The following is a 144,179-nucleotide window of genomic DNA, read 5'->3' as shown; positions in this document are numbered from 1 at the left end:
CAAAACGTAGACTGTTTGAGAATTACTCCCATGGAGGAAATTGCGCATGGTGACTGTTGTATTCAATCCCGATGCAATTTCCGTGTTTCATCAACATTCTGATACTCCACAGATTACAGAATGCCACGAGATGTGCATCGGAAACTACTACATCTACATCTACATCTACATCCATACTCCGCAAGCCACCTGACGGTGTGTGGCGGAGGGTACCCTGAGTTCCTCTATCGGTTCTCCCTTCTATTCCAGTCTCTTATTGTACGTGGAAAGAAGGATTGTCGGTATTTTGTGTGGGCTCTAATCTCTCTGATTTTATCCTCATGGTCTCTTCACGAGATATACGTAGGAGGGAGCTATATACTGCTTGACTCTTCGGTGAAGGTATGTTCTCGAAACTTTAACAAAAGCCCGTACCGAGCTACTGAGCGTCTATCCTGCAGAGTCTTTAACTGGAGTTTATCTATCATCTCCGTAACGCTTTCGCAATTACTAAATGATCCTGTAACGAAGCGCGCTGCTCTCCGTTGGATCTTCTCTATCTCTTCTATCAACCCTACCTGGTGCGGATCCCACACTGCTGAGCAGTATTCAAGCATTGGGCGAACAAGCGTACTGTAACCTACTTCCTTTGTTGTCGGATTGCATTTCCTTAAGATTCTTCCAATGAATCTCAGTCTGGCATCTGCTTTACCGACGATCAACTTTATATGATCATTCCATTTTAAATCACTCCTAATGAGTACTCCCAGATAATTTATGAAATTCACTACTTCCAGTTGCTGACCTGCTATTTAGTAGCTAAATGATAAGGGAACGATCCAAGCGTAGACTGTTTCAGACATTACTCCCATGGAGGAAAGTGCGGATGGTGACTGTTGTATTCAATCCCGATGCAACTTCTGTGTTTCATCAACACTCTGATAGTCCACTGAACACAGAATGCCACCAGATGTGCATCGGAAACTACTACTGGTCTTCCAGGGAACGATCAGAGCGTAGACTGTTTGAGACATACCTCCCGTGGAGGAATGTGGGCATGGTGACTGTTGTATTTATCCCCGATGCAATTCCTGTGTTTCATCAACACTCTGATAGTCTACAGATTACAGAATGCCACCAGATATGCATCGGAAACTACTACTTGTCTTTCAGGGAACGATCAAAGCGTAGATTGTTTGAGACATTACTCCCGTGGAGGAATGTGCGCATGGTGACTGTTGTATTCAATCCCGATGCAAATTCTGTGTTTCATCAACACTCTGATAGTCCACAGATTACGGAATGCCTCCAGATGTGCATCGGAAACTACTACTGGTCTTCCAGGGAACGATAAAAGCGTAGACTGTTTGGGACATTACTCCCATGGTGGAAAGTGCGCATGGTGACTGTTGTATTCAATCCCGATGCAATTTCTGTGTTTCATCAACACTCTGATAGTCCACAGATTACAGAATGACTCCAGATGTGCATCGGAAACTACTAATGGTCTTCCAGGGAACGATCAAAGCGTAGACTGTTTGAGACATTACTCCCATGGAGGAAAGTGCGCATGGTGAATGTAGTATTCAATCCCGATGCAATTTCTGTGTTTCATCAACACTCTGATAGTCCACGGATTACAGAATGCCTCCCGATGTGCATCGGAAACAACTACTGGTCTTCCAGGGAACGATCAAAGCGTAGACTGTTTGGGACATTACTCCCATGGTGGAAAGTGCGCATGGTGACTGTTGTCTTCAATCCCGATGCAATTTCTGTGTTTCATCAACACTCTGATAGTCCACACATTACAGAATGCCTCCCGATGTGCATCGGAAACAACTACTGGTCTTCCAGGGAACGATCAAAGCGTAGACTGTTTGGGACATTACTCCCATGGTGGAAAGTGCGCATGGTGACTGTTGTCTTCAATCCCAATGCAATTTCTGTGTTTCATCAACACTCTGATAGTCCACAGAGTACAGAAAGCCTCCAGATGTGCAACGGAAAATACTACTAGTCTTCCAGGGAACGATCAAAGCGCAGACTGTTAGAAACATTACTCCCATGGAGGAAAGTGCGCATGGTGACTGTTGTATTCAATCACGATGCAATTACTGTGTTTCATCAATACTCTGATAGTCTACGCATTACTGAATGCCACCATATGTGCATCGCAAACTACTACTGGTCTTCCAGGGAACGATCAAAGGCGTAGATTGTTTGAGACATTACTCTCGTGGAGGAAAGTGCGCATGGTGACTGTTGTAATCAATCCCGATGCAATTTCTGTGTTTCATCAACACTCTAATAGTCCACAGATTACAGAATGCCTCCAGATGTACATCGGAAACTACTACTGGTCTTCCAGAAAATGATCAAAGCGTAAACTCTTTGAGACATTACTCCCATGGAGGAAAGTGCGCATTGTGACTGTTGTATTCAATCGCGATGCATTTTCTGTGTTTCATCATCACTCTGATAGTCCACAGATTACAGAATGCCACGAGATGTGCATCGGAAACTACTACTGGTCTTCCAGGGAACGATCAAAACAAAACTGTTTCAGACATTACTCCCATGGAGGAAAGTGCGGATGGTGACTGTTGTGTTCAATCCCGATGCAATTTCTGTGTTTCATCAACACTCTGATAGTCCAGAGATTACAGAATGCCACCAGATGTGCATCGGAAACTACTACTGGTCTTCCAGGGAACGATCAAAGCGTAGACTCTTAGAGACATACCTCCCGTGGAGGAAAGTGCGCATGTTGACTGTTGTATTCATTCACGATGCAATTTCTGTGTTTCATCAACACTCAGATAGTCCACAGATTACAGAATGCCACCAGATGTGCATCGGAAACTACTACTGGTCTTCCAGGGAACGATCAAAGCATAGACTGTTTGAGAATTACTCCCATGGAGGAAAGTGCTCATGGTGACTGTTGTATTCAATCCCGATGCAATTTCTGTGTTTCATCAACACTCTGATAGTCCACAGATCACAGAAAACCTCCAGATGTGCGTCGGAAACTACTACTGGTCTTCCAGGGAACGATCAAAGCGACAACTGTTAGAAACATTACTAGCATGGAGGAAAGTGCGCATGGTGACTGTTGTATTTATCCCCGATGCAATTTCTGTGTTTCATCAACACTCTGATAGTCTACAGATTACAGAATGCCACCAGATGTGCATCGGAAACTACTACTTGTCTTCCAGGGAACGATCAACGCGTAGATTGTTTGAGACATTACTCCCGTGGAGGAATGTGCGCATGGTGACTGTTGTATTCAATCCCGATGCAATTTCTGTGTTTCATCAACACTCTGATAGTCCACAGATTACGGAATGCCTCCAGATGTGCATCGGAAACTACTACTGGTCTTCCAGGGAACGATAAAAGCGTAGACTGTTTGGGACATTACTCCCATGGTGGAAAGTGCGCATGGTGACTGTTGTCTTCAATCCCGATGCAATTTCTGTGTTTCATCAACACTCTGATAGTCCACAGATTACAGGATGCCTCCAGATGTTAATCGGAAGCTACCACTGGTCTTCCAGGGAACGATCAAAGCGTAGACTGTTTGAGACATTACTCCCATGGAGGAAAGTGCGCATGGTGACTGTTGTATTCAATCCCGATGCAACTTCTGTGTTTCATCAACACACTGATAGTCCACAGATTACAGAATGCCACCAGATGTGCATCGGAAACTACTACTGGTCTTCCAGGGAACGATCAAAGCATAGACTGTTTGAGACATACCTCCCGTGGAGGAAAGTGCTCATGGTGATTGTTGTATTCAATCCCGATGCAATTTCTGTGTTTCATCAACACTCTGATAGTCCACAGATTACAGAATGCCACCAGATGTGCATCGGAAACTACTACTGGTCTTCCAGGGAACGATCAAAACGTAGACTTCTTGGATATTCGGGAATCCAGCCGGATGTTCGCGTCGTTCTCGCACGATATTTCAACAGCGTACCTCGCTGTCTTCTTCAGGTGCTACCTGAGACTGGTCCTTGGGTCGATCGAGTCCAGTATTTATGCCTGGGAGGAGCTGGGCGTTCCCTAATCGGTCCGCGCCCAGTCGAGTGTTCCATCTGTGGTCCGCGCCCGCCAGACTCGGCTTCAACGGACCCCTCCAGTCGCGGATGTTCCGACTGCCGTCGGCGCCGGTTTTGGCCGTCCTCAACGGTTGTGGTTGTCATTTGAGGTGTGTCAGGCCCGATCTGAGATGTTAGGTACTCTATCTCATGACTGTTACTACGGTTTCCACTTCTGTTGCGTGCTGGGCGCTCCCTAATCGGTCCGCGCCGCGTCGTGTGTTCCATCTGAGGTCCGCGCCCGCCAGACGCGGCTACATTGTCCCTCTCTGGTGGCCGGTGTTCCCTCCGCCGTCCGCGCCCGGCCTGGCCGTCTTCTGAAGTCGAGTTCATGACCTGGGGTGTGTCAGATCTGGTCTCTAATGTCCAACACCTTGTCTCACAGCTGTTCCCTCGGTCTCCACTTATATTTCCTTCTGAATCCTGGAGTGTCCTGCGTTGAGTTTTCACAAGCTCAAGCGCAGGATTCCAGGCAGTGCTGATTTGGTATCCCGAGTCACGGTTGATTAGATTGTCTGTGACCTTAATCTCAATTGCTTCTTTAATGACACTGTCCCAATATCTTGAGGTCTGTGTCACAATCTTGGTGTCATTGTAATCCATTGAATGACCAAGTTCCAGACAATGCTCTGCTATGGCTGATTTAGTTGCCTGTCTGAGTCTGGTATGTCTCTGGTGTTCTTTACACCTGATGTCCACAGTTCTGGTGGTCTGGCCAATGTATGACATCCCACACTGGCATGGTATGTTGTAAATACCTGGCTTGCGTAGCCCCAGGTCATCTTTTACAGTCCCCAGCATAGCCCCAATTTTTGTGGGTGGGCAAAATATGCTCCTGATGTCATATTTCTGGAGAATCCTGCTGATCTTGGTAGAGATAGGTCCGGCATATGGCAAGTATGCCATCTTCTTTGCCTCTTCTGGTTCTTGTTCTGGATCCTTTGGCCGGTTGGCAGGTTGAAGTGCCTTCTGGATATCTCTAGAGGAGTACCCATTCCTGCTGAACACTGATTGTAAGTGTTCTATTTCTGTGGCCAGACTATCAGGATCTGACAGAGTTTGTGCTCTGTGGACCAGTGTTTTGAGCACTCCATTCTTCTGTGCCGGATGGTGGCAACTGCTGGCTTGAAGGTATAAGTCAGTGTGCGTAGGTTTGCGGTACACACTGTGTCCAAATGTGCCATCTCCCTTTCTCTTCACCAGAACATCCAAGAATGGAAGTATTCCATCCTTCTCCATTTCCATTGTGAACTTAATGTTCGGATGGCAAGAGTTCAGATGTAGCAGGAACTCATCTAACTTCCTTCTACCATGGGGCCAGATGACAAAGGTATCATCCACATACCTAAAAAAGCACTTGGGTTGATATCTGGCTGAAGAGAGTGCTTCCTCTTCAAACCTTTCCATAAATAGGTTGGCCACCACTGGTGATAGAGGGCTACCCATCGCCACCCCTTCTGTTTGTTCATAAAATTGACCCCCATATAGGAAGTACGTCGATGTCAGTACATGCCTGAACAGGTCAAGGAGAGCCCCATCGAACTTCTCTCCAATAAGCTCAAGTGACTCCTTCAGTGGTACACGTGTAAAGAGAGACACCACATCGAAACTAACCATGATGTCTGTGTCTGTGATGTGCTGCTGGCCCAGTCGATGTAGGAAATCCTCTGAGTTCCGGATGTGATGTGCACATTTACCCACATGTGGTGTCAACATCTTCTTCAGGTATTTCGCAGTAGGGTAAGTTGCTGCACCAATATTGCTGACAATAGGTCGCAGTGGAACCCCATCCTTGTGAATCTTGGGGAGTCCATAAAGTCTAGGGGGTGTTGGCGCTTTGGGACGCAGCTTCTTGATGACTTGTTCAGGCAGGCCTGTCTCCTTCAACAGAGCCCTGGTCTTTTTGTCCACTTTCTCTGTAGGGTCGCCGGCTATTGACCTGTATGCAGGATCCTCCAGAAGTTGTTGCACCTTTCTGTCATATTCTGTTTTTTGTAGGATGACTGTGGAGTTCCCCTTGTCTGCAGGCAACACCACAATGCTGTCATCCTCCCGGAGTCGCCTCAGTGCCACCCTTTCATCACCTGAGATGTTGGATTTGGGTGGCTTGGTCTTGGTGAGCGCCCTGCAGGTTTCTCTTCGGATCTCTTCGGCCACACTAGAAGGAAGCGTGATGGCCACTTGCTCAACTGCACTGACAAAGGCTGTGACAGGAACGTTTCTAGGGGTCACTGCGAAATTGAGGCCCTTGCTAAGTACTTTTAAGGTGGTCTCATCGAGCTTCTTGTCAGTTAGATTGACCACTGTGCGTGTGTCCACAGTCTGTTGCACCTTGTTGTTGAGGCGCTCAAACTTGGCTAGCTGGCGTGCCATTGACGTCTTGCTGGTGCATTCTGCTAGAGACCAGGAGGCACCATCAACCTGGTCCCAGTCTTGAGTGGTTAAGGAAGCTGCTATAGTTAGGTGAAGATACAGCAGTTCCCTGGATGTCAAATCCAATCGGTGGCGCAGGTCGCGCACTCTCTCTCTAACCAGAGCGAGACTAGCTCGGTGTTTGATCCTGTTTGCCGCTCTCGAGTTAATGTGATGCTTGATCCTGGCGAAAACTGGAACTACTTCACCCTCTCGGCATCTCAGCAGGAAACTGAGAGAACACAGCATCCTCCCTTTCCTTTGTCGAAGCTTGTCCAGCTTCTTGATGTTACGGTACATCTCCTCCCCGTAGAGTCTTCTGATGTAATTCTTCATGCTTTCCCGGCGATCTGTTGACATCTTGGATATTCGGGAATCCAGCCGGATGTTCGCGTCGTTCTCGCACGATATTTCAACAGCGTACCTCGCTGTCTTCTTCAGGTGCTACCTGAGACTGGTCCTTGGGTCGATCGAGTCCAGTATTTATGCCTGGGAGGAGCTGGGCGTTCCCTAATCGGTCCGCGCCCAGTCGAGTGTTCCATCTGTGGTCCGCGCCCGCCAGACTCGGCTTCAACGGACCCCTCCAGTCGCGGATGTTCCGACTGCCGTCGGCGCCGGTTTTGGCCGTCCTCAACGGTTGTGGTTGTCATTTGAGGTGTGTCAGGCCCGATCTGAGATGTTAGGTACTCTATCTCATGACTGTTACTACGGTTTCCACTTCTGTTGCGTGCTGGGCGCTCCCTAATCGGTCCGCGCCGCGTCGTGTGTTCCATCTGAGGTCCGCGCCCGCCAGACGCGGCTACATTGTCCCTCTCTGGTGGCCGGTGTTCCCTCCGCCGTCCGCGCCCGGCCTGGCCGTCTTCTGAAGTCGAGTTCATGACCTGGGGTGTGTCAGATCTGGTCTCTAATGTCCAACACCTTGTCTCACAGCTGTTCCCTCGGTCTCCACTTATATTTCCTTCTGAATCCTGGAGTGTCCTGCGTTGAGTTTTCACAAGCTCAAGCGCAGGATTCCAGGCAGTGCTGATTTGGTATCCCGAGTCACGGTTGATTAGATTGTCTGTGACCTTAATCTCAATTGCTTCTTTAATGACACTGTCCCAATATCTTGAGGTCTGTGTCACAATCTTGGTGTCATTGTAATCCATTGAATGACCAAGTTCCAGACAATGCTCTGCTATGGCTGATTTAGTTGCCTGTCTGAGTCTGGTATGTCTCTGGTGTTCTTTACACCTGATGTCCACAGTTCTGGTGGTCTGGCCAATGTATGACATCCCACACTGGCATGGTATGTTGTAAATACCTGGCTTGCGTAGCCCCAGGTCATCTTTTACAGTCCCCAGCATAGCCCCATAGCAAAGAAGATGGCATACTTGCCATATGCCGGACCTATCTCTACCAAGATCAGCAGGATTCTCCAGAAATATGACATCAGGAGCATATTTTGCCCACCCACAAAAATTGGGGCTATGCTGGGGACTGTAAAAGATGACCTGGGGCTACGCAAGCCAGGTATTTACAACATACCATGCCAGTGTGGGATGTCATACATTGGCCAGACCACCAGAACTGTGGACATCAGGTGTAAAGAACACCAGAGACATACCAGACTCAGACAGGCAACTAAATCAGCCATAGCAGAGCATTGTCTGGAACTTGGTCATTCAATGGATTACAATGACACCAAGATTGTGACACAGACCTCAAGATATTGGGACAGTGTCATTAAAGAAGCAATTGAGATTAAGGTCACAGACAATCTAATCAACCGTGACTCGGGATACCAAATCAGCACTGCCTGGAATCCTGCGCTTGAGCTTGTGAAAACTCAACGCAGGACACTCCAGGATTCAGAAGGAAATATAAGTGGAGACCGAGGGAACAGCTGTGAGACAAGGTGTTGGACATTAGAGACCAGATCTGACACACCCCAGGTCATGAACTCGACTTCAGAAGACGGCCAGGCCGGGCGCGGACGGCGGAGGGAACACCGGCCACCAGAGAGGGACAATGTAGCCGCGTCTGGCGGGCGCGGACCTCAGATGGAACACACGACGCGGCGCGGACCGATTAGGGAGCGCCCAGCACGCAACAGAAGTGGAAACCGTAGTAACAGTCATGAGATAGAGTACCTAACATCTCAGATCGGGCCTGACACACCTCAAATGACAACCACAACCGTTGAGGACGGCCAAAACCGGCGCCGACGGCAGTCGGAACATCCGCGACTGGAGGGGTCCGTTGAAGCCGAGTCTGGCGGGCGCGGACCACAGATGGAACACTCGACTGGGTGCGGACCGATTAGGGAACGCCCAGCTCCTCCCAGGCATAAATACTGGACTCGATCGACCCAAGGACCAGTCTCAGGTAGCACCTGAAGAAGACAGCGAGGTACGCTGTTGAAATATCGTGCGAGAACGACGCGAACATCCGGCTGGATTCCCGAATATCCAAGATGTCAACAGATCGCCGGGAAAGCATGAAGAATTACATCAGAAGACTCTACGGGGAGGAGATGTACCGTAACATCAAGAAGCTGGACAAGCTTCGACAAAGGAAAGGGAGGATGCTGTGTTCTCTCAGTTTCCTGCTGAGATGCCGAGAGGGTGAAGTAGTTCCAGTTTTCGCCAGGATCAAGCATCACATTAACTCGAGAGCGGCAAACAGGATCAAACACCGAGCTAGTCTCGCTCTGGTTAGAGAGAGAGTGCGCGACCTGCGCCACCGATTGGATTTGACATCCAGGGAACTGCTGTATCTTCACCTAACTATAGCAGCTTCCTTAACCACTCAAGACTGGGACCAGGTTGATGGTGCCTCCTGGTCTCTAGCAGAATGCACCAGCAAGAAGTCAATGGCACGCCAGCTAGCCAAGTTTGAGCGCCTCAACAACAAGGTGCAACAGACTGTGGACACACGCACAGTGGTCAATCTAACTGACAAGAAGCTCGATGAGACCACCTTAAAAGTACTTAGCAAGGGCCTCAATTTCGCAGTGACCCCTAGAAACGTTCCTGTCACAGCCTTTGTCAGTGCAGTTGAGCAAGTGGCCATCACGCTTCCTTCTAGTGTGGCCGAAGAGATCCGAAGAGAAACCTGCAGGGCGCTCACCAAGACCAAGCCACCCAAATCCAACATCTCAGGTGATGAAAGGGTGGCACTGAGGCGACTCCGGGAGGATGACAGCATTGTGGTGTTGCCTGCAGACAAGGGGAACTCCACAGTCATCCTACAAAAAACAGAATATGACAGAAAGGTGCAACAACTTCTGGAGGATCCTGCATACAGGTCAATAGCCGGCGACCCTACAGAGAAAGTGGACAAAAAGACCAGGGCTCTGTTGAAGGAGACAGGCCTGCCTGAACAAGTCATCAAGAAGCTGCGTCCCAAAGCGCCAACACCCCCTAGACTTTATGGACTCCCCAAGATTCACAAGGATGGGGTTCCACTGCGACCTATTGTCAGCAATATTGGTGCAGCAACTTACCCTACTGCGAAATACCTGAAGAAGATGTTGACACCACATGTGGGTAAATGTGCACATCACATCCGGAACTCAGAGGATTTCCTACATCGACTGGGCCAGCAACACATCACAGACACAGACATCATGGTTAGTTTCGATGTGGTGTCTCTCTTTACACGTGTACCACTGAAGGAGTCACTTGAGCTTATTGGAGAGAAGTTCGATGGGGCTCTCCTTGACCTGTTCAGGCATGTACTGACATCGACGTACTTCCTATATGGGGGTCAATTTTATGAACAAACAGAAGGGGTGGCGATGGGTAGCCCTCTATCACCAGTGGTGGCCAACCTATTTATGGAAAGGTTTGAAGAGGAAGCACTCTCTTCAGCCAGATATCAACCCAAGTGCTTTTTTAGGTATGTGGATGATACCTTTGTCATCTGGCCCCATGGTAGAAGGAAGTTAGATGAGTTCCTGCTACATCTGAACTCTTGCCATCCGAACATTAAGTTCACAATGGAAATGGAGAAGGATGGAATACTTCCATTCTTGGATGTTCTGGTGAAGAGAAAGGGAGATGGCACATTTGGACACAGTGTGTACCGCAAACCTACGCACACTGACTTATACCTTCAAGCCAGCAGTTGCCACCATCCGGCACAGAAGAATGGAGTGCTCAAAACACTGGTCCACAGAGCACAAACTCTGTCAGATCCTGATAGTCTGGCCACAGAAATAGAACACTTACAATCAGTGTTCAGCAGGAATGGGTACTCCTCTAGAGATATCCAGAAGGCACTTCAACCTGCCAACCGGCCAAAGGATCCAGAACAAGAACCAGAAGAGGCAAAGAAGATGGCATACTTGCCATATGCCGGACCTATCTCTACCAAGATCAGCAGGATTCTCCAGAAATATGACATCAGGAGCATATTTTGCCCACCCACAAAAATTGGGGCTATGCTGGGGACTGTAAAAGATGACCTGGGGCTACGCAAGCCAGGTATTTACAACATACCATGCCAGTGTGGGATGTCATACATTGGCCAGACCACCAGAACTGTGGACATCAGGTGTAAAGAACACCAGAGACATACCAGACTCAGACAGGCAACTAAATCAGCCATAGCAGAGCATTGTCTGGAACTTGGTCATTCAATGGATTACAATGACACCAAGATTGTGACACAGACCTCAAGATATTGGGACAGTGTCATTAAAGAAGCAATTGAGATTAAGGTCACAGACAATCTAATCAACCGTGACTCGGGATACCAAATCAGCACTGCCTGGAATCCTGCGCTTGAGCTTGTGAAAACTCAACGCAGGACACTCCAGGATTCAGAAGGAAATATAAGTGGAGACCGAGGGAACAGCTGTGAGACAAGGTGTTGGACATTAGAGACCAGATCTGACACACCCCAGGTCATGAACTCGACTTCAGAAGACGGCCAGGCCGGGCGCGGACGGCGGAGGGAACACCGGCCACCAGAGAGGGACAATGTAGCCGCGTCTGGCGGGCGCGGACCTCAGATGGAACACACGACGCGGCGCGGACCGATTAGGGAGCGCCCAGCACGCAACAGAAGTGGAAACCGTAGTAACAGTCATGAGATAGAGTACCTAACATCTCAGATCGGGCCTGACACACCTCAAATGACAACCACAACCGTTGAGGACGGCCAAAACCGGCGCCGACGGCAGTCGGAACATCCGCGACTGGAGGGGTCCGTTGAAGCCGAGTCTGGCGGGCGCGGACCACAGATGGAACACTCGACTGGGCGCGGACCGATTAGGGAACGCCCAGCTCCTCCCAGGCATAAATACTGGACTCGATCGACCCAAGGACCAGTCTCAGGTAGCACCTGAAGAAGACAGCGAGGTACGCTGTTGAAATATCGTGCGAGAACGACGCGAACATCCGGCTGGATTCCCGAATATCCAAGATGTCAACAGATCGCCGGGAAAGCATGAAGAATTACATCAGAAGACTCTACGGGGAGGAGATGTACCGTAACATCAAGAAGCTGGACAAGCTTCGACAAAGGAAAGGGAGGATGCTGTGTTCTCTCAGTTTCCTGCTGAGATGCCGAGAGGGTGAAGTAGTTCCAGTTTTCGCCAGGATCAAGCATCACATTAACTCGAGAGCGGCAAACAGGATCAAACACCGAGCTAGTCTCGCTCTGGTTAGAGAGAGAGTGCGCGACCTGCGCCACCGATTGGATTTGACATCCAGGGAACTGCTGTATCTTCACCTAACTATAGCAGCTTCCTTAACCACTCAAGACTGGGACCAGGTTGATGGTGCCTCCTGGTCTCTAGCAGAATGCACCAGCAAGAAGTCAATGGCACGCCAGCTAGCCAAGTTTGAGCGCCTCAACAACAAGGTGCAACAGACTGTGGACACACGCACAGTGGTCAATCTAACTGACAAGAAGCTCGATGAGACCACCTTAAAAGTACTTAGCAAGGGCCTCAATTTCGCAGTGACCCCTAGAAACGTTCCTGTCACAGCCTTTGTCAGTGCAGTTGAGCAAGTGGCCATCACGCTTCCTTCTAGTGTGGCCGAAGAGATCCGAAGAGAAACCTGCAGGGCGCTCACCAAGACCAAGCCACCCAAATCCAACATCTCAGGTGATGAAAGGGTGGCACTGAGGCGACTCCGGGAGGATGACAGCATTGTGGTGTTGCCTGCAGACAAGGGGAACTCCACAGTCATCCTACAAAAAACAGAATATGACAGAAAGGTGCAACAACTTCTGGAGGATCCTGCATACAGGTCAATAGCCGGCGACCCTACAGAGAAAGTGGACAAAAAGACCAGGGCTCTGTTGAAGGAGACAGGCCTGCCTGAACAAGTCATCAAGAAGCTGCGTCCCAAAGCGCCAACACCCCCTAGACTTTATGGACTCCCCAAGATTCACAAGGATGGGGTTCCACTGCGACCTATTGTCAGCAATATTGGTGCAGCAACTTACCCTACTGCGAAATACCTGAAGAAGATGTTGACACCACATGTGGGTAAATGTGCACATCACATCCGGAACTCAGAGGATTTCCTACATCGACTGGGCCAGCAACACATCACAGACACAGACATCATTGTTAGTTTCGATGTGGTGTCTCTCTTTACACGTGTACCACTGAAGGAGTCACTTGAGCTTATTGGAGAGAAGTTCGATGGGGCTCTCCTTGACCTGTTCAGGCATGTACTGACATCGACGTACTTCCTATATGGGGGTCAATTTTATGAACAAACAGAAGGGGTGGCGATGGGTAGCCCTCTATCACCAGTGGTGGCCAACCTATTTATGGAAAGGTTTGAAGAGGAAGCACTCTCTTCAGCCAGATATCAACCCAAGTGCTTTTTTAGGTATGTGGATGATACCTTTGTCATCTGGCCCCATGGTAGAAGGAAGTTAGATGAGTTCCTGCTACATCTGAACTCTTGCCATCCGAACATTAAGTTCACAATGGAAATGGAGAAGGATGGAATACTTCCATTCTTGGATGTTCTGGTGAAGAGAAAGGGAGATGGCACATTTGGACACAGTGTGTACCGCAAACCTACGCACACTGACTTATACCTTCAAGCCAGCAGTTGCCACCATCCGGCACAGAAGAATGGAGTGCTCAAAACACTGGTCCACAGAGCACAAACTCTGTCAGATCCTGATAGTCTGGCCACAGAAATAGAACACTTACAATCAGTGTTCAGCAGGAATGGGTACTCCTCTAGAGATATCCAGAAGGCACTTCAACCTGCCAACCGGCCAAAGGATCCAGAACAAGAACCAGAAGAGGCAAAGAAGATGGCATACTTGCCATATGCCGGACCTATCTCTACCAAGATCAGCAGGATTCTCCAGAAATATGACATCAGGAGCATATTTTGCCCACCCACAAAAATTGGGGCTATGCTGGGGACTGTAAAAGATGACCTGGGGCTACGCAAGCCAGGTATTTACAACATACCATGCCAGTGTGGGATGTCATACATTGGCCAGACCACCAGAACTGTGGACATCAGGTGTAAAGAACACCAGAGACATACCAGACTCAGACAGGCAACTAAATCAGCCATAGCAGAGCATTGTCTGGAACTTGGTCATTCAATGGATTACAATGACACCAAGATTGTGACACAGACCTCAAGATATTGGGACAGTGTCATTAAAGAAGCAATTGAGATTAAGGTCACAGACAATCTAATCAACCGTGACTCGGGATACCAAATCAGCACTGCCTGGAATCCTGCGCTTGAGCTTGTGAAAACTCAACGCAGGACACTCCAGGATTCAGAAGGAAATATAAGTGGAGACCGAGGGAACAGCTGTGAGACAAGGTGTTGGACATTAGAGACCAGATCTGACACACCCCAGGTCATGAACTCGACTTCAGAAGACGGCCAGGCCGGGCGCGGACGGCGGAGGGAACACCGGCCACCAGAGAGGGACAATGTAGCCGCGTCTGGCGGGCGCGGACCTCAGATGGAACACACGACGCGGCGCGGACCGATTAGGGAGCGCCCAGCACGCAACAGAAGTGGAAACCGTAGTAACAGTCATGAGATAGAGTACCTAACATCTCAGATCGGGCCTGACACACCTCAAATGACAACCACAACCGTTGAGGACGGCCAAAACCGGCGCCGACGGCAGTCGGAACATCCGCGACTGGAGGGGTCCGTTGAAGCCGAGTCTGGCGGGCGCGGACCACAGATGGAACACTCGACTGGGCGCGGACCGATTAGGGAACGCCCAGCTCCTCCCAGGCATAAATACTGGACTCGATCGACCCAAGGACCAGTCTCAGGTAGCACCTGAAGAAGACAGCGAGGTACGCTGTTGAAATATCGTGCGAGAACGACGCGAACATCCGGCTGGATTCCCGAATATCCAAGATGTCAACAGATCGCCGGGAAAGCATGAAGAATTACATCAGAAGACTCTACGGGGAGGAGATGTACCGTAACATCAAGAAGCTGGACAAGCTTCGACAAAGGAAAGGGAGGATGCTGTGTTCTCTCAGTTTCCTGCTGAGATGCCGAGAGGGTGAAGTAGTTCCAGTTTTCGCCAGGATCAAGCATCACATTAACTCGAGAGCGGCAAACAGGATCAAACACCGAGCTAGTCTCGCTCTGGTTAGAGAGAGAGTGCGCGACCTGCGCCACCGATTGGATTTGACATCCAGGGAACTGCTGTATCTTCACCTAACTATAGCAGCTTCCTTAACCACTCAAGACTGGGACCAGGTTGATGGTGCCTCCTGGTCTCTAGCAGAATGCACCAGCAAGAAGTCAATGGCACGCCAGCTAGCCAAGTTTGAGCGCCTCAACAACAAGGTGCAACAGACTGTGGACACACGCACAGTGGTCAATCTAACTGACAAGAAGCTCGATGAGACCACCTTAAAAGTACTTAGCAAGGGCCTCAATTTCGCAGTGAACCCTAGAAACGTTCCTGTCACAGCCTTTGTCAGTGCAGTTGAGCAAGTGGCCATCACGCTTCCTTCTAGTGTGGCCGAAGAGATCCGAAGAGAAACCTGCAGGGCGCTCACCAAGACCAAGCCACCCAAATCCAACATCTCAGGTGATGAAAGGGTGGCACTGAGGCGACTCCGGGAGGATGACAGCATTGTGGTGTTGCCTGCAGACAAGGGGAACTCCACAGTCATCCTACAAAAAACAGAATATGACAGAAAGGTGCAACAACTTCTGGAGGATCCTGCATACAGGTCAATAGCCGGCGACCCTACAGAGAAAGTGGACAAAAAGACCAGGGCTCTGTTGAAGGAGACAGGCCTGCCTGAACAAGTCATCAAGAAGCTGCGTCCCAAAGCGCCAACACCCCCTAGACTTTATGGACTCCCCAAGATTCACAAGGATGGGGTTCCACTGCGACCTATTGTCAGCAATATTGGTGCAGCAACTTACCCTACTGCGAAATACCTGAAGAAGATGTTGACACCACATGTGGGTAAATGTGCACATCACATCCGGAACTCAGAGGATTTCCTACATCGACTGGGCCAGCAACACATCACAGACACAGACATCATTGTTAGTTTCGATGTGGTGTCTCTCTTTACACGTGTACCACTGAAGGAGTCACTTGAGCTTATTGGAGAGAAGTTCGATGGGGCTCTCCTTGACCTGTTCAGGCATGTACTGACATCGACGTACTTCCTATATGGGGGTCAATTTTATGAACAAACAGAAGGGGTGGCGATGGGTAGCCCTCTATCACCAGTGGTGGCCAACCTATTTATGGAAAGGTTTGAAGAGGAAGCACTCTCTTCAGCCAGATATCAACCCAAGTGCTTTTTTAGGTATGTGGATGATACCTTTGTCATCTGGCCCCATGGTAGAAGGAAGTTAGATGAGTTCCTGCTACATCTGAACTCTTGCCATCCGAACATTAAGTTCACAATGGAAATGGAGAAGGATGGAATACTTCCATTCTTGGATGTTCTGGTGAAGAGAAAGGGAGATGGCACATTTGGACACAGTGTGTACCGCAAACCTACGCACACTGACTTATACCTTCAAGCCAGCAGTTGCCACCATCCGGCACAGAAGAATGGAGTGCTCAAAACACTGGTCCACAGAGCACAAACTCTGTCAGATCCTGATAGTCTGGCCACAGAAATAGAACACTTACAATCAGTGTTCAGCAGGAATGGGTACTCCTCTAGAGATATCCAGAAGGCACTTCAACCTGCCAACCGGCCAAAGGATCCAGAACAAGAACCAGAAGAGGCAAAGAAGATGGCATACTTGCCATATGCCGGACCTATCTCTACCAAGATCAGCAGGATTCTCCAGAAATATGACATCAGGAGCATATTTTGCCCACCCACAAAAATTGGGGCTATGCTGGGGACTGTAAAAGATGACCTGGGGCTACGCAAGCCAGGTATTTACAACATACCATGCCAGTGTGGGATGTCATACATTGGCCAGACCACCAGAACTGTGGACATCAGGTGTAAAGAACACCAGAGACATACCAGACTCAGACAGGCAACTAAATCAGCCATAGCAGAGCATTGTCTGGAACTTGGTCATTCAATGGATTACAATGACACCAAGATTGTGACACAGACCTCAAGATATTGGGACAGTGTCATTAAAGAAGCAATTGAGATTAAGGTCACAGACAATCTAATCAACCGTGACTCGGGATACCAAATCAGCACTGCCTGGAATCCTGCGCTTGAGCTTGTGAAAACTCAACGCAGGACACTCCAGGATTCAGAAGGAAATATAAGTGGAGACCGAGGGAACAGCTGTGAGACAAGGTGTTGGACATTAGAGACCAGATCTGACACACCCCAGGTCATGAACTCGACTTCAGAAGACGGCCAGGCCGGGCGCGGACGGCGGAGGGAACACCGGCCACCAGAGAGGGACAATGTAGCCGCGTCTGGCGGGCGCGGACCTCAGATGGAACACACGACGCGGCGCGGACCGATTAGGGAGCGCCCAGCACGCAACAGAAGTGGAAACCGTAGTAACAGTCATGAGATAGAGTACCTAACATCTCAGATCGGGCCTGACACACCTCAAATGACAACCACAACCGTTGAGGACGGCCAAAACCGGCGCCGACGGCAGTCGGAACATCCGCGACTGGAGGGGTCCGTTGAAGCCGAGTCTGGCGGGCGCGGACCACAGATGGAACACTCGACTGGGCGCGGACCGATTAGGGAACGCCCAGCTCCTCCCAGGCATAAATACTGGACTCGATCGACCCAAGGACCAGTCTCAGGTAGCACCTGAAGAAGACAGTGAGGTACGCTGTTGAAATATCGTGCGAGAACGACGCGAACATCCGGCTGGATTCCCGAATATCCAAGATGTCAACAGATCGCCGGGAAAGCATGAAGAATTACATCAAAACGTAGACTGTTTGAGAATTACTCCCATGGAGGAAATTGCGCATGGTGACTGTTGTATTCAATCCCGATGCAATTTCCGTGTTTCATCAACATTCTGATACTCCACAGATTACAGAATGCCACGAGATGTGCATCGGAAACTACTACATCTACATCTACATCTACATCCATACTCCGCAAGCCACCTGACGGTGTGTGGCGGAGGGTACCCTGAGTTCCTCTATTGGTTCTCCCTTCTATTCCAGTCTCTTATTGTACGTGGAAAGAAGGATTGTCGGTATGCTTTTGTGTGGGCTCTAATCTCTCTGATTTTATCCTCATGGTCTCTTCACGAGATATACGTAGGAGGGAGCTATATACTGCTTGACTCTTCGGTGAAGGTATGTTCTCGAAACTTTAACAAAAGCCCGTACCGAGCTACTGAGCGTCTATCCTGCAGAGTCTTTAACTGGAGTTTATCTATCATCTCCGTAACGCTTTCGCAATTACCAAATGATCCTGTAACGAAGCGCGCTGCTCTCCGTTGGATCTTCTCTATCTCTTCTATCAACCCTACCTGGTGCGGATCCCACACTGCTGAGCAGTATTCAAGCATTGGGCGAACAAGCGTACTGTAACCTACTTCCTTTGTTGTCGGATTGCATTTCCTTAAGATTCTTCCAATGAATCTCAGTCTGGCATCTGCTTTACCGACGATCAACTTTATATGATCATTCCATTTTAAATCACTCCTAATGAGTACTCCCAGATAATTTATGAAATTCACTACTTCCAGTTGCTGACCTGCTATTTAGTAGCTAAATGATAAGGGAACGATCCAAGCGTAGACTGTTTCAGACATTACTCCCATGGAGGAAAGTGCGGATGGTGACTGTTGTATTCAATCCCGATGCAACTTCTGTGTTTCATCAACACTCTGATAGTCCACTGAACACAGAATGCCACCAGATGTGCATCGGAAACTACTACTGGTCTTCCAGGGAACGATCAGAGCGTAGACTGTTTGAGACATACCTCCCGTGGAGGAATGTGGGCATGGTGACTGTTGTATTTAATCCGGATGAAAGGTCTGTGTTTCATCAACACTCTGATAGTCCACAGATTACAGAATGCCTCCAGATGTTAATCGGAAGCTACTACTGGTCTTCCAGGGAACGATCAAAGCGTAGACTGTTTGAGACATTACTCCCATGGAGGAAAGTGCGCATGGTGACTGTTGTATTCAATCTCGATGCAATTTCTGTGTTACATCAACACTCTGATAGTCCACAGATTACAGAATACCTCCAGATGTTAATCGGAAGCTACTACTGGTCTTCCAGGGATCGATCAAAGCGTAGACTGTTTGAGACATTACTCCCATGGAGGAAAGTGCGCATGGTGACTGTTGTATTCAATCCCGATGCAATTTCCGTGTTTCATCAACACTCTGATACTCCACAGATTACAGAATGCCACGAGATGTGCATCGGAAACTGCTACTGGTCTTCCTGGGAACGATCAAAGCGTAGACTGTTTCAGACATTACTCCCATGGAGGAAAGTGCGGACGGTGACTGTTGTATTCAATCCCGATGCAAATTCTATGTTTCATCAACACTCTGATAGTCCACAGATTACAGAATGCCACGAGATGTGCATCGGAAACTACTACTGGTCTTCCTGGGAACGATCCAAGCGTAGACTGTTTCAGACTTTACTCCCATGGAGTAAAGTGCGGATGGTGAATGTTGTATTCAATCCCGATGCAATTCCTGTGTTTCATCAACACTCTGATAGTCCACAGATTACAGAATGTCACCAGATGTGCATCGGAAACTACCACTGGTCTTCCAGGGAACGATCAAAGCGTAGACTGTTTCAGACTTTACTCCCATGGAGGAAAGTGCGCATGGTGACTGTTGTATTCAATCCCGATGCAATTTCTGTGTTTCATCGACACTCTGATAGTCCACAGATCACAGAAAACCTCCAGATGTGCGTCGGAAACTACTACTGGTCTTCCAGGGAACGATCAAAGCGACAACTGTTAGAGACATTACTAGCATGGAGGAAAGTGCGCATGGTGACTGTTGTATTTACCCCCGATGCAATTTCTGTGTTTCATCAACACTCTGATAGTCTACAGATTACAGAATGCCACCAGATGTGCATCGGAAACTACTACTTGTATTCCTGGGAACGATCAAAGCGTAGATTTATTTGAGACATTACCCCCGTGGAGGAATGTGCGCATGGTGACTGTTGTATTCAATCCCGATGCAATTTCTGTGTTTCATCAACACTCTGATAGTCCACAGATTACGGAAAGCCTCCAGATGTGCATCGGAAACTACTACCGGTCTTCCAGGGAACGATCAAAGCGTAGACTGTTTGGGACATTACTCCCATGGTGGAAGGTGCGCATGGTGACTGTTGTCTTCAATCCCGATGCAATTTCTGTGTTTCATCAACACTCTGATAGTCCACAGATTACAGAATGCCTCCAGATGTTAATCGGAAGCTACCACTGGTCTTCCAGGGAAATATCAAAGCGTAGACTGTTTGAGACATTACTCCCATGGTGGAAAGTGCGCATGAAGATTGTTGTATTCAATCCCGATGGAATTTCTTTGTTTCATCAACACTCTGATAGTCCACAGATCACAGAAATCCACCAGATGTGCGTCGGAAACTACTACTGGTCTTACAGGGAACGATCAAACCGAAAACTGTTAGAGACATTGCTCCCATGGAGGAAAGTGCGCATGGTGACTGCTGTATTCAATCCCGATGCAATTTCTGTGTTTCATCAACACTCTGATAGTCCACACATTACAGAAAGCCTCCCGATGTGCATCGGAAACAACTACTGGTCTTCCTGGGAACGATCAAAGCGTAGACTGTTTGAGACATTACTCCCATGGAGGAAAGTGCGCTTGGTGAATGTAGTATTCAATCCCGATGCAATTTCTGTGTTTCATCAACACTCTGAGAGTCCACGGATTACAGAATGCCTCCCGATGTGCATCGGGAACAACTACTGGTCTTCCAGGGAACGATCAAAGCGTAGACTGTTTGGGACATTACTCCCATGGTGGAAAGTGCGCATGGTGACTGTTGTCTTCAATCCCGATGCAATTTCTGTGTTTCATCAACACTCTGATTGTCCACACATTACAGAATGCCTCCCGATGTGCATCGGAAACAACTACTGGTCTTCCAGGGAACGATCAAAGCGTAGACTGTTTGGGACATTACTCCCATGGTGGAAAGTGCGCATGGTGACTGATGTCTTCAATCCCAATGCAATTTCTGTGTTTCATCAACACTCTGATAGTCCACAGATTACAGAATACCTCCAGATGTTAATCGGAAGCTACTACTGGTCTTCCAGGGAACGATCAAACCGTAGACTGTTTGAGACATTACTCCCATGGAGGAAAGTGCGCATGGTGACTGTTGTATTCAATCCCGATGCAATTTCTGTGTTTCATCAACACTCTGATAGTCCACAGATTACGGAAAGCATCCAGATGTGCATCGGAAACTACTACTGGTCTTCCAGGGAACGATCAAAGCGTAGACTGTTTGAGACATTACTCCCATGGAGGAAACTGCGCATGGAGACTGTTGTATTCAATCCCGAAGCAATTTCTGTGTTTCATCAACACTCTGATAGTCCACAGATTACAGAAAGCCTCCAGATGTGCAACGGAAAATACTACTAGTCTTCCAGGGAACGATCAAAGCGCAGACTGTTAGAGACATTACTCCCATGGAGGAAAGTGCGCATGGTGACTGTTGTATTCAATCCCGATGCAATTACTGTGTTTCATCAACACTCTAATAGTCCACAGATTACAGAATGCCTCCAGATGTACATCGGAAACTACTACTGGTCGTCCAGAAAATGATCAAAGCGTAAACTCTTTGAGACAATACTCCCACGGAGGAAAGTGCGCATTGACTGTTGTATTCAATCGCGATGCATTTTCTGTGTTTCATCAACACTCTGGTAGTCCACAGATTACAGAATGCCACGAGATGTGCATCGGAAACTACTACTGGTCTTCCAGGGAACGATCAAAACAAAACCGTTTCAGACATTACTACCATGGAGGAAAGTGCGGATGGTGACTGTTGTGTTCAATCCCGATGCAATTTCTGTGTTTCATCAACACTCTGATAGTCCAGAGATTACAGAATGCCACCAGATGTGCATCGGAAACTACTACTGGTCTTCCAGGGAACGATCAAAGCGTAGACTGTTAGAGACATACCTCCCGTGGAGGAAAGTGCGCATGTTGACTGTTGTATTCATTCCCGATGCAATTTCTGTGTTTCATCAACACTCTGATAGTCCACAGATTACAGAATGCCACCAGATGTGCATCGGAAACTACTACTGGTCTTCCAGGGAACGATCAAAGCATAGACTGTTTGAGAATTACTCCCATGCAGGAAAGTGCGCATGGTGACTGTTGTATTCAATCCCGATGCAATTTCTGTGTTTCATCAACACTCTGATAGTCCACAGATCACAGAAAACCTCCAGATGTGCGTCGGAAACTTCTACTGGTCTTCCAGGGAACGATCAAAGCGTAGACTGTTTGGGACATTACTCCCATGGTGGAAAGTGCGCATGGTGACTGTTGTCTTCAATCCCGATGCAATTTTTGTGTTTCATCAACACTCTGATAGTCCACAGATTACAGAATGCCTCCAGATGTTAATCGGAAGCTACCACTGGTCTTCCAGGGAACGATCAAAGCGTAGACTGTTTGAGACATTACTCCCATGGAGGAAAGTGCGCATGGTGTCTGTTGTATTCAATCCCGATGCAATTTCTGTGTTACATCAACACTCTGATAGTCCACTGATTACGGAAAGCATCCAGATGTGCATGGGAAACTACTACTGGTCTTCCAGGGAACGATCAAAGCGTAGACTGTTGGAGACATTACTCCCATGGTGGAAACTGCGCATGGAGACTGTTGTATTCAATCCCGATGGAATTTCTGTGTTTCATCAACACTCTGATAGTCCACAGATTACAGAAAGCCTCCAGATGTGCATCGGAAAATACTACTGGTCTTCCAGGGAACGATCAAAGCGTAGATTGTTTGAGGGTTACTCCCATGGAGGAAAGTGCGCATGGTGACTGTTGTATTCAATCCCAATGCAATTTCCGTGTTTCATCAACACTCTGATACTCCACAGATTACAGAATGTCACGAGATGTGCATCGGAAACTACTACTGGTCTTCCTGGGAACGATCCAAGCGTAGACTGTTTCAGACATTACTCCCATGGAGGAAAGTGCGCATGGTGATTATTGTATTCAATCCCGATGCAATTTCTGTGTTTCATCAACACTCTGATAGTCCACAGATTACAGAATGCTACCAGATGTGATTCGGACACTATTACTGGTCTTCCAGGGAACGATCAAAGCGTAGACTGTTGAGAGTTACTCCCATGGAGGAAAGTGCGCATGGTGACTGTTGTATTCAATCCCGATCCATTTTCTGTGTTTCATCAACACTCTGATAGTCCACAGATTACAGAATGCCACGAGATGTGCATCGGAAACTACTACATCTACATCTACATCCATACTCCGCAAGCCGCCTGACGGTGTGTGGCGGAGGGTACCCTGAGTACCTCTATCGGTTCTCCCTTCTATTCCAGTCTCGTATTGTACGTGGAAAGAAGGATTGTAGGTATGCTTCTGTGTGGGCTCTAATATCTCTGATTTTATCCTCATGGTCTCTTCACGAGATATACGTAGGAGGGAGCAATATACTGCTTGACTCTTCGGTGAAGGTATGTTCTCGAAACTTTAACAAAAGCCCGTACCGAGCTACTGAGCGTCTCTCCCGCAGAGTCTTTAACTGGAGTTTATCTATCATCTCCGTAACGCTTTCGCAATTACTAAATGATCCTGTAACGAAGCGCGCTGCTCTCCGTTGGATCTTCTCTATCTCATCTATCAACCCTACCTGGTGCGGATCCCACACTGCTGAGCAGTATTCAAGCATTGGGCGAACAAGCGTACTGTAACCTACTTCCTTTGTTGTCGGATTGCATTTCCTTAAGATTCTTCCAATGAATCTCAGTCTGGCATCTGCTTTACCGACGATCAACTTTATATGATCATTCCATTTTAAATCACTCCTAATGAGTACTCCCAGGTAATTTATGAAATTCACTACTTCCAGTTGCTGACCTGCTATTTTGTAGCTAAATGATAAGGGAACGATCCAAGCGTAGACTGTTTCAGACATTACTCCCATGGAGGAAAGTGCGGATGGTGACTGTTGTATTCAATCCCGATGCAATTTCTGTGTTTCATCAACACTCTGATAGTCCACAGAACACAGAATGCCACCAGATGTGCATCGGAAACTACTACTGGTCTTCCAGGGAACGATCAGAGCGTAGACTGTTTGAGACATCCTCCCGTGGAGGAATGTGCGCATGGTGACTGTTGTATTTAATCCGGATGAAAGGTCTGTGTTTCATCAATACTCTGATAGTCCACAGATTACGGAAAGCATACAGATGTGCATCGGAAACTACTACTGGTCTTCCAGGGAACGATCAAAGCGTAGACTGTTTGAGACATACCTCCCGTGGAGGAAAGTGCTCATGGTGACTGTTGTATTCAATCCCGATGCAATTTCTGTGTTTCATCAACACTCTGATAGTCCACAGATTACGGAAAGCATCCAGATGTGCATCGGAAACTACTACTGGTCTTCCAGGGAACGATCAAAGCGTACACTGTTTGAGAATTACTCCCATGGAGGAAAGTGCGCATGGTGACTGTTGTATTCAATCCCGATGCAATTTCCGTGTTTCATCAACACTCTGATACTCCACAGATTACAGAATGCCACGAGATGTGCATCGGAAACTGCTACTGGTCTTCCTGGGAACGATCCAAGCGTAGACTGTTTCAGACATTACTCCCATGGAGGAAAGTGCGGATGGTCACTGTTGTATTCAATCCCGATGCAAATTCTGTGTTTCATCAACACTCTGATAGTCCACAGATTACAGAATGCCACGAGATGTGCATCGGAAACTACTACTGGTCTTCCTGGGAACGATCCAAGCGTAGACTGTTTCAGACTTTACTCCCATGGAGTAAAGTGCGGATGGTGACTGTTGTATTCAATCCCGATGCAATTTCTGTGTTTCATCAACACTCTGATAGTCCACAGATTACAGAATGCCACCAGATGTGCATCGGAAACTACTACTGGTCTTCCAGGGAACGATCAAAGCGTAGACTGTTTGAGACATACCTCACGTGGACGAAAGTGCGCATGGTGATTGTTGTATTCAATCCCGATGCAATTTCTGTGTTTCATAAACACTCTGATAGTCCACAGATTACAGAATGCCACCAGATGTGCATCGGAAACTACTACTGGTCTTCCAGGGAACGATCAAAGCGTAGACTGTTTGAGAATTACTCCCATGGAGGAAAGTGCGCATGGTGACTGTTGTATTCAATCCCGATGCAATTTCCGTGTTTCATCAACACTCTGATACTCCACAGATTACAGAAAGCCACGAGATGTGCATCCGAAACTGCTACTGGTCTTCCTGGGAACGATCCAAGCGTAGCCTGTTTCAGACATTACTCCCATGTAGTAAAGTGCGGATGGTGACTGTTGTATTCAATCCCGAAGCAATTTCTGTGTTTCATCAACACTCTGATAGTCCACAGATTACAGAATGCTACCAGATGTGATTCGGAAACTACTACTGGTCTTCCTGGGAACGATCCAAGCGTAGACTGTTTCAGACTTTACTCCCATGGAGTAAAGTGCGGATGGTGACTGTTTTATTCAATCCCGATGCAATTTCTGTGTTTCATCAACACTCTGATAGCCCACAGATTACAGAATGCTACCAGATGTGCATCGGAAACTACTACTGGTCTTCCAGGGAACGATCGAAGCGTAGACTGTTTGAGACATACCTCCCGTGGAGGAAAGTGCGCATGGTGATTGTTGTATTCAATCCCGATGCAATTTCTGTGTTTCATCAACACTCTGATAGTCCACAGATTACAGAATGCCACCAGATGTGCATCGAAAACTACTACTGGTCTTCCAGGGAACGATCAAAGCGTAGACTGTTTGAGAATTACTCCCATGGAGGAAAGTGCGCATGGTGACTGTTGTATTCAATCCCGATGCAATTTCCGTGTTTCATCAACACTCTGATACTCCACAGATTACAGAAAGCCACGAGATGTGCATCCGAAACTGCTACTGGTCTTCCTGGGAACGATCCAAACGTAGACTGTTTCAGACATTACTCCCATGGAGTAAAGTGCGGATGGTGACTGTTGTATTCAATCCCGATGCAATTTCTGTGTTTCATCAACACTCTGATAGTCCACAGATTACAGAATGCTACCAGACGTGATTCGGAAACTACTACTGGTCTTCCAGGGAACGATCAAAGCGTAGACTGTTGAGAGTTACTCCCATGGAGGAAAGTGCGCATTGTGACTGCTGTATTCAATCCCGATGCATTTTCTGTGTTTCATCAACACTCTGATAGTCCACAGATTACAGAATGCCACGAGATGTGCATCGGAAACTACTACATCTACATCTACATCTACATCCATACTCCGCAAGCCACCTGACGGTGTGTGGCGGAGGGTACCCTGAGTACCTCTATCGGTTCTCCCTTCTATTCCAGTCTCGTATTGTACGTGGAAAGAAGGATTGTCGGTATGCTTCTGTGTGGGCTCTAATCTCTCTGATTTTATCCTCATGGTCTCTTCACGAGATATACGTAGGAGGGAGCAATATACTGCTTGACTCTTCGGTGAAGGTATGTTCTCGAAACTTTAACAAAAGCCCGTACCGAGCTACTGAGCGTCTCTCCTGCAGAGTCTTTAACTGGAGTTTATCTATCATCTCCGTAACGCTTTCGCAATTACTAAATGATCCTGTAACGAAGCGCGCTGCTCTCCGTTGGATCTTCTCTATCTCTTCTATCAACCCTACCTGGTGCGGATCCCACACTGCTGAGCAGTATTCAAGCATTGGGCGAACAAGCGTACTGTAACCTACTTCCTTTGTTGTCGGATTGCATTTCCTTAAGATTCTTCCAATGAATCTCAGTCTGGCATCTGCTTTACCGACGATCAACTTTATATGATCATTCCATTTTAAATCACTCCTAATGAGTACTTCCAGATAATTTATGAAATTCACTACTTCCAGTTGCTGACCTGCTATTTTGTAGCTAAATGATAAGGAACGATCCAAGCGTAGACTGTTTCAGACATTACTCCCATGGAGGAAAGTGCGGATGGTGACTGTTGTATTCAATCCCGATGCAATTTCTGTGTTTCATCAACACTCTGATAGTCCACAGATTACAGAATGCCTCCAGATGTTAATCGGAAGCTACTACTGGTCTTCCAGGGAACGATCAAACCGTAGAATGTTTGAGACATTACTCCCATGGAGGAAAGTGCGTATGGTGACTGTTGTATTCAATCCCGATGCAATTTCTGTCTTTCATCAACACTCTGATAGTCCACAGATTACGGAAAGCATCCAGATGCGCATCAGAAACTACTACTGATCTTCCAGGGAACGATCAAAGCGTAGACTGTTTGAGGCATTACTGCCATGGAGGAAACTGCGCATGGAGACTGTTGTATTATATCCCGATTGAATTTCTGTGTCTCATCAACACTCTGATAGTCCACAGATTACAGAAAGCATCCAGATGTGCATTGAAAAATCTACTGGTCTTCCAGGGAACGATCAAAACGTAGACTGTTAGAGGCATTACACCCATGGAGGAGAGTGCGCATGGTGACTGTTGTATTCAATCCCGATGCAATTACTGTGTTTCATCAACACTCTGATAGTCTACGCATTACAGAATGCCACCATATGTGCATCGCAAACTAATAGTGGTCGTCCAGGGAACGATCAAAGGCGTAGATTGTTTGAGACATTACTCCCGTGGAGGAAAGTGCGCATGGTGACTGTTGTATTCAATCCCGATGCAATTTCTGTGTTTCATCAACACTCTGATAGTCCACAGATTACAGAATGTTTCAAGATGTGCATCGGAAACTACTACTGGTCTTGCAGCTAACGATCAAAGTGTAGACTGTTAGAGACAATACTCCCATATAGGAAAGTGCGCATGGTGACTGTAGTATTCAATCCAATTGCAATTTCTGTGTTTCATCAACACTCTGATAGTCCACATATTACAGAATGCATCAAGGTGTTCATCAGAAACTATTACTGGTCTTGCAGGGAACGATCAAAGCGTAGACTCTTTGAGACATACCTCCTGTGGAGGAAAGTGCGCATGTTGACTCTTGTATTCATTCCTGATGCAATTTCTGTGTTTCATCAACACTCTGATAGTCCACAGATTACAGAATGCCACCAGTTGTGCATCGGAAACTACTACTGGTCTTCCAGGGAACGATCAAAGCGTAGACTGTTTGAGACATACCTCCCGTGGAGGAAAGTGTGCATGGTGATTGTTGTATTCAATCCCGATGCAATTTCTGTGTTTCATCAACACTCTGATAGTCCACAGATTACAGAATGCCACCAGATGTGCATCGGAAACTACTACTGGTCTTCCAGGGAACGATCAAAGCGTAGACTGTTTGAGAATTACTCCCATGGAGGAAAGTGCGCATGGTGACTGTTGTATTCAATCCCGATGCAGTTTCTGTGTTTCATCAACACTCTGATAGTCCACAGATTACAGAATGCCACCAGATGTGCATCGGAAACTACTACTGGTCTTCCAGGGAACGATCAAAGCGTAGACTGTTTGAGAATTACTCCCATGGAGGAAAGTGCGCATGGTGACTGTTGCATTCAATCCCGATGCAATTTCTGTGTTTCATCAACACTCTGATGCTCCACAGATTACAGAATGCCTCCAGATGTGCATCGGAAACTACTAATGGTCTTCCAGGGAACGATCAAAGCGTAGACTGTTTGAGATATTACTCCCATGGTGGAGAGTGCGCATGGTGAATGTAGTATTCAATCCCGATGCAATTTCTGTGTTTCATCAACACTCTGATAGTCCACAGATTACAGAATGCCTCCCGATGTGCATCGGAAACAACTACTGGTCTTCCAGGGAACGATCAAAGCATAGACTGTTTGGGACATTACTCCCATGGTGGAAAGTGCGCATTGTGACTGCTGTCTTCAATCCCGATGCAATTTCTGTGTTTCATCAACACTCTGATAGTCCACAGATTACAGAATGCCTCCAGATGTTAATCGGAAGCTACTACTGGTCTTCCAGGGAACGATCAAAGCGTAGACTGTTTGAGACATTCCTCCCATGGAGGAAAGTGCGCATGGTGACTATTGTATTCAATCCCGATTGAATTTCTGTGTCTCATCAACACTCTGATAGTCCACAGATTACAGAAAGCATCCAGATGTGCATTGAAAAATCTACTGGTCTTCCAGGGAACGATCAAAACGTAGACTGTTAGAGGCATTACTCCCATATAGGAAAGTGCGCATGGTGACTGTAGTATTCAATCCAATTGCAATTTCTGTGTTTCATCAACACTCTGATAGTCCACAGATTACAGAATGCCACCAGATGTGCATCGGAAACTACTACCCGTCTTCCAGGGAACTATCAAATCATAGACTGTTTGAGAATTACTCCCATGGAGGAAAGTGCGCATGGTGACTGTTGTATTCAATCCCGATGCAATTTCTGAGTTTCATCAACATTCTAATAGTCCACAGATTACAGAATGCCTCCAGATGTGCATCGTAAACTACTACTGGTCTTCCAGAAAACGATCAAAGCGTAAACTCTTTGAAACATTACTTCCATGCAGGAAAGTGTGCATGGTGATTGTTGTATTCAATCCCGATGCAATTTCTGTGTTTCATCAACACTCTGATAGTCCACAGATTACAGAATGCCACCAGATGTGCATCGGAAACTACTACTGGTCTTCCAGGGAACGATCAAAGCGTAGACTGTTTGAGAATTACTCCCATGGAGGAAAGTGCGCATGGTGACTGTTGTATTCAATCCCGATGCAATTTCCGTGTTTCATCAACACTCTGATACTCCACAGATTACAGAAAGCCACGAGATGTGCATCCGAAACTGCTGCTGGTCTTCACGGGAACGATCCAAGCGTAGACTGTTTCAGACATTACTCCCATGGAGTAAAGTGCGGATGGTGACTGTTGTATTCAATCCCGATGCAATTTCTGTGTTTCATCAACACTCTGATAGTCCACAGATTACAGAATGCTACCAGATGTGATTCGGAAACTACTACTGGTGTTCCAGGGAACGATCAAAGCGTAGACTGTTGAGAGTTACTCCCATGGAGGAAAGTGCGCATGGTGACTGTTGTATTCAATCCCGATGCATTTTCTGTGTTTCATCAACACTCTGATAGTCCACAGATTACAGAATGCCACGAGATGTGCATCGGAAACTACTACATCTACATCTACATCTACATCCATACTCCGCAAGCCACCTGACGGTGTGTGGCGGAGGGTACCCTGAGTACCTCTATCAGTTCTCCCTTCTATTCCAGTCTCGTATTGTACGTGGAAAGAAGGATTGTCGGTATGCTTCTGTGTCTGCTCTAATCTCTCTGATTTTATCCTCATGGTCTCTTCACGAGATATACGTAGGAGGGAGCAATATACTGCTTGACTCTTCGGTGAAGGTATGTTCTCGAAACTTTAACAAAAGCCCGTACCGAGCTACTGAGCGTCTCTCCTGCAGAGTCTTCCACTGGAGTTTATCTATCATCTCCGTAACGCTTTCGCAATTACTAAATGATCCTGCAACGAAGCGCGCTGCTCTCCGTTGGATCTTCTCTATCTCTTCTATCAACCCTACCTGGTGCGGATCCCACACTGCTGAGCAGTATTCAAGCATTGGGCGAACAAGCGTACTGTAACCTACTTCCTTTGTTGTCGGATTGCATTTCCTTAAGATTCTTCCAATGAATCTCAGTCTGGCATCTGCTTTACCGACGATCAACTTTATATGATCATTCCATTTTAAATCACTCCCAATGAGTACTCCCAGATAATTTATGAAATTCACTACTTCCAGTTGCTGACCTGCTATTTTGTAGCTAAATGATAAGGGAACGATCCAAGCGTAGACTGTTTCAGACATTACTCCCATGGAGGAAAGTGCGGATGGTGACTGTTGTATTCAATCCCGATGCAATTTCTGTGTTTCATCAACACTCTGATAGTCCACAGAACACAGAATGCCACCAGATGTGTATCGGAAACTACTACTGGTCTTCCAGGGAACGATCAAAGCGTAGACTGTTTGAGACATACCTCCCGTGGAGGAAAGTGCGCATGGTGATTGTTGTATTCAATCCCGATGCAGTTTCTGTGTTTCATCAACACTCTGATAGTCCACAGATTACAGAATGCCACCAGATGTGCATCGGAAACTACTACTGGTCTTCCAGGGAACGATCAAAGCGTAGACTGTTTGAGAATTACTCCCATGGAGGAAAGTGCGCATGGTGACTGTTGCATTCAATCCCGATGCAATTTCTGTGTTTCATCAACACTCTGATGCTCCACAGATTACAGAATGCCTCCAGATGTGCATCGGAAACTACTAATGGTCTTCCAGGGAACGATCAAAGCGTAGACTGTTTGGGACATTACTCCCATGGTGGAAAGTGCGCATTGTGACTGCTGTCTTCAATCCCGATGCAATTTCTGTGTTTCATCTACACTCTGATAGTCCACAGATTACAGAATGCCTCCAGATGTTAATCGGAAGCTACTATTGGTCTTCCAGGGAACGATCAAAGCGTAGACTGTTTGAGACATTACGCCCATGGAGGAAAGTACGCATGGTGACTGTTGTATTCAATCCCGATGCAATTACTGTGTTTCATCAACACTCTGATAGTCTACGCATTACAGAATGCCACCATATGTGCATCGCAAACTAATACTGGTCGTCCAGGGAACGATCAAAGGCGTAGATTGTTTGAGACATTACTCCCGTGGAGGAAAGTGCGCATGGTGACTGTTGTATTCAATCCCGATGCAATTTCTGTGTTTCATCAACACTCTGATAGTCCACAGATTGCAGAATGTTTCAAGATGTGCATCGGAAACTACTACTGTTCTTCCAGCTAACGATCAAAGTGTAGCCTGTTAGAGACATTACTCCCATATTGGAAAGTGCGCATGGTGACTGTAGTATTCAATCCAATTGCAATTTCTGTGTTTCATCAACACTCTGATAGTCCACAGATTACAGAATGCCACCAGATGTGCATCGGAAACTACTACCCGCCTTCCAGGGAACTATCAAATCATAGACTGTTTGAGAATTACTCCCATGGAGGAAAGTGCGCATGGTGACTGTTGTATTCAATCCCGATGCAATTTCTGAGTTTCATCAACACTCTAATAGTCCACAGATTACAGAATGCCTCCAGATGTGCATCGTAAACTACTACTGGTCTTCCAGAAAACGATCAAAGCGTAAACTCTTTGAAACATTACTTCCATGCAGGAAAGTGCGCATGGTGACTGTTGTATTCAATCCCGATGCATTTTCTGTGTTTCATCAACACTCTGATAGTCCACAGATTGCAGAATGCCACGAGATGTGCATCGGAAACTACTACTGGTCTTCCAGGGAACGATCAAAGCGTAGACTGTTTCAGACATTACTCCCATGGAGGAAAGTGCGGATGGTGACTGTTATGTTCAATCCCGATGCAATTTCTGTGTTTCATGAACACTCTGATAGTCCAAAGATCACAGAAATCCACCAGATGTGCGTCGGAAACTACTACTGGTCTTACAGGGAACGATCAAACCGAAAACTGTTAGAGACATTGCTCCCATGGAGGAAAGTGCGCATGGTGACTGCTGTATTCAATCCCGATGCAATTTCTGTGTTTCATCAACACTCTGATAGTCTACAGATTACAGAATGCCACCAGATGTGCATCGGAAACTACTACTTGTCTTCCAGGGAACGATCAAAGCGTAGACTGTTTGAGACATTACTCCCGTAGAGGAATGTGCGCATGGTGACTGTTGTATTCAATCCCGATGCAATTTCTGTGTTTCATCAACACTCTGATAGTCCACAGATTACAGAATGACTCCAGATGTGCATCGGAAACTACTAATGGTCTTCCAGTGAACGATCAAAGCGTAGACTGTTTGAGACATTACTCCCATGGAGGAAAGTGCGCATGGTGACTGTTGTATTCAATCCCAATGGAATATCTGTGTTTCATCAACACTCTGATACTCCACAGATTACAGAATGCCTCCAGATGTGCATCAGAAACTACTACTGGTCTTCCAGGGAACGATCGAAGCGTGAACTCTTTGAAACATTACTCCCATGGAGGAAAGTGAGCATGGTGACTGTTGTATTCAATCCCTATGCAATTTCTGTGTTTCATCAACACTCTGATATTCCACAGATTACGGAAAGCATCCAGATGTGCATCGGAAACTACTACTGGTCTTCCAGGGAACGATCAAAGCGTTGACTGTTTGAGATATTACTCCCATGGAGGAAACTGCGCATGGAGACTGTTGTATTCAATCCCGATGGAATTTCTGTGTTTCATCAACACTCTGATAGTCCACAGATTACAGAAAGCCTCCAGATGTGCATCGGAAAATACTACTGGTCTTCCAGGGAACCATCAAAGCGTAGACTGTTAGAGATATTACTCCCATGGAGGAAAGTGCGCATGGTGACTGTTGTATTCAATCCCGATGCAATTACTGTGTTTCATCAACACTCTGATAGTCTACTCATTACAGAATGCCACCATATGTGCATCGCAAACTACTACTGGTCTTCCAGGGAACGATCAAAAGCGTAGATTGTTTGAGACATTACTCCCGTGGAAGAAAGTGCGCATGGTGACTGTTGTATTCAATCCGGAAGAAATTTCTATGTTTCATCAACACTCTGATAGTCCACAGATTACAGAATGCTACCAGATGTGCATCGGAAACTACTACTGGTCTTCCAGGGAACGATCAAAGCGTAGATTGTTTGAGAGTTACTCCCATGGAGGAAAGTGCGCATGGTGACTGTTGTATTCAATCCCGATGCAAATTCTGTGTTTCACCAACACTCTCATAGTCTACAGATTACAGAATACCTCCATATGTGCATCGGAAACTCCTACTGGTCTTCCAGGGAACGATCTAATCGTAGACTGTTTGAGACATACCTCCCGTGGAGGAAAGTGCGCATGGTGACTGTTGTATTCAATCCGGATGAAATTTCTGTGTTTCATCAACACTCTGATAGTCCACAGATTACAGAATGCTACCAGATGTGCATCGGAAACAACTACTGGTCTTCCAGGGAACTATCAAAGCGTAGACTGTTTGAGAGTTACCAACATGGAAGAAAGTGCGCATGGTGACTGTTTTATTCAATCCCGATGCATTTTCTGTGTTTCATCAACACTCTGATAGTCCACAGATTACAGAATGCCACCAGATGTGCATCGGAAACTACTACTGGTCTTCCAGGGAACGATCAAAGCGTAGACTGTTTGAGACATACCTCCCGTGGAGGAAAGTGCGCATGGTGATTGTTGTATTCAATCCCGATGCAATTTCTGTGTTTCATCAACACTCTGATAGTCCACAGATTACAGGATGCCACCAGATGTGCATCGGAAACAACTACTGGTCTTCCAGGGAGCGATCAAAGCGTAGACTGTTTAAGAATTACTCCCATGGAAGAAAGTGCGCATGGTGACTGTTGTATTCAATCCCGATACATTTTCTGTGTTTCATCAACACTCTGATAGTCCACAGATTACAGAATGCCACCAGATGTGCATCGGAAACTACTACTGGTCTTCCAGGGAACGATCAAAGCGTAGACTGTTTGAGACATTACTCCCATGGAGGAAAGTGCGCATGGTGACTGTTGTATTCAATCCCGATGCAATTTCTGTGTTTCATCAACACTCTGATAGTCCACAGATTACGGAAAGCATCCAGATGTGCATCGGAAACTACAACTGGTCTTCCAGGGAACGATCCAAGCGTAGACTGTTTGAGACATTACTCCCATGGAGGAAACTGCGAATGGAGACTGTTGTATTCAATCCCGATGCAATTTCTGTGTTTCATCAACACTCTGATAGTCCACAGATTACAGAATGCCACCAGATGTGCATCGGAAACTACTACTGGTCTTCCAGGGAACGAACAAAGCGTAGACTGTTTGAGACATACCTCCCGTGGGGTAAAGTGCGCATGGTGAATGTAGTATTCAATCCCGATGCAATTTCTGTGTTTCATCAACACTCTGATAGTCCACAGATTACAGAATGCCACCAGATGTGCATCGGAAACTACTACTGGTCTTCCAGGGACCGATCAAAGCGTAGACTGTTTGGGACATTACTCCCATGGTGGAAAGGGCGCATAGTGACTGTTGTCTTCAATCCCGATGCAATTTCTGTGTTTCATCAACACTCTGATAGTCCGCAGATTACAGAATACCACCAGATGTTATTAGGAAGCTACTACTGGTCTTCCAGGGAACGATCAAAGCGTAGACTGTTTGAGACATTACTCCCATGGAGGAAAGTGCGCATGGTGACTGTTGTATTCAATCCCGATGCAATTACTGTGTTTCATCAACACTCTGATAGTCTACGCATTACAGAATGCCACCATATGTGCATCGCAAGCTACTACTGGTCTTCCAGGGAACGATCAAAGCGTAGACTGTTTGGGACATTACTCCCATGGTGGAAAGGGCGCATGGTGACTGTTGTCTTCAATCCCGATGCAATTTCTGTGTTTCATCAACACTCTGATAGTCCACAGATTACAGAATACCACCAGATGTTAATCGGAAGCTACTACTGGTCTTCCAGGGAACGATCAAAGGCGTAGATTGTTTGAGTCATTACCCCCGTGGAGGGAAGTGCGCATGGTGACTGTTGTATTCAATAACGATGCAATATCTGTGTTTCATCAATACTCTAATAGTCCACAGATTACAGAATGCCACCAGATGTGCATCGGAAACAACTACTGGTCTTCCAGAAAACGATCAAAGCGTAGACTCTTTGAGACATTACTCCCATGGAGGAAAGTGCGCATGGTGACTGTTGTATTCAATCGCGATGCATTTTCTGTGTTTCATCAACACTCTGATAGTAAACAGATTACAGAATGCCACGAGATGTGCATCGGAAACTACTACTGGTCTTCCAGGGAACGATCAAAACGTAGACTGTTTCAGACATTACTCCCATGGAGGAAAGTGCGGATGGTGACTGTTGTGTTCAATTCCGATGCAATTTCTGTGTTTCATCAACACTCTGATAGTCCACAGATTACAGAATGCCACCAGATGTGCATCGGAAACTACTACCGGTCTTCCAGGGAACGATCAAAGCGTAGACTGTTAGAGATATACCTCCCGTGGAGGAAAGTGCGCATGTTGACTGTTGTATTCATTCCCGATGCAATTTCTGTGTTTCATTAACACTCTGATAGTCCACAGATTACAGAATGCCACCAGATGTGCATCGGAAACTCTTACTAGTCTTCCAGGGAACGATCAAAGCATGGACTGTTAGAGAATTACTCCCATGCTAGAAAGTGCGCATGGTGACTGATGTATTCAATCCCGATGCCATTTCTGTGTTTCATCAACACTCTGATAGTCTACAGATTACAGAATGCCACCGGATGTGCATCGGAAACTACTACTGGTCTTCCAGGGAACGATTAAAGCGTAGACTGTTAGAGACATACCTCCCGTGGAGGAAAGTGCGAATGTTGACTGTTGTATTCATTCCCGATGCAATTTCTGTGTTTCATCAACACTCTGATAGTCCACAGATTACAGAATGCCACCAGATGTGCATCGGAAACTACTACTGGTCTTCCAGGGAACGATCAAAGCATAGACTGTTTGAGAATTACTCCTATGGAGGAAAGTGCGCATGGTGTCTCTTGTATTCAATCCCGATGCAATTTCTGTGTTTCATCAACACTCTGATAGTCCACAGATCACAGAATGCCACCAGATGTGCATCGGAAACTACTACTGGTCTTCCAGGGAACGATCAAAGCGTAGACTGTTAGAGACATACCTCCCGTGGAGGAAAGTGCGCATGTTGACTGTTGTATTCATTCCCAATGCAATTTCTGTGTTTCATTAACACTCTGATAGTCCACAGATTACAGAATGCCACCAGATGTGCATCGGAAACTACTACTGGTCTTCCAGGGAACGATCAAAGCATGGACTGTTTGAGAATTACTCCCATGCAAGAAAGTGCGCATGGTGACTGTTGTATTCAATCCCGATGCAATTTCTTTGTTTCATCAACACTCTGATAGTCCACAGATCACAGAATGCCACCAGATGTGCATCGGAAACTACTACTGGTCTTCCAAGGAACGATCAAAGCGTAGACTGTTAGAGACATACGTCCCGTGGAGGAAAGTGCGCATGTTGAATGTTGTATTCATTCCCGATGCAATTTCTGTGTTTCATCAACACTCTGATAGTCCACAGATTACAGAATGCCACCAGATGTGCATCGATAACTACTACTGGTCTTCCAGGGAGCGATCCAAGCGTAGACTGTTTGAGACATTACTCCAATGGAGGAAACTGCGCATGAAGACTGTTGTATTCAATCCCGAAGCAATTTCTGTGATTCATCAACACTCTGATAGTCCACAGATTACAGAAAGCCTCCAGATGTGCAACGGAAAATACTACTGGTCTTCCAGGGAACGATCAATGCGCAGACTGTTAGAGACATTACTCCCATGGAGGAAAGTGCGCATGGTGACTGTTGTATTCAATCCCGATGCAATTACTGTGTTTCATCAACACTCTGATAGTCTACGCATTACAGAATGCCACCATATGTGCATCGCAAACTACTACTGGTCTTACAGGGAACGATCAAAGGCGTAGATTGTTTGAGTCATTACCCCCGTGGAGGGAAGTGCGCATGGTGACTGTTGTATTCAATCCCGATGCAATTTCTGTGTTTCATCAACACTCTAATAGTCCACAGATTACAGAATGCCACCAGATGTGCATCGGAAACAACTACTGGTCTTCCAGAAAACGATCAAAGCGTAATCTCTTTGAGACATTACTCCCATGGAGGAAAGTGCGCATGGTGGCTGTTGTATTCAATCGCGATGCATTTTCTGTGTTTCATCAACACTCTGATAGTAAACAGATTACAGAATGCCACGAGATGTGCATCGGAAACTACTACTGGTCTTCCAGGGAACGATCAAAACGTAGACTGTTTCAGACATTACTCCCATGGAGGAAAGTGCGCATGGTGACTGTTGTGTTCAATTCCGATGCAATTTCTGTGTTTCATCAACACTCTGATAGTCCACAGATTACAGAATGCCACCAGATGTGCATCGGAAACTACTACTGGTCTTCCAGGGAACGATCAAAGCGTAGACTGTTAGAGACATACCTCCCGTGGAGGAAAGTGCGCATGTTGACTGTTGTATTCATTCCCGATGCAATTTCTGTGTTTCATTAACACTCTGATAGTCCACAGATTACAGAATGCCACCAGATGTGCATCGGAAACTACTACTGGTCTTCCAGGGAACGATCAAAGCATGGACTGTTTGAGAATTACTCCCATGCAAGAAAGTGCGCATGGTGACTGTTGTATTCAATCCCGATGCAATATCTTTGTTTCATCATCACTCTGATAGTCCACAGATCACAGAATGCCACCAGATGTGCATCGGAAACTACTACAGGTCTTCCAAGGTACGATCAAAACGTAGACTGTTAGAGACATACGACCCGTGGAGGAAAGTGCGCATGTTGACTGTTGTATTCATTCCCGATGCAATTTCTGTGTTTCATCAACACTCTGAAAGTCCACAGATTACAGAATGCCACCATATGTGCATCGGAAACTACTACTGGTCTTCCAGGGAACGATCAAAGTGTAGACTGTTTGAGACATTACTGCCATGGAGGAAACTGCGCATGGAACTGTTGTATTATATCCCGAAGCAATTTCTGTGTTTCATCAACACTCTGATAGTCCACAGATTACAGAAAGCCTCCAGATGTGCAACGGAAAATACTACTGTTCTTCCAGGGAACGATCAATGCGCAGACTGTTAGAGACATTACTCCCATGGAGGAAAGTGCGCATGGTGACTGTTGTATTCAATCCCGATGCAATTACTGTGTTTCATCAACACTCTGATAGGCTACGCATTACAGAATGCCACCATATGTGCATCGCAAACTACTACTGGTCTTCCAGGGAACGATTAAAGGCGTAGATTGTTTGAGACATTACTCCCGTGGAGGAAAGTGCGCATGGTGACTGTTGTATTCAATCCCGATGCAATTTCTGTGTTTCATCAACACTCTAATAGTCCACAGATTACAGAATGCCTCCAGATGTGCATCGGAAACTACTACTGGTCTTCCAGAAAACGATCAAAGCGTAAACTCTTTGAGACATTACTCCCATGGAGGAAAGTGCGCATGGTGACTGTTGTATTCAATCACGATGCATTTTCTGTGTTTCATCAACACTCTGATAGTAAACAGATTACAGAATGCCACTAGATGTTAATCGGAAGCTACTACTGGTCTTCCAGGGAACGACCAAAGCGTAGACTGTTTGAGACATTACTCCCATGGAGGAAAGTGCGCATGGTGACTGTTGTATTCAATCCCGATGCAATTTCTGTGTTTCATCAACACTCTGATAGTCCACAGATTACAGAATGCCACCAGATGTGCATCGGAAACTACTACTGGTCTTCCAGGGAACAAACAAAGCGTAGACTGTTTGAGACATACCTCCCGTGGGGTAAAGTGCGCATGGTGAATGTAGTATTCAATCCCGATGCAATTTCTGTGTTTCATCAACACTCTGATAGTCCACAGATTACAGAATGCCACCAGATGTGCATCGGAAACTACTACTGGTCTTCCAGGGACCGATCAAAGCGTAGACTGTTTGAGACATACCTCCCGTGGAGGAAAGTGCGCATGGTGAATGTAGTATTCAATCCCGATGCAATTTCTGTGTTCCATCAACACTCTGATAGTCCACAGATAACAGAATGCCTCCCGATGTGCATCGGAAACAACTACTGGTCTTCCAGGGAACGATCAAAGCGTAGACTGTTTGGAACACTACTCCCATGGTGGAAAGGGCGCATAGTGACTGTTGTCTTCAATCCCGATGCAATTTCTGTGTTTCATCAACACTCTGATAGTCCGCAGATTACAGAATACCACCAGATGTTATTAGGAAGCTACTACTGGTCTTCCAGGGAACGATCAAAGCGTAGACTGTTTGAGACATTACTCCCATGGAGGAAAGTGCGCATGGTGACTGTTGTATTCAATCCGGAAGAAATTTCTATGTTTCATCAACACTCTGATAGTCCACAGATTACAGAATGCTACCAGATGTGCATCGGAAACTACTACTGGTCTTCCAGGGAACGATCAAAGCGTAGATTGTTTGAGAGTTACTCCCATGGAGGAAAGTGCGCATGGTGACTGTTGTATTCAATCCCGATGCAAATTCTGTGTTTCATCAACACTCTCATAGTCTACAGATTACAGAATACCTCCAGATGTGCATCGGAAACTACTACTGGTCTTCCAGGGAACGATCTAATCGTAGACTGTTTGAGACATACCTCCCGTGGAGGAAAGTGCGCATGGTGACTGTTGTATTCAATCCGGATGAAATTTCTGTGTTTCATCAACACTCTGATAGTCCACAGATTACAGAATGCTACCAGATGTGCATCGGAAACAACTACTGGTCTTCCAGGGAACTATCAAAGCGTAGACTGTTTGAGAGTTACCAACATGGAAGAAAGTGCGCATGGTGACTGTTTTATTCAATCCCGATGCATTTTCTGTGTTTCATCAACACTCTGATAGTCCACAGATTACAGAATGCCACCAGATGTGCATCGGAAACTACTACTGGTCTTCCAGGGAACGATCAAAGCGTAGACTGTTTGAGACATACCTCCCGTGGAGGAAAGTGCGCATGGTGATTGTTGTATTCAATCCCGATGCAATTTCTGTGTTTCATCAACACTCTGATAGTCCACAGATTACAGGATGCCACCAGATGTGCATCGGAAACAACTACTGGTCTTCCAGGGAACGATCAAAGCGTAGACTGTTTAAGAATTACTCCCATGGAAGAAAGTGCGCATGGTGACTGTTGTATTCAATCCCGATACATTTTCTGTGTTTCATCAACACTCTGATAGTCCACAGATTACGGAAAGCATCCAGATGTGCATCGGAAACTACAACTGGTCTTCCAGGGAACGATCCAAGCGTAGACTGTTTGAGACATTACTCCCATGGAGGAAACTGCGAATGGAGACTGTTGTATTCAATCCCGATGCAATTTCTGTGTTTCATCAACACTCTGATAGTCCACAGATTACAGAATGCCACCAGATGTGCATCGGAAACTACTACTGGTCTTCCAGGGAACGAACAAAGCGTAGACTGTTTGAGACATACCTCCCGTGGGGTAAAGTGCGCATGGTGAATGTAGTATTCAATCCCGATGCAATTTCTGTGTTTCATCAACACTCTGATAGTCCACAGATTACAGAATGCCACCAGATGTGCATCGGAAACTACTACTGGTCTTCCAGGGACCGATCAAAGCGTAGACTGTTTGAGACATACCTCCCGTGGAGGAAAGTGCGCATGGTGAATGTAGTATTCAATCCCGATGCAATTTCTGTGTTTCATCAACACTCTGATAGTCCACAGATAACAGAATGCCTCCCGATGTGCATCGGAAACAACTACTGGTCTTCCAGGGAACGATCAAAGCGTAGACTGTTTGGGACATTACTCCCATGGTGGAAAGGGCGCATAGTGACTGTTGTCTTCAATCCCGATGCAATTTCTGTGTTTCATCAACACTCTGATAGTCCGCAGATTACAGAATACCACCAGATGTTATTAGGAAGCTACTACTGGTCTTCCAGGGAACGATCAAAGCGTAGACTGTTTGAGACATTACTCCCATGGAGGAAAGTGCGCATGGTGACTGTTGTATTCAATCCCGATGCAATTACTGTGTTTCATCAACACTCTGATAGTCTACGCATTACAGAATGCCACCATATGTGCATCGCAAGCTACTACTGGTCTTCCAGGGAACGATCAAAGCGTAGACTGTTTGGGACATTACTCCCATGGTGGAAAGGGCGCATGGTGACTGTTGTCTTCAATCCCGATGCAATTTCTGTGTTTCATCAACACTCTGATAGTCCACAGATTACAGAATACCACCAGATGTTAATCGGAAGCTACTACTGGTCTTCCAGGGAACGATCAAAGGCGTAGATTGTTTGAGTCATTACCCCCGTGGAGGGAAGTGCGCATGGTGACTGTTGTATTCAATAACGATGCAATATCTGTGTTTCATCAATACTCTAATAGTCCACAGATTACAGAATGCCACCAGATGTGCATCGGAAACAACTACTGGTCTTCCAGAAAACGATCAAAGCGTAGACTCTTTGAGACATTACTCCCATGGAGGAAAGTGCGCATGGTGACTGTTGTATTCAATCGCGATGCATTTTCTGTGTTTCATCAACACTCTGATAGTAAACAGATTACAGAATGCCACGAGATGTGCATCGGAAACTACTACTGGTCTTCCAAGGAACGATCAAAACGTAGACTGTTTCAGACATTACTCCCATGGAGGAAAGTGCGGATGGTGACTGTTGTGTTCAATTCCGATGCAATTTCTGTGTTTCATCAACACTCTGATAGTCCACAGATTACAGAATGCCACCAGATGTGCATCGGAAACTACTACTGGTCTTCCAGGGAACGATCAAAGCGTAGACTGTTAGAGATATACCTCCCGTGGAGGAAAGTGCGCATGTTGACTGTTGTATTCATTCCCGATGCAATTTCTGTGTTTCATTAACACTCTGATAGTCCACAGATTACAGAATGCCACCAGATGTGCATCGGAAACTCTTACTGGTCTTCCAGGGAACGATCAAAGCATGGACTGTTAGAGAATTACTCCCATGCTAGAAAGTGCGCATGGTGACTGATGTATTCAATCCCGATGCCATTTCTGTGTTTCATCAACACTCTGATAGTCCACAGATTACAGAATGCCACCGGATGTGCATCGGAAACTACTACTGGTCTACCAGGGAACGATTAAAGCGTAGACTGTTAGAGACATACCTCCCGTGGAGGAAAGTGCGAATGTTGACTGTTGTATTCATTCCCGATGCAATTTCTGTGTTTCATCAACACTCTGATAGTCCACAGATTACAGAATGCCACCAGATGTGCATCGGAAACTACTACTGGTCTTCCAGGGAACGATCAAAGCATAGACTGTTTGAGAATTACTCCTATGGAGGAAAGTGCGCATGGTGACTCTTGTATTCAATCCCGATGCAATTTCTGTTTTTCATCAACACTCTGATAGTCCACAGATCACAGAATGCCACCAGATGTGCATCGGAAACTACTACTGGTCTTCCAGGGAACGATCAAAGCGTAGACTGTTAGAGACATACCTCCCGTGGAGGAAAGTGCGCATGTTGACTGTTGTATTCATTCCCAATGCAATTTCTGTGTTTCATTAACACTCTGATAGTCCACAGATTACAGAATGCCACCAGATGTGCATCGGAAACTACTACTGGTCTTCCAGGGAACGATCAAAGCATGGACTGTTTGAGAATTACTCCCATGCAAGAAAGTGCGCATGGTGACTGTTGTATTCAATCCCGATGCAATTTCTTTGTTTCATCAACACTCTGATAGTCCACAGATCACAGAATGCCACCAGATGTGCATCGGAAACTACTACTGGTCTTCCAAGGAACGATCAAAGCGTAGACTGTTAGAGACATACGTCCCGTGGAGGAAAGTGCGCATGTTGAATGTTGTATTCATTCCCGATGCAATTTCTGTGTTTCATCAACACTCTGATAGTCCACAGATTACAGAATGCCACCAGATGTGCATCGATAACTACTACTGGTCTTCCAGGGAGCGATCCAAGCGTAGACTGTTTGAGACATTACTCCAATGGAGGAAACTGCGCATGAAGACTGTTGTATTCAATCCCGAAGCAATTTCTGTGATTCATCAACACTCTGATAGTCCACAGATTACAGAAAGCCTCCAGATGTGCAACGGAAAATACTACTGGTCTTCCAGGGAACGATCAATGCGCAGACTGTTAGAGACATTACTCCCATGGAGGAAAGTGCGCATGGTGACTGTTGTATTCAATCCCGATGCAATTACTGTGTTTCATCAACACTCTGATAGTCTACGCATTACAGAATGCCACCATATGTGCATCGCAAACTACTACTGGTCTTACAGGGAACGATCAAAGGCGTAGATTGTTTGAGTCATTACCCCCGTGGAGGGAAGTGCGCATGGTGACTGTTGTATTCAATCCCGATGCAATTTCTGTGTTTCATCAACACTCTAATAGTCCACAGATTACAGAATGCCACCAGATGTGCATCGGAAACAACTACTGGTCTTCCAGAAAACGATCAAAGCGTAATCTCTTTGAGACATTACTCCCATGGAGGAAAGTGCGCATGGTGAGTGTTGTATTCAATCGCGATGCATTTTCTGTGTTTCATCAACACTCTGATAGTAAACAGATTACAGAATGCCACGAGATGTGCATCGGAAACTACTACTGGTCTTCCAGGGAACGATCAAAACGTAGACTGTTTCAGACATTACTCCCATGGAGGAAAGTGCGCATGGTGACTGTTGTGTTCAATTCCGATGCAATTTCTGTGTTTCATCAACACTCTGATAGTCCACAGATTACAGAATGCCACCAGATGTGCATCGGAAACTACTACTGGTCTTCCAGGGAACGATCAAAGCGTAGACTGTTAGAGACATACCTCCCGTGGAGGAAAGTGCGCATGTTGACTGTTGTATTCATTCCCGATGCAATTTCTGTGTTTCATTAACACTCTGATAGTCCACAGATTACAGAATGCCACCAGATGTGCATCGGAAACTACTACTGGTCTTCCAGGGAACGATCAAAGCATGGACTGTTTGAGAATTACTCCCATGCAAGAAAGTGCGCATGGTGACTGTTGTATTCAATCCCGATGCAATTTCTTTGTTTCATCATCACTCTGATAGTCCACAGATCACAGAATGCCACCAGATGTGCATCGGAAACTACTACAGGTCTTCCAAGGTACGATCAAAGCGTAGACTGTTAGAGACATACGACCCGTGGAGGAAAGTGCGCATGTTGACTGTTGTATTCATTCCCGATGCAATTTCTGTGTTTCATCAACACTCTGAAAGTCCACAGATTACAGAATGCCACCAGATGTGCATCGGAAACTACTACTGGTCTTCCAGGGAACGATCAAAGTGTAGACTGTTTGAGACATTACTGCCATGGAGGAAACTGCGCATGGAACTGTTGTATTATATCCCGAAGCAATTTCTGTGTTTCATCAACACTCTGATAGTCCACAGATTACAGAAAGCCTCCAGATGTGCAACGGAAAATACTACTGTTCTTCCAGGGAACGATCAATGCGCAGACTGTTTGAGACATTACTCCCATGGAGGAAAGTGCGCATGGTGACTGTTGTATTCAATCCCGATGCAATTTCTGTGTTTCATCAACACTCTGATAGTCCACAGATTACGGAAAGCATCCAGATGTGCATCGGAAACTACAACTGGTCTTCCAGGGAACGATCCAAGCGTAAACTGTTTGAGACATTACTCCCATGGAGGAAACTGCGCATGGAGACTGTTGTATTCAATCCCGATGCAATTTCTGTGTTTCATCAACACTCTGATAGTCCACAGATTACAGAATGCCACCAGCTGTGCATCGGAAACTACTACTGGTCTTCCAGGGAACGATCAAAGCGTAGACTGTTTGAGACATACCTCCCGTGGAGGAAAGTGCGCATGGTGAATGTAGTATTCAATCCCGATGCAATTTCTGTGTTTCATCAACACTCTGATAGTCCACAGATAACAGAATGCCTCCCGATGTGCATCGGAAACAACTACTGGTCTTCCAGGGAACGATCAAAGCGTAGACTGTTTTTGACATTACTCCCATGGTGGAAAGGGCGCATGGTGACTGTTGTCTTCAATCCCGATGCAATTTCTGTGTTTCATCAACACTCTGATAGTCCACAGATTACAGAATACCACCAGATGTTAATCGGAAAATACTACTGGTCTTCCAGGGAACGATCAAAGCGTAGACTGTTTGAGACATTACTCCCATGGAGGAAAGTGCGCATGGTGACTGTTGTATTCAATTATGATGCAATTACTGTGTTTCATCAACACTCTGATAGTCTACGCATTACAGAATGCCACCATATGTGCATCGCAAACTACTACTGGTCTTCCAGGGAACGATCAAATCGTAGACTGTTTGGGACATTACTCCCATGGTGGAAAGTGCGCATGGTGACTGTTGTCTTCAATCCCGATGCAATTTCTGTGTTTCATCAACACTCTAATAGTCCACAGATTACAGAATACCACCAGATGTTAATCGGAAGCTACTACTGGTCTTCCAGGGAACGATCAAATCGTAGACTGTTTGAGACATTACTCCCATGGAGGCAAGTGCGCATGGTGACTGTTGTCTTTAATCCCGATGCAATTTCTGTGTTTCATCAACACTCTGATAGTCCACAGATTACAGAATGCCACCAGATGTGCATCGGAAACTACTACTGATCTTCCAGGGAACGATCAAAGCGTAGACTGTTTGAGACATAGCTCCCGTGGAGGAAAGTGCGCATGGTGAATGTAGTATTCAATCCCGATGCAATTTCTGTGTTTCATCAACACTCTGGTACTCCACAGATTACAGAATGCCTCCCGATGTGCATCGGAAACAACTACTGGTCTTCCAGGGAACGATCAAAGCGTAGACTGTTTGGGACATTACTCCAATGGTGGAAAGTGCGAATGGTGACTGTTGTCTTCAATCCCGATGCAATTTCTGTGTTTCATCAACACTCTGATAGTCCACAGATTACAGAAAGCCACCAGATGTGCATCGGAAACTACTACTGGTCTTCCAGGGAACGATCAAAGCGTAGACTGTTTGAGACATACCTCCCGTGGAGGAAAGTGCGCATGGTGAATGTAGTATTCAATCCCGATGCAATTTCTGTGTTTCATCAACACTCTGGTAGTCCACAGATTACAGAATGCCATCAGATGTGCATCGGAAACTACTACTGGTCTTCCAGGGAACGATCAAAGCGTAGACTGTTTGAGACATACCTCCCGTGGAGGAAAGTGCGCATGGTGAATGTAGTATTCAATCCCGATGCAATTTCTGTGTTTCATCAACACTCTGATAGTCCACAGATAACAGAATGCCTCCCGATGTGCATCGGAAACAACTACTGGTCTTCCAGGGAACGATCAAAGCGTAGACTGTTTGGGACATTACTCCCATGGTGGAAAGGGCGCATGGTGACTGTTGTCTTCAATCCCGATGCAATTTCTGTGTTTCATCAACACCCTGATAGTCCACAGATTACAGAATACCACCAGATGTTAATCGGAAGCTACTACTGGTCTTCCAGGGAACGATCAAAGCGTAGACTGTTTGAGACATTACTCCCATGGAGGAAAGTGCGCATTGTGACTGTTATATTCAATCCCGATGCAATTACTGTGTTTCATCAACACTCTGATAGTCTACGCATTACAGAATGCCACCATATGTGCATCGCAAACTACTACTGGTCTTCCAGGGAACGATCAAATCGTAGACTGTTTGGGACATTACTCCCATGGTGGAAAGTGCGCATGGTGACTGTTGTCTTCAATCCCGATGCAATTTCTGTGTTTCATCAACACTCTAATAGTCCACAGATTACAGAATACCACCAGATGTTAATCGGAAGCTACTACAGGTCGTCCAGGGAACGATCAAATCGTAGACTGTTTGAGACATTACTCCCATGGAGGAAAGTGCGCATGGTGACTGTTGTCTTTAATCCCGATGCAATTTCTGTGTTTCATCAACACTCTGATAGTCCACAGATTACAGAATGCCACCAGATGTGCATCGGAAACTACTACTGGTCTTCCAAGGAACGATCAAAGCGTAGACTGTTAGTGACATACGTCCCGTGGAGGAAAGTGCGCATGTTGACTGTTGTATTCATTCCCGATGCAATTTCTGTGTTTCATCATCACTCTGATAGTCCACAGATTACAGAATGCCACCAGATGTGCATCGGAAACTACTACTGGTCTTCCAGGGAGCGATCCAAGCGTAGACTGTTTGAGACATTACTCCCATGGAGGAAACTGCGCATATAGACTGTTTTATTCAATCCCGAAGCAATTTCTGTGTTTCATCAACACTCTGATAGTCCACAGATTACAGAAAGCCTCCAGATGTGCAACGGAAAATACTACTGGTCTTCCAGGGAACGATCAATGCGCAGACTGTTAGAGACATTACTCCCATGGAGGAAAGTGCGCATGGTGACTGTTGTATTCAATCCCGATGCAATTACTGTGTTTCATCAACACTCTGATAGTCTATGCATTACAGAATGACACCATATGTGCATCGGAAACTACTACTGGTCTTCCAGGGAACGATCAAAGGCGTAGATTGTTTGAGTCATTACCCCCGTGGAGGGAAGTGCGCATGGTGACTGTTGTATTCAATCCCGATGCAATTTCTGTGTTTCATCAACACTCTAATAGTCCACAGATTACAGAATGCCACCAGATGTGCATCGGAAACAACTACTGGTCTTCCAGAAAACGATCAAAGCGTAAACTCTTTGAGACATTACTCCCATGGAGGAAAGTGCGCATGGTGACTGTTGTATTCAATCGCGATGCATTTTCTGTGTTTCATCAACACTCTGATAGTAAACAGATTACAGAATGCCACGAGATGTGCATCGGAAACTACTACTGGTCTTCCAGGGAACGATCAAAACGTAGACTGTTTCAGACATTACTGCCATGGAGGAAAGTGCGCATGGTGACTGTTGTGTTCAATTCCGATGCAATTTCTGTGTTTCATCAACACTCTGATGGTCCACAGATTACAGAATGCGACCAGATGTGCATCGGAAACTACTACTGGTCTTCCAGGGAACGATCAAAGCGTAGACTGTTAGAGATATACCTCCCGTGGAGGAAAGTGCGCATGTTGACTGTTGTATTCATTCCCGATGCAATTTCTGTGTTTCATTAACACTCTGATAGTCCACAGATTACAGAATGCCACCAGATGTGCATCGGAAACTACTACTGGTCTTCCAGGGAACGATCAAAGCATGGACTGTTTGAGAATTACTCCCATGCAAGAAAGTGCGCATGGTGACTGATGTATTCAATCCCGATGCAATTTCTGTGTTTCATCAACACTTTGATAGTCCACAGATTACAGAAAGCCTCCAGATGTGCATCGGAAACTACTACTGGTCTTCCAAGGAACGATCAAAGCGTAGACTGTTAGAGACATACGTCCCGTGGAGGAAAGTGCGCATGTTGACTGTTGTATTCATTCCCGATGCAATTTCTGTGTTTCATCAACACTCTGATAGTCCACAGATTACAGAATGCCACCAGATGTGCATCGGAAACTACTACTGGTCTTCCAGGGAACGATCCAAGTGTAGACTGTTTGAGACATTACTGCCATGGAGGAAACTGCGCATGTAACTGTTGTATTCAATCCCGAAGCAATTTCTGTGTTTCATCAACACTCTGATAGTCCACAGATTACAGAAGGCCTCCAGATGTGCAACGGAAAATACTACTGGTCTTCCAGGGAACGATCAATGCGCAGGCTGTTAGAGACATTACTCCCATGGAGGATAGTGCGCATGGTGACTGTTGTATTCAATCCCGATGCAATTACTGTGTTTCATCAACACTCTGATAGGCTACGCATTACAGAATGCCACCATATGTGCATCGCAAACTACTACTGGTCTTCCAGGGAACGATCAAAGGCGTAGATTGTTTGAGACATTACTCCCGTGGAGGAAAGTGCGCATGGTGACTGTTGTATTCAATCCCGATGCAATTTCTGTGTTTCATCAATACTCTAATAGTCCACAGATTACAGAATGCCACCGGATGTGCATCGGAAACTACTACTGGTCTTCCAGGGAACGATTAAAGCGTAGACTGTTAGAGACATACCTCCCGTGGAGGAAAGTGCGAATGTTGACTGTTGTATTCATTCCCGATGCAATTTCTGTGTTTCATCAACACTCTGATAGTCCACAGATTACAGAATGCCACCAGATGTGCATCGGAAACTACTACTGGTCTTCCAGGGAACGATCAAAGCATAGACTGTTTGAGAATTACTCCTATGGAGGAAAGTGCGCATGGTGACTCTTGTATTCATTCCCGATGCAATTTCTATGTTTCATCAACACTCTGATAGTCCACAGATCACAGAATGCCACCAGATGTGCATCGGAAACTACTACTGGTCTTCCAGGGAACGATCAAAGCGTAGACTGTTAGAGACATACCTCCCGTGGAGGAAAGTGCGCATGTTGACTGTTGTATTCATTCCCGATGCAATTTCTGTGTTTCATTAACACTCTGATAGTCCACAGATCACAGAATGCCACCAGATGTGCATCGGAAACTACTACTGGTCTTCCAAGGAACGATCAAAGCGTAGACTGTTAGAGACATACGTCCCGTGGAGGAAAGTGCGCATGTTGAATGTTGTATTCATTCCCGATGCAATTTCTGTGTTTCATCAACACTCTGATAGTCCACAGATTACAGAATGCCACCAGATGTGCATCGGAAACTACTACTGGTCTTCCAGGGAGCGATCCAAGCGTAGACTGTTTGAGACATTACTCCCATGGAGGAAACTGCGCATGGAGACTGTTGTATTCAATCCCGAAGCAATTTCTGTGTTTCATCAACACTCTGATAGTCCACAGATTACAGAAAGCCTCCAGATGTGCAACGGAAAATACTACTGGTCTTCCAGGGAACGATCAATGCGCAGACTGTTAGAGACATTACTCCCATGGAGGAAAGTGCGCATGGTGACTGTTGTATTCAATCCCGATGCAATTACTGTGTTTCATCAACACTCTGATAGTCTACGCATTACAGAATGCCACCATATGTGCATCGCAAACTACTACTGGTCTTCCAGGGAACGTTCAAAGGCGTAGATTGTTTGAGTCATTACCCCCGTGGAAAGAAGTGCGCATGGTGACTGTTGTATTCAATCCCGATGCAATTTCTGTGTTTCATCAACACTCTAATAGTCCACAGATTACAGAATGCCACCAGATGTGCATCGGAAACAACTACTGGTCTTCCAGGGAACGATCAAAGCGTAGACTGTTAGAGACATTACTCCCATGGAGGAAAGTGCGCATGGTGACTGTTGTATTCAATCCCGATGCAATTACTGTGTTTCATCAACACTCTGATAGTCCACAGATTACAGAATGCCACCAGATGTGCATCGGAAACTACTACTGGTCTTCCAGGGAACGATCAATGCGTAGACTGTTTGAGAATTACTCCCATGGAGGAAAGTGCGCATGGTGACTGTTGTATTCAATCCCCATGGAATTTCAGTGTTTCATCAACACTCTGATACTCCACAGATTACAGAATGCCACTAGATGTGCATCGGAAACTACTACTGGTCTTCCTGGGAACGATCCAAGCGTAGGCTGTTTCAGACATTACTCCCATGGAGGAAAGTGCGCATGGTGACTGTTGTATTCAATCCCGATGCAATTTCTGTGTTTCATCAACACTCTGATAGTCCACAGATTACAGAATGCTACCAGATGTGATTCGGAAACTACTACTGGTCTTCCAGGAAACGATCAAAGCGTAGACTGTTTGAGAGTTACTCCCATGGAGGAAAGTGCGCATGGTGACTGTTGCATTCAATCCCGATGCATTTTCTGTGTTTCATCAACACTCTGATAGTCCACAGATTGCAGAATGCCACGAGATGTGCATCGGAAACTACTACTGGTCTTCCAGGGAACGATCAAAGCGTAGACTGTTTGGGACATTACTCCCATGGAGGAAACTACGCATGGAGACTGTTGTATTCAATCCCGAAGCAATTTCTGTGTTTCATCAACACTCTGATAGTCCACAGATTACAGAAAGCCTCCAGATGTGCAACGGAAAATACTACTGGTCTTCCAGGGAACGATCAAAGGCGTAGATTGTTTGAGACATTACTCCCGTGGAGGAAACTGCGCATGGAGACTGTTGTATTCAATCCCGAAGCAATTTATGTGTTTCATCAACACTCTGATAGTCCACAGATTACAGAAAGCCTCCAGATGTGCAACGGAAAATACTACTGGTCTTCCAGGGAACGATCAATGCGCAGACTGTTAGAGACATTACTCCCATATAGGAAAGTGCGCATGGTGACTGTTGTATTCAATCCCGATGCAATTACTGTGTTTCATCAACACTCTGATAGTCTACGCATTACAGAATGCCACCATATGTGCATCGCAAACTACTACTGGTCTTCCAGGGAACGATCAAATGCGTAGATTGTTTGAGACATTACTCCTATGGAGGAAAGTGCGCATGGTGACTGTTGTATTCAATCCCGATGCAATTTCTGTGTTTCATCAACACTCTAATAGTCCACACATTACAGAATGCCTCCAGATGTGCATCGGAAATTACTACTGGTCTTCCAGAAAACGATCAAAGCGTAAACTCTTTGAGACATTACTCCCATGGAGGAAAGTGCGCATGGTGACTGTTGTATTCAATCACGATGCATTTTCTGTGTTTCATCAACACTCTGATAGTAAACAGATAACAGAATGCCACGAGATGTGCATCGGAAACTACTACTGGTCTTCCAGGGAACGATCAAAACGTAGACTGTTTCAGACATTACTCCCATGGAGGAAAGTGCGGATGGTGATTGTTGTGTTCAATCCCGATGCAATTTCTATGTTTCATCAACTCTCTGATAGTCCGCAGATTACAGAATGCCACCGGATGTGCATCGGAAACTACTACTGGTCTTCCAGGGAACGATCAAAGCGTAGACTGTTAGAGACATACCTCCCGTGGAGGAAAGTGCGCATGTTGACTGTTGTATTCATTCCCGATGCAATTTCTGTGTTTCATCAACACTCTGATAGTCCACAGATTACAGAATGCCACCAGATGTGCATCGGAAACTACTACTGGTCTTCCAGGGAACGATCAAAGCATGGACTGTTTGAGAATTACACCCATGGAAGAAAGTGCGCATGGTGCCTGTTGTATTCAATCCCGATGCAATTTCTTTGTTTCATCAACACTCTGATAGTCCACAGATCACAGAAAGCCACCAGATGTGCATCGGAAACTACTACTGGTCTTCCAAGGAACGATCAAAGCGTAGACTGTTAGAGACATACGTCCCGTGGAGGAAAATGCGCATGTTGAATGTTGTATTCATTCCCGATGCAATTTCTGTGTTTCATCAACACTCTGATAGTCCACAGATTACAGAATGCCACCAGATGTGCATCGGAAACTACTACTGGTCTTCCAGGGAACGATCCAAGTGTAGACTGTTTGAGACATTTCTGCCATGGAGGAAACTGCGCATGGAGACTGCTGTATTCAATCCCGAAGCAATTTCTGTGTTTCATCAACACTCTGATAGTCCACAGATTACAGAAAGGCTCCAGATGTGCAACGGAAAATACTACTGGTCTTCCAGGGAACGATCAATGCGCAGACTGTTAGAGACATTACTCCCATGGAGGAAAGTGCGCATGGTGACTGTTGTATTCAATCCCGATGCAATTACTGTGTTTCATCAACACTCTGATAGTCTACGCATTACAGAATGCCACCATATGTGCATCGCAAACTACTACTGGTCTTCCAGGGAACGATCAAAGGCGTAGATTGTTTGAGACATTACTCCCGTGGAGGAAAGTGCGCATGGTGACTGTTGTATTCAATCCTGATGCAATTTCTGTGTTTCATCAACACTCTAATAGTCCACAGATTACAGAATGCCTCCAGATGTGCATCGGAAACTACTACTGGTCTTCCAGAAAACGATCAAAGCGTAAACTCTTTGAGACATTACTCCCATGGAGGAAAGTGCGCATGGTGACTGTTGTATTCAATCACGATGCATTTTCTGTGTTTCATCAACACTCTGATAGTAAACAGATTACAGAATGCCACGAGATGTGCATCGGAAACTACTACTGGTCTACCAGGGAACGATCAAAACGTAGACTGTTTCAGACATTACTCCCATGGAGGAAAGTGCGGATGGTGACTGTTGTGTTCAATCCCCATGCAATTTCTGTGTTTCATCAACACTCTGATAGTCCACAGATTACAGAATGCCACCGGATGTGCATCGGAAACTACTACTGGTCTTCCAGGGAACGATGAATGCGTAGACTGTTAGAGACATACCTCCCGTGGAGGAAAGTGCTCATGGTGATTGTTGTATTCAATCCCGATGCAATTTCTGTGTTTCATCAACACTCTGATAGTCCACAGATTACAGAATGCCACCAGATGTGCATCGGAAACTACTACTTGTCTTCCAGGGAACGATCAATGCGTAGACTGTTTGAGAATTACTCCCATGGAGGAAATTGCGCATGGTGACTGTTGTATTCAATCCCCATGGAATTTCAGTGTTTCATCAACACTCTGATACTCCACTGATTACAGAATGCCACCAGATGTGCATCGGAAACTACTACTGGTCTTCCAGGGAACGATCAAAGCGTAGACTGTTTGAGAATTACTCCCATGGAGAAAAGTGCGCATGGTGACTGTTGTATTCAATCCCGATGCAATTTCTGTGTTTCATCAACACTCTGATAGTCCACAGATCACAGAATGCCACCAGATGTGCATCGGAAACTACTACTGGTCTTCCAGGGAACGATCAAAGCGTAGACTGTTAGAGACATACCTCCCGTGGAGGAAAGTGCGCATGTTGACTGTTGTATTCTTTCCCGATGCAATTTCTGTGTTTCATTAACACTCTGATAGTCCACAGATTACAGAATGCCACCAGATGTGCATCGGAAACTACTACTGGTCTACCAGGGAACGATCAAAACGTAGACTGTTTCAGACATTACTCCCATGGAGTAAAGTGCGGATGGTGACTGTTGTATTCAATCCCGATGCAATTTCTGTGTTTCATCAACACTCTGATAGTCCACAGATTACAGAATGCCACCAGATGTGCATCGGAAACTACTACTGGTCTTCCAGGGAACGATCAAAGCGTAGACTGTTTGAGACATACCTCCCGTGGAGGAAAGTGCGCATGGTGATTGTGTATATTCAATCCCGATGCAATTTCTGTGTTTCATCAACACTCTGATAGTCCACAGATTACAGAATGCCACCAGATGTGCATCGGAAACTACTACTGGTCTTCCAGGGAACGATCAAAGCGTAGACTGTTTGAGAATTACTCCCATGGAGGAAAGTGCGCATGGTGACTGTTGTATGCAATCCGGATGAAATTTCTGTGTTTCATCAACACTCTGATAGTCCACAGATTACAGAATGCTACCAGATGTGATTCGGAAACTACTACTGGTCTTCCAGGGAACGATCAAAGGGTAGACTGTTTGAGAGTTACTCCCATGGAGGAAAGTGCGCATGGTGACTGTTGCATTCAATCCCGATGCATTATCTGTGTTTCATCAACACTCTGATAGTCCACAGATTGCAGAATGCCACGAGATGTGCATCGGAAACTACTACTGCTCTTCCAGGGAACGATCAAAGCGTAGACTGCTTGGGACATTACTCCCATGGAGGAAACTGCGCATGGAGACTGTTGTATTCAATCCCGAAGCAATTTCTGTGTTTCATCAACACTCTGATAGTCCACAGATTACAGAAAGCCTCCAGATGTGCAACGGAAAATACTACTGGTCTTCCAGGGAACGATCAATTCGCAGACTGTTAGAGACATTACTCCCATATAGGAAAGTGCGCATGGTGACTGTTGTATTCAATCCCGATGCAATTACTGTGTTTCATCAACACTCTGATAGTCTACGCATTACAGAATGCCACCATATGTGCATCGGAAACTACTACTGGTCTTCCAGGGAACGATCAAAGGCGTAGATTGTTTGAGACATTACTCCCATGGAGGAAAGTGCGCATGGTGACTGTTGTATTCAATCACGATGCATTTTCTGTGTTTCATCAACACTCTGATAGTAAACAGATTACAGAATGCCACGAGATGTGCATCGGAAACTACTACTGGTCTTCCAGGGAACGATCAAAACGTAGACTGTTTCAGACATTACTCCCATGGAGGAAAGTGCGGATGGTGACTGTTGTGTTCAATCCCGATGCAATTTCTGTGTTTCATCAACACTCTGATAGTCCACAGATTACAGAATGCCACCGGATGTGCATCGGAAACTACTACTGGTCTTCCAGGGAACGATCAAAGCGTAGACTGTTAGAGACATACCTCCCGTGGAGGAAAGTGCGCATGTTGACTGTTGTATTCATTCCCGATGCAATTTCTGTGTTTCATCAACACTCTGATAGTCCACAGATTACAGAATGCCACCAGATGTGCATCGGAAACTACTACTGGTCTTCCAGAGAGCGATCCAAGCGTAGACTGTTTGAGACATTACTCCCATGGAGGAAACTGCGCATGGAGACTGTTGTATTCAATCTCAAAGCAATTTCTGTGTTTCATCAACACTCTGATAGTCCACAGATTACAGAAAGCCTCCAGATGTGCAACGGAAAATACTACTGGTCTTCCAAGGAACGATCAATGCGCAGACTGTTAGAGACATTACTCCCATGGAGGAAAGTGCGCATGGTGACTGTTGTATTCAATCCCGATGCAATTACTGTGTTTCATCAACACTCTGATAGTCTACGCATTACAGAATGCCACCATATGTGCATCGGAAACTACTACTGGTCTTCCAGGGAACGATCAAAACGTAGACTGTTTCAGACATTACTCCCATGGAGGAAAGTGCGGATGGTGACTGTTGTGTTCAATCCCGATGCAATTTCTGTGTTTCATCAACACTCTGATAGTCCACAGATTACAAAATGCCACCGGATGTGCATCGGAAACTACTACTGGTCTTCCAGGGAACGATCAAAGCGTAGACTGTTAGAGACATACCTCCCGTGGAGGAAAGTGCGCATGTTGACTGTTGTATTCATTCCCGATGCAATTTCTGTGTTTCATCAACACTCTGATAGTCCACAGATTACAGAATGCCACCAGATGTGCATCGGAATCTACTACTGGTCTTCCAGGGAACGATCAAAGCATAGACTGTTTGAGAATTACTCCTATGGAGGAAAGTGCGCATGGTGACTGTTGTATTCAATCCCGATGCAATTTCTGTGTTTCATCAACACTCTGATAGTCCACAGATCACAGAATGCCACCAGATGTGCATCGGAAACTACTACTGGTCTTCCAGGGAACGATCAAAGCGTAGACTGTTAGAGAAATACCTCCCGTGATGGAAAGTGCGCATGTTGACTGTTGTATTCATTCCCGATGCAATTTCTGTGTTTCATCAACACTCTGATAGTCCACAGATTACAGAATGCCACCAGATGTGCATCGGAAACTACTACTGGTCTTCCAGGGAACGGATCAAAGCGTAGACTGTTTGAGAATTACTCCCATGGAGGAAAGTGCGCATGGTGACTTTTGTATTCAATCCCGATGCAAATTCTGTATTTCATCAACACTCTCATAGTCTACAGATTACAGAATACCTACATATGTGCATCGGAAACTACTACTGGTCTTCCAGGGAACGATCAAAGCGTAGTTTGTTTGAGACATACCTCCCGTGGAGGAATGTGCGCATGGTGACTGTTGTATTTAATCCGGTTGAAAGTTCTGTGTTTCGTCAACACTCTGATAGTCCACAGATTACAGAATGCCACCAGATGTGCATCGGAATCTACTACTGGTCTTCCAGGGAACGATCAAACCATAGACTGTTTGAGAATTACTCCTATGGAGGAAAGTGCGCATGGTGACTGTTGTATTCAATCCCGATGAATTTTCTGTGTTTCAACAACACTCTGATAGTCCACAGATTACAGAATGCCACGAGATGTGCATCGGAAACTACTACTGGTCTTCCTGGGAACGATCCAAGGGTAGACTGTTTCAGACATTACTCCCATGTAGGAAAGTGCGGATGGTGACTGTTGTATTCAATCCCGATGCAATTTCTGTGTTTCATCAACACCCTGATAGTCCACAGATTACAGAATGCCACCAGATGTGCATCGGAAACTACTACTGGTCTTCCAGTGAACGATCAAAGCGTAGACTGTTTGAGACATACCTCCCGTGGAGGAAAGTGCTCATGGTGATTGTTGTATTCAATCCCGATGCAATTTCTGTGTGTCATCAACACTCTGATAGTCCACAGATTACAGAATGCCACCAGATGTGCATCGGAAACTACTACTGGTCTTCCAGGGAACGATCAATGCGTAGACTGTTTGAGAATTACTCCCATGGAGGAAAGTGCGCTTGGTGACTGTTGTATTCAATCCCCATGGAATCTCCGTGTTTCATCAACACTCTGATAGTCCACAGATTACAGAATGCCACGAGATGTGCATCGGAAACTACTACTGGTCTTCCTGGGAACGATCCAAACGTAGACTGTTTCAGACATTACTCCCATGGAGTAAAGTGCGGATGGTGACTGTTGTATTCAATCCCGATGCAATTTCTGTGTTTCATCAACACTCTGATAGTCCACAGATTACAGAATGCCACCAGATGTGCATCGGAAACTACTACTGGTCTTCCAGGGAACGATCAAAGCGTAGACTGTTTGAGACATACCTCCCGTGGAGGAAAGTGCGCATGGTGATTGTTGTATTCAATCCCGATGCAATTTCTGTGTTTCATCAACACTCTGATAGTCCACAGATTACAGAATGCCACCAGATGTGCATCGGAAACTACTACTGGTCTTCCAGGGAACGATCAAAGCGTAGACTGTTTGAGAATTACTCCCATGGAGGAAAGTGCGCATGGTGACTGTTGTATGCAATCCGGATGAAATTTCTGTGTTTCATCAACACTCTGATAGTCCACAGATTACAGAATGCTACCAGATGTGCATCGAAAACTACTACTGGTCTTCCAGGGAACGATCAAAGCGTAGACTGTTTGCGAGTTACTCCCATGGAGGAAAGTGCGCATGGTGACTGTTGCATTCAATCCTGATGCATTTTCTGTGTTTCATCAACACTCTGATAGTCCACAGATTGCAGAATGCCACGAGATGTGCATCGGAAACTACTACTGTTCTTCCAATGAACGATCAAAGCGTAGACTGTTTGAGACATTACTCCCATGGAGGAAACTGCGCATGGAGACTGTTGTATTCAATCCCGAAGCAATTTCTGTGTTTCATCAACACTCTGATATTCCACAGATTACAGAAAGCCTCCAGATGTGCAACGGAAAATACTACTGGTCTTCCAGGGAACGATCAAAGGCGTAGATTGTTTGAGACATTACTCCCGTGGAGGAAACTGCGCATGGAGACTGTTGTATTCAATCCCGAAGCAATTTCTGTGTTTCATCAACACTCTGATAGTCCACAGATTACAGAAAGCCTCCAGATGTGCAACGGAAAATACTACTGGTCTTCCAGGGAACGATCAATGCGCAGACTGTTAGAGACATTACTCCCATATAGGAAAGTGCGCATGGTGACTGTTGTATTCAATCCCGATGCAATTACTGTGTTTCATCAACACTCTGATAGTCTACGCATTACAGAATGCCACCATATGTGCATCGCAAACTACTACTGGTCTTCCAGGGAACGATCAAAGGCGTACATTGTTTGAGACATTACTCCCGTGGAGGAAAGTGCGCATGGTGACTGTTGTATTCATTCCCGATGCAATTTCTGTGTTTCATCAACACTCTAAAAGTCCACAGATTACAGAATGCCTCCAGATGTGCATCGGAAACTACTACTGGTCTTCCAGGGAACGATCAAAGCGTAGACTGTTTGAGACATACCTCCCGTGGAATAAAGTGCACATGGTGATTGTTGTATTCAATCCCGATGCAATTTCTGTGTTTCATCAACACTCAGATAGTCCACAGATTACAGAATACCACCAGATGTTAATCGGAAGCTACTACTGGTCTTTCAGGGAACGATCAAAGCGTAGACTGTTTGAGACATTACTCCCATGGAGGAAAGTGCGCATGGTGACTGTTGTATTCAATCCCGATGCAATTACTGTGTTTCATCAACACTCTGATAGTCTACGCATTACAGAATGCCACCATATGTGCATCGCAAACTACTACTGGTCTTCCAGGGAACGATCAAAACGTAGACTGATTGGGACATTACTCCCATGGTGGAAAGTGCGCATGGTGACTGTTGTCTTCAATCCCGATGCAACTTCTGTGTTTCATCAACACTCTAATAGTCCACAGATTACAGAATACCACCAGATGTTAATCGGAAGCTACTACTGGTCTTCCAGGGAACGATCAAAGCGTAGACTGTTTGAGACAATACTCCCATGGAGGAAAGTGCGCATGGTGACTGTTGTCTTTAATCCCGATGCAATTTCTGTGTTTCATCAACACTCTGATAGTCCACAGATTACAGAATGCCACCAGATGTGCATCGGAAACTACTACTGGTCTTCCAGGGAACGATCAAAGCATAGACTGTTTGAGAATTACTCCCATGGAGGAAAGTGCGCATGGTGACTGTTGTATTCAATGCCGATGCAATTTCTGTGTTTCATCAACACTCTGATAGTCCACAGATCACAGAATGCCACCAGATGTGCATCGGAAACTACTACTGGTCTTCCAGGGAACGATGAAAGCGTACACTGTTAGAGAGATACGTCCCGTGGAGGAAAGTGCGCATGTTGACTGTTGTATACATTCCCGATGCAATTTCTGTGTTTCATCAACACTCTGATAGTCCACAGATTACAGAATGCCACCAGATGTGCATCGGAAACTACTACTGGTCTTCCAGAGAGCGATCCAAGCGTAGACTGTTTGAGACATTACTCCCATGGAGGAAACTGCGCATGGAGACTGTTGTATTCAATCCCGAAGCAATTTCTGTGTTTCATCAACACTCTGATAGTCCACAGATTACAGAAAGCCTCCAGATGTGCAACGGAAAATACTACTGGTCTTCCAAGGAACGATCAATGCGCAGACTGTTAGAGACATTACTCCCATGGAGGAAAGTGCGCATGGTGACTGTTGTATTCAATCCCGATGCAATTACTGTGTTTCATCAACACTCTGATAGTCTACGCATTACAGAATGCCACCATATGTGCATCGCAAACTACTACTGGTTTTCCAGGGAACGATCAAAGCGTAAACTCTTTGAGACATTACTCCCATGGAGGAAAGTGCGCATGGTGACTGTTGTATTCAATCGCGATGCATTTTCTGTGTTTCATCAACACTCTGATAGTAAACAGATTACAGAATGCCACGAGATGTGCATCGGAAACTACTACTGGTCTTCCAGGGAACGATCAAAACGTATACTCTTTCAGACATTACTCCCATGGAGGAAAGTGCGGATGGTGACTGTTGTGTTCAATTCCGATGCAATTTCTGTGTTTCATCAACACTCTGATAGTCCACAGATTACAGAATGCCACCCGATGTGCATCGGAAACTACTACTGGTCTTCCAGGGAACGATCAAAGCGTAGACTGTTAGAGACATACCTCCCGTGGAGGAAAGTGCGCATGTTGACAGTTGTATTCATTCCCGATGCAATTTCTGTGTTTCATTAACACTCTGATAGTCCACAGATTACAGAATGCCACCATTTGTGCATCGGAAACTACTACTGGTCTTCCAGGGAACGATCAAAGCATGGACTGTTTGAGAATTACTCCCATGGAAGAAAGTGCGCATGGTGACTGTTGTATTCAATCCCGATGCAATTTCTTTGTTTCATCAACACTCTGATAGTCCACAGATCACAGAATGCCACCAGATGTGCATCGGAAACTACTACTTGTCTTCCAAGGAACGATCAAAGCGTAGACCGTTAGAGACATACGTCCCGTGGAGGAAAGTGCGCATGTTGACTGTTGTATTCATTCCCGATGCAATTTCTGTGTTTCATCAACACTCTGATAGTCCACAGATAACAGAATGCCACCAGATGTGCATCGGAAACTACAACTGGTCTTCCAGGGAACAATCCAAGTGTAGACTGTTTGAGACATTACTCCCATGGAGGAAACTGCGCATGGAGACTGTTGTATTCAATCCCGAAGCAATTTCTGTGTTTCATCAACACTCTGATAGTCCACAGATTACAGAAAGCCTCCAGATGTGCAACGGAAAATACTACTGGGTTCCAGGGAACGATCAATGCGCAGACTGTTAGAGACATTACTCCCATGGAGGAAAGTGCGCATGGTGAGTGTTGTATTCAATCCCGATGCAATTACTATGTTTCATCAACACTCTGATGGTAAACAGATTACAGAATTCCTCCAGATGTGCATCGGAAACTACTACTGGTTTTGCAGGGAACGATCAAAACGCAGACTATTTGAGACATTACTCCCATGGAGGAAAGTGCGCATGTTGTCAGTTGTATTCAATCCCGATGCAATTTCTGTGTTTCATCAACACTCTGATAGTCCACAGATTACAGAAAGCCTCCAGATGTGCAACGGAAAATACTAGTGGTCTTCCAAGGAACGATCAATGCGCAGACTGTTAGAGACATTACTCCCATGGAGGAAAGTGCGCATGGTGACTGTTGTATTCAATCCCGATGCAATTACTGTGTTTCATCAACACTCTGATAGTCTACGCATTACAGAATGCCACCATATGTGCATCGCAAATTACTACTGGTTTTCCAGGGAACGATCAAAGCGTAAACTCTTTGAGACATTACTCCCATGGAGGAAAGTGCGCATGGTGACTGTTGTATTCAATCCCGATGCAATTACTGTGTTTCATCAACACTCTGATAGTCTACGCATTACAGAATGCCACCATATGTGCATCGCAAACTACTACTGGTTTTCCAGGGAACGATCAAAGCGTAAACTCTTTGAGACATTACTCCCATGGAGGAAAGTGCGCATGGTGACTGTTGTATTCAATCGCGATGCATTTTCTGTGTTTCATTAACACTCTGATAGTCCACAGATTACAGAATGCCACCATTTGTGCATCGGAAACTACTACTGGTCTTCCAGGGAACGATCAAAGCATGGACTGTTTGAGAATTACTCCCATGGAAGAAAGTGCTCATGGTGACTGTTGTATTCAATCCCGATGCAATTTCTTTGTTTCATCAACACTCTGATAGTCCACAGATCACAGAATGCTACCAGATGTGCATCGGAAACTACTACTTGTCTTCCAAGGAACGATCAAAGCGTAGACCGTTAGAGACATACGTCCCGTGGAGGAAAGTGCGCATGTTGACTGTTGTATTCATTCCCGATGCAATTTCTGTGTTTCATCAACACTCTGATAGTCCACAGATAACAGAATGCCACCAGATGTGCATTGGAAACTACAACTGGTCTTCCAGGGAACGATCCAAGTGTAGACTCTTTGAGACATTACTCCCATGGAGCAAACTGCGCATGGAGACTGTTGTATTCAATCCCGAAGCAATTTCTGTGTTTCATCAACACTCTGATAGTCCACAGATTACAGAAAGCCTCCAGATGTGCAACGGAAAATACTACTGGGTTCCAGGGAACGATCAATGCGCAGACTGTTAGAGACATTACTCCCTTGGAGGAAAGTGCGCATGGTGAGTGTTGTATTCAATCCCGATGCAATTACTGTGTTTCATCAACACTCTGATAGTCTACGCATTACAGAATGCCACCATATGTGCATCGCAAACTACTACTGGTCTTCCAGGGAACGATCAAAGGCGTAGATTGTTGTAGACATTACTCCCGTGGAGGAAAGTGCGCATGGTGACTGTTGTATTCAATCCCGATGCAATTTCTGTGTTTCATCAACACTCTAATAGTCCACAGATTACAGAATGCCTCCAGATATGCATCGGAAACTACTACTGGTCTTCCAGAAAACGATCAAAGCGTAAACTCTTTGAGACATTACTCCCATGGAGGAAAGTGCGCATGGTGACTGTTGTATTCAATCACGATGCATTTTCTGTGTTTCATCAACACTCTGATAGTAAACAGATTACAGAATGCCACGAGATGTGCATCGGAAACTACTACTGGTCTTCCAGTTAACGATCAAAGCATAGACTGTTTGAGAATTACTCCGATGGAGGAAAGTGCGCATGGTGACTGTTGTATTCAATCCCGATGCAATTTCTGTGTTTCATCAACACTCTGATATGCCACAGATTACGAATTGCCTCCAGATGTGCATCGGAAACTACTAATGGTCTTCCAGGTAACGATCAAAGCGTAGACTGTTTGAGACATTACTCCCATGGAGGAAAGTGCGCATGGTTAATGTAGTATTCAATCCCGATGCAATTTCTTTGTTTCATCAACACTCTGATAGTCCACAGATCACAGAATGCTACCAGATGTGCATCGAAAACTACTACTGGTCTTCCAGGGAACGATCAAAGCGTAGACTGTTTGAGAGTTACTCCCATGGAGGAAAGTGCGCATGGTGACTGTTGCATTCAATCCCGATGCATTTTCTGTGTTTCATCAACACTCTGATAGTCCACAGATTGCAGAATGCCACGAGATGTGCATCGGAAGCTACTACTGTTCTTCCAATGAACGATCAAAGCGTAGACTGTTTGAGACATTACTCCCATGGAGGAAACTGCGCATGGAGACTGTTGTATTCAATCCCGATGCATTTTCTGTGTTTCATCAACACTCCGATAGTCCACAGATTACAGAATGCCACGAGATGTGCATCGGAAACTACTACTGGTCATCCAGGGAACGATCAAAACGTAGACTGTTTCAGACATTACTCCCATGGAGGAAAGTGCGGATGGTGACTGTTGTATTTAATCCCGATGCAATTTCTGTGTTTCATCAACACTTTGAAGGTCCACTGATTACAGAATGCCTCCAGATGTGCATCGGAAAATGCTACTGGTCTTCCAGGGAACGATCAAAGCGTTGACTGTTTGAGAATTACTCCCATGGAGGAAAGTGCGCATGGTGACTGTTGTATTCAATCCCGATGCAATTTCTGTGTTTCATCAACACTCTGATAGTCCACAGATTACAGAATGCCACCAGATGTGCATCGGAAACTACTACTGGTCTTCCAGGGAACGATCAAAGCGTAGATTGTTTGAGAGTTACTCCCATGGAGGAAAGTGCGCATGGTGACTGTTGTATTCAATCCCGATGCAAATTCTGTGTTTCATCAACACTCTCATAGTCTACAGATTACAGAATACTTCGAGATGTGCATCTTAAACTACTACTGGTCTTCCAGGGAATGGTCAAAGCGTAGTTTGTTTGAGACATACCTCCCGTGGAGGAATGTGCGCATGGTGACTGTTGTATTTAATCCGGATGAAAGTTCTGTGTTTCATCAACACTCTGATAGTCCACAGATTACAGAATGCCCCAAGATGTGCATTGGAAACTACTACTGGTCTTCCAGGGAACGATCAAAGCGTAGACTGTTTCAGACATTACTCCCATGGAGGAAAGTGCAGATGGTGACTGTTGTATTTAATCCCGATGCAATTTCTGTGTTTCATCAACACTCCGATAGTCCACAGATTACAGAATGCCACGAGATGTGCATCGGAAACTACTACTGGTCATCCAGGGAACGATCAAAACGTAGACTGTTTCAGACATTACTCCCATGGAGGAAAGTGCGGATGGTGACTGTTGTATTTAATCCCGATGCAATTTCTGTGTTTCATCAACACTCTGATAGTCCACAGATTACAGAATGCCACCAGATGTGCATTGGAAACTACTACTGGTCTTCCAGGGAACGATCAAAGCGTAGACTGTTTCAGACATTACTCCCATGGAGGAAAGTGCGGATGGTGACTGTTGTATTTAATCCCGATGCAATTTCCGTGTTTCAACAACACTCCGATAGTCCACAGATTACAGAATGCCACGAGATGTGCATCGGAAACTACTACTGGTCATCCAGGGAACGATCAAAACGTAGCCTGTTTCAGACATTACTCCCATGGAGGAAAGTGCGCATGGTGACTGTTGTATTCAATCGCGATGCAATTTCTGTGTTTCATCAACACTCTGATATTCCACAGATTACGAATTGCCTCCACATGTGGATCGGAAACTACTAATGGTCTTCCAGGTAACGAGCAAAGCGTAGACTGTTTGAGACATTACTCCCATGGAGGAAAGTGCGCATGGTGAATGTAGTATTCAATCCCGATGCAATTTCTGTGTTTCATCAACAGTCTGATAGTCCACAGATTACAGAATGCCTCCTGATGTGCATCGGAAACTACTACTGGTCTTTCAGGGAACGATCAAAGCGTAGACTGTTTGGGACATTACTCCCATGGTGGAAAGTGCGCATGGTGACTGTTGTCTTCAATCCCGATGCAATTTCTGTGTTTCATCAACACTCTGATAGTCCACAGATTACAGAATGCCTCCAGATGTGCATCGGAAACTACTACTGGTCTTCCAGAAATCGATCAAAGCGTAAACTCTTTGAGACATTACTCCCATGGGGGAAAGTGCGCATGGTGACTGTTGTATTTAATCCCGATGCATTTTCTGTGTTTCATCAACACTCTGATAGTAAACAGATTACAGAATGTCACGAGATGTGCATCGGAAACTACTATTGGTCTTCCAGGGAACGATCAAAACGTAGACTGATTCAGACTTACTCCCATGGAGGAAAGTGCGGATGGTGACTGTTGTGTTCAATCGCGATGCAATTTCTGTGTTTCATCAACACTCTGATAGTCCACAGATTAAAGAATGCCACCAGATGTGCATCGGAAACTACTACTGGTCTTCCAGGGAACGATCAAAGCGTAGACTGTTAGAGACATACCTCCCGTGGAGGAAAGTGCGCATGTTGACTGTTGTATTCATTCTCGATGCAATTTCTGTGTTTCATCAACACTCTGATAGTCCACAGATTACAGAATGCCACCAGATGTGCATCGGAAACTACTACTGGTCTTCCAGGGAACGATCAAAGCATAGGCTGTTTGAGAATTACTCCCATGGATTAAAGTGCGCATGGTGACTGTTGTATTCAATCCCGATGCAATTTCTGTGTTTCATCAACACTCTGATAGTCCACAGATCACAGAATGCCACCAGATGTGCATCGGAAACTACTACTGGTCTTCCAGGGAACGATCAAAGCATAGACTGTTTGAGAATTACTCCCATGGAGGAAAGTGCTCATGGAGACTGTTGTATTCAACCCCGATGCAATTTCTGTGTTTCATCAACACTCTGATAGTCTACGGATTACAGAATGCCACCAGATGTGCATCGGAAACTACAATTTGTCTTCCAGGGAACGATCAAAGCGTAGATTGTTTGAGACATTACTCCCGTGGAGGAATGTGCGCATGGTGACTGTTGTATTCAATCGCGATGCAATTTCTGTGTTTCATCAACACTCTGATATGCCACAGATTACGAATTGCCTCCAGATGTGCATCGGAAACTACTAATGGTCTTCCAGGTAACGATCAAAGCGTAGACTGTTTAAGACATTACTCCCATGGAGGAAAGTGCGCATGGTGAATGTAGTATTCAATCCCGATGCAATTTCTTTGTTTCATCAACACTCTGATAGTCCACAGATCACAGAATGCTACCAGATGTGCATCGAAAACTACTACTGGTCTTCCAGGGAACGATCAAAGCGTAGACTGTTTGAGAGTTACTCCCACGGAAGAAAGTGCGCATGGTGACTGTTGCATTCAATCCCGATGCATTTTCTGTATTTCATCAACACTCTGATAGTCCACAGATTGCAGAATGCCACGAGATGTGCATCGGAAACTACTACTGTTCTTCCAATGAACGATCAAAGCGTAGACTGTTTGAGACATTACTCCCATGGAGGAAACTGCGCATGGAGAGTGTTGTATTCAATCCCGATGCATTTTCTGTGTTTCATCAACACTCCGATAGTCCACAGATTACAGAATGCCACGAGATGTGCATCGGAAACTACTACTGGTCATCCAGGGAACGATCAAAACGTAGACTGTTTCAGACATTACTCCCATGGAGGAAAGTGCGGATGGTGACTGTTGTATTTAATCCCGATGCAGTTTCTGTGTTTCATCAACACTTTGAAGGTCCACTGATTACAGAATGCCTCCAGATGTGCATCGGAAAATGCTACTGGTCTTCCAGGGAACGATCAAAGCGTTGACTGTTTGAGAATTACTCCCATGGAGGAAAGTGCGCATGGTGACTGTTGTATTCAATCCCGATGCAATTTCTGTGTTTCATCAACACTCTGATAGTCCACAGATTACAGAATGCCACCAGATGTGCATCGGAAACTACTACTGGTCTTCCAGGGAACGATCAAAGCGTAGATTGTTTGAGAGTTACTCCCATGGAGGAAAGTGCGCATGGTGACTGTTGTATTCAATCCCGATGCAAATTCTGTGTTTCATCAACACTCTCATAGTCTACAGATTACAGAATACTTCGAGATGTGCATCTTAAACTACTACTGGTCTTCCAGGGAATGGTCAAAGCGTAGTTTGTTTGAGACATACCTCCCGTGGAGGAATGTGCGCATGGTGACTGTTGTATTTAATCCGGATGAAAGTTCTGTGTTTCATCAACACTCTGATAGTCCACAGATTACAGAATGCCACCAGATGTGCATTGGAAACTACTACTGGTCTTCCAGGGAACGATCAAAGCGTAGACTGTTTCAGACATTACTCCCATGGAGGAAAGTGCGGATGGTGACTGTTGTATTTAATCCCGATGCAATTTCCGTGTTTCAACAACACTCCGATAGTCCACAGATTACAGAATGCCACGAGATGTGCATCGGAAACTACTACTGGTCATCCAGGGAACGATCAAAACGTAGCCTGTTTCAGACATTACTCCCATGGAGGAAAGTGCGCATGGTGACTGTTGTATTCAATCGCGATGCAATTTCTGTGTTTCATCAACACTCTGATATTCCACAGATTACGAATTGCCTCCACATGTGGATCGGAAACTACTAATGGTCTTCCAGGTAACGAGCAAAGCGTAGACTGTTTGAGACATTACTCCCATGGAGGAAAGTGCGCATGGTGAATGTAGTATTCAATCCCGATGCAATTTCTGTGTTTCATCAACAGTCTGATAGTCCACAGATTACAGAATGCCTCCTGATGTGCATCGGAAACTACTACTGGTCTTTCAGGGAACGATCAAAGCGCAGACTGTTTGGGACATTACTCCCATGGTGGAAAGTGCGCATGGTGACTGTTGTCTTCAATCCCGATGCAATTTCTGTGTTTCATCAACACTCTGATAGTCCACAGATTACAGAATGCCTCCAGATGTGCATCGGAAACTACTACTGGTCTTCCAGAAATCGATCAAAGCGTAAACTCTTTGAGACATTACTCCCATGGGGGAAAGTGCGCATGGTGACTGTTGTATTTAATCCCGATGCATTTTCTGTGTTTCATCATCACTCTGATAGTAAACAGATTACAGAATGTCACGAGATGTGCATCGGAAACTACTATTGGTCTTCCAGGGAACGATCAAAACGTAGACTGATTCAGACTTACTCCCATGGAGGAAAGTGCGGATGGTGACTGTTGTGTTCAATCGCGATGCAATTTCTGTGTTTCATCAACACTCTGATAGTCCACAGATTAAAGAATGCCACCAGATGTGCATCGGAAACTACTACTGGTCTTCCAGGGAACGATCAAAGCGTAGACTGTTAGAGACATACCTCCCGTGGAGGAAAGTGCGCATGTTGACTGTTGTATTCATTCTCGATGCAATTTCTGTGTTTCATCAACACTCTGATAGTCCACAGATTACAGAATGCCACCAGATGTGCATCGGAAACTACTACTGGTCTTCCAGGGAACGATCAAAGCATAGACTGTTTGAGAATTACTCCCATGGATTAAAGTGCGCATGGTGACTGTTGTATTCAATCCCGATGCAATTTCTGTGTTTCATCAACACTCTGATAGTCCACAGATCACAGAATGCCACCAGATGTGCATCGGAAACTACTACTGGTCTTCCAGGGAACGATCAAAGCATAGACTGTTTGAGAATTACTCCCATGGAGGAAAGTGCTCATGGAGACTGTTGTATTCAACCCCGATGCAATTTCTGTGTTTCATCAACACTCTGATAGTCTACGGATTACAGAATGCCACCAGATGTGCATCGGAAACTACAATTTGTCTTCCAGGGAACGATCAAAGCGTAGATTGTTTGAGACATTACTCCCGTGGAGGAATGTGCGCATGGTGACTGTTGTATTCAATCGCGATGCAATTTCTGTGTTTCATCAACACTCTGATATGCCACAGATTACGAATTGCCTCCAGATGTGCATCGGAAACTACTAATGGTCTTCCAGGTAACGATCAAAGCGTAGACTGTTTAAGACATTACTCCCATGGAGGAAAGTGCGCATGGTGAATGTAGTATTCAATCCCGATGCAATTTCTTTGTTTCATCAACACTCTGATAGTCCACAGATCACAGAATGCTACCAGATGTGCATCGAAAACTACTACTGGTCTTCCAGGGAACGATCAAAGCGTAGACTGTTTGAGAGTTACTCCCACGGAAGAAAGTGCGCATGGTGACTGTTGCATTCAATCCCGATGCATTTTCTGTATTTCATCAACACTCTGATAGTCCACAGATTGCAGAATGCCACGAGATGTGCATCGGAAACTACTACTGTTCTTCCAATGAACGATCAAAGCGTAGACTGTTTGAGACATTACTCCCATGGAGGAAACTGCGCATGGAGAGTGTTGTATTCAATCCCGATGCATTTTCTGTGTTTCATCAACACTCCGATAGTCCACAGATTACAGAATGCCACGAGATGTGCATCGGAAACTACTACTGGTCATCCAGGGAACGATCAAAACGTAGACTGTTTCAGACATTACTCCCATGGAGGAAAGTGCGGATGGTGACTGTTGTATTTAATCCCGATGCAGTTTCTGTGTTTCATCAACACTTTGAAGGTCCACTGATTACAGAATGCCTCCAGATGTGCATCGGAAAATGCTACTGGTCTTCCAGGGAACGATCAAAGCGTTGAATGTTTGAGAATTACTCCCATGGAGGAAAGTGCGCATGGTGACTGTTGTATTCAATCCCGATGCAATTTCTGTGTTTCATCAACACTCTGATAGTCCATAGATTACAGAATGCCACCAGATGTGCATCGGAAACTACTACTGGTCTTCCAGGGAACGATCAAAGCGTAGATTGTTTGAGAGTTACTCCCATGGAGGAAAGTGCGCATGGTGACTGTTGTATATTAAATCCCGATGCAAATTATGTGTTTCATCAACACTCTCATAGACTACAGATTACAGAATACCTCCAGATGTGCATCTTAAACTACTACTGGTTTTCCAGGGAATGATCAAAGCGTAGTTTGTTTGAGACATACCTCCCGTGGAGGAATGTGCGCATGGTGACTGTTGTATTTAATCCGGATGAAAGTTCTGTGTTTCATCAACACTCTGATAGTCCACAGATTACAGAATGCCACCAGATGTGCATTGGAAACTACTACTGGTCTTCCAGGGAACGATCAAAGCGTATACTGTTTCAGACATTACTCCCATGGAGGAAAGTGCGGATGGTGACTGTTGTATTTAATCCCGATGCAATTTCTGTGTTTCATCAACACTCCGATAGTCCACAGATTACAGAATGCCACGAGATGTGCATCGGAAACTACTACTGGTCATCCAGGGAACGATCAAAACGTAGACTGTTTCAGACATTACTCCCATGGAGGAAAGTGCGGATGGTGACTGTTGTATTTAATCCCGATGCAATTTCTGTGTTTCATCAACACTCTGATAGTCCACAGATTACAGAATGCCACCAGATGTGCATTGGAAACTACTACTGGTCTTCCAGGGAACGATCAAAGCGTAGACTGTTTCAGACATTACTCCCATGGAGGAAAGTGCGGATGGTGACTGTTGTATTTAATCCCGATGCAATTTCCGTGTTTCATCAACACTCCGATAGTCCACAGATTACAGAATGCCACGAGATGTGCATCGGAAACTACTACTGGTCATCCAGGGAACGATCAAAACGTAGACTGTTTCAGACATTACTCCCATGGAGGAAAGTGCGCATGGTGACTGTTGTATTCAATCGCGATGCAATTTCTGTGTTTCATCAACACTCTGATATTCCACAGATTACGAATTGCCTCCAGATGTGGATCGGAAACTACTAATGGTCTTCCAGGTAACGATCAAAGCGTAGACTGTTTGAGACATTACTCCCATGGAGGAAAGTGAGCATGGTGAATGTAGTATTCAATCCCGATGCTATTTCTGTGTTTCATCAACAGTCTGATAGTCCACAGATTACAGAATGCCTCCTGATGTGCATCGGAAACTACTACTGGTCTTTCAGGGAACGATCAAAGCGTAGACTGTTTGGGACATTACTCCCATGGTGGAAAGTGCGCATGGTGACTGTTGTCTTCAATCCCGATGCAATTTCTGTGTTTCATCAACACTCTGATGGTCCACAGATTACAGAATGCCTAAAGATGTTAATCGGAAGCTACTACTGGTCTTCCACGGAACGATCAAAGCGTAGACTGTTTGAGACATTACTCCCATGGATGAAAGTGCGCATGGTTACTGTTGTATTCAATCCCGATGCAATTTCTGTGTTACATCAACACTCTGATAGTCCACAGATTACGGAAGGCTTCCTGATGTGGATCGGAAACTACTACTGGCCTTCCAGGGAACGATCAAAGCGTTGACTGTTTGAGACATTACTCCCATGGAGGAAACTGCGCATGGAGACTGTTGTATTCAATCCCGATGGAATTTCTATTTTTCATCATCACTCTGATAGTCCACAGATTACAGAAAGCCTCCAGCTGTGCATCGGAAAATACTACTGGCCTTCCAGGGAACGATCAAATCGTAGACTGTTAGAGACATACCTCCCGTGGAGGAAAGTGCGCATGGTGACTGTTGTATTCAATCCGGGTGAAATTTCTATGTTTCATCAACACTCTGATAGTCCACAGATTACAAAATGCTACCTGATGTGCATCGGAAAATACTACTGGTATTCCAGGGAACGATCAAAGCGTAGATTGTTTGAGAGTTACTCCCATGGAGGAAAGTGCGCATGGTGACTGTTGTATTCTATCCCGATGCATGTTCTGTATTTCAACAACACTCTGATAGTCCACAGATTACAGAATGTCACGAGATGTGCTTCGGAAACTACTACTGGTCTTCCTGGGAACAATCCAAGGGTAGACTGTTTCAGACATACCTCCCGTGGAGGAAAGTGCTCATGGTGATTGTTGTATTCAATCCCGATGCAATTTCTGTGTTTCATCAACACCCTGATAGTCCACAGATTACAGAATGCCACGAGATGTGCATCGGAAACTGCTACTGGTCTTCTAGGGAACGATCAAAGCGTAGACTGTTTGAGAATTACTCCCATGGAGGAAAGTGCGCATGGTGAATGTAGTATTCAATCCCGATGCAATTTCTGTGTTTCATCAACACTCTGATAGTCCACAGATTACAGAATGCCTACCGATGTGCATCGGAAACTACTACTGGTCTTCCAGGGAACGATCAATGCGTAGACTGTTTGGGACATTACTCCCATGGTGGAAAGTGCGCATGGTGACTGTTGTCTTCAATCCCGATGCAATTTCTGTGTTTCATCAACACTCTGATAGTCCACAGATTACAGAATGCCTCCAGATGTTAATCGGAAGCTACTACTGGTCTTCCAGGAACCGATCAAAGCGTAGACTGTTTCAGACATTACTCCCATGGAGGAAAGTGCGCATGGTGACTGTTGTATTCAGTCCCGATGCAATTTCTGTGTTACATCAACACTCTGATAGTCCACAAATTACGGAATGCATCCAGATGTGCATCGGTAACTACTACTGGTCTTCCAGGGAACGATCAAAGCGTAGACTGTTTCAGACATTACTCCCATGGAGGAAAGTGCGGATGGTGACTGTTGTATTTAATCCCGATGCAATTTCTGTGTTTCATCAACGCTCCGATAGTCCACAGATTACAGAATGCCACGAGATGTGCATCGGAAACTACTACTGGTCATCCAGGGAACGATCAAAACGTAGACTGTTTCAGACATTACTCCCATGGAGGAAAGTGCGCATGGTGACTGTTGTATTCAATCCTGATGCATTTTCTGTGTTTCATCAACACTCCGATAGTCCACAGATTACAGAATGCCACCAGATGTGCATCGGAAACTTCTACTGGTCTTCCAGGGAACGATCAAAGCGTAGACTTTTTGAGACATACCTCCTGTGGAGGAAAGTGCGCATGTTGACTGTTGTGTTCAATCTGGATGAAATTTCTATGTTTCATCAACACTCTGATAGTCCACAGATTACAGAATGCTACCTGATGTGCATCGGGAACTACTACTGGTCTTCCAGGGAACGATCAAAGCGTAGATTGTTTGAGATTTACTCCCATGGAGGAAAGTGCGCATGGTGACTGTTGTATTCAATCCCGATGCAAATTCTGTGATTCATCAACACTCTGATAGTCCACAGATTACAGAATGCCACGAGATGTGCATCGGAAACTACTACTGGTCTTCCTGGGAACGATCCAAGGGTAGACTGTTTCAGACATTACTCCCATGGAGGAAAGTGCGGATGGTGACTGTTGTATTCAATCCCGATGCAATTTCTGTGCTTCATCAACACCCTGATAGTCCACAGATTACAGAATGCCACGAGATGTGCATCGGAAACTACTACTGGTCTTCCAGGGAACGATCAAAGCGTAGCCTGTTTGAGACATACCTCCCTTGGAGGAAAGTGCTCATGGTGATTGTAGTATTCAATCCCGATGCAATTTCTGTGTTTCATCAACACTCTGATAGTCCACAGATTACAGAATGATACCAGATGTGCATCGGAAACTACTACTGGTCTTCCAGGGAACGATCAAAGCGTAGACTGTTTGAGAATTACTCCCTCGAGGAAAGTGCGCATGCTGACTGTTGTATTCAATCCCGATGCAATTTCCGTGTTTCATCAACACTCTGATACTCCACAGATTACAGAATGATACGAGATGTGCATCGGAAACTGCTACTGGTCTTCCTGGGAACGATCCAAGCGTAGACTGTTTTACACATTACTCCCATGGAGGAAAGTGCGGATGGTGACTGTTGTATTCAATCCCGATGCTATTTCAGTGTTTCATCAACACTCTGATAGTCCACAGATTAGAGAATACCGCCAGATGTGCATAGGAAACTACTACTGGTCTTCCAGGGAACGATCAAAGCGTAGACTGTTTGAGACATACCTCCCGTGGAGGAAAGTGCGCATGGTGATTGTTGTATTCAATCCCGATGCAGTTTCTGTGTTTCATCAACACTCTGATAGTCAGCAGATTACAGAATGCCACCAGATGTGCATCGGAAGCTACTACTGGTCTTCCAGGGAACGATCAAAGCGTAGACTGTTTGAGACATTACTCCCATGGAGGAAAGTGCGCATGGTGACTGTTGTATTCAATCCCGATGCAAATTCTGTGTTTCATCAACACTCTCATAGTCTACAGATTACAGAATACCTCCAGATGTGCATCTTAAACTACTACTGGTCTTCCAGGGAATGATCAAAGCGTAGTTTGTTTGAGACATACCTCCCATGGAGGAATGTGCGCATGGTGACTGTTGTATTTAATCCGGATGAAAGTTCTGTGTTTCATCAACACTCTGATAGTCCACAGATTACAGAATGCCACGAGATGTGCATCGGAAACTACTACTGGTCATCCAGGGAACGATCAAAACGTAGACTGTTTCAGACATTACTCCCATGGAGGAAAGTGCGGATGGTGACTGTTGTATTTAATCCCGATGCAATTTCTGTGTTTCATCAACACTCTGATAGTCCACAGATTACAGAATGCCACCAGATGTGCATTGGAAACTACTACTGGTCTTCCAGGGAACGATCAAAGCGTAGACTGTTTCAGACATTACTCCCATGGAGGAAAGTGCGGATGGTGACTGTTGTATTTAATCCCGATGCAATTTCTGTGTTTCATCAACGCTCCGATAGTCCACAGATTACAGAATGCCACGAGATGTGCATCGAAAACTACTACTGGTCATCCAGGGAACGATCAAAACGTAGACTGTTTCAGACATTACTCCCATGGAGGAAAGTGCGCATGGTGACTGTTGTATTCAATCCCGATGCATTTTCTGTGTTTCATCAACACTCCGATAGTCCACAGATTACAGAATGCCACCAGATGTGCATCGGAAACTTCTACTGGTCTTCCAGGGAACGATCAAAGCGTAGACTTTTTGAGACATACCTCCTGTGGAGGAAAGTGCGCATGTTGACTGTTGTATTCAATCTGGATGAAATTTCTATGTTTCATCAACACTCTGATAGTCCACAGATTACAGAATGCTACCTGATGTGCATCGGGAACTACTACTGGTCTTCCAGGGAACGATCAAAGCGTAGATTGTTTGAGATTTACTCCCATGGAGGAAAGTGCGCATGGTGACTGTTGTATTCAATCCCGATGCAAATTCTGTGATTCATCAACACTCTGATAGTCCACAGATTACAGAATGCCACGAGATGTGCATCGGAAACTACTACTGGTCTTCCTGGGAACGATCCAATGGTAGACTGTTTCAGACATTATTCCCATGGAGGAAAGTGCGGATGGTGACTGTTGTATTCAATCCCGATGCAATTTCTGTGCTTCATCAACACCCTGATAGTCCACAGATTACAGAATGCCACGAGATGTGCATCGGAAACTACTACTGGTCTTCCAGGGAACGATCAAAGCGTAGCCTGTTTGAGACATACCTGCCTTGGAGGAAAGTGCTCATTGTGATTGTAGTATTCAATCCCGATGCAATTTCTGTGTTTCATCAACACTCTGATAGTCCACAGATTACAGAATGATACCAGATGTGCATCGGAAACTACTACTGGTCTTCCAGGGAACGATCAAAGCGTAGACTGTTTGAGAATTACTCCCTCGAGGAAAGTGCGCATGCTGACTGTTGTATTCAATCCCGATGCAATTTCCGTGTTTCATCAACACTCTGATACTCCACAGATTACAGAATGATACGAGATGTGCATCGGAAACTGCTACTGGTCTTCCTGGGAACGATCCAAGCGTAGACTGTTTCACACATTACTCCCATGGAGGAAAGTGCGGATGGTGACTGTTGTATTCAATCCCGATGCTATTTCAGTGTTTCATCAACACTCTGATAGTCCACAGATTAGAGAATACCGCCAGATGTGCATAGGAAACTACTACTGGTCTTCCAGGGAACGATCAAAGCGTAGACTGTTTGAGACATACCTCCCGTGGAGGAAAGTGCGCATGGTGATTGTTGTATTCAATCCCGATGCAGTTTCTGTGTTTCATCAACACTCTGAGAGTCAGCAGATTACAGAATGCCACCAGATGTGCATCGGAAGCTACTACTGGTCTTCCAGGGAACGATCAAAGCGTAGACTGTTTGAGACATTACTCCCATGGAGGAAAGTGCGCATGGTGATTGTTGTATTCAATCCTGTTGCAATTTCTGTGTTTCATCAACACTCTAATAGTCCACAGATTACGGAAAGCATGCAGATGTGCATCGGAAACTACTACTGGTCTTCCAGGGAACGATCAAAGCGTAGACTGTTTGAGACATTACTCCCAAGGTGGAAACTGCGCATGGAGACTGTTGTATTCAATCCCGATGGAATTTCTGTGTTTCATCAACACTCTGATAGTCCACAGATTACGGAAAGCATCCAGATGTGCATCGGAAACTACTACTGGTCTTCCAGGGAACGATCAAAGCATAGACTGTTGAGACATTACTCCCATGGTGGAAACTGCGCATGGAGACTGTTGTATTCAATCCCGATGGAATTTCTGTGTTTCATCAACACTCTGATAGTCCACAGATCAGAGAATACCACCAGATGTGCATCGGAAACTACTACTGGTCTTCCAGGGAACGATCAAAGCGTAGACTGTTTGAGACATACCTCCCGTGGAGGAAAGTGCGCAAGGTGATTGTTGTATTCAATCCCGATGCAGTTTCTGTGTTTCATCAACACTCTGATAGTCAGCAGATTACAGAATGCCACCAGATGTGCATCGGAAGCTACAACTTGTCTTCCAGGGAACGATCAAAGCGTAGACTGTTTGAGACATTACTCCCATGGAGGACAGTGCGTACGGTGATTGTTGTATTCAATCCTGTTGCAATTTCCGTAATTCATCAACACTCTAATAGTCCACAGATTACGGAAAGCATGCAGATGTGCATCGGAAACTACTACTGGTCTTCCAGGGAACGATCAAAGCGTAGACTGTTTGAGACATTACTCCCATGGTGGAAACTGCGCATGGAGACTGTTGTATTCAATCCCGATGGAATTTCTGTGTTTCATCAACACTCTGATAGTCCACAGATTACAGAAAGCCGCCAGATGTGCATCGGAAAATACTACTGGTCTTCCAGGGAACGCTCAATGTGTAGACTGTTTGAGAATTACTCCCATGGAGGAAAGTGCGCATGGTGACTGTTGTATTCAATCCCGATGCAATTTCTGTGTTTCATCAACACTCTGATACTAAACAGATTAAAGAATGCCACGAGATGTGCATCGGAAACTGCCACTGGTCTTCCTGGGAACGATCCAAGCGTAGACTGTTTCAGACGTTACTCCCATGGAGGAAAGTGCGGATGGTGACTGTTGTATTCAATCCCGATACAATTTCTGTGTTTCATCAACACTCTGATAGTCCACAGATTAGAGAATACCACCAGATGTGCATCGGAAACTACTACTGGTCTTCCAGGGAACGATCATAGCGTAGAATGTTTGAGACATACCTCCCGTGGAGGAAAGTGCGCATGGTGATTGTTGTATTCAATCCCGATGCAGTTTCTGTGTTTCATCAACACTCTGATAGTCCACAGATTACAGAATGCCACCAGATGTGCATCGGAAACTACTACTGGTCTTCCAGGGAACGATAAACGCGTAGACTGTTTAAGAATTACTCCCATGGAGGAAAGTGCGCATGGTGACTGTTGTATTCAATCCCGATGCAATTTCTGTGTTTCATCAACACTCTGATACTCCACAGATTACAGAATGCCTCCAGATGTGCAACGGTAACTACTAATGGTCTTCCAGGGAACGATCAATGCGTAGACTGTTAGAGACATTACTCCCAAGGAGGAAAGTGCGCATAGTAACTGTTGTATTCAATCCCGATGCAATTTCTGTGTTTCATCAACAGTCTGATAGTCCACAGATTACAGAATGCCTCCCGATGTGCATCGGAAACAACTACTGGTCTTCCAGGGAACGATCAAGGCGTAGACTGTTTGGGACATTACTCCCATGGTGGAAAGTGCGCATGGTTACTGTTGTCTTCAATCCCTATGCAATTTCTGAGTTTCATCAACACTCTGATAGTCCACAGATTGCAGAATGCCTCCAGATGTAAATCGGAAGCTACTACTAGTCTTCCAGGGAACGATCAAAACGTAGACTGTTTGAGACATTACTCCCATGGAGGAAAGTGCGCTTGGTGACTTGTATTCAATCCCGTTGCAATTTCTGTGTTTCATCAACACTCTGATAGTCCACAGATTACAGAAAGCCTCCAGATGTGCATCGGAAAGTACTATTGGTCTTCCAGGGAACGATCAAAGCGTAGACTGTTAGAGACATTACTCCCATGGAGGAAAGTGCGCATGGTGACTGTTGTATTCAATCCCGATGCAATTACTGTGTTTCATCAACACTCTGATAGTCCACAGATTACAGAATGTTTCAAGATGTGCATCGGAAACTACTACTGGTCTTCCAGCTAACGATCAAAGCGTAGACTGTTAGAGACATTACTCCCATATAGGAAAGTGTGCATGGTGACTGTAGTATTCAATCCCGATGCAATTTCTGTGTTTCATCAACACTCTGATAGTCCACAGATTACAGAATGCCACGAGATGTGCATCGGAAACTATTACTGGTCTTCCAGGGAACGATCAAAACGTAGACGGTTTCAGACATTACTCCCATGGAGGAAAGTGCGGATGGTGACTGTTGTGTTCAATCCCGATGCAATTTCTGCATTTCATCAACACTCTGATAGTCCACAGATTACAGAATGCCACCAGTTGTGGATCGGAAACTACTACTGGTATTCCAGCGAATGATCAAAGCGTAGAATGTTAGAGACATACCTCCCGTGGAGGAAAGTGCGCATGTTGATTGTTGTATTCATTCCCGATGCAATTTCTGTGATTCATCAACACTCTGATAGTCCACAGATTACAGAATGAAACGAGATGAGCATCGGAAAGTACTACTGGTCTTCCTGGGAACGATCCAAGCATAGACTCTTTCAGACATTACTCCCATGGAAGAGAGTGCGCATGGTGACTGTTGTATTCAATTTCGATGCAATTTCTGTGTTTCATCAACACTCTCACAGTCCACAGATTACAGAATGCCTCCAGATGTGCATCGGAAACTACTACTGGACTTTCAGAGTACGATCAAAGCGTAAACTCCTTGAGACATTACTCCCATGGAGGAAAGTGCGCATGGTGACTGTTGTATTCAATCCCGATGCTTTTTCTGTGTTTCATCAACACTCTGATAGTCCACAGATTACAGAATGCCACGAGATGTGCATCGGAAACTACTACTGGTCTTCCTGGGAACGATCCAAGCGTAGATTGTTTCAGACATTACTCCCATGGAGAAAAGTGCGGATGGTGACTGTTGTATTCAATCCCGATGCAATTTCTGTGTTTCTTCAACACTCTGATAGTCCACAGATTACAGAATGCCACCAGATGTGCATCGGAAACTACTACTGGTCTTCCAGGGAAGGATCAAAGCGTAGACTGTTTGAGAATTACTCCCATGGAGGAAAGTGCGCATTTTGACTGTTGTATTCAATCCCGATGCAATTTCTGTGTTTCATCAACATTCTAATACTCCACAGATTACAGAATGCCTCCAGATGTGCATCGGAAACTACTACTGGTCTTCCAGGGAACGATCAAAGCGTAGACTCTTTGAGACATTACTCCCATGGAGAAAAGTGCGCATGGTGACTGTTCTATTCAATCCCGATGGAATTTCTGTGTTTCATCAACACTCTGATAGTCTACAGATTACAGAATGCCTTCAGATGTGCATCGGAAACTACTACTGGTCTTTCAGGGAACGATCAAAGCGTAGACTGTTTGAGACATTACTCCCATGGAGGAAAGTGCGGATGGTGACTGTTGTATTCGATCCCGATGCAATTTCTGTGTTTCATCAACACTCTGATAGTCCACAGATTACAGATTGTCTCCAGATGTGCATCGGAAACTACTACTGGTCTTCCAGGGAACGATCAAAGCGTAGACTGTTTGAGACATTACTCCCATAAAGGAAAGTGCGCATGGTGACTGTTGTATTCAATCCCGATGCAATTTCTGTGTTTCATCAACACTCTGATAGTCCACAGATAACGGAAAGCCTCCAGATGTCCATCGGAATCTACTACTGGTCTTCCAGGGAACGATCAAAGCGTAGACTGCTAGGGTCATTACTCCCATGGAGGAAAGTGCGCAAGCTGAGTGTTGTATTCTATCCCGATGCAATTCCTGTGTTTCATCAACACTCTGATAGTCCACAGATTACAGATTGCCTAGAGATGTTAATCGGAAACTACTACTGGTCTTCCAGGGAACGATCAAAGCGTAGACTGTTTGAGACATTACTTTTATGGAGGAATGTGCGCATGGTGACTGTTGTATTCAATCCCGATGCAATTTCTGTGTTTCATCAACACTCTGATAGTCCACAGTTTACAGAATGCCTCCAGATGTGCATCGGAAACTCCTACTGGTCTTCCAAAGAACGATCAAAGCGTAGACTGCTAGGGACATTACTCCCATGGAGGAAAGTGCGCAAGGTGAGTGTTGTATTCAATCCCGATGCAATTTCTGTGTTTCATCAACACTCTGATAGTCCACAGATTACAGAATGCCACCAGATGTGCATCGGAAACTACTACTGGTCTTCCAGGGAACGATCAAAGCGTAGACTGTTAGGGACATTACTCCCATGGAGGAAAGTGCGGATGGTGACTTTTGTATTCAATCCCGATGAAACTTCTGTGTTTCATGAACACTCTGATGGTCCACAGATTACAGAATGCCTCCAGATGTGCATCGGAAACTACTACTTGTCTTCCAGGGAACGATCAAAGCGTAGACTGTTTGAGACATTACTCCCATAAAGGAAAGTGCGCATGGTGACTGTTGTATTCAATCCCGATGCAATTTCTGGGTTTCATTAACACTCTGATAGACCACAGATAACGGAAAGCCTAAAGATGTGCATCGGAAACTACTACTGGTCTTCCAGGGAACGATCAAAGCGTAGACTGTTAGGGACATTACTCCCATGGAGGAAAGGGCGCATGGTGACTGTTGTATTCAATCCCGATGCAATTTCTGTGTTTCATCAACACTCTGATAGTCCACAGATTACAGAATGCCACGAGATGAGCATCGGAAAGTACTACTGGTCTTCCTGGGAACGATCCAAGCATAGACTGTTTCAGACATTACTCCTATGGAAGAAAGTGCGCATATTGACTGATGTATTAAATTTCGATGCAATTTCTGTGTTTCATCAACACTCTGATAGTCCACAGATTACAGAATGCCACGAGATGAGCATCGGAAAGTACTACTGGTCTTCCTGGGAACGATCCAAGCATAGACTGTTTCAGACATTACTCCTATGGAAGAAAGTGCGCATATTGACTGATGTATTAAATTTCGATGCAATTTCTGTGTTTCATCGACTATCTGATTGTTCACAGATTACAGAATGCCACCAGATGTGCATCGGAAACTACTACTGGTCTTCCAGGGAACGATCAAAGCGTAGACTGTTTGAGAAATACCTCCCGTGGAGGAAAGTGTGCATGGTGATTGTTGTATTCAATCCCGATGCAATTTCTGTGTTTCTTCAACACTCTGATAGGCCACAGATTACAGAATCCCACCATATGTGCATCGGAAACTACTACTGGTCTTCCAGGGAAGGATCAAAACGTAGACTGTTTGAGAATTACTCCCATGGAGGAAAGTGCGCATGGTGACTGTTGTATTCAATCCCGATGCAATATCTGTGTTTCATCAACATTCTAATACTCCACAGATTACAGAATGCCTCCAGATGTGCATCGGAAACTACTACTGGTCTTCCAGGGAACGATCAAAGCGTAGACTGTTTGAGACATTACTCCCATGGCGAAAAGTGCGCATGGTGTCTGTTCTATTCAATCCCGATGGAATTTCTGTGTTTCATCAACACTCTGATAGTCTATAGACTACAGAATGCCTTCAGATGTGCATCGGAAACTACTACTGGTCTTTCAGGGAACGATCAAAGCGTAGACTGTTTGAGACATTACTCCCATGGAGAAAAAATGCACGGTGACAGTTGTATTCAATCCCGATGCAGTTTCTGTGTTTCATCAACACTCTGATAGTCCACAGATTACAGAATGCCTCCAGATGTTCATCGGAAACTACTACTGGTCTTCCAAGGAACGATCAAACATAGACTGTTTGGGACACTACTCCCATGGAGGAAAGTGCGCATGGTGACTGTTGTATTCAATCCCGATGCAATTTCTGTGTTTCATCAACACTCTGATAGTCCACAGATGACGGAAAGCCTCCAGATGTGCATCGTAAACTACTACTGGTCTTTCAGGCAACGATCAAAGCGTAAACTCTTTGAGACATTACTCCCATGGGGGAAAGTGCGCATGGTGACTGTTGTATTCAATCGCAAAGCGTTTTCTGTGTTTCATCAACACTCTGATAGTCCACAGATTACAGAATGCCACGAGGTGTGCATCGGAAACTACTGCTGGTCTTCCAGGGAACGATCAAAGCGTAGACTGTTTCAGACATTACTCCCATGGAGGAAAGTGCGGATGGTGACTGTTGTGTTCAATTACGATGCAATTTCTGTGTTTCAAAAACACTCTGATAGTCCACAGATCACAGAAAGCCTCCATATGTGCATCGGAAACTACTACTGGTCTTCCAATGAACGATCAAAGCGAAAACTGTTAGAGACATTACTCCTATGGAGGAAAGTGCGCATGGTGACTGTTGTATTCAATCCCGATGCAATTTCTGTGTTTCATCAACACTCTGATAGTCTACAGAGTACAGAATGCCACCAGATGTGCATCGGAAACTACTACTGGTCTTCCAGGGAACGATCAAAACGTAGACTGTTTGAGACATTACTCCCGTGGAGGAATGTGCGCATGGTGACTGTTGTATTCAATCCCGATGCAATTTCTGTGTTTGATCTACACTCTGATAATCCACAGATTACAGAATACCTCCATATGTGGATCGGAAACTACTACTGGTCTACCAGGGAACGATCAAATCGTAGACTGTTTGAGACATACCTCCCGTGGAGGAAAGTGCGCATGGTGAATGTTGTATTCAATGCCGATGCAATTTCTGTGTTTCATCAACACTCTAATACCCCACAGTTTACAGAATGCCTCCAGATGTGCATCGGAAACTACTACTGGTCTTCCAGGGAACGATCAAAGCGTAGACTGTTTCAGACATTACTCCCATGGAAGAAACTGCGCATGGTGACTGTTGTATTCAATTTCGATGCAATTTCTGTGTTTCATCAACATTCTGATAGTCCACAGATTACAGAATGCCCCCAGATGTGCATCGGAAACTACTACTGGTCTTAAAGGGTACCATCAAAACGTAGACTGTTTGAGACATTACTCCCATGGAGGAAAGTGCGCATGGTGACTGTTCTATTCGATCCCGACTGAATTTCTGTGTTTCATCAACACTCTGATAGTCCACAGATTACAGAATGCCACCAGATGTGCATCGGAAACTACTACTGGTCTTTCAGGGTACGATCAAAGCGTAGACTGTTTGAGACATTACTCCCATGGAGGAAAGTGCGGATGGTGACTGTTTTATTCAATCCCGATGAAATTTCTGTGTTTCATCAACACTCTGATACTCCACAGATTACAGAATGCCTCCAAATGTACATCGGAAACTACTACTGGTCTTCCAGGGAACGATCAAAGCGTAGACTGTTTCAGACATTACTCCCATGGAAGAAAGTGCGCATGGTGACTGTTGTATTCAATCCCGATGCAATTTCTGTGTTTGATCTACACTCTGATAATCCACAGATTACAGAATACCTCCATATGTGCATCGGAAACTACTACTGGTCTTACAGGGAACGATCAAAGCATAGACTGTTTGAGACATATCTCCCGTGGAGGAAAGTGCGCATGGTGACCGTTGTATTCAATGCCGATGCAATTTCTGTGTTTCATCAACACTCTAATACTCCACAGTTTACAGAATGCCTCCAGATGTGCATCGGAAACTACTACTGGTCTTCCTGGGAACGATCAAAGCGTAGACTGTTTCAGACATTACTCCCATGGAAGAAAGTGCGCATGGTGACTGTTGTATTCAATTTCCATGCAATTTCTGTGTTTCATCAACACTCTGATAGTCCACAGATTACAGAATGCCCCCAGATGTGCATTGGAAACTACTACTGGTCTTAAAGGGAACCATCAAAGCGTAGACTGTTTGAGACATTACTCCCATGGAGGAAAGTGCGCATGGTGACTGTTCTATTCGATCCCGACGGAATTTCTGTGTTTCATCAACACTCTGATAGTCCACAGATTACAGAATGCCACCAGATGTGCATCGGAAACTACTACTGGTCTTTCAGGGAACGATCAAAGCGTAGACTGTTTGAGACATTACTCCCATGGAGGAAAGTGCGGATGGTCACTGTTTTATTAAATCCCGATGAAATTTCTGTGTTTCATCAACACTCTGATAGTCCACAGTTTACAGAATGCCTCCAGATGTGCATCGGAAATTACTACTGGTCTTCCAGGGAACGATCAAAGCGTAGACTGTTTCAGACATTACTCCCATGGAAGAAAGTGCGCATGGTGACTGTTGTATTCAATCCCGATGCAATTTCTGTGTTTCATCTACACTCTGATAATCCACACATTACAGAATACCTCCATATGTGCATCGGAAACTACTACTGGTCTTCCAGGGAACGATCAAAGCATAGACTGTTTGAGACATACCTCCCGTGGAGGAAAGTGCGCATGGTGACTGTTGTATTCAATGCCGATGCAATTTCTGTGTTTCATCAAAACACTGATTCTCCACAGATTACAGAATGCCTCCAGATGTGCATCGGAAACTACTACTGGTCTTCCAGGGAACGATCAAAGCGTAGACTGTTTGAGACATTACTCCCATGGAGGAAAGTGCGGATGGTGACTGTTGTATTCAATCCCGATGAAATTTCTGTGTTTCATCAACACTCTGATAGTCCACAGATTACAGATTGTCTCCATATGTGCATCGGAAACTACTACTGGACTTCCAGGGAACGATCAAAGCGTAGACTGTTTGAGACATTACTCCCATAAAGGAATGTGCGCATGGTGACTGTTGTATTCAATCCTGATGCAATTTCTGTGTTTCATCAACACTCTGATAGTCCACAGATTACAGATTGCCTAGAGATGTTAATCGGAAACTACTACTGGTCTTCCAGGGAACGATCAAAGCGTAGACTGTTTGAGACATTACTTTTATGGAGGAATGTGCGCATGGTGACTGTTGTATTCAATCCCGATGCAATTTCTGTGTTTCATCAACACTCTGATAGTCCACAGTTTACAGAATGCCTCCAGATGTGCATCGGAAACTCCTACTGGTCTTCCAAAGAACGATCAAAGCGTAGACTGCTAGGGACATTACTCCCATGGAGGAAAGTGCGCAAGGTGAGTGTTGTATTCAATCCCGATGCAATTTCTGTGTTTCATCAACACTCTGATAGTCCACAGATTACAGAATGCCACCAGATGTGCATCGGAAACTACTACTGGTCTTCCAGGGAACGATCAAAGCGTAGACTGTTAGGGACATTACTCCCATGGAGGAAAGTGCGGATGGTGACTTTTGTATTCAATCCCGATGAAACTTCTGTGTTTCATGAACACTCTGATGGTCCACAGATTACAGAATGCCTCCAGATGTGCATCGGAAACTACTACTTGTCTTCCAGGGAACGATCAAAGCGTAGACTGTTTGAGACATTACTCCCATAAAGGAAAGTGCGCATGGTGACTGTTGTATTCAATCCCGATGCAATTTCTGGGTTTCATTAACACTCTGATAGACCACAGATAACGGAAAGCCTAAAGATGTGCATCGGAAACTACTACTGGTCTTCCAGGGAACGATCAAAGCGTAGACTGTTAGGGACATTACTCCCATGGAGGAAAGTGCGCATGGTGACTGTTGTATTCAATCCCGATGCAATTTCTGTGTTTCATCAACACTCTCATAGTCCACAGATTACAGAATGCCACGAGATGAGCATCGGAAAGTACTACTGGTCTTCCTGGGAACGATCCAAACATAGACTGTTTCAGACATTACTCCTATGGAAGAAAGTGCGCATATTGACTGATGTATTAAATTTCGATGCAATTTCAGTGTTTCATAAACACTCTGATAGTCCACAGATTACAGAATGCCTCCAGATGTGCATCGGAAACTACTACTGGACTTTCAGAGTACGATCAAAGCGTAAACTCCTTGAGACATAACTCCCATGGAGGAAAGTGCGCATGGTGACTGTTGTTTTGAATACCGATGCATTTTCTGTGTTTCATCAACACTCTGATAGTCCACAGATTACAGAATGCCATGAGATGTGCATCGGAAACTGCTACTGGTCTTCCTGGGAACGATCCAAGCGTATACTGTTTCAGACATTACTCCCATGGAGGAAAGTGCGGATGGTGACTGTTGTACTCAATCCCGATGCAATTTCTGTGTTTCATCGACTATCTGATTGTTCACAGATTACAGAATGCCACCAGATGTGCATCGGAAACTACTACTGGTCTTCCAGGGAACGATCAAAGCGTAGACTGTTTGAGAAATACCTCCCGTGGAGGAAAGTGTGCATGGTGATTGTTGTATTCAATCCCGATGCAATTTCTGTGTTTCTTCAACACTCTGATAGGCCACAGATTACAGAATCCCACCATATGTGCATCGGAAACTACTACTGGTCTTCCAGGGAAGGATCAAAACGTAGACTGTTTGAGAATTACTCCCATGGAGGAAAGTGCGCATGGTGACTGTTGTATTCAATCCCGATGCAATATCTGTGTTTCATCAACATTCTAATACTCCACAGATTACAGAATGCCTCCAGATGTGCATCGGAAACTACTACTGGTCTTCCAGGGAACGATCAAAGCGTAGACTGTTTGAGACATTACTCCCATGGCGAAAAGTGCGCATGGTGTCTGTTCTATTCAATCCCGATGGAATTTCTGTGTTTCATCAACACTCTGATAGTCTATAGACTACAGAATGCCTTCAGATGTGCATCGGAAACTACTACTGGTCTTTCAGGGAACGATCAAAGCGTAGACTGTTTGAGACATTACTCCCATGGAGAAAAAATGCACGGTGACAGTTGTATTCAATCCCGATGCAGTTTCTGTGTTTCATCAACACTCTGATAGTCCACAGATTACAGAATGCCTCCAGATGTTCATCGGAAACTACTACTGGTCTTCCAAGGAACGATCAAACATAGACTGTTTGGGACACTACTCCCATGGAGGAAAGTGCGCATGGTGACTGTTGTATTCAATCCCGATGCAATTTCTGTGTTTCATCAACACTCTGATAGTCCACAGATGACGGAAAGCCTCCAGATGTGCATCGTAAACTACTACTGGTCTTTCAGGCAACGATCAAAGCGTAAACTCTTTGAGACATTACTCCCATGGGGGAAAGTGCGCATGGTCACTGTTGTATTCAATCGCAAAGCATTTTCTGTGTTTCATCAACACTCTGATAGTCCACAGATTACAGAATGCCACGAGGTGTGCATCGGAAACTACTGCTGGTCTTCCAGGGAACGATCAAAGCGTAGACTGTTTCAGACATTACTCCCATGGAGGAAAGTGCGGATGGTGACTGTTGTGTTCAATCACGATGCAATTTCTGTGTTTCAAAAACACTCTGATAGTCCACAGATCACAGAAAGCCTCCATATGTGCATCGGAAACTACTACTGGTCTTCCAATGAACGATCAAAGCGAAAACTGTTAGAGACATTACTCCTATGGAGGAAAGTGCGCATGGTGACTGTTGTATTCAATCCCGATGCAATTTCTGTGTTTCATCAACACTCTGATAGTCTACAGAGTACAGAATGCCACCAGATGTGCATCGGAAACTACTACTGGTCTTCCAGGGAACGATCAAAACGTAGACTGTTTGAGACATTACTCCCGTGGAGGAATGTGCGCATGGTGACTGTTGTATTCAATCCCGATGCAATTTCTGTGTTTGATCTACACTCTGATAATCCACAGATTACAGAATACCTCCATATGTGGATCGGAAACTACTACTGGTCTACCAGGGAACGATCAAATCGTAGACTGTTTGAGACATACCTCCCGTGGAGGAAAGTGCGCATGGTGAATGTTGTATTCAATGCCGATGCAATTTCTGTGTTTCATCAACACTCTAATACCCCACAGTTTACAGAATGCCTCCAGATGTGCATCGGAAACTACTACTGGTCTTCCAGGGAACGATCAAAGCGTAGACTGTTTCAGACATTACTCCCATGGAAGAAACTGCGCATGGTGACTGTTGTATTCAATTTCGATGCAATTTCTGTGTTTCATCAACATTCTGATAGTCCACAGATTACAGAATGCCCCCAGATGTGCATCGGAAACTACTACTGGTCTTAAAGGGTACCATCAAAACGTAGACTGTTTGAGACATTACTCCCATGGAGGAAAGTGCGCATGGTGACTGTTCTATTCGATCCCGACTGAATTTCTGTGTTTCATCAACACTCTGATAGTCCACAGATTACAGAATGCCACCAGATGTGCATCGGAAACTACTACTGGTCTTTCAGGGTACGATCAAAGCGTAGACTGTTTGAGACATTACTCCCATGGAGGAAAGTGCGGATGGTGACTGTTTTATTCAATCCCGATGAAATTTCTGTGTTTCATCAACACTCTGATACTCCACAGATTACAGAATGCCTCCAAATGTGCATCGGAAACTACTACTGGTCTTCCAGGGAACGATCAAAGCGTAGACTGTTTCAGACATTACTCCCATGGAAGAAAGTGCGCATGGTGACTGTTGTATTCAATCCCGATGCAATTTCTGTGTTTGATCTACACTCTGATAATCCACAGATTACAGAATACCTCCATATGTGCATCGGAAACTACTACTGGTCTTACAGGGAACGATCAAAGCATAGACTGTTTGAGACATATCTCCCGTGGAGGAAAGTGCGCATGGTGACCGTTGTATTCAATGCCGATGCAATTTCTGTGTTTCATCAACACTCTAATACTCCACAGTTTACAGAATGCCTCCAGATGTGCATCGGAAACTACTACTGGTCTTCCTGGGAACGATCAAAGCGTAGACTGTTTCAGACATTACTCCCATGGAAGAAAGTGCGCATGGTGACTGTTGTATTCAATTTCCATGCAATTTCTGTGTTTCATCAACACTCTGATAGTCCACAGATTACAGAATGCCCCCAGATGTGCATCGGAAACTACTACTGGTCTTAAAGGGAACCATCAAAGCGTAGACTGTTTGAGACATTACTCCCATGGAGGAAAGTGCGCATGGTGACTGTTCTATTCGATCCCGACGGAATTTCTGTGTTTCATCAACACTCTGATAGTCCACAGATTACAGAATGCCACCAGATGTGCATCGGAAACTACTACTGGTCTTTCAGGGAACGATCAAAGCGTAGACTGTTTGAGACATTACTCCCATGGAGGAAAGTGCGGATGGTCACTGTTTTATTAAATCCCGATGAAATTTCTGTGTTTCATCAACACTCTGATAGTCCACAGTTTACAGAATGCCTTCAGATGTGCATCGGAAATTACTACTCGTCTTCCAGGGAACGATCAAAGCGTAGACTGTTTCAGACATTACTCCCATGGAAGAAAGTGCGCATGGTGACTGTTGTATTCAATCCCGATGCAATTTCTGTGTTTCATCTACACTCTGATAATCCACACATTACAGAATACCTCCATATGTGCATCGGAAACTACTACTGGTCTTCCAGGGAACGATCAAAGCATAGACTGTTTGAGACATACCTCCCGTGGAGGAAAGTGCGCATGGTGACTGTTGTATTCAATGCCGATGCAATTTCTGTGTTTCATCAAAACACTGATTCTCCACAGATTACAGAATGCCTCCAGATGTGCATCGGAAACTACTACTGGTCTTCCAGGGAACGATCAAAGCGTAGACTGTTTGAGACATTACTCCCATGGAGGAAAGTGCGGATGGTGACTGTTGTATTCAATCCCGATGAAATTTCTGTGTTTCATCAACACTCTGATAGTCCACAGATTACAGATTGTCTCCAGATGTGCATCGGAAACTACTACTGGACTTCCAGGGAACGATCAAAGCGTAGACTGTTTGAGACATTACTCCCATAAAGGAATGTGCGCATGGTGACTGTTGTATTCAATCCTGATGCAATTTCTGTGTTTCATCAACACTCTGATAGTCCACAGATAGCGGAAACCCTCCAGATGTGCATCGGAAACTACTACTGGTCTTCCAGGGAACGATCAAAGGGTAGACTGTTAGGGACATTACTCCCATGGAGGAAAGTGCGCATGGTGACTGTTGTATTCAATCCCGATGCAATTTCTGTGTTTCATCAACACTCTGATAGTACACAGATAGCGGAATTCCTCCAGATGTGCATCGGAAACTACTACTCGACTTTTAGAGTACGATCAAAGCGTAAACTCCTTGAGACATTACTCCCATGGAGGAAAGTGCGCATGGTGACTGTTGTATTCAATCCCGATGCATTTCTGTGTTTCATCAACACTCTGATAGTCCACAGATTACAGAATGCCACGAGATGTGCATCGGAAACTGCTACTGGTCTTCCTGGGAAACGATCCAAGCGTAGACTGTTTCAGACATTACTCCCATGGAGGAAAGTGCGGATGGTGACTGTTGTATTCAATCCCGATGCAATTTCTGTGTTTCATCAACAATCTGATAGTTCACAGATTACAGAATGCCACCAGATGTGCATCGGAAACTACTACTGGTCTTCCAGGGAACGATCAAAGCGTAGAGTGTTTGAGACATACCTCCCGTGGAGGAAAGTGCGCATGGTGATTGTTGTATTCAATCCCGATGCAATTTCTATGTTTCTTCAACACTCTGATAGACCACAGATTACAGAATGCCACCAGATGTGCATCGGAAACTACTACTGGTCTTCCAGGGAGGGATCAAAGCGTAGACTGTTTGAGACTTACTCCCATGGAGGAAAGTGCGCATGGTGACTGTTGTATTCAATCCCGATGCAATTTCTGTGTTTCATCAACATTCTAATACTCCACAGATTACAGAATGCCTCCACATGAGCATCGGAAACTACTACTGGTCTTCCAGGGAACGATCAAAGCGTAGACTGTTTGAGACATTACTCCCATGGAGAAAAGTACGCATGGTGACTGTTCTATTCAATCCCGATGGAATTTCTGTGTTTCATCAACACTCTGATAGTCTACAGATTACAGAATGCCTTCAGATGTGCATCGGAAACTACTACTGGACTTCCAGGGAACGATCAAAGCGTAGACTGTTTCAAACATTACTCCCATGGAGGAAAGTGCGGATAGTGTCTGTTGTGTTCACTCACGATGCAATTTCTGTGTTTCATCAACACTCTGATAACCCACAGATCACAGAAAGCCTCCAGATGTGCATCGGAAACTACTACTGGTCTTCCAGGGAACGATCAAAGCGAAAACTGTTAGAGACATTACTCCCATGGAGGAAAGTGCGCATGGTGACTGTTGTATTCAATCCCGATGCAATTTCTGTGTTTCATCTACACTCTGATAAGCCACAGATTACTGAATACCTCCATATGTGCATCGGAAACTACTATGGGTCTTCCAGGGAACGATCAAAGCATAGACTGTTTGAGACATACCTCCCGTGGAGGAAAGTGCGCATGGTGACTGTTGTATTCAATGCCGATGCAATTTCTGTGTTTCATCAACACTCTGATACTCCACAGATTACAGAATACCTCCAGATGTGCATCGGAAACTACTACTGGTATTCCAGGGAACGATCAAAGCGTAGACTGTTTCAGACATTACTCCCAAGGAAGAAAGTGCGCATGGTGACTGTTGTATTCAATTTCGATCCAATTTCTGTGTTTCAACACTCTGATAGTCCACAGATTACAGAATGCCTCCAGATGTGCATCGGAAACTACTACTGGTCTTCCAGGGAACGATCAAAGCGTAGACTGTTTGAGACATTACTCCCATGGAGGAAAGTGCGCATGGTGACTGTTGTATTCAATCCCGATGCAATTTCTGTGTTTCATCAACACTCTGATAGTCCACAGATTACAGAATGCCACGAGATGAGCATCGGAAAGTACTACTGGTCTTCCTGGGAACGATCCCAGCATACACTGTTTCAGACATAACTCCCACGGAAGAAAGTGCGCATATTGACTGTTGTATTCAATTTCGATGCAATTTCTGTGTTTCATCAACACTCAGATAGTCCACGGATTACAGAATGATTCCAGATGTGCATCGGAAACTACTACTGGTCTTCCAGGGAACGATCAAAGCGTAGACTGTTTGAGACATTACTCCCATGGAGGAAAGTGCGCATGGTGACTGTTCTATTCAATCCCGACAGAATTTCTGTGTTTCATCAACACTCTGATAGTCCACAGATTACAGAATGCCACCAGATGTGCATCGGAACTACTACTGGTCTTTCAGGGAACGATCAAAGCGTAGACTGTTTGAGACATTACTCCCATGGAGGAAAGTGCGGATGGTGACTGTTTTATTCAATCCCGATGAAATTTCTGTGTTTCATCAACACTCTGGTACTCCACAGATTACAGAATGCCTCCAGATGTGCATCGGAAACTACTACTGGTCTTCCATGGAACGATCAAAGCGTAGACTGTTTCAGACATTACTCCCATGGAAGAAAGTGCGTATGGTGACTGTTGTATACAATTTCGATGCAATTTCTGTGTTTCATCAACACTCTGATAGTCCAAAGATTACGGAAAGCCTCCAGATGTGCATCGGAAACTACTACTGGTCTTCCAGGGAACGATCAAAGCGTAGACTGTTTCAGACATTACTCCCATGGAAGAAAGTGCGTATGGTGACTGTTGTAATCAATCCCGATGCAATTTCTGTGTTTCATCAACACTCTGATAGTCCAAAGATTACGGAAAGCCTCCAGATGTGCATCGGAAACTACTACTGGTCTTTCAGGGAACGATCGAAGCGTAGACTGTTTGAGACATTACTCCCATGGAGGAAAGTGCGGATGGTGACTGTTTTATTCAATCCCGATGAAATTTCTGTGTTTCATCAACACTCTGATACTCCACAGATTACAGAATGCCTCCAGATGTGCATCGGAAACTACTACTGGACTTCCAGAGTACGATCAAAGCGTAAACTCTTTGAGACATTACTCGCATGGAGGAAAGTGCGCATTGTGACTGTTGTATTCAATCCCGATACATTTTCTGTGTTTCATCAACACTCTGATGGTCCAGAGATTACAGAATGCCACGAGATGTGCATCGGAAACTACTACTGGTATTCCTGGGGAAGATCCAAACGTAGACTGTTTCAGACATTACTCCCATGGAGGAAAGTGCGGATGGTGACTGTTGTATTCAATCCCGATGAAATTTCTGTGTATCATCAACACTCTGATAGTCCACAGATTACAGAATGCCACCAGTTGTGCATCGGAAACTACTACTGGTCTTTCAGGGAACGATCAAAGCGTAGACTGTTTGAGACATTACTCCCATGGGGAAAAAATGCATGGTGACTGTTGTATTCAATGCCGATGCAATTTCTGTGTTTCATCAACACTCTAATACTCCACAGTTTACAGAATGCCTCCAGATGTGCATCGGAAACTACTACTGGTCTTCCTGGGAACGATCAAAGCGTAGACTGTTTCAGACATTACTCCCATGGAAGAAAGTGCGCATGGTGACTGTTGTATTCAATTTCCATGCAATTTCTGTGTTTCATCAACACTCTGATAGTCCACAGATTACAGAATGCCCCCAGATGTGCATCGGAAACTACTACTGGTCTTAAAGGGAACCATCAAAGCGTAGACTGTTTGAGACATTACTCCCATGGAGGAAAGTGCGCATGGTGACTGTTCTATTCGATCCCGACGGAATTTCTGTGTTTCATCAACACTCTGATAGTCCACAGATTACAGAATGCCACCAGATGTGCATCGGAAACTACTACTGGTCATTCAGGGAACGATCAAAGCGTAGACTGTTTGAGACATTACTCCCATGGAGGAAAGTGCGGATGGTCACTGTTTTATTAAATCCCGATGAAATTTCTGTGTTTCACCAACACTCTGATAGTCCACAGTTTACAGAATGCCTCCAGATGTGCATCGGAAATTACTACTGGTCTTCCAGGGAACGATCAAAGCGTAGACTGTTTCAGACATTACTCCCATGGAAGAAAGTGCGCATGGTGACTGTTGTATTCAATCCCGATGCAATTTCTGTGTTTCATCTACACTCTGATAATCCACACATTACAGAATACCTCCATATGTGCATCGGAAACTACTACTGGTCTTCCAGGGAACGATCAAAGCATAGACTGTTTGAGACATACCTCCCGTGGAGGAAAGTGCGCATGGTGACTGTTGTATTCAATGCCGATGCAATTTCTGTGTTTCATCAAAACACTGATTCTCCACAGATTACAGAATGCCTCCAGATGTGCATCGGAAACTACTACTGGTCTTCCAGGGAACGATCAAAGCGTAGACTGTTTGAGACATTACTCCCATGGAGGAAAGTGCGGATGGTGACTGTTGTATTCAATCCCGATGAAATTTCTGTGTTTCATCAACACTCTGATAGTCCACAGATTACAGATTGTCTCCAGATGTGCATCGGAAACTACTACTGGACTTCCAGGGAACGATCAAAGCGTAGACTGTTTGAGACATTACTCCCATAAAGGAATTTGCGCATGGTGACTGTTGTATTCAATCCTGATGCAATTTCTGTGTTTCATCAACACTCTGATAGTCCACAGATAGCGGAAACCCTCCAGATGTGCATCGGAAACTACTACTGGTCTTCCAGGGAACGATCAAAGGGTAGACTGTTAGGGACATTACTCCCATGGAGGAAAGTGCGCATGGTGACTGTTGTATTCAATCCCGATGCAATTTCTGTGTTTCATCAACACTCTGATAGTCCACAGATAGCGGAATTCCTCCAGATGTGCATCGGAAACTACTACTGGACTTTCAGAGTACGATCAAAGCGTAAACTCCTTGAGACATTACTCCCATGGAGGAAAGTGCTCATGGTGACTGTTGTATTCAATCCCGATGCATTTCTGTGTTTCATCAACACTCTGATAGTCCACAGATTACAGAATGCCACGAGATGTGCATCGGAAACTGCTACTGGTCTTCCTGGGAAACGATCCAAGCGTAGACTGTTTCAGACATTACTCCCATGGAGGAAAGTGCGGATGGTGACTGTTGTATTCAATCCCGATGCAATTTCTGTGTTTCATCAACAATCTGATAGTTCACAGATTACAGAATGCCACCAGATGTGCATCGGAAACTACTACTGGTCTTCCAGGGAACGATCAAAGCGTAGAGTGTTTGAGACATACCTCCCGTGGAGGAAAGTGCGCATGGTGATTGTTGTATTCAATCCCGATGCAATTTCTATGTTTCTTCAACACTCTGATAGACCACAGATTACAGAATGCCACCAGATGTGCATCGGAAACTACTACTGGTCTTCCAGGGAGGGATCAAAGCGTAGACTGTTTGAGACTTACTCCCATGGAGGAAAGTGCGCATGGTGACTGTTGTATTCAATCCCGATGCAATTTCTGTGTTTCATCAACATTCTAATACTCCACAGATTACAGAATGCCTCCACATGAGCATCGGAAACTACTACTGGTCTTCCAGGGAACGATCAAAGCGTAGACTGTTTGAGACATTACTCCCATGGAGAAAAGTACGCATGGTGACTGTTCTATTCAATCCCGATGGAATTTCTGTGTTTCATCAACACTCTGATAGTCTACAGATTACAGAATGCCTTCAGATGTGCATCGGAAACTACTACTGGACTTCCAGGGAACGATCAAAGCGTAGACTGTTTCAAACATTACTCCCATGGAGGAAAGTGCGGATAGTGTCTGTTGTGTTCACTCACGATGCAATTTCTGTGTTTCATCAACACTCTGATAACCCACAGATCACAGAAAGCCTCCAGATGTGCATCGGAAACTACTACTGGTCTTCCAGGGAACGATCAAAGCGAAAACTGTTAGAGACATTACTCCCATGGAGGAAAGTGCGCATGGTGACTGTTGTATTCAATCCCGATGCAATTTCTGTGTTTCATCTACACTCTGATAAGCCACAGATTACTGAATACCTCCATATGTGCATCGGAAACTACTATGGGTCTTCCAGGGAACGATCAAAGCATAGACTGTTTGAGACATACCTCCCGTGGAGGAAAGTGCGCATGGTGACTGTTGTATTCAATGCCGATGCAATTTCTGTGTTTCATCAACACTCTGATACTCCACAGATTACAGAATGCCTCCAGATGTGCATCGGAAACTACTACTGGTATTCCAGGGAACGATCAAAGCGTAGACTGTTTCAGACATTACTCCCAAGGAAGAAAGTGCGCATGGTGACTGTTGTATTCAATTTCGATCCAATTTCTGTGTTTCAACACTCTGATAGTCCACAGATTACAGAATGCCTCCAGATGTGCATCGGAAACTACTACTGGTCTTCCAGGGAACGATCAAAGCGTAGACTGTTTGAGACATTACTCCCATGGAGGAAAGTGCGCATGGTGACTGTTGTATTCAATCCCGATGCAATTTCTGTGTTTCATCAACACTCTGATAGTCCACAGATTACAGAATGCCACGAGATGAGCATCGGAAAGTACTACTGGTCTTCCTGGGAACGATCCCAGCATACACTGTTTCAGACATAACTCCCACGGAAGAAAGTGCGCATATTGACTGTTGTATTCAATTTCGATGCAATTTCTGTGTTTCATCAACACTCAGATAGTCCACGGATTACAGAATGCCACCAGATGTGCATCGGAACTACTACTGGTCTTTCAGGGAACGATCAAAGCGTAGACTGTTTGAGACATTACTCCCATGGAGGAAAGTGCGGATGGTGACTGTTTTATTCAATCCCGATGAAATTTCTGTGTTTCATCAACACTCTGGTACTCCACAGATTACAGAATGCCACCAGATGTGCATCGGAAACTACTACTGGTCTTCCATGGAACGATCAAAGCGTAGACTGTTTCAGACATTACTCCCATGGAAGAAAGTGCGTATGGTGACTGTTGTATACAATTTCGATGCAATTTCTGTGTTTCATCAACACTCTGATAGTCCAAAGATTACGGAAAGCCTCCAGATGTGCATCGGAAACTACTACTGGTCTTCCAGGGAACGATCAAAGCGTAGACTGTTTCAGACATTACTCCCATGGAAGAAAGAGCGCATGGTGACTGTTGTAATCAATCCCGATGCAATTTCTGTGTTTCATCTACACTCTGATAATCCACAGATTACAGAATACCTCCATATGTGCATCGGAAACTACTACTGGTCTTCCAGGGAACGATCAAAGCGTAGACTGTTTCAGACATTACTCCCAAGGAAGAAAGTGCGCATGGTGACTGTTGTATTCAATTTCGATGCAATTTCTGTGTTTCAACACTCTGATAGTAGACAGATTACAGAATGCCTCCAGATGTGCATCGGAAACTACTACTGGTCTTCCAGGGAACGATCAAAGCGTAGACTGTTTGAGACATTATTCCCATGGAGGAAAGTGCGCATGGTGACTGTTCTATTCAATCCCGATGGAATTTCTGTGTTTCATCAACACTCTGATAGTCCACAGATTACAGAATGCCTCCAGATGTGCATCGGAAACTACTACTGGTCTTTCAGGGAACGATCGAAGCGTAGACTGTTTGAGACATTACTCCCATGGAGGAAAGTGCGGATGGTGACTGTTTTATTCAATCCCGATGAAATTTCTGTGTTTCATCAACACTCTGATACTCCACAGATTACAGAATGCCTCCAGATGTGCTTCGGAAACTACTACTGGACTTCCAGAGTACGATCAAAGCGTAAACTCTTTGAGACATTACTCGCATGGAGGAAAGTGCGCATGGTGACTGTTGTATTCAATCCCGATACATTTTCTGTGTTTCATCAACACTCTGATGGTCCAGAGATTACAGAATGCCACGAGATGTGCATCGGAAACTACTACTGGTATTCCTGGGGAAGATCCAAACGTAGACTGTTTCAGACATTACTCCCATGGAGGAAAGTGCGGATGGTGACTGTTGTATTCAATCCCGATGAAATTTCTGTGTATCATCAACACTCTGATAGTCCACAGATTACAGAATGCCACCAGTTGTGCATCGGAAACTACTACTGGTCTTTCAGGGAACGATCAAAGCGTAGACTGTTTGAGACATTACTCCCATGGGGAAAAAATGCATGGTGACTGTTGTATTCAATCCCGATGCAGTTTCTGTGTTTCATCAACACTCTGATAGTCCACAGATTACAGAATGAATCCAGATGTTCATCGGAAGCTACTACTGGTCTTCCAGGGAACGATAAAAGCATAGACTGTTTGGGACATTACTCCCATGGAGGACAGTGCGCATGGTGAATGTTGTATTCAATCCCGATGCAATTTCTGTGTTTCATCAACACTATGATAGTCCACAGATGACGGAAAGCATCCAGATGTGCATCGGAAACTACTTCTGGTCTTCCAGTGAACGATCAAAGCGTAGACTGTTAGAGACATTACTCCCATGGAGGAAAGTGCGCATGGTGACTGTTGTATTCAATCCCGAAGCAATTACTGTGTTTCATCAACACTCTGATAGTCTACAAATTACAGAATGCCAACGGATGTGCATCGGAAACTACTACTGGTCTTCCAGGGAACGATCAAAAGCGTAGATTCTTTGAGAAATTACTCCCGTGGAGTAAAGTGCGCATGGTGACTGTTGTATTCAATCCCGATGCAATTTCTGTGTTTCATCAACACTATGATAGTCCACAGATGACGGAAAGCATCCAGATGTGCATCGGAAACTACTTCTGGTCTTCCAGTGAACGATCAAAGCGTAGACTGTTAGAGACATTACTCCCATGGAGGAAATTGCGCATGGTGACAGTAGTATTCAATCCAATTGCAATACCTGTGTTTCATCAACAATCTTATAGTCCACAGATTACAGAATGCATTAAGATGTTCATCGGAAACTACTACTGGTCTTCCAGGGAACGATCAAGGCGTAGACTGTTTGAGAATTACTCCCATGGAGGAAAGTGCGCATGGTGACTGTTGTATTCAATCCCGATGCAATTTCTGTGTGTCATCAACACTCTAATACTCCACAGATTACAGAATGCCTCCAGATGTGCATCGGAAACTACTACTGGACTTTCAGAGTACGATCAAAGCGTAAACTCCTTGAGACATTACTCCCATGGAGGAAAGTGCGCATGGTGACTGTTGTATTAGATCCCGATGCTTTTTCTGTGTTTCATCAACACTCTGATAGTCCACAGATTACAGAATGCCACGAGATGTGCATCGGAAACTACTACTGGTCTTTCAGGGAACGATCGAAGCGTAGACTGCTTGAGACATTACTCCCCTGGAGGAAAGTGCGGATGGTGACCGTTTTATTCAATCCCGATGAAATTTCTGTGTTTCATCAACACTCTGATACTCCACAGATTACAGAATGCCTCCAGATGTGCATCGGAAACTACTACTAGTCTTCCAAGGAACGATCAAAGCGTAGACTGTTAAGGACATAACTCCCATGGAAGAAAGTGCGAATGGTGACTGTTGTATACAATTTCGATGCAATTTGTGTTTCATCAACACTCTGATAGTCCACAGATTACAGAATGTTTCAAGATGTGCATCGGAAACTACTACAGGTCTTCCAGGGAAAGATCAAAGCGTAGACTGTTTGAGACATTACTCCCATGGAGGAAAGTGCGGATGGTGACTGTTGTATTCAATCCCGATGAAATTTCTGTGTTTCATTAACACTCTGATAGTCCACAGATTACAGATTGTCTCCAGATGTGCATCGGAAACTACTACTGGTCTTCCTGGGAACGATCAAAGCGTAGACTGTTTGAGACATTACTCCCGTGGAAGAATGTGCGCATGGTGTCTGTTGTATTCAATCCCGATGCAATTTCTGTGTTTCATCTACACTCTGATAATCCACAGATTACAGAATACCTCCATATGTGCATCGGAAACTACTACTGGTCTTCCAGGGAACGATCAAAGCATAGACTGTTTGAGACATACCTCCCGTTGAGGAAAGTGCGCATGGTGACTGTTGTATTCAATGCCGATGCAATTTATGTGTTTCATCAACACACTGATACTCCACACATTACAGAATGCCTTCAGATTTGCATCGGAAACTACTACTGGTCTTCCAGGGAACGATCAAAGCGTAGACTGTTTCAGACATTACTCCCAAGGAAGAAAGTGCGCATGGTGACTGTTGTATTCAATTTCGATGCAATTTCTGTGTTTCAACACTCTGATAGTCCACAGATTACAGAATGCCTCCAGATGTGCATCGGAAACTACTACTGGTCTTCCAGGGAACGATCAAAGTTTAGACTGTTTCAGACATTACTCCCATGGAGGAAAGTGCGCATGGTGACTGTTCTATTCAATCCCGATGGAATTTCTGTGTTTCATCAACACTCTGATAGTCCACAGATTACAGATTGCCTCCAGATGTGCATCGGAAACTACTACTGGTCTTTCAGGGAACGATCGAAGCGTAGACTGCTTGAAACATTACTCCCCTGGAGGAAAGTGCGGATGGTGACTGTTTTATTCAATCCCGATGAAATTTCTGTGTTTCATCAACACTCTGATACTCCACAGATTACAGAATGCCTCCAGATGTGCATCGGAAACTACTACTGGTCTTCCAGGGAACGATCAAAGCGTAGACTGTTAAGGACATTACTCCCATGGAAGAAAGTGCGCATGGTGACTGTTGTATACAATTTCGATGCAATTTGTGTTTCATCAACACTCTGATAGTCCACAGATTACAGAATGTTTCAAGATGTGCATCGGAAACTACTACTGGTCTTCCAGGGAACGATAAAAGCATAGACTGTTTGAAACATTACTCCCATGGAGGACAGTGCGCATGGTGACTGTTGTATTCAATCCCGATGCAATTTCTGTGTTTCATCAACACTCTGATTGTCCACAGATGACGGAAAGCCTCCAGATGTGCATCGGAAACTACTTCTGGTCTTCCAGGGAACGATCAAATCGTAGATTGTTAGAGACATTACTCCCATGGAGGAAAGTGCGCATGGTGACTGCTGTATTCAATCCCGATGCAATTACTGTGTTTCATCAACACTCTGATAGTCTACAAATTACAGAATGCCACCAGATGTGCATCGGAAAATACTACTGGTCTTCCAGGGAACGATCAAAAGCGTAGATTCTTTGAGAAATTACTCCCGTGGAGTAAAGTGCGCATGGTGACTGTTGTATTCAATCCCGATGCAACTTCTATGTTTCATCAACACTCTGATAGTCCACAGATTACAGAATGTTTCAAGATGTGCATCGGAAACTACTACTGGTATTCCAGCTAATGATCAAAGCGTAGACTCTTTGAAACATTACTCCCATGGAGGAAAGTGCGCATGGTGACTGTAGTATTCAATCCAATTGCAATACCTGTGTTTCATCAACACTCTGATAGTCCACAGATTACAGAATGCATTAAGATGTTTATCGGAAACTACTACTGTTCTTCCAGGGAACGATCAAGGCGTAGACTGTTTGAGAATTACTCCCATGGAGGAAAGTGCGCATGGTGACTGTTGTATTCAATCCCGATGCAATTTCCGTGTGTCATCAACACTCTAATACTCCACAGATTACAGAATGCCTCCAGATGTGCATCGGAAGCTACTACTGGTCTTCCAGGGAACGATCAAAGCGTAGACTGTTTCAGACATTACTCCCATGGAAGAAAGTGCGCATGGTGACTGTTGTTTTCAATCCCGATGCAATTTCTGTGTTTCATCTACACTCTGATAATCCACAGATTACAGAATACCTCCATATGTGCATCGGAAACTACTACTGGTCTTCCAGGGAACGATCAAAGCATAGACTGTTTGAGACATACCTGCCGTGGAGGAAAGTGCGCATGGTGACTGTTGTATTCAATGCCGATGCAATTTATGTGTTTCATCAACACTCTGATACTCCACAGATTACAGAATGCCTTCAGATGTGCATCGGAAACTACTACTGGTCTTCCAGGGAACGATCAAAGCGTAGACTGTTTCAGACATTACTCCCAAGGAAGAAAGTGCGCATGGTGACTGTTGTATTCAATTTCGATGCAATTTCTGTGTTTCAAAACTCTGATAGTCCACAGATTACAGAATGCCATCAGATGTGCATCGGAAACTACTACTGGTCTTCCAGGGAACGATCAAAGCATAGACTGTTTGAGACATTACTCCCATGGAGGAAAGTGCGCATGGTGACTGTTGTATTCAATCCCGAAGCAATTACTGTGTTTCATCAACACTCTGATAGTCTACAAATTACAGAATGCCAACGGATGTGCATCGGAAACTACTACTGGTCTTCCAGGGAACGATCAAAAGCGTAGATTCTTTGAGAAATTACTCCCGTGGAGTAAAGTGCGCATGGTGACTGTTGTATTCAATCCCGATGCAACTTCTGTGTTTCATCAACACTCTGATAGTCCACAGATTACAGAATGTTTCAAGATGTGCATCGGAAACTACTACTGGTATTCCAGCTAATGATCAAAGCGTAGACTCTTTGAAACATTACTCCCATGGAGGAAATTGCGCATGGTGACAGTAGTATTCAATCCAATTGCAATACCTGTGTTTCATCAACAATCTTATAGTCCACAGATTACAGAATGCATTAAGATGTTCATCGGAAACTACTACTGGTCTTCCAGGGAACGATCAAGGCGTAGACTGTTTGAGAATTACTCCCATGGAGGAAAGTGCGCATGGTGACTGTTGTATTCAATCCCGATGCAATTTCTGTGTGTCATCAACACTCTAATAGTCCACAGATTACAGAATGCCTCTAGATGTGCATCGGAAACTACTACTGGACTTTCAGAGTACGATCAAAGCGTAAACTCCTTGAGACATTACTCCCATGGAGGAAAGTGCGCATGGTGACTGTTGTATTAGATCCCGATGCTTTTTCTGTGTTTCATCAACACTCTGATAGTCCACAGATTACAGAATGCCACGAGATGTGCATCGGAAACTACTACTGGTCTTTCAGGGAACGATCGAAGCGTAGACTGCTTGAGACATTACTCCCCTGGAGGAAAGTGCGGATGGTGACCGTTTTATTCAATCCCGATGAAATTTCTGTGTTTCATCAACACTCTGATACTCCACAGATTACAGAATGCCTCCAGATGTGCATCGGAAACTACTACTAGTCTTCCAAGGAACGATCAAAGCGTAGACTGTTAAGGACATAACTCCCATGGAAGAAAGTGCGAATGGTGACTGTTGTATACAATTTCGATGCAATTTGTGTTTCATCAACACTCTGATAGTCCACAGATTACAGAATGTTTCAAGATGTGCATCGGAAACTACTACAGGTCTTCCAGGGAAAGATCAAAGCGTAGACTGTTTGAGACATTACTCCCATGGAGGAAAGTGCGGATGGTGACTGTTGTATTCAATCCCGATGAAATTTCTGTGTTTCATTAACACTCTGATAGTCCACAGATTACAGATTGTCTCCAGATGTGCATCGGAAACTACTACTGGTCTTCCTGGGAACGATCAAAGCGTAGACTGTTTGAGACATTACTCCCGTGGAAGAATGTGCGCATGGTGTCTGTTGTATTCAATCCCGATGCAATTTCTGTGTTTCATCTACACTCTGATAATCCACAGATTACAGAATACCTCCATATGTGCATCGGAAACTACTACTGGTCTTCCAGGGAACGATCAAAGCATAGACTGTTTGAGACATACCTCCCGTTGAGGAAAGTGCGCATGGTGACTGTTGTATTCAATGCCGATGCAATTTATGTGTTTCATCAACACACTGATACTCCACACATTACAGAATGCCTTCAGATTTGCATCGGAAACTACTACTGGTCTTCCAGGGAACGATCAAAGCGTAGACTGTTTCAGACATTACTCCCAAGGAAGAAAGTGCGCATGGTGACTGTTGTATTCAATTTCGATGCAATTTCTGTGTTTCAACACTCTGATAGTCCACAGATTACAGAATGCCTCCAGATGTGCATCGGAAACTACTACTGGTCTTCCAGGGAACGATCAAAGTTTAGACTGTTTCAGACATTACTCCCATGGAGGAAAGTGCGCATGGTGACTGTTCTATTCAATCCCGATGGAATTTCTGTGTTTCATCAACACTCTGATAGTCCACAGATTACAGATTGCCTCTAGATGTGCATCGGAAACTACTACTGGTCTTTCAGGGAACGATCGAAGCGTAGACTGCTTGAAACATTACTCCCCTGGAGGAAAGTGCGGATGGTGACTGTTTTATTCAATCCCGATGAAATTTCTGTGTTTCATCAACACTCTGATACTCCACAGATTACAGAATGCCTCCAGATGTGCATCGGAAACTACTACTGGTCTTCCAGGGAACGATCAAAGCGTAGACTGTTAAGGACATTACTCCCATGGAAGAAAGTGCGCATGGTGACTGTTGTATACAATTTCGATGCAATTTGTGTTTCATCAACACTCTGATAGTCCACAGATTACAGAATGTTTCAAGATGTGCATCGGAAACTACTACTGGTCTTCCAGGGAACGATAAAAGCATAGACTGTTTGAAACATTACTCCCATGGAGGACAGTGCGCATGGTGACTGTTGTATTCAATCCCGATGCAATTTCTGTGTTTCATCAACACTCTGATTGTCCACAGATGACGGAAAGCCTCCAGATGTGCATCGGAAACTACTTCTGGTCTTCCAGGGAACGATCAAATCGTAGATTGTTAGAGACATTACTCCCATGGAGGAAAGTGCGCATGGTGACTGCTGTATTCTATCCCGATGCAATTACTGTGTTTCATCAACACTCTGATAGTCTACAAATTACAGAATGCCACCAGATGTGCATCGGAAAATACTACTGGTCTTCCAGGGAACGATCAAAAGCGTAGATTCTTTGAGAAATTACTCCCGTGGAGTAAAGTGCGCATGGTGACTGTTGTATTCAATCCCGATGCAACTTCTATGTTTCATCAACACTCTGATAGTCCACAGATTACAGAATGTTTCAAGATGTGCATCGGAAACTACTACTGGTATTCCAGCTAATGATCAAAGCGTAGACTCTTTGAAACATTACTCCCATGGAGGAAAGTGCGCATGGTGACTGTAGTATTCAATCCAATTGCAATACCTGTGTTTCATCAACACTCTGATAGTCCACAGATTACAGAATGCATTAAGATGTTTATCGGAAACTACTACTGTTCTTCCAGGGAACGATCAAGGCGTAGACTGTTTGAGAATTACTCCCATGGAGGAAAGTGCGCATGGTGACTGTTGTATTCAATCCCGATGCAATTTCCGTGTGTCATCAACACTCTAATACTCCACAGATTACAGAATGCCTCCAGATGTGCATCGGAAGCTACTACTGGTCTTCCAGGGAACGATCAAAGCGTAGACTGTTTCAGACATTACTCCCATGGAAGAAAGTGCGCATGGTGACTGTTGTTTTCAATCCCGATGCAATTTCTGTGTTTCATCTACACTCTGATAATCCACAGATTACAGAATACCTCCATATGTGCATCGGAAACTACTACTGGTCTTCCAGGGAACGATCAAAGCATAGACTGTTTGAGACATACCTGCCGTGGAGGAAAGTGCGCATGGTGACTGTTGTATTCAATGCCGATGCAATTTATGAGTTTCATCAACACTCTGATACTCCACAGATTACAGAATGCCTTCAGATGTGCATCGGAAACTACTACTGGTCTTCCAGGGAACGATCAAAGCGTAGACTGTTTCAGACATTACTCCCAAGGAAGAAAGTGCGCATGGTGACTGTTGTATTCAATTTCGATGCAATTTCTGTGTTTCAAAACTCTGATAGTCCACAGATTACAGAATAACTCCAGATGTGCATCGGAAACTACTACTGGTCTTCCAGGGAACGATCAAAGCATAGACTGTTTGAGACATTACTCCCATGGAGGAAAGTGCGCATGGTGACTGTTGTATTCAATCCCGAAGCAATTACTGTGTTTCATCAACACTCTGATAGTCTACAAATTACAGAATGCCAACGGATGTGCATCGGAAACTACTACTGGTCTTCCAGGGAACGATCAAAAGCGTAGATTCTTTGAGAAATTACTCCCGTGGAGTAAAGTGCGCATGGTGACTGTTGTATTCAATCCCGATGCAACTTCTGTGTTTCATCAACACTCTGATAGTCCACAGATTACAGAATGTTTCAAGATGTGCATCGGAAACTACTACTGGTATTCCAGCTAATGATCAAAGCGTAGACTCTTTGAAACATTACTCCCATGGAGGAAATTGCGCATGGTGACAGTAGTATTCAATCCAATTGCAATACCTGTGTTTCATCAACAATCTTATAGTCCACAGATTACAGAATGCATTAAGATGTTCATCGGAAACTACTACTGGTCTTCCAGGGAACGATCAAGGCGTAGACTGTTTGAGAATTACTCCCATGGAGGAAAGTGCGCATGGTGACTGTTGTATTCAATCCCGATGCAATTTCTGTGTGTCATCAACACTCTAATACTCCACAGATTACAGAATGCCTCCAGATGTGCATCGGAAACTACTACTGGACTTTCAGAGTACGATCAAAGCGTAAACTCCTTGAGACATTACTCCCATGGAGGAAAGTGCGCATGGTGACTGTTGTATTAGATCCCGATGCTTTTTCTGTGTTTCATCAACACTCTGATAGTCCACAGATTACAGAATGCCACGAGATGTGCATCGGAAACTACTACTGGTCTTTCAGGGAACGATCGAAGCGTAGACTGCTTGAGACATTACTCCCCTGGAGGAAAGTGCGGATGGTGACCGTTTTATTCAATCCCGATGAAATTTCTGTGTTTCATCAACACTCTGATACTCCACAGATTACAGAATGCCTCCAGATGTGCATCGGAAACTACTACTAGTCTTCCAAGGAACGATCAAAGCGTAGACTGTTAAGGACATAACTCCCATGGAAGAAAGTGCGAATGGTGACTGTTGTATACAATTTCGATGCAATTTGTGTTTCATCAACACTCTGATAGTCCACAGATTACAGAATGTTTCAAGATGTGCATCGGAAACTACTACAGGTCTTCCAGGGAAAGATCAAAGCGTAGACTGTTTGAGACATTACTCCCATGGAGGAAAGTGCGGATGGTGACTGTTGTATTCAATCCCGATGAAATTTCTGTGTTTCATTAACACTCTGATAGTCCACAGATTACAGATTGTCTCCAGATGTGCATCGGAAACTACTACTGGTCTTCCTGGGAACGATCAAAGCGTAGACTGTTTGAGACATTACTCCCGTGGAAGAATGTGCGCATGGTGTCTGTTGTATTCAATCCCGATGCAATTTCTGTGTTTCATCTACACTCTGATAATCCACAGATTACAGAATACCTCCATATGTGCATCGGAAACTACTACTGGTCTTCCAGGGAACGATCAAAGCATAGACTGTTTGAGACATACCTCCCGTTGAGGAAAGTGCGCATGGTGACTGTTGTATTCAATGCCGATGCAATTTATGTGTTTCATCAACACACTGATACTCCACACATTACAGAATGCCTTCAGATTTGCATCGGAAACTACTACTGGTCTTCCAGGGAACGATCAAAGCGTAGACTGTTTCAGACATTACTCCCAAGGAAGAAAGTGCGCATGGTGACTGTTGTATTCAATTTCGATGCAATTTCTGTGTTTCAACACTCTGATAGTCCACAGATTACAGAATGCCTCCAGATGTGCATCGGAAACTACTACTGGTCTTCCAGGGAACGATCAAAGTTTAGACTGTTTCAGACATTACTCCCATGGAGGAAAGTGCGCATGGTGACTGTTCTATTCAATCCCGATGGAATTTCTGTGTTTCATCAACACTCTGATAGTCCACAGATTACAGATTGCCTCCAGATGTGCATCGGAAACTACTACTGGTCTTTCAGGGAACGATCGAAGCGTAGACTGCTTGAAACATTACTCCCCTGGAGGAAAGTGCGGATGGTGACTGTTTTATTCAATCCCGATGAAATTTCTGTGTTTCATCAACACTCTGATACTCCACAGATTACAGAATGCCTCCAGATGTGCATCGGAAACTACTACTGGTCTTCCAGGGAACGATCAAAGCGTAGACTGTTAAGGACATTACTCCCATGGAAGAAAGTGCGCATGGTGACTGTTGTATACAATTTCGATGCAATTTGTGTTTCATCAACACTCTGATAGTCCACAGATTACAGAATGTTTCAAGATGTGCATCGGAAACTACTACTGGTCTTCCAGGGAACGATAAAAGCATAGACTGTTTGAAACATTACTCCCATGGAGGACAGTGCGCATGGTGACTGTTGTATTCAATCCCGATGCAATTTCTGTGTTTCATCAACACTCTGATTGTCCACAGATGACGGAAAGCCTCCAGATGTGCATCGGAAACTACTTCTGGTCTTCCAGGGAACGATCAAATCGTAGATTGTTAGAGACATTACTCCCATGGAGGAAAGTGCGCATGGTGACTGCTGTATTCAATCCCGATGCAATTACTGTGTTTCATCAACACTCTGATAGTCTACAAATTACAGAATGCCACCAGATGTGCATCGGAAAATACTACTGGTCTTCCAGGGAACGATCAAAAGCGTAGATTCTTTGAGAAATTACTCCCGTGGAGTAAAGTGCGCATGGTGACTGTTGTATTCAATCCCGATGCAACTTCTATGTTTCATCAACACTCTGATAGTCCACAGATTACAGAATGTTTCAAGATGTGCATCGGAAACTACTACTGGTATTCCAGCTAATGATCAAAGCGTAGACTCTTTGAAACATTACTCCCATGGAGGAAAGTGCGCATGGTGACTGTAGTATTCAATCCAATTGCAATACCTGTGTTTCATCAACACTCTGATAGTCCACAGATTACAGAATGCATTAAGATGTTTATCGGAAACTACTACTGTTCTTCCAGGGAACGATCAAGGCGTAGACTGTTTGAGAATTACTCCCATGGAGGAAAGTGCGCATGGTGACTGTTGTATTCAATCCCGATGCAATTTCCGTGTGTCATCAACACTCTAATACTCCACAGATTACAGAATGCCTCCAGATGTGCATCGGAAGCTACTACTGGTCTTCCAGGGAACGATCAAAGCGTAGACTGTTTCAGACATTACTCCCATGGAAGAAAGTGCGCATGGTGACTGTTGTTTTCAATCCCGATGCAATTTCTGTGTTTCATCTACACTCTGATAATCCACAGATTACAGAATACCTCCATATGTGCATCGGAAACTACTACTGGTCTTCCAGGGAACGATCAAAGCATAGACTGTTTGAGACATACCTGCCGTGGAGGAAAGTGCGCATGGTGACTGTTGTATTCAATGCCGATGCAATTTATGTGTTTCATCAACACTCTGATACTCCACAGATTACAGAATGCCTTCAGATGTGCATCGGAAACTACTACTGGTCTTCCAGGGAACGATCAAAGCGTAGACTGTTTCAGACATTACTCCCAAGGAAGAAAGTGCGCATGGTGACTGTTGTATTCAATTTCGATGCAATTTCTGTGTTTCAAAACTCTGATAGTCCACAGATTACAGAATGCCTCCAGATGTGCATCGGAAACTACTACTGGTCTTCCAGGGAACGATCAAAGCATAGACTGTTTGAGACATTACTCCCATGGAGGAAAGTGCGCATGGTGACTGTTCTATTCAATCCCGATGGAATTTCTGTGTTTCGTCAACACTCTGATAGTCCACAGATTACAAAATGCCTCCAGATGTGCATCGGAAACTACTACTGGTCTTTCAGGGAACGATCGAAGCGTAGACTGCTTGAGACATTACTCCCCTGGAGGAAAGTGCGGATGGTGACCGTTTTATTCAATCCCGATGAAATTTCTGTGTTTCATCAACACTCTGATACTCCACAGATTACAGAATGCCTCCAGATGTGCATCGGAAACTACTATTGGTCTTCCAGGGAACGATCAAAGCGTAGACTGTTAAGGACATTACTCCCATGGAAGAAAGTGCGCATGGTGACTGTTGTATACAATTTCGATGCAATTTGTGTTTCATCAACACTCTGATAGTCCACAGATTACAGAATGTTTCAAGATGTGCATCGGAAACTACTACAGGTCTTCCAGGGAACGATCAAAGCGTAGACTGTTTGAGACATTACTCCCATGGAGGAAAGTGCGGATGGTGACTGTTGTATTCAATCCCGATGAAATTTCTGTGTTTCATCAACACTCTGATAGTCCACAGATTACAGATTGTCTCCAGATGTGCATCGGAAACTACTACTGGTCTTCCTGGGAACGATCAAAGCGTAGACTGTTTGAGACATTACTCCCGTGGAAGAATGTGCGCATGGTGTCTGTTGTATTCAATCCCGATGCAATTTCTGTGTTTCATCTACACTCTGATAATCCACAGATTACAGAATACCTCCATATGTGCATCGGAAACTACTACTGGTCTTCCAGGGAACGATCAAAGCATAGACTGTTTGAGACATACCTCCCGTGGAGGAAAGTGCGCATGGTGACTGTTGTATTCAATGCCGATGCAATTTATGTGTTTCATCAACACTCTGATACTCCACAGATTACAGAATGCCTTCAGATGTGCATCGGAAACTACTACTGGTCTTCCAGGGAACGATCAAAGCGTAGACTGTTTCAGACATTACTCCCAAGGAAGAAAGTGCGCATGGTGACTGTTGTATTCAATTTCGATGCAATTTCTGTGTTTCAACACTCTGATAGTCCACAGATTACAGAATGCCTCCAGATGTGCATCGGAAACTACTACTGGTCTTCCAGGGAACGATCAAAGTTTAGACTGTTTGAGACATTACTCCCATGGAGGAAAGAGCGCATGGTGACTGTTCTATTCAACCCCGATGGAATTTCTGTGTTTCATCAACACTCTGATAGTCCACAGATTACAGAATGCCTCCAGATGTGCATCGGAAACTACTACTGGTCTTTCAGGGAACGATCGAAGCGTAGACTGCTTGAAACATTACTCCCCTGGAGGAAAGTGCGGATGGTGACTGTTTTATTCAATCCCGATGAAATTTCTGTGTTTCATCAACACTCTGATACTCCACAGATTACAGAATGCCTCCAGATGTGCATCGGAAACTACTACTGGTCTTCCAGGGAACGATCAAAGCGTAGACTGTTAAGGACATTACTCCCATGGAAGAAAGTGCGCATGGTGACTGTTGTATACAATTTCGATGCAATTTGTGTTTCATCAACACTCTGATAGTCCACAGATTACAGAATGTTTCAAGATGTGCATCGGAAACTACTACTGGTCTTCCAGGGAACGATAAAAGCATAGACTGTTTGAAACATTACTCCCATGGAGGACAGTGCGCATGGTGACTGTTGTATTCAATCCCGATGCAATTTCTGTGTTTCATCAACACTCTGATTGTCCACAGATGACGGAAAGCCTCCAGATGTGCATCGGAAACTACTTCTGGTCTTCCAGGGAACGATCAAATCGTAGACTGTTAGAGACATTACTCCCATGGAGGAAAGTGCGCATGGTGACTGTTGTATTCAATCCCGATGCAATTACTGTGTTTCATCAACACTCTGATAGTCTACAAATTACAGAATGCCACCAGATGTGCATCGGAAAATACTACTGGTCTTCCAGGGAACGATCAAAAGCGTAGATTCTTTGAGAAATTACTCCCGTGGAGTAAAGTGCGCATGGTGACTGTTGTATTCAATCCCGATGCAACTTCTATGTTTCATCAACACTCTGATAGTCCACAGATTACAGAATGTTTCAAGATGTGCATCGGAAACTACTACTGGTATTCCAGCTAATGATCAAAGCGTAGACTCTTTGAAACATTACTCCCATGGAGGAAAGTGCGCATGGTGACTGTAGTATTCAATCCAATTGCAATACCTGTGTTTCATCAACACTCTGATAGTCCACAGATTACAGAATGCATTAAGATGTTTATCGGAAACTACTACTGTTCTTCCAGGGAACGATCAAGGCGTAGACTGTTTGAGAATTACTCCCATGGAGGAAAGTGCGCATGGTGACTGTTGTATTCAATCCCGATGCAATTTCCGTGTGTCATCAACACTCTAATACTCCACAGATTACAGAATGCCTCCAGATGTGCATCGGAAGCTACTACTGGTCTTCCAGGGAACGATCAAAGCGTAGACTGTTTCAGACATTACTCCCATGGAAGAAAGTGCGCATGGTGACTGTTGTTTTCAATCCCGATGCAATTTCTGTGTTTCATCTACACTCTGATAATCCACAGATTACAGAATACCTCCATATGTGCATCGGAAACTACTACTGGTCTTCCAGGGAACGATCAAAGCATAGACTGTTTGAGACATACCTCCCGTGGAGGAAAGTGCGCATGGTGACTGTTGTATTCAATGCCGATGCAATTTATGTGTTTCATCAACACTCTGATACTCCACAGATTACAGAATGCCTTCAGATGTGCATCGGAAACTACTACTGGTCTTCCAGGGAACGATCAAAGCGTAGACTGTTTCAGACATTACTCCCAAGGAAGAAAGTGCGCATGGTGACTGTTGTATTCAATTTCGATGCAATTTCTGTGTTTCAAAACTCTGATAGTCCACAGATTACAGAATGCCTCCAGATGTGCATCGGAAACTACTACTGGTCTTCCAGGGAACGATCAAAGCATAGACTGTTTGAGACATTACTCCCATGGAGGAAAGTGCGCATGGTGACTGTTCTATTCAATCCCGATGGAATTTCTGTGTTTCGTCAACACTATGATAGTCCACAGATTACAGAATGCCTCCAGATGTGCATCGGAAACTACTACTGGTCTTTCAGGGAACGATCGAAGCGTAGACTGCTTGAGACATTACTCCCCTGGAGGAAAGTGGGGATGGTGACTGTTTTATTCAATCCCGATGAAATTTCTGTGTTTCATCAACACTCTGATACTCCACAGATTACAGAATGCCTCCAGATGTGCATCGGAAACTACTACTGGTTTTCCAGGGAACGATCAAAGCGTAGACTGTTAAGGACATTACTCCCATGGAAGAAAGTGCGCATGGTGACTGTTGTATACAATTTCGATGCAATTTGTGTTTCATCAACACTCTGATGGTCCACAGATTACAGAATGTTTCAAGATGTGCATCGGAAACTACTACTGGTCTTCCAGGGAACGATCAAAGCGTAGACTGTTTGAGACATTACTCCCATGGAGGAAAGTGCGGATGGTGACTGTTGTATTCAATCCCGATGAAATTTCTGTGTTTCATCAACACTCTGATAGTCCACAGATTACAGATTGTCTCCAGATGTGCATCGGAAACTACTACTGGCCTTCCAGGGAACGATCAAAGCGTAGACTGTTTGAGACATTACTCCCATAAAGGAAAGTGCGCATGGTGACTGTTGTATTCAATCCTGATGCAATTTCTGTGTTTCATCAACACTCTGATAGTCCACAGATAGCGGAAAGCCTCCAGATGTGCATCGGAAACTACTACTGGTCTTCCAGGGAACGATCAAAGAGTAAACTGTTAGGGACATTACTCACATGGAGGAAAGTGCGCATGGTGACTGTTGTATTCAATCCCGATGCAATTTCTGTGTTTCATCAACACTCTGATAGTCCACAGATTACAGAATGCCTCCAGATGTGCATCGGAAACTACTACTGGACTTCCAGGGATCGATCAAAGCGTAAACTCCTTGGGACATTACTCCCATGAAGGAAAGTGCGCATGGTGACTGTTGTATTCAATCCCGATGCAATTACTGTGTTTCATCAACACTCTGATAGTCTACAAATTACAGAATGCCAACGGATGTGCATCGGAAACTACTACTGGTCTTCCAGGGAACGATCAAAAGCGTAGATTCTTTGAGAAATTACTCCCGTGGAGTAAAGTGCGCATGGTGACTGTTGTATTCAATCCCGATGCAACTTCTGTGTTTCATCAACACTCTGATAGTCCACAGATTACAGAATGTTTCAAGATGTGCATCGGAAACTACTACTGGTATTCCAGCTAATGATCAAAGCGTAGACTCTTTGAAACATTACTCCCATGGAGGAAATTGCGCATGGTGACTGTAGTATTCAATCCAATTGCAATACCTGTGTTTCATCAACAATCTTATAGTCCACAGATTACAGAATGCATTAAGATGTTCATCGGAAACTACTACTGGTCTTCCAGGGAACGATCAAGGCGTAGACTGTTTGAGAATTACTCCCATGGAGGAAAGTGCGCATGGTGACTGTTGTATTCAATCCCGATGCAATTTATGTGTGTCATCAACACTCTAATACTCCACAGATTACAGAATGCCTCCAGATGTGCATCGGAAGCTACTACTGGTCTTCCAGGGAACGATCAAAGCGTAGACTGTTTCAGACATTACTCCCATGGAAGAAAGTGCGCATGGTGACTGTTGTTTTCAATCCCGATGGAATTTCTGTGTTTCATCAACACTCTGATAGTCCACAGATTACAGAATGCCTCCTGATGTGCATCGGAAACTACTACTGGTCTTTCAGGGAACGATCGAAGCGTAGACTGCTTGAGACATTACTCCCCTGGAGGAAAGTGCGGATGGTGACCGTTTTATTCAATCCCGATGAAATTTCTGTGTTTCATCAACACTCTGATACTCCACAGATTACAGAATGCCTCCAGATGTGCATCGGAAACTACTACTGGTCTTCCAAGGAACGATCAAAGCGTAGACTGTTAAGGACATTACTCCCATGGAAGAAAGTGCGCATGGTGACTGTTGTATACAATTTCGATGCAATTTGTGTTTCATCAACACTCTGATAGTCCACAGATTACAGAATGTTTCAAGATGTGCATCGGAAACTACTACAGGTCTTCCAGGGAACGATCAAAGCGTAGACTGTTTGAGACATTACTCTCATGAAGGAAAGTGCGCATGGTGACTGTTGTATTCAATCCCGATGAAATTTCTGTGTTTCATCAACACTCTGATAGTCCACAGACTACAGATTGTCTCCAGATGTGCATCGGAAACTACTACTGGTCTTCCTGGGAACGATCAAAGCGTAGACTGTTTGAGACATTACTCCCGTGGAAGAATGTGCGCATGGTGTCTGTTGTATTCAATCCCGATGCAATTTCTGTGTTTCATCTACACTCTGATAATCCACAGATTACAGAATACCTCCATATGTGCATCGGAAACTACTACTGGTCTTCCAGGGAACGATCAAAGCATAGACTGTTTGAGACATACCTCCCGTGGAGGAAATTGCGCATGGTGACTGTTGTATTCAATGCCGATGCAATTTATGTGTTTCATCAACACTCTGATACTCCACAGATTACAGAATGCCTTCAGATGTGCATCGGAAACTACTACTGGTCTTCCAGGGAACGATCAAAGCGTAGACTGTTTCAGACATTACTATCAAGGAAGAAAGTGCGCATGGTGACTGTTGTATTCAATTTCGATGCAATTTCTGTGTTTCAACACTCTGATAGTCCACAGATTACAGAATGCCTCCAGATGTGCATCGGAAACTACTACTGGTCTTCCAGGGAACGATCAAAGTTTAGACTGTTTGAGACATTACTCCCATGGAGGAAAGTGCGCATGGTGACTGTTCTATTCAATCCCGATGGAATTTCTGTGTTTCATCAACACTCTGATAGTCCACAGATTACAGAATGCCTCCAGATGTGCATCGGAAACTACTACTGGTCTTTCAGGGAACGATCGAAGCGTAGACTGCTTGAAACATTACTCCCCTGGAGGAAAGTGCGGATGGTGACTGTTTTATTCAATCCCGATGAAATTTCTGTGTTTCATCAACACTCTGATACTCCACAGATTACAGAATGCCTCCAGATGTGCATCGGAAACTACTACTGGTTTTCCAGGGAACGATCAAAGCGTAGACTGTTAAGGACATTACTCCCATGGAAGAAAGTGCGCATGGTGACTGTTGTATACAATTTCGATGCAATTTGTGTTTCATCAACACTCTGATGGTCCACAGATTACAGAATGTTTCAAGATGTGCATCGGAAACTACTACTGGTCTTCCAGGGAACGATCAAAGCGTAGACTGTTTGAGACATTACTCCCATGGAGGAAAGTGCGGATGGTGACTGTTGTATTCAATCCCGATGAAATTTCTGTGTTTCATCAACACTCTGATAGTCCACAGATTACAGATTGTCTCCAGATGTGCATCGGAAACTACTACTGGCCTTCCAGGGAACGATCAAAGCGTAGACTGTTTGAGACATTACTCCCATAAAGGAAAGTGCGCATGGTGACTGTTGTATTCAATCCTGATGCAATTTCTGTGTTTCATCAACACTCTGATAGTCCACAGATAGCGGAAAGCCTCCAGATGTGCATCGGAAACTACTACTGGTCTTCCAGGGAACGATCAAAGAGTAAACTGTTAGGGACATTACTCACATGGAGGAAAGTGCGCATGGTGACTGTTGTATTCAATCCCGATGCAATTTCTGTGTTTCATCAACACTCTGATAGTCCACAGATTACAGAATGCCTCCAGATGTGCATCGGAAACTACTACTGGACTTCCAGGGATCGATCAAAGCGTAAACTCCTTGGGACATTACTCCCATGAAGGAAAGTGCGCATGGTGACTGTTGTATTCAATCCCGATGCAATTACTGTGTTTCATCAACACTTTGATAGTCTACAAATTACAGAATGCCAACGGATGTGCATCGGAAACTACTACTGGTCTTCCAGGGAACGATCAAAAGCGTAGATTCTTTGAGAAATTACTCCCGTGGAGTAAAGTGCGCATGGTGACTGTTGTATTCAATCCCGATGCAACTTCTGTGTTTCATCAACACTCTGATTGTCCACAGATTACAGAATGTTTCAAGATGTGCATCGGAAACTACTACTGGTATTCCAGCTAATGATCAAAGCGTAGACTCTTTGAAACATTACTCCCATGGAGGAAATTGCGCATGGTGACTGTAGTATTCAATCCAATTGCAATACCTGTGTTTCATCAACAATCTTATAGTCCACAGATTACAGAATGCATTAAGATGTTCATCGGAAACTACTACTGGTCTTCCAGGGAACGATCAAGGCGTAGACTGTTTGAGAATTACTCCCATGGAGGAAAGTGCGCATGGTGACTGTTGTATTCATCCCGATGCAATTTCTGTGTGTCATCAACACTCTAATACTCCACAGATTACAGAATGCCTCCAGATGTGCATCGGAAGCTACTACTGGTCTTCCAGGGAACGATCAAAGCGTAGACTGTTTCAGACATTACTCCCATGGAAGAAAGTGCGCATGGTGACTGTTGTTTTCAATCCCGATGGAATTTCTGTGTTTCATCAACACTCTGATAGTCCACAGATTACAGAATGCCTCCTGATGTGCATCGGAAACTACTACTGGTCTTTCAGGGAACGATCGAAGCGTAGACTGCTTGAGACATTACTCCCCTGGAGGAAAGTGCGGATGGTGGCCGTTTTATTCAATCCCGATGAAATTTCTGTGTTTCATCAACACTCTGATACTCCACAGATTACAGAATGCCTCCAGATGTGCATCGGAAACTACTACTGGTCTTCCAAGGAACGATCAAAGCGTAGACTGTTAAGGACATTACTCCCATGGAAGAAAGTGCGCATGGTGACTGTTGTATACAATTTCGATGCAATTTGTGTTTCATCAACACTCTGATAGTCCACAGATTACAGAATGTTTCAAGATGTGCATCGGAAACTACTACAGGTCTTCCAGGGAACGATCAAAGCGTAGACTGTTTGAGACATTACTCCCATGAAGGAAAGTGCGGATGGTGACTGTTGTATTCAATCCCGATGAAATTTCTGTGTTTCATCAACACTCTGATAGTCCACAGATTACAGATTGTCTCCAGATGTGCATCGGAAACTACTACTGGTCTTCCTGGGAACGATCAAAGCGTAGACTGTTTGAGACATTACTCCCGTGGAAGAATGTGCGCATGGTGTCTGTTGTATTCAATCCCGATGCAATTTCTGTGTTTCATCTACACTCTGATAATCCACAGATTACAGAATACCTCCATATGTGCATCGGAAACTACTACTGGTCTTCCAGGGAACGATCAAAGCATAGACTGTTTGAGACATACCTCCCGTGGAGGAAAGTGCGCATGGTGACTGTTGTATTCAATGCCGATGCAATTTATGTGTTTCATCAACACTCTGATACTCCACAGATTACAGAATGCCTTCAGATGTGCATCGGAAACTACTACTGGTCTTACAGGGAACGATCAAAGCGTAGACTGTTTCAGACATTACTATCAAGGAAGAAAGTGCGCATGGTGACTGTTGTATTCAATTTCGATGCAATTTCTGTGTTTCAACACTCTGATAGTCCACAGATTACAGAATGCCTCCAGATGTGCATCGGAAACTACTACTGGTCTTCCAGGGAACGATCAAAGTTTAGACTGTTTGAGACATTACTCCCATGGAGGAAAGTGCGCATGGTGACTGTTCTATTCAATCCCGATGGAATTTCTGTGTTTCATCAACACTCTGATAGTCCACAGATTACAGAATGCCTCCAGATGTGCATCGGAAACTACTACTGGTCTTTCAGGGAACGATCGAAGCGTAGACTGCTTGAAACATTACTCCCCTGGAGGAAAGTGCGGATGGTGACTGTTTTATTCAATCCCGATGAAATTTCTGTGTTTCATCAACACTCTGATACTCCACAGATTACAGAATGCCTCCAGATGTGCATCGGAAACTACTACTGGTTTTCCAGGGAACGATCAAAGCGTAGACTGTTAAGGACATTACTCCCATGGAAGAAAGTGCGCATGGTGACTGTTGTATACAATTTCGATGCAATTTGTGTTTCATCAACACTCTGATGGTCCACAGATTACAGAATGTTTCAAGATGTGCATCGGAAACTACTACTGGTCTTCCAGGGAACGATCAAAGCGTAGACTGTTTGAGACATTACTCCCATGGAGGAAAGTGCGGATGGTGACTGTTGTATTCAATCCCGATGAAATTTCTGTGTTTCATCAACACTCTGATAGTCCACAGATTACAGATTGTCTCCAGATGTGCATCGGAAACTACTACTGGCCTTCCAGGGAACGATCAAAGCGTAGACTGTTTGAGACATTACTCCCATAAAGGAAAGTGCGCATGGTGACTGTTGTATTCAATCCTGATGCAATTTCTGTGTTTCATCAACACTCTGATAGTCCACAGATAGCGGAAAGCCTCCAGATGTGCATCGGAAACTACTACTGGTCTTCCAGGGAACGATCAAAGAGTAAACTGTTAGGGACATTACTCACATGGAGGAAAGTGCGCATGGTGACCGTTGTATTCAATCCCGATGCAATTTCTGTGTTTCATCAACACTCTGATAGTCCACAGATTACAGAATGCCTCCAGATGTGCATCGGAAACTACTACTGGACTTCCAGGGATCGATCAAAGCGTAAACTCCTTGGGACATTACTCCCATGAAGGAAAGTGCGCATGGTGACTGTTGTATTCAATCCCGATGCAATTACTGTGTTTCATCAACACTTTGATAGTCTACAAATTACAGAATGCCAACGGATGTGCATCGGAAACTACTACTGGTCTTCCAGGGAACGATCAAAAGCGTAGATTCTTTGAGAAATTACTCCCGTGGAGTAAAGTGCGCATGGTGACTGTTGTATTCAATCCCGATGCAACTTCTGTGTTTCATCAACACTCTGATAGTCCACAGATTACAGAATGTTTCAAGATGTGCATCGGAAACTACTACTGGTATTCCAGCTAATGATCAAAGCGTAGACTCTTTGAAACATTACTCCCATGGAGGAAATTGCGCATGGTGACTGTAGTATTCAATCCAATTGCAATACCTGTGTTTCATCAACAATCTTATAGTCCACAGATTACAGAATGCATTAAGATGTTCATCGGAAACTACTACTGGTCTTCCAGGGAACGATCAAGGCGTAGACTGTTTGAGAATTACTCCCATGGAGGAAAGTGCGCATGGTGACTGTTGTATTCATCCCGATGCAATTTCTGTGTGTCATCAACACTCTAATACTCCACAGATTACAGAATGCCTCCAGATGTGCATCGGAAGCTACTACTGGTCTTCCAGGGAACGATCAAAGCGTAGACTGTTTCAGACATTACTCCCATGGAAGAAAGTGCGCATGGTGACTGTTGTTTTCAATCCCGATGGAATTTCTGTGTTTCATCAACACTCTGATAGTCCACAGATTACAGAATGCCTCCTGATGTGCATCGGAAACTACTACTGGTCTTTCAGGGAACGATCGAAGCGTAGACTGCTTGAGACATTACTCCCCTGGAGGAAAGTGCGGATGGTGGCCGTTTTATTCAATCCCGATGAAATTTCTGTGTTTCATCAACACTCTGATACTCCACAGATTACAGAATGCCTCCAGATGTGCATCGGAAACTACTACTGGTCTTCCAAGGAACGATCAAAGCGTAGACTGTTAAGGACATTACTCCCATGGAAGAAAGTGCGCATGGTGACTGTTGTATACAATTTCGATGCAATTTGTGTTTCATCAACACTCTGATAGTCCACAGATTACAGAATGTTTCAAGATGTGCATCGGAAACTACTACAGGTCTTCCAGGGAACGATCAAAGCGTAGACTGTTTGAGACATTACTCCCATGAAGGAAAGTGCGGATGGTGACTGTTGTATTCAATCCCGATGAAATTTCTGTGTTTCATCAACACTCTGATAGTCCACAGATTACAGATTGTCTCCAGATGTGCATCGGAAACTACTACTGGTCTTCCTGGGAACGATCAAAGCGTAGACTGTTTGAGACATTACTCCCGTGGAAGAATGTGCGCATGGTGTCTGTTGTATTCAATCCCGATGCAATTTCTGTGTTTCATCTACACTCTGATAATCCACAGATTACAGAATACCTCCATATGTGCATCGGAAACTACTACTGGTCTTCCAGGGAACGATCAAAGCATAGACTGTTTGAGACATACCTCCCGTGGAGGAAAGTGCGCATGGTGACTGTTGTATTCAATGCCGATGCAATTTATGTGTTTCATCAACACTCTGATACTCCACAGATTACAGAATGCCTTCAGATGTGCATCGGAAACTACTACTGGTCTTACAGGGAACGATCAAAGCGTAGACTGTTTCAGACATTAGTATCAAGGAAGAAAGTGCGCATGGTGACTGTTGTATTCAATTTCGATGCAATTTCTGTGTTTCAACACTCTGATAGTCCACAGATTACAGAATGCCTCCAGATGTGCATCGGAAACTACTACTGGTCTTCCAGGGAACGATCAAAGTTTAGACTGTTTGAGACATTACTCCCATGGAGGAAAGTGCGCATGGTGACTGTTCTATTCAATCCCGATGGAATTTCTGTGTTTCATCAACACTCTGATAGTCCACAGATTACAGAATGCCTCCAGATGTGCATCGGAAACTACTACTGGTCTTTCAGGGAACGATCGAAGCGTAGACTGCTTGAAACATTACTCCCCTGGAGGAAAGTGCGGATGGTGACTGTTTTATTCAATCCCGATGAAATTTCTGTGTTTCATCAACACTCTGATACTCCACAGATTACAGAATGCCTCCAGATGTGCATCGGAAACTACTACTGGTCTTCCAGGGAACGATCAAAGCGTAGACTGTTTCAGACATTACTCCCATGGAAGAAAGTGCGCATGGTGACTGTTGTATACAATTTCGATGCAATTTGTGTTTCATCAACACTCTGATAGTCCACAGATTACAGAATGTTTCAAGATGTGCATCGGAAACTACTACTGGTCTTCCAGGGAACGATAAAAGCGTAGACTGTTTGAAACATTACTCCCATGGAGGACAGTGCGCATGGTGACTGTTGTATTCAATCCCGATGCAATTTCTGTGTTTCATCAACACTCTGATTGTCCACAGATGACGGAAAGCCTCCAGATGTGCATCGGAAACTACTTCTGGTCTTCCAGGGAACGATCAAATCGTAGACTGTTAGAGACATTACTCCCATGGAGGAAAGTGCGCATGGTGACTGTTGTATTCAATCCCGATGCAATTACTGTGTTTCATCAACACTCTGATAGTCTACAAATTACAGAATGCCACCAGATGTGCATCGGAAAATACTACTGGTCTTCCAGGGAACGATCAAAAGCGTAGATTCTTTGAGAAATTACTCCCGTGGAGTAAAGTGCGCATGGTGACTGTTGTATTCAATCCCGATGCAACTTCTATGTTTCATCAACACTCTGATAGTCCACAGATTACAGAATGTTTCAAGATGTGCATCGGAAACTACTACTGGTATTCCAGCTAATGATCAAAGCGTAGACTCTTTGAAACATTACTCCCATGGAGGAAAGTGCGCATGGTGACTGTAGTATTCAATCCAATTGCAATACCTGTGTTTCATCAACACTCTGATAGTCCACAGATTACAGAATGCATTAAGATGTTTATCGGAAACTACTACTGTTCTTCCAGGGAACGATCAAGGCGTAGACTGTTTGAGAATTACTCCCATGGAGGAAAGTGCGCATGGTGACTGTTGTATTCAATCCCGATGCAATTTCCGTGTGTCATCAACACTCTAATACTCCACAGATTACAGAATGCCTCCAGATGTGCATCGGAAGCTACTACTGGTCTTCCAGGGAACGATCAAAGCGTAGACTGTTTCAGACATTACTCCCATGGAAGAAAGTGCGCATGGTGACTGTTGTTTTCAATCCCGATGCAATTTCTGTGTTTCATCTACACTCTGATAATCCACAGATTACAGAATACCTCCATATGTGCATCGGAAACTACTACCGGTCCTCCAGGGAACGATCAAAGCATAGACTGTTTGAGACATACCTCCCGTGGAGGAAAGTGCGCATGGTGACTGTTGTATTCAATGCCGATGCAATTTATGTGTTTCATCAACACTCTGATACTCCACAGATTACAGAATGCCTTCAGATGTGCATCGGAAACTACTACTGGTCTTCCAGGGAACGATCAAAGCGTAGACTGTTTCAGACATTACTCCCAAGGAAGAAAGTGCGCATGGTGACTGTTGTATTCAATTTCGATGCAATTTCTGTGTTTCAAAACTCTGATAGTCCACAGATTACAGAATGCCTCCAGATGTGCATCGGAAACTACTACTGGTCTTCCAGGGAACGATCAAAGCATAGACTGTTTGAGACATTACTCCCATGGAGGAAAGTGCGCATGGTGACTGTTCTATTCAATCCCGATGGAATTTCTGTGTTTCGTCAACACTCTGATAGTCCACAGATTACAGAATGCCTCCAGATGTGCATCTTAAACTACTACTGGTCTTTCAGGGAACGATCGAAGCGTAGACTGCTTGAGACATTACTCCCCTGGAGGAAAGTGCGGATGGTGACTGTTTTATTCAATCCCGATGAAATTTCTGTGTTTCATCAACACTCTGATACTCCACAGATTACAGAATGCCTCCAGATGTGCATCGGAAACTACTACTGGTCTTCCAGGGAACGATCAAAGCGTAGACTGTTAAGGACATTACTCCCATGGAAGAAAGTGCGCATGGTGACTGTTGTATACAATTTCGATGCAATTTGTGTTTCATCAACACTCTGATAGTCCACAGATTACAGAATGTTTCAAGATGTGCATCGGAAACTACTACTGGTCTTCCAGGGAACGATCAAAGCGTAGACTGTTTGAGACATTACTCCCATGGAGGAAAGTGCGGATGGTGACTGTTGTATTCAATCCCGATGAAATTTCTGTGTTTCATCAACACTCTGATAGTCCACAGATTACAGATTGTCTCCAGATGTGCATCGGGAACTACTACTGGCCTTCCAGGGAACGATCAAAGCGTAGACTGTTTGAGACATTACTCCCATAAAGGAAAGTGCGCATGGTGACTGTTGTATTCAATCCTGATGCAATTTCTGTGTTTCAACAACACTCTGATAGTCCACAGATAGCGGAAAGCCTCCAGATGTGCATCGGAAACTACTACTGGTCTTCCAGGGAACGATCAAAGAGTAGACTGTTAGGGACATTACTCACATGGAGGAAAGTGCGCATGGTGACTGTTGTATTCAATCCCGATGCAATTTCTGTGTTTCATCAACACTCTGATAGTCCACAGATTACAGAATGCCTCCAGATGTGCATCGGAAACTACTACTGGACTTCCAGGGATCGATCAAAGCGTAAACTCCTTGGGGCATTACTCCCATGAAGGAAAGTGCGCATGGTGACTGTTGTATTCAATCCCGATGGATTTTCTGTGTTTCATCAACACTTTGATAGTCCACAGATTACAGAATGCCACGAGATGAGCATCGGAAAGTACTACTGGTCTTCCTGGGAACTATCCAAGCATACACTGTTTCAGACATAACTCCCACGGAAGAAAGTGCGCATATTGACTGTTGTATTCAATTTCGATGCAATTTCTGTGTTTCATCAACACTCAGATAGTCCACAGATTACAGAATGCCTCCAGATGTGCATCGGAAACTACTACTGGTCTTCCAGGGAACGATCAAAGCGTAGACTGTTTCAGACATTACTCCCATTTAAGAAAGTGCGCATGGTGACTGTTGTATACAATTCCGATGCAATTTCTGTGTTTCATCAACACTCTGATAGTCCACAGATTACAGAATGTTTCAAGATGTGCATCGGAAACTACTACTGGTCTTCCAGGGAACGATCAAAGCGTAGACTGTTTGAGACATTACTCCCATGGAGGAATGTGCGGATGGTGACTGTTGTATTCAATCCCGATGAAATTTCTGTGTTTCATCAACACTCTGATAGTCCACAGATTACAGATTGTCTCCAGAAGTGCATCGGAAACTACTACTGGTCTTCCAGGGAACGATCAAAGCGTAGACTGTTTGAGACATTACTCCCATAAAGGAAAGTGCGCATGGTGACTGTTGTATTCAATCCCGATGCAATTTCTGTGTTTCATCAACACTCTGATAGTCCACAGATTACAGAATGCCTTCAGATGTGCATCGGAAACTACTACTGGTCTTCCAGGGAACGATCAAAGCGTAGACTGTTTGAGACATTACTCCCATGGAGGAAAGTGCGCATGGTGACTGTTCTATTTAATCCCGACGGAATTTCTGTGTTTCATCAACACTCTGATAGTCCACAGATTACAGAATGCCACCAGATGTGCATCGGAAACTACTACTGGTCTTTCAGGGAACGATCAAAGCGTAGACTGTTTGAGACATTACTCCCATGGAAGAAAGTGCGGATGGTGACTGTTTTATTCAATCCCGATGAAATTTCTGTGTTTCATCAACAATCTGATACTCCACAGATTACAGAATGCCTCCAGATGTGCATCGGAAACTACTACTGGTCTTCCAGGGAACGATCAAGGCGTAGACTGTTTCAGACATTACTCCCATGGAAGAAAGTGCGCATGGTGACTGTTGTATTCAATCCCGATGCATTTTCTGTGTTTCATCTACACTCTGATAATCCACAGATTACAGATTACCTCCATATGTGCATCGGAAACTACTACTGGTCTTCCAGGGAACGATCAAAGCGTAGACTGTTTCAGACATTACTCCCAAGGAAGAAAGTGCGCATGGTGACTGTTGTATTCAATTTCGATGCAATTTCTGTGTTTCAACACTCTGATAGTCCACAGATTACAGAATGCCTCCAGATGTGCATCAGAAACTACTACTGGTCTTCCAGGGAACGATCAAAGCGTAGACTGTTTGAGACATTACTCCCATGGAGGAAAGTGCGCATGGTGACTGTTCTATTCAATCCCGATGGAATTTCTGTGTTTCATCAACACTCTGATAGTCCACAGATTACAGAATGCCTCCAGATGTTCATCGGAAACTACTACTGGTCTTTCAGGGAACGATCGAAGCGTAGACTGTTTGAGACATTACTCCCATGGAGGAAAGTGCGGATGGTGACTGTTTTATTCAATCCCGATGAAATTTCTGTGTTTCATCAACACTCTGATACTCCACAGATTACAGAATGCCTCCAGATGTGCATCGGAAACTACTACTAGTCTTCCAGGGAACGATCAAAGCGTAGAGTGTTAAGGACATTACTCCCATGGAAGAAAGTTCGCATGGTGACTGTTGTATACAATTTCGATGCAATTTCTGTGTTTCATCAACACTCTGATAGTCCACAGATTACAGAATGTTTCAAGATGTGCATCGGAAGATATTACTGGTCTTCCAGCTAACGATCAAAGCGTAGCCTGTTTGAGACATTACTCCCATGGAGGAAAGTGCGCATGGTGACTGTTCTATTCAATCCCGATGGAATTTCTGTATTTCATCAACACTCTGATAGTCCACAGATTACAGAATGCCTCCAGATGTGCATCGGAAACTACAACTGGTCTTTCAGGGAACGATCAAAGCGTAGACTGCTTGAGACATTACTCCCATGGAGGAAAGTGCGGATGGTGACTGTTGTATTCAATCCCGATGAAATTTCTGTGTTTCATCAACACTCTGGTAGACCACATATTACAGATTGTCTCCAGATGGGCATCGGAAACTACTACTGGTCTTCCAGGGAACGATCAAAGCGTAGACTGTTTGAGACATTACTCCCATAATGGAAAGTGCGAATGGTGACTGTTGTATTCAATCCCGATGCAATTTCTGTGTTTCATCAACACTCTGATTGTCCACAGATAACGGAAAGCCTCCATATATGCATCGGAAACTACTACTGGTCTTCCAGGGAACGATCTAAGCGTAGACTGTTAGGGACATTACCCCCATGGAGGAAAGTGCGCATGGTGACTGTTGTATTCAATCCCGATGCAATTTATGTGTTTCATCAACACTCTGATAGTCCACAGATTACAGAATGCCACCAGATGTGCATCGGAAACTACTACTGGACTTCCAGAGTACGATCAAAGCGTAAACTCTTTGAGACATTACTCGCATGGAGGAAAGTGCGCATGGTGACTGTTGTATCCAATCCCGATGCATTTTCTGTGTTTCATCAACACTCTGATGGTCCACAGATTACAGAATGCCACGAGATGTGCATCGGAATCTACTACTGGTCTTCCTGGGAACGATCCAAACGTAGACTGTTTCAGACATTACTCCCATGGAGGAACGTGCGGATGGTGACTGTTGTATTCAATCCCGATGCAATTTCTGTGTTTCGTCAACACTCTGATAGTCCACAGATTACAGAATGCCACCAGATGTAAATCGGAAACTACTACTGGTCTTTCAGGGAACGATCAAAGCGTAGACTGTTTGCGACATTACTCCCATGGAGAAAAAATGCATGGTGACTGTTGTATTCAATCCCGATGCTGTTTCTGTGTTTCATCAACCCTCTGATAGTCCACAGATTACAGAATGAATCCAGATGTTCATCGGAAGTTTCTACTGGTCTTCCAGGGAACGATAAAAGCATAGACTGTTTGGGACATTACTCCCATGGAGGACAGTGCGCATGGTGACTGTTGTATTCAATCCCGATGCAATTTCTGTGTTTCATCAACACTCTGATAGTCCACAGATGTCGGAAAGCCTCCAGATGTGCATCGGAAACTACTTCTGGTCTTCCAGGGAACGATCAAAGCGTAGACTGTTAAAGACATTACTCCCATGGAGGAAAGTGCGCATGGTGATTGTTGTATTCAATCCCGATGCAATTACTGTGTTTCATCAACACTCTGATAGTCTACAAATTACAGAATGCCACCAGATGTGCATCGGAAACTAGTGCTGGTCTTCCAGGGAACGATCAAAAGCGTAGATTCTTTGAGAAATTACTCCCGTGGAGTAAAGTGCGCATGGTGACTGTTGTATTCAATCCCGATGCAACTTCTGTGTTTCATCAACACTCTGATAGTCCACAGATTACAGAATGTTTCAAGATGTGCATCGGAAACTACTACTGGTATTCCAGCTAACGATCAAAGCGTAGACACTTTGAAACATTACTCCCATGGAGGAAAGTGCGCATGGTGACTGTAGTATTCAATCCAATTGCAATACATGTGTTTCATCAACACTCTGATAGTCCACAGATTACAGAATGCATTAAGATGTTCATCGGAAACTACTACTGGTCTTCCAGGGAACGATAAAGGCGTAGACTGTTTGAGCATTACTCCCATGGAGGAAAGTGCGCATGGTGACTGTTGTATTAAATCCCGATGCAATTTCTGTGTGTCATCAACACTCTAATACTCCACAGATTACAGAATGCCTCCAGATGTGCATCGGATGCTACTACTGGTCTTCCAGGGAACGATAAAAGCGTAGACTGTTTGAGACATTTCTCCCATGGAGGAAAGTGCGCATGGTGACTGTTCTATTCAATCCCGATGGAATTTCTGTGTTTCATCAACACTCTGATAGTCCACAGATTACAGAATGCCTCCAGATGTGCATCGGAAACTACTACTGGTCTTTCAGGGTACGATCAAAGCATAGACTGTTTGAGACATTACTCCCATGGAGGAAAGTGCGGATGGTGAATGTTGTATTCAATCCCGATGAAATTTCTGTGCTTCATCAACACTCTGACAGACCACAGATTACAGATTGTCTCCAGATGTGCATCGGAAACTACTACTATTCTTCCAGGGAACGATCAAAACGTAGACTGTTTGAGACATTACTCCCATGGAGGAAAGTGCGCATGGTGACTGTTGTATTCAATTATGATGCAATTGCTGTGTTTCATAAACACTCTGATAGTCCACAAATAACGGAAAGCCTCCATACGTGCATCGGGAACTACTACTGGTCTACCAGGGAACGATCAAAGCGTAGACTGTTAGGGACATTACTCCCATGGAGGAACGTGCGCATGGTGACTGTTGTACTCAATCCTGATGCAATTTTTGTGTTTCATCAACACTCTGATAGTCCACAGAATACAGAATGACACCAGATGTGCATCGGAAACTACTACTGGTCCTTCAGGGAACGATCAAAGCGTAGACTGCTTGAGACATTACTCCCTTGGAGAAAAAATGCATGGTGACTGTTGTATTCAATCCCGATGCAGTTTCTGTGTTTCATCAACCCTCTGATAGTCCACACATTACAGAATGATTTAGATGTTCATCGGAAACTACCACTGCTCTTCGAGGGAACGATCAAAGCATAGACTGTTTGGGACATTACTCCCATGGAGGAAAGTCCGCATGGTGACTGTTGTATTCAATCCCGATGCAATTTCTGTGTATCATCAACACTCTGATAGTCCACAGATGACGGAAAGCCTCCAGATGTGCATCGGAAACTACTACTGGTCTTCCAGGGAACGATCAAAGCGTAGACTGTTTCAGACATTACTCCCAAGGAAGAAAGTGCGCATGGTGACTGTTGTATTCAATTTCGATGCAATTTCTGTGTTTCAAAACTCTGATAGTCCACAGATTACAGAATGCCTCCAGATGTGCATCGGAAACTACTACTGGTCTTCCAGGGAACGATCAAAGCATAGACTGTTTGAGACATTACTCCCATGGAGGAAAGTGCGCATGGTGACTGTTCTATTCAATCCCGATGGAATTTCTGTGTTTCGTCAACACTCTGATAGTCCACAGATTACAGAATACCTCCAGATGTGCATCTTAAACTACTACTGGTCTTTCAGGGAACGATCGAAGCGTAGACTGTTTGAGACATTACTCCCATGGAGGAAAGTGCGGATGGTGACTGTTGTATTCAATCCCGATGAAATTTCTGTGTTTCATCAACACTCTGATAGTCCACAGATTACAGATTGTCTCCAGAAGTGCATCGGAAACTACTACTGGTCTTCCAGGGAACGATCAAAGCGTAGACTGTTTGAGACATTACTCCCATAAAGGAAAGTGCGCATGGTGACTGTTGTATTCAATCCCGATGCAATTTCTGTGTTTCATCAACACTCTGATAGTCCACAGATTACAGAATGCCACCAGATGTGCATCGGAAACTACTACTGGTCTTTCAGGGAACGATCAAAGCGTAGACTGTTTGAGACATTACTCCCATGGAAGAAAGTGCGGATGGTGACTGTTTTATTCAATCCCGATGAAATTTCTGTGTTTCATCAACAATCTGATACTCCACAGATTACAGAATGCCTCCAGATGTGCATCGGAAACTACTACTGGTCTTCCAGGGAACGATCAAGGCGTAGACTGTTTCAGACATTACTCCCATGGAAGAAAGTGCGCATGGTGACTGTTGTATTCAATCCCGATGCATTTTCTGTGTTTCATCTACACTCTGATAATCCACAGATTACAGAATACCTCCATATGTGCATCGGAAACTACTACTGGTCTTCCAGGGAACGATCAAAGCGTAGACTGTTTCAGACATTACTCCCAAGGAAGAAAGTGCGCATGGTGACTGTTGTATTCAATTTCGATGCAATTTCTGTGTTTCAACACTCTGATAGTCCACAGATTACAGAATGCCTCCAGATGTGCATCGGAAACTACTACTGGTCTTCCAGGGAACGATCAAAGCGTAGACTGTTTGAGACATTACTCCCATGGAGGAAAGTGCGCATGGTGACTGTTCTATTCAATCCCGATGGAATTTCTGTGTTTCATCAACACTCTGATAGTCCACAGATTACAGAATGCCTCCAGATGTGCATCGGAAACTACTACTGGTCTTTCAGGGAACGATCGAAGCGTAGACTGTTTGAGACATTACTCCCATGGAGGAAAGTGCGGATGGTGACTGTTTTATTCAATCCCGATGAAATTTCTGTGTTTCATCAACACTCTGATACTCCACAGATTACAGAATGCCTCCAGATGTGCATCGGAAACTACTACTAGTCTTCCAGGGAACGATCAAAGCGTAGAGTGTTAAGGACATTACTCCCATGGAAGAAAGTTCGCATGGTGACTGTTGTATACAATTTCGATGCAATTTCTGTGTTTCATCAACACTCTGATAGTCCACAGATTACAGAATGTTTCAAGATGTGCATCGGAAGATATTACTGGTCTTCCAGCTAACGATCAAAGCGTAGCCTGTTTGAGACATTACTCCCATGGAGGAAAGTGCGCATGGTGACTGTTCTATTCAATCCCGATGGAATTTCTGTATTTCATCAACACTCTGATAGTCCACAGATTACAGAATGCCTCCAGATGTGCATCGGAAACTACAACTGGTCTTTCAGGGAACGATCAAAGCGTAGACTGCTTGAGACATTACTCCCATGGAGGAAAGTGCGGATGGTGACTGTTGTATTCAATCCCGATGAAATTTCTGTGTTTCATCAACACTCTGGTAGACCACATATTACAGATTGTCTCCAGATGGGCATCGGAAACTACTACTGGTCTTCCAGGGAACGATCAAAGCGTAGACTGTTTGAGACATTACTCCCATAATGGAAAGTGCGAATGGTGACTGTTGTATTCAATCCCGATGCAATTTCTGTGTTTCATCAACACTCTGATTGTCCACAGATAACGGAAAGCCTCCATATATGCATCGGAAACTACTACTGGTCTTCCAGGGAACGATCTAAGCGTAGACTGTTAGGGACATTACCCCCATGGAGGAAAGTGCGCATGGTGACTGTTGTATTCAATCCCGATGCAATTTATGTGTTTCATCAACACTCTGATAGTCCACAGATTACAGAATGCCACCAGATGTGCATCGGAAACTACTACTGGACTTCCAGAGTACGATCAAAGCGTAAACTCTTTGAGACATTACTCGCATGGAGGAAAGTGCGCATGGTGACTGTTGTATCCAATCCCGATGCATTTTCTGTGTTTCATCAACACTCTGATGGTCCACAGATTACAGAATGCCACGAGATGTGCATCGGAATCTACTACTGGTCTTCCTGGGAACGATCCAAACGTAGACTGTTTCAGACATTACTCCCATGGAGGAACGTGCGGATGGTGACTGTTGTATTCAATCCCGATGCAATTTCTGTGTTTCGTCAACACTCTGATAGTCCACAGATTACAGAATGCCACCAGATGTAAATCGGAAACTACTACTGGTCTTTCAGGGAACGATCAAAGCGTAGACTGTTTGCGACATTACTCCCATGGAGAAAAAATGCATGGTGACTGTTGTATTCAATCCCGATGCTGTTTCTGTGTTTCATCAACCCTCTGATAGTCCACAGATTACAGAATGAATCCAGATGTTCATCGGAAGTTACTACTGGTCTTCCAGGGAACGATAAAAGCATAGACTGTTTGGGACATTACTCCCATGGAGGACAGTGCGCATGGTGACTGTTGTATTCAATCCCGATGCAATTTCTGTGTTTCATCAACACTCTGATAGTCCACAGATGTCGGAAAGCCTCCAGATGTGCATCGGAAACTACTGCTGGTCTTCCAGGGAACGATCAAAAGCGTAGATTCTTTGAGAAATTACTCCCGTGGAGTAAAGTGCGCATGGTGACTGTTGTATTCAATCCCGATGCAACTTCTGTGTTTCATCAACACTCTGATAGTCCACAGATTACAGAATGTTTCAAGATGTGCATCGGAAACTACTACTGGTATTCCAGCTAACGATCAAAGCGTAGACACTTTGAAACATTACTCCCATGGAGGAAAGTGCGCATGGTGACTGTAGTATTCAATCCAATTGCAATACATGTGTTTCATCAACACTCTGATAGTCCACAGATTACAGAATGCATTAAGATGTTCATCGGAAACTACTACTGGTCTTCCAGGGAACGATAAAGGCGTAGACTGTTTGAGCATTACTCCCATGGAGGAAAGTGTGCATGGTGACTGTTGTATTCAATCCCGATGCAATTTCTGTGTGTCATCAACACTCTAATACTCCACAGATTACAGAATGCCTCCAGATGTGCATCGGATGCTACTACTGGTCTTCCAGGGAACGATAAAAGCGTAGACTGTTTGAGACATTTCTCCCATGGAGGAAAGTGCGCATGGTGACTGTTCTATTCAATCCCGATGGAATTTCTGTGTTTCATCAACACTCTGATAGTCCACAGATTACAGAATGCCTCCAGATGTGCATCGGAAACTACTACTGGTCTTTCAGGGTACGATCAAAGCATAGACTGTTTGAGACATTACTCCCATGGAGGAAAGTGCAGATGGTGAATGTTGTATTCAATCCCGATGAAATTTCTGTGCTTCATCAACACTCTGACAGACCACAGATTACAGATTGTCTCCAGATGTGCATCGGAAACTACTACTATTCTTCCAGGGAACGATCAAAACGTAGACTGTTTGAGACATTACTCCCATGGAGGAAAGTGCGCATGGTGACTGTTGTATTCAATTATGATGCAATTGCTGTGTTTCATAAACACTCTGATAGTCCACAAATAACGGAAAGCCTCCATACGTGCATCAGGAACTACTACTGGTCTACCAGGGAACGATCAAAGCGTAGACTGTTAGGGACATTACTCCCATGGAGGAACGTGCGCATGGTGACTGTTGTACTCAATCCTGATGCAATTTTTGTGTTTCATCAACACTCTGATAGTCCACAGAATACAGAATGACACCAGATGTGCATCGGAAACTACTACTGGTCCTTCAGGGAACGATCAAAGCGTAGACTGCTTGAGACATTACTCCCTTGGAGAAAAAATGCATGGTGACTGTTGTATTCAATCCCGATGCAGTTTCTGTGTTTCATCAACCCTCTGATAGTCCACAGATTACAGAATGATTTATATGTTCATCGGAAACTACCACTGCTCTTCGAGGGAACGATCAAAGCATAGACTGTTTGGGACATTACTCCCATGGAGGAAAGTCCGCATGGTGACTGTTGTATTCAATCCCGATGCAATTTCTGTGTATCATCAACACTCTGATAGTCCACAGATGACGGAAAGCCTCCAGATGTGCATCGGAAACTACTACTGATCTTCCAGGGAACGATCAAAAGCGTAGTTTGTTTGAGACATTACTCCCGTGGAGTAAAGCGCGCATGGTGACTGTTGTATTCAATCCCGATGCAATTTCTGTGTTTCATCAACACTCTGATAGTTCACAGATTGCAGAATGTTTCAAGATGTGCATCGGAAAGTACTACTGGTCTTCCAGCTAACGATCAAAGCGTAGACTGTTTGAGACATTACTCCCATGGAGGAAAGTGCGCATGGTGACTGTAGTATTAAATCCAATTGATATTTCTGTGTTTCATCAACACTCTGATAGTCCACAGATTACTGAATGCCACCAGATGTGCATCGGAAACTACTACTGGTCTTCCAGGGAACGATCAAAGCGTAGACTGTTTGAGACATTACTGCCGTGGAGGAAAGTGCGCATGGTGACTGTTGTATTCAATCCCGGTGCAATTTCTGTGTTTCATCAACACTCTGATAGTCCACAGAATAGAGAACGAATCCAGATGTTCATCGGAAATATTTACTGGTCTTCCAGGGAACGATCAAAGTGTAGACTGTTTGAGACATTATCTTTTATGCAGGAATGTGCGCAAGTTGACTGTTGTATTCAATCCCGATGCAATATCTGTGTTTCACCTTCACTCTCATAATCCGCAGATAACAGAATACCTCCAGATGTGCAACGGAAACTACTACTGTTCTTCCAGTTAACGATCAAAGCGTAGACGGCTTGAGACATACCTCCCGTGGAGGAAAGTGCGCATGGTGACTGTTGTATTCAATCCCGATGCAATTTCTGTGTTTCATCAACACTCTGATAGTCCACAGATTACAGAATGCCACGAGATGTGCATCGGAAACTACTACAGGTCTTCCTGGGAACGATCAAAGCTTAGACTGTTTGAGACATACCTCCCGTGGAGGAAAGTGCGCATGGTGAATGTTGTATTCAATCCCGATGCAATTTCTGTGTTTCATCAACACTCTGATAGTCCACAGATTACAGAATGCCACCAGATGTGCATCGGAATCTACTACTGGTCTTCCAGGGAACGATCAAAGCGTAGACTGTTTCAGACATCACTCCCATGAAGGAAAGTGCGCATGGTGACTGTTGTATTCAATCCCGATGCAATTTCTGTGTTACATCAACAATCTGATACTAGACAGATTACAGAATGCCTCGAGATGTGGATCGGAAACTACTACTGGTCTACCAGGGAACGATGAAAGCGTAGACTGTTTGAGATATTACTTTTATGGAGGAATGTGCGCATGGTGACTGTTGTATTCAATCCCGATGCCATTTCTGTGTTTCATCAACACGCTGATAGTCCACAGATTACAGAATGATTCCAGATGTGCATCGGAAACAACTACTGGTCTTCCAGTGAGCGATCAAAGCGTTGACTGTTTGGGACATTACTCCCATGGAGGAAAGTGCGCATGGTTACTGTTGTATTCAATCCCGATGCAATTTCTGTGTTTCATCAACACTGTGATACTCCACAGATTACAGAATGCCACCAGTTTTGCATCGGAAACTACTACAGGTCTTCCAGGGAACGATCAAAGCGTAGACTGTTGGAGAATTACTCCCATGGAGGAAAGTGCGCATGGTGACTGTTGTATTCATTCCCGATGCAATTTCTGTGTTTCATCAACACTCTAATAGTCCACAGAATACAGAATGCCTCCAGATGTGCATCGGAAACTACTACTGGTCTTCCACGGAACGATCAAAGCGTAGACTGTTAGAGACATTACTCCCATGGAGGAAAGTGCGCATGGTGAATGTTGTATTCAATCCCGATGCAATTTCTGTGTTTCATCAACACTCTGATAGTCCACAGATTACAGAATGCCTCCAGATGTCAATCGGAAACTACTACTGGTCTTCCAGGGAACGATCAAAGCGTAGACTGTTTGACACATTACTACCATGGGGGAAAGTGCGCATGGTGACTGTTGTATTCAATCCCGATGAAATTTCTGTGTTTCATCAACACTCTGATAGTCCACAGATTACGGAAAGACTCCTGATGTGCATCGGAAACTACTACTGGTCTTCCACGGAACGATCAAAGCGTAGACTGTTAGAGACATTACTCCCATGGAGGAAAGTGCGCATTGTGACTGTTGTATGCAATCCCGATGCAATTTCTGTGTTTCATCAACATTCTGATAGTCCACAGATTACATAATGCCTCCAGATGTGCATCGGAAGCTTCTACTGGTCTTCCAGGGAACGATCAAAGCGTAGACTGTTTGAGACATTACTCCCATTAAGGAAAGTTTGCATGGTGACTGTTGTATTCAATCTCGATGCAATTCCTGTGTTTCATCAACACTCTGATAGTCCACAGATTACAGAATGCCTCCAGATGTGCATCGGAAACTACTACTGTTCTTCCAGGGAACGATCAAAGCGTAGACTGTTTGAGATATTACTTTTATGGAGGAATCGGCGCATGGTGACTGTTGTATTGAATCCCGATGCAATTTCTGTGTTTCATCAACCCTATGATAGTCCACAGATTACAGAATGCCTCCAGATTTGCATCGGAAACTACTACTGGTCTTTCAGGGAACGATCAAATCGTAAACTCAGTGAGAAATTACTCCCATGGAGAAAAGTGGGCATGGTGACTGTTGTATTCAATCCCGTTGCATTTTCTGTGTTTCATCAACACTCTGATAGTCCACAGATTACAGAATGCCACGAGATGGGCATCGGAAACTACTACTGGTCTTCCCGGGAATGATCAAAGCGTAGACTGTTTCAGACATTACTCCCATGTGGGAAAGTGAGCATAGTGACTGTTGTATTCAATCCCGATGCAATTTCTGTGTTTCATCAACACTCTGATAGTCCACAGATTACAGAAAGCCTCCAGATGTGCATCGGAAACTACTACTGGTCTTCCAGGGAACGATCAAAGCGTAGACTGTTAGAGACATTACTCCCATGGAGGAAAGTGCGCATGGTAACTGTTGTATTCAATCCCGATGCAATTTCTGTGTTTCATCAACACTCTGATAGTCCACAGATTACAGAATGCCTCCAGATGTGCATCGGAAACTTCTACTTGTCTTCCAGGGAACGATCAAAGCGTAGACTGTTTGAGACATTACTCACACGGAGGAAAGGTCGCATGGTGACTGTTGTATTCAAACCCGATGCAATTTCTGTGTTTCATCAACACTCTGATGGTCCACAGGTTACAGAATGCCTCCAGATGTGCATCGGAAACTACTACTGGTCTTCCAGGGAACGATCAAAGCGTAGACTGTTTGAGATATTACTTTTATGGAGGAATGTGCGCATGGTGACTGTTGTATTCAATCCCGATTCCATTTCTGTGTTTCATCAACATGCTGATAGTCCACAGATTGCAGAATGCCTCCAGATGTGCATCGGAAACTACTACTGGCCTTTCAGGGAACGAGCAAAGCGTGAACTCTTTGAGACATTACTCCCATGGAGGAAAGTTCGCATGGTAACTGTTTTATTCAATCCCGTTGCATTTTCTGTGTTTCATCAACACTCTGATAGTCCACAGATTACAGAATGCCACGAGATGTGCATCGGAAACCACTACTGGTGTTCCCAGGAACGATCAAAGCGTAGACTGTTTTAGACATTACTCCCATGCAGGAAATTGCGGATGGTGACTGTTGTATTCTATCCAGATGCAATATCTGTCTTTCATCAACACTCTGATAGTCCACAGATTACAGAATGCCACCAGATGTGCATCGGAAACTACTACTGGTCTTCCAGGGAACGATCAAAGCGTCGACTGTTTGAGACATACCTCCCGTGGAGGAAAGTGCGCATGGTGACTGTTGTAATCAATCCCGATGCAATTTCTGTGTTTCATCAACACTCTGATAGTCCACAGATTACAGAATGCCTCCAGATGTGCATCGGAAACTATAACTGGTCTTCCAGGGAACGATCAAAGCGTAGACTGTTAGAGACACTACTCCCATGCAGGAAAGTGCGCATGGTAACTGTTGTATTCAATCCCGATGCAATTTCTGTGTTTCATCAACACTCTGATAGTCCACAGATTACAGAATGCCTCCAGATGTGCATCGGAAACTACTACTGGTATTTCAGGGAACGATCAAAGCGTAGACTGTTTGGGACATTACTCCCATGGAGGAAAGTGCGCATGGTGACTGTTGTATTCAATCCCGATGCAATTTCTGTGTTTCATAAACACTCTGATACTCCACAGATTACAGAATGCCTCCAGATGTGCATCGGAAACTACTAATGGTCTTCCAGGGAACGATCAAATCGTAGACTGTTTGAGAAATGACTCCCATGGAGGAAAGTGCGCATGGTGAATGTTGTATTCAATCCCGATGCAATTTCTGTGTTTCATCAACACTCTGATAGTCCACAGATTACAGAATGGCTCCCGATGTGCATCGGAAACACTACTGGTCTTCCAGGGAACGATCAAAGCGTAGACTGTTTGAGACATTACTCCCATGGAGGAAAGTGCGCATGGTGACTGTTGTATTCAATCCCGATGCAATTACTGTGTTTCATCAACACTCTGATAGTCCACAGATTACGGAAAGCCTCCAGATGTGCATCGGAAACTACTACTGGTCCTCCAGGGAACGATCAAAGCGTAGACTGTTAGAGACATTACTCACCAGCGAGGAAAGTGCGCATAGTGATTGTTGTATTCTATCCCGATGCAATTTCTGTGTTTCATCAACACTCTGATAGTCCACAGATTACAGAATGCCTCCAGATGTGCATCGGAAGCTTCTACTGGTCTTCCAGGGAACGATCAAAGCGTAGACTGTTTGAGACATTACTCCCATTAAGGAAAGTTTGCATGGTGACTGTTGTATTCAATCCCGATGCAATATCTCTGTTTCATCAACACTCTGATAGTCCACAGATTACAGAATGCCTCCAGATGTGCATCGGAAACTTCTACTTGTCTTCCAGGGAACGATCAAAGCGTAGACTGTTTGAGACATTACTCACACGGAGGAAAGGTCGCATGGTGACTGTTGTATTCAAATCCGATGCAATTTCTGTGTTTCATCAACACTCTGATAGTCCACAGGTTACAGAATGCCTCCAGATGTGCATCGGAAACTACTACTGGTCTTCCAGGGAACGATCAAAGCGTAGACTGTTTGAGATATTACTTTTATGGAGGAATGTGCGCATGGTGACTGTTGTATTCAATCCCGATTCCATTTCTGTGTTTCATCGACATGCTGATAGTCCACAGATTGCAGAATGCCTCCAGATGTGCATCGGAAACTACTACTGGCCTTTCAGGGAACGAGCAAAGCGTGAACTCTTTGAGACATTACTCCCATGGAGGAAAGTTCGCATGGTAACTGTTTTATTCAATCCCGTTGCATTTTCTGTGTTTCATCAACACTCTGATAGTCCACAGATTACAGAATGCCACGAGATGTGCATCGGAAACTACTACTGGTGTTCCCAGGAACGATCAAAGCGTAGACTGTTTGAGACATACCTCCCGTGGAGGAAAATGCGCATGGTGACTGTTGTAATCAATCCCGATGCAATTTCTGTGTTTCATCAACACTCTGATAGTCCACAGATTACAGAATGCCTCCAGATGTGCATCGGAAACTATAACTGGTCTTCCAGGGAACGATCAAAGCGTAGACTGTTAGAGACACTACTCCCATGGAGGAAAGCGCGCATGGTAACTGTTGTATTCAATCCCGATGCAATTTCTGTGTTTCATCAACACTCTGATAGTCCACAGATTACAGAATGCCTCCAGATGTGCATCGGAAACTACTACTGGTATTTCAGGGAACGATCAAAGCGTAGACTGTTTGGGACATTACTCCCATGGAGGAAAGTGCGCATGGTGACTGTTGTATTCAATCCCGATGCAATTTCTGTGTTTCATAAACACTCTGATACTCCACAGATTACAGAATGCCTCCAGATGTGCATCGGAAACTACTAATGGTCTTCCAGGGAACGATCGAATCGTAGACTGTTTGAGAAATGACTCCCATGGAGGAAAGTGCGCATGGTGAATGTTGTATTCAATCCCGATGCAATTTCTGTGTTTCATCAACACTCTGATAGTCCACAGATTACAGAATGGCTCCCGATGTGCATCGGAAACAACTACTGGTCTTCCAGGGAACGATCAAAGCGTAGACTGTTTGAGACATTACTCCCATGGAGGAAAGTGCGCATGGTGACTGTTGTATTCAATCCCGATGCAATTACTGTGTTTCATCAACACTCTGATAGTCCACAGATTACGGAAGGCCTCCAGATGTGCATCGGAAACTACTACTGGTCCTCCAGGGAACGATCAAAGCGTAGACTGTTAGAGACATTACTCACCAGCGAGGAAAGTGCGCATAGTGATTGTTGTATTCTATCCCGATGCAATTTCTGTGTTTCATCAACACTCTGATAGTCCACAGATTACAGAATGCCTCCAGATGTGCATCGGAAGCTTCTACTGGTCTTCCAGGGAACGATCAAAGCGTAGACTGTTTGAGGTATTACTCCCATTAAGGAAAGTTTGCATGGTGACTGTTGTATTCAATCCCGATGCAATATCTGTGTTTCATCAACACTCTGATAGTCCACAGATTACAGAATGCCTCCAGATGTGCATCGGAAACTACTACCGGTCTTCCAGGGAACGATCAAAGCGTAGACTGTTTGAGATATTCCTTTTATGGAGGAATGTGCGCATGGTGACAGTTGTATTCAATCCCGATGCAATTTCTGTGTTTCATCAACACTCTGATAGTCCATAGATTACAGAATACCACCAGATGAGCATCGGGAACTACGACTGGTCTTCCAGGGAACGATCAAAGCGTCGACTGTTTGAGACATACCTCCAGTGGAGGAAAGTGCGCATGGTGATTGTTGTATTCAAACCCGATGCAATTTCTGTATTTCATCAACACTCTGATAGTCCACAGATTACAGAATGCCACCAGTTGTGCATCGGAAACTACTACTGGTCTTCCAGGGAACGATCAAAGCGTAGACTGTTTGAGAATTACTCGAATGGAGGAAAGTGCGCATGGTAACTGTTGTATTCAATCCCGATGCAATTTCTGTGTTTCATCAACACTCTGATAGTCCACAGATTACAGAATGCCTCCATATGTGCATCGGAAACTACTACTGGTCTTCCAGGGAACGATCAAAGCGTAGACTGTTTCAGACATTATTGCCATGGAGGAAAGTGCGCATGGTGGCTGTTGTATTCAATCCCGATGCAATTTCTGTGTTTCATCAACACTCTGATAGTCCACAGATTACAGAATACCTCCAGATGTGCATCGGAAACTACTACTGGTCTTTCAGGGAACGATCAAAGCGTAAACTCTTTGAGAAATTACTCCCATGGAGAAAAATGCGCATGGTAACTGTTGTATTCAATCCCGTTGCATTTTCTGTTTTTCATCAACAATTTGATAGTCCACAGATTACAGAATTGCACGAGATGTGCATCGGAAACTACTACTGGTGTTCCCAGGAACGATCAAAGCGTAGACTGTTTGAGACATACCACCCGTGGAGGAAAGTGCGCATCGTGACTGTTGTATTTAATCCCGATGCAATTTCTGTGTTTCATCAACACTCTGATAGTCCACAGATTACAGAATGCCACCAGTTGTGCATCGGAAACTACTACTGGTCTTCCAGGGAACGATCAAAGCGTCGACTGTTTGAGACATACCTCCCGTGGAGGAAAGTGCGCATGGTGACTGTTGTATTCAATCCCGATGCAATTTCTGTGTTTCATCAACACTCTGATAGTCCACAGATTACAGAATGCGACCAGTTGTGCATCGGAATCTACTACTGGTCTTCCAGGGAACGATCAAAGCGTAGACTGTTTGAGATTTACTCGAATGGAGGAAAGTGCGCAAGGTGACTGTTGTATTCAATCCCGATGCAATTTC

Source organism: Schistocerca gregaria, chromosome 1, assembly GCF_023897955.1.
Source record: "Schistocerca gregaria isolate iqSchGreg1 chromosome 1, iqSchGreg1.2, whole genome shotgun sequence".
NCBI lineage: Eukaryota > Metazoa > Arthropoda > Insecta > Orthoptera > Acrididae > Schistocerca > Schistocerca gregaria.
This window is presented reverse-complemented; position numbering follows the sequence as displayed.